This window comes from Monodon monoceros, unplaced genomic scaffold (genome assembly GCF_005190385.1).
Source record: "Monodon monoceros isolate NGI ecotype Baffin Bay Population unplaced genomic scaffold, NGI_Narwhal_1 Super_Scaffold_21, whole genome shotgun sequence".
NCBI lineage: Eukaryota > Metazoa > Chordata > Mammalia > Artiodactyla > Monodontidae > Monodon > Monodon monoceros.
The window spans coordinates 146,552,218-146,654,959 of NW_021703778.1; the positions used below are offsets into that span (position 1 = coordinate 146,552,218).

The 102,742-nt window shown below is 42.2% G+C and overlaps 2 protein-coding genes, 1 non-coding gene and 1 pseudogene across 10 annotated transcripts; 3 read left to right on the plus strand and 1 right to left on the minus strand.

Annotated features, from left to right (window-relative positions):
* Positions 1 to 24,364: 24,364 nt before the first annotated feature.
* AREL1 (apoptosis resistant E3 ubiquitin protein ligase 1) lies at positions 24,365 to 67,612 on the minus strand. 6 transcript variants are annotated; one of them, XM_029238257.1, is made up of 20 exons: positions 67,473 to 67,612; positions 49,389 to 49,704; positions 45,429 to 45,489; positions 44,353 to 44,579; positions 43,176 to 43,413; positions 39,566 to 39,735; positions 39,140 to 39,320; positions 38,693 to 38,940; positions 36,568 to 36,645; positions 35,655 to 35,796; positions 35,403 to 35,524; positions 34,032 to 34,107; positions 33,395 to 33,504; positions 31,685 to 31,864; positions 31,386 to 31,511; positions 29,550 to 29,679; positions 29,404 to 29,462; positions 27,422 to 27,511; positions 26,819 to 26,994; positions 24,365 to 26,709 (listed from the first exon to the last, which is right to left on the minus strand). In XM_029238257.1, the coding sequence occupies exons 3-20, from the start codon at positions 45,442 to 45,444 to the stop codon at positions 26,607 to 26,609; spliced, it is 2,472 nt and encodes an 823-aa protein (XP_029094090.1). In that variant the 5' UTR covers positions 45,445 to 45,489; positions 49,389 to 49,704; positions 67,473 to 67,612; the 3' UTR covers positions 24,365 to 26,606. The 6 variants fall into 6 exon arrangements, with proteins under 6 accessions (XP_029094090.1, XP_029094091.1, XP_029094088.1 ...); XM_029238258.1 differs by having other exon boundaries at positions 44,383 to 44,579; positions 49,389 to 49,709; XM_029238255.1 differs by having other exon boundaries at positions 49,389 to 49,709.
* Positions 67,613 to 67,681: 69 nt separating this feature from the next.
* On the plus strand, positions 67,682 to 86,202 carry FCF1 (FCF1 rRNA-processing protein). 3 transcript variants are annotated; one of them, XM_029239716.1, is made up of 8 exons: positions 67,682 to 67,735; positions 68,037 to 68,104; positions 69,303 to 69,374; positions 69,972 to 70,120; positions 81,507 to 81,579; positions 83,423 to 83,510; positions 84,734 to 84,828; positions 85,696 to 85,818. In XM_029239716.1, exons 1-8 carry the CDS (start codon positions 67,733 to 67,735, stop codon positions 85,742 to 85,744), a joined length of 597 nt encoding a protein of 198 aa, XP_029095549.1. In that variant the 5' UTR covers positions 67,682 to 67,732; the 3' UTR covers positions 85,745 to 85,818. The 3 variants fall into 3 exon arrangements, with proteins under 3 accessions (XP_029095549.1, XP_029095550.1, XP_029095548.1); XM_029239717.1 differs by having other exon boundaries at positions 67,712 to 67,735; positions 68,037 to 68,059; positions 85,696 to 86,202; XM_029239715.1 differs by lacking the exons at positions 67,682 to 67,735; positions 68,037 to 68,104 and adding an exon at positions 68,170 to 68,390 and having other exon boundaries at positions 85,696 to 86,202.
* Positions 77,845 to 77,917, plus strand: TRNAE-CUC. The gene has a single exon. It is a non-coding gene; the product is annotated as a tRNA-Glu (tRNA).
* Positions 86,203 to 94,123: 7,921 nt separating the features above from the next.
* On the plus strand, positions 94,124 to 95,274 carry LOC114905003 (annotated as a pseudogene).
* The last annotated feature ends 7,468 nt before the right edge of the window (positions 95,275 to 102,742 follow it).

Below are 102,742 nucleotides of genomic sequence, written 5' to 3' on the forward strand. Positions count from 1 at the left end.
GAACAAATAATTGTAACTCAATAATGAGCTACAATTGGAGTAGAGCTATGAAAAATATGTATGCAGCTAGGGGGCCTAACATAGCCTTGAGAGACGTTGGGGAAGGCATCCCCAAGGAAGTGACTTTTGAGTTGAGATCTGAAGGGTGCATAGGAAATAAGCAAAGAGGTCCAGACAAGACATATTACAAGAGAAATTCCAGAGGCAAGAAAGCCCTTGTATTGGAGGAAGCTGCAGATGGCTGTGGTGAAGCCAGGCAGGCAGGGTAGCTCGGATGAAGACAGAGGGATGCAGGGACCGGACCACAGGGCCTCATGGGCCGGCTCAAGGATGAAAATGAAACTGGGGAGCTGCTCTGGCTGAAAAGGGGCCCAGCCCTGCCTCCTCACCCCCCAACACACACTCATGCCCTTGACTTGTGGCCTCTGCGGGATCTCAGACGAACCACGCAGCTTATCAGAACATGGCTTGGAAACCACTAATCCAGCCCTACTCGCCATTTTCAGATGCTAAGAGTGAGACTTGGTGGTCATCCGCCCCCAGGGTCCTCTCTGTTAACTCTGTTAACTCCCTGGAGAGAAGACTGGCCGGGTGTGATCTAGGGACAGGCTCCAAGAACACTGCACATCTTAATGTTTCAAGAAGGAGCCTCAAGAGCCAGTCCAGTGTCTGGCATGGGGGATGGGCCCCAAGGATGGGATTTTGTCCCTTGCCTGCCCCTGGGGCTCTCAAACTATCCCCCCTGTGCTGCTGACCTGACCCTGACCCCCTGGGCCCTTCCCCATCACTCAACCCGAGGCAGGGAAAGGCCGCCTGCCAGGACAGCAGATCCCACTCAAGCTCCGGCCTCAACATTCCTCTCCACCCGGGGGTCAGGGTCAGATGTGGGGTATTTTCCCACTGCCTGGAGAGCAGAGGCGCCTCCTGACATGTACAGCTACTGCCCCGGCCTAGAAGGGCATCTACCGGGGAAGACAGGCTGGATAGGAGAGCATTCACCTGGCTCTTGCTGCAGAGCTGCACCAAGAGGGCTTCGGGGAGGAGAGGCCTGAAAGGAAGTAGAAGTAGAAGCTGGTGACGGGAAAAGGGGTGCATGGCAGGGATCTGAACTGAGGTGGGGATTTTCCTGCCCCAAGCCAGCCAGTTCTCATCTAATTAACCCCGGAGTCTGGCCTCTCTGGTGACCCTTGCTGGCCTCCGCAGCTCCTGGGGCAGAAGCCAAAGGCAGCCGCCAGTCTGGAGACGGCAGCTGGACCAAGAGCCCCCCCAGCAGGACCAGGCAGCACAAGCATGGCCGAGCCCTCTGCAGCCCTGCAAGGGCCCAAAGCCCAAGCAAGTCAGGGCTGTGAGAAGGCTGCGTAGATGGAGGAGGAGGCAGAAGCAGTCACACCCAGGCCAGACAAGGAGGCGCCGTAGGGCAAGAAGTCCCTTGGGGCCTGAAGGCGGTTACATCAGCCAAGGCTGGCCTGAGGCAGAGCTGTGCCACATCAGCCTCCTTCCTCCCACTTTTCCCTCCTGCTCTGTGAGCATCGGGCACCTGCCATCCTCCTCCAGAGGAAGGCAGGTACAGGGGAGCGAGGGTGCAGGGGTCAGAGGCCTGACTTCAAGCCCTAGCTGCTTCCCGTTTTAGTTGTGTGCTCTTCAGTGAAGATCACAACTTACTTCTCTGAGACTCCACTTCCTCTTCTGTAAAAATGGGATGAATACTTCATCCCACCCTACATGCTAATGGGACATCCAAGAGGTGGTGTCCAGTAGGCAGAGTTTAAAATAATAATAATAAGACCTACCTCGTAGAACAATAGAAAGGATTGAATGATGAAACGAAAGAACGATCTTAGTTAGCTATCATTTAGTTAGCCATGTTTTTGTGTGTGTGTGTGTGTGTGTGTGGTACGCGGGCCTCTCACTGTTGTGGCCTCTCCCGTTGCGGAGCACAGGCTCCGGACGCACAGGCTCAGCGGCCATGGCTCACGGGCCCAGCCGCTCCGCGGCATGTGAATCTTCCCGGACCGGGGCACGAACCCGTGTCCCCTGCATCGGCAGGCGGACTCTCAACCACTGCGCCACCAGGGAAGCCCCAGCCATGGTTTTAAACCCCATTTCCAAGCTAGAGGCTGGGCTGGCGAGTGGGTGGTGAGGGCCTGAGGTTAGGGAAAGTTATTCTCTTTTAAAAAGAAAACAGAAAGAGGGAAGTCAGACCTCACAACGCACCTCAGCCAAGAGCCCAGGCAGACAGCGTCTCCTCTGGAGGAAGGGCTGGTGCTCTACGCTCCATTGCCCTCTGGCAGGCACTCAGCTTCTGTTTTCCTCGTTAAGTATGGCTGTAACCTGGCTCCCTTTAACACTGCTGACACAAGGTCCAGAAACAATTCAGAGCCCTCAAATAGAGAGCATCACCTGCTTTCAACATCGTTTCCCAATTGGATCAACAAGGTGGGACTGAACTTAGGGCAGACAGCACCGACCCCTGGGAGTGGAAGCCGGGACTCAGGGACCTCGCTGTATGCCCAGCACTGCTCAGCATCACCACGCTGTAAAAGAGGAAAAGTGAATATTTTTGAGCACACTCTATTTGCCAGGCTCTAAGCACTTATGTGTATTATCTCATTTAATCCCCATAACAACCCTACGTAGTTGACATCATTATTATTCCTATTTTACAGATGGAGAAACTTAGGCACGGGGTAAGTAAGAATTTTAACCAAGGGGCTTATCATCTGTTGGGGAGGCAAGACTACAGGTTCATATCCCCATGAGAGAAGAGAACAGACTCTGAAATGTTCCCCACCATCCCAAGTAGCCCACTTCTTAGTTTCCCACCACCACCTGCCTCAGTTTCCACAGGTTTCCAGCTGCCACCATGGTGACCGCTCAAAGGGCAGCCCTCACGGTTCTAGGGGTAGACGTGTTCATTTTCCCAAAGGCCAGCCAAGGCATGGTCAGAATTTTTCAAAAGGAGCTTATCTAGAAAACTTAGAAGAAAACAGAACAAAATTAAAATATAAAAAGCCAAGAATCTGGGAAGAGAGGAGTTTATAAAGCAGTTTTCATGTTCTAAGATAAGGAAAGTAAGGATAGCTTTTGGTTATGCCAAGTATCAGACACTATACTCTTGATATATGGTATTTCGTTTTATCCTCAAGGGTAACCGATGAGACAAATATTATTAGCCTCATTTCACAAATAAGGAAACAGATGCTCAGAGAGGTTAAGCAACTTGTCCATGTCACACAGCTTATAAGCAGTGGAGCTGGGAGCCAAACTTGCCTTTTCTTTTAACCACCTAATCGTAGAGAATGTGCATGGTAAGCACAACTCTCCCAGCTGACGGGCCTCTGTCTTCCGGGCCTCATTTAGGTCTGATGGAGGGATTTGATGAAGCTACCCAGAATCTACACCGAAGGGTTTCAGGTTGGCCCCTCTGCACCATCTGATAGATTTGCAGCTCTTCCTCAGGAAAGAATCATAACACTTTTCCTCCTGGAGAAGGATGGAAAAACTTTGGCAAATCCGTACCTTTCAGTTCTCTGTTCCAACTTATGCTGACCAAAACAAAACAAAGCAGAACCAAAAACAAGCCAAAACATTAAAACCTTTGTATTTGCACTTGTCCTTTATTTCAAATTACCCTCATGACACGTTATGTTTTCCACAGGATTTCATTGGTTAATCATTGGACAAATGGTTCCTGAGGTTGGGAGATAATGTGAGTGAAGCTTTATTTTTATTTTTTTAATTAATTAATTAATTAATTAATTTATGGCCGTGTTGGGTCTTTGTTGCTGCACGCAGGCTTTCTCTAGTTGCAGGAGTGGGGCTACTCTTCATTGCGGTGCGCGGGCTTCTCATTGCGGTGGCTCCTCTTGTTGCAGAGCATGGGCTCTAGGCGTGCAGGCTTCAGTAGTTGTGGTATGTGGGCTCAGTAGTTGTGGCTTGTGGGCTCTACAGCGCAGGCTCAGTAGTTGTGGCGCACGGGCTTAGCTGTGCTGTGGCATGTGGGATCTTCCTGGACCAGGGCTCGAACCCGTGTCCCCTGCATTGGCAGGCGGATTCTTAACCACTGTGCCTCCAGGGAAGTCCAGTGATTATTATTATTAAGAGAACTCTTCTTGTGATCACATCACCAAGTTACCCCTGATTTCCTTGATACAAAACAATATAAAATTAGGTACTGATTGAATAGTTGATACCAATAGCTATTAACGAGTAATATTTACTGAGCAGTTACTGCATGCCAGGTTTTAGTCTGAGTAGCTTACATGCATTACCTCTTTTAATCTTCATAACAATTCGATGAGATAGGAATTGTTTTTGTTTCCCTTTTACAGATGACGACACCGAGGCCTGGAAATATTAAGTAACAAGGTCACACAACTCCCAAATGGCAGGGCTGAGGTCTGAACCCAGACAGCTCAATCCAGAACCTGCCCTAGAAAGCTCCACACGCTACACCTCTGATGATGCACCTGACAATACAGTCACGTTACAGCGGGTAGAAGGAAGGTGCTGTGTGCTGGGGTAGTCAAAAGAAGCTTTCTGGAGGCCGTGGGCCCTACAGGATCCTGAAGGAAGGACCAAATGGGTAAAGCCAAAGAGAGACATGTTTTAGAAAACAAACTTATGGTTACCAAAGGGGAAAGGGGTGGGGGATAAATTAGGAGTCTGGGATTAGCAGATACACACTACTACATATAAAATAGATAAATAACAGGTCCTACTGTAGAGCACAGGGAACTATATTCAATATCCTGTGATAAACTGTAATAGAAAATAATATGAAAAAGAATATATATATATATTATATATATAACTGAATCACTTTGCTGTACACCAGAAACTAACGCAACATTGTTAATTAACTATACTTCAATTTTAAAAAAAGAGAGAGATGTTTTAAGCTGGATGATGATCCCTGAAGTCTCACAGGACTCAAAAATGCAACCTCAGGAGGTCCCCCCGTCCTTAGAACACAAGGGATTGCTTCCCCTCTGATGTAGTGTCATTTGGCCAACTTGGCTGTCCAAGAAAGGATTCAGAGCATGAACCAGAACCTGTGAGGTCTGCTTAGAGAGTCCAGCATCAGAATGCAGAGAAATGATGGCAACAGATCCCTTGGGAGGCCCTGGCAGAGGGTTGGCCAGAGTCAGATTGACCAACCCCTGCTCCGTCATCTCCACACTGACCACTGGTTTGCTTTGAGGAAGCTCTTTTGTTTTGCTATAACTGTGGTAGGGTTGCCCCAGCAAGTATGAATGCAGAAGGACCTGTGCGTCTGCAAGTCTGTAGGAGTTCACAGAAATTTTAGGGAGAAGCTCGAACTTCACTTAAGCTATAAAAATGATGGGGCTGGGCCGGGGGTGGAGTTTAATCCAATGTGTCACACAGCACTTCCTTGCCTAGGGGCTGACCAGAGGGACAGCTCCTGGGAAAGGGACGCTGGTGCTGGCCAGCAGATGAACTGGGAACGTGTGTGCAACCGCAGGCCCAGGCCCGGCTCTCATGGCGTTGACGGAATTTCTGAGTGCGTCAGTAGCTCTGCACCTGTCCCTTCTCACTTAGCTCCAGCCCGGCCTGGCCCAGAAAGGCTGCAGCCAGAGGCAGCCTGGAAAGAAGTGGCCAATACTTCTGAGAAGCAGGCTGAGGCCAGAAGGAGCGAGTAGCCTGGAGGATCCTTCTCTGTGCAGGAACCCATGTGAGAAGCCTGTGGCTCTTGTCCCACGTGCCCTCCAGCCATCATCACACAGCGTACTCTCCAGCTTTCATCGTGGCCATGTGTGTGCACGTTTTGCTCTCCTATTATACTTCCAGTCATTGTCACTCAGAGTGTGGTCCATGGACCAGCGGCAACAGCATCACCTGAGAGCTCGTTAGAAACGTAGAATCTCATCACAGACACATCGGATCAGAATCTGTTTATTAACAAGATCCCCAGGGATTTGAATGCACACTGAAGTTTGAGAAACACTGCTACGTGGAAGCAGGAGTTGTCCCCCGCAGAGTTATCTTTGTACAAGTAAGCTTTTGTATCCCAGGTGCTTGGCAGTAAGTAGGTGCTTGATAAATATATGTTTTAACTTTTTACTTTGAAACGATTTTAGACTTAGAGAAAAGTTGCAAAAATAGTACCGTGTTCACACATACCCTCACCAGCTTCCCCTAATGGTCACAGTTTATGTAGCCACAGCACAACGACCAAATTAACATGGGTAAACTAACAGAGTTATGAGACTATTAACAGAACCACAGACCCTTTTCGAATTCATCTGTTTGTCCCCTAATGTCCTTCTTCTGTTCCAGAACCCTTTGTGGCATTTAGTTGTTGAGTCTCTTCAGTCTCCTCTAATCTGTGACGGTTTTTTAGTCTGTTCTTGTTTTTCATGAAATTAACTCTTTTATTTTATTTATTTAATTAATTTATTTTTGGCTGCATTGGGTCTTCGTTGCTGCACATGGGCTTTCTCTAGTTGCGGCGAGCGGGGGCCACTCTGTTGCAGTGTGCGGGCTTCTCATTGTGTTGGCTTCTCTTGTGGATCATGGGCTCTAGGCGCATGGGCTTTAGTAGTTGTGGCACGTGGGCTCAGTAGTTGTGGCTTGCGGGCTCTAGAGCGCAGGCTCAGTAGTTGTGACACACAGGCTCCTCTTGTTGCGGACCATGGGTTCTAGGTGTGTGCGCTTCAGTAGTTGTGGCACACAGGCTCAGTAGTTGTGGCGCATGGGCTTAGTTGCTCCGTGGTGTGTGGGATCTTCCCGGACCCGGGCTTGAACCCGTGTTCCCTGCATTGTCAGGTGGATTCTTAATCACTGTGCCACCAGGGAAGTCCCAACCTTAACTCTTCTAATGAGTGCTCCTCGGTTATTTTTTAAGTCTATCTCTCAGCTTGAGTATATCTGATGTTTTTTTGTGATTATACTGAGGTTATTCATTTTGGGTAAGAATACCACGGAAGTGATGCTGGACCCTCCTCATCAGGACATGAGGACATGTCTATTACTGACGATGTTAAACTTGATCACTTGGTTAAGCTTGTGTCTGCCGGGTTTCTCAACTGTTTCTCTACTGTAAAAATCACTACTCTCCTTCCCTTTGTAATTAGTAAGTATCTCGGTAGGGGGAGATTTTTTGAAACTATGCAAATATCCTGATTCTCCTCAAACATTTCCCCACTGATTTTAGCACCCATCACTGGTGAATCTTGCCTACGATTATTACTATTGTGTTTGCCTAATGGTGATTTTGTATTTCCCTCATTACTTCTATATTTATTAATTGGAATTCTTCTATAAAGAAGAGCTGTTCCTTCTGCCTCATTTTTTTTCAATATTTTTTTTGACTTCAGTAGGGATTCATGGCTATTTATTTTATTCTATGGGTTATAATCCAGTCTTACTATTATTTTATTGTGTTGTTCCGCCCACTGGAAACTCCCACAAGTTGGTTTCTTGTCCTTCTGCCATGCCCCATCCTTTTCCAAACACTTCCTTATTTTCTAGCACCACGAGATGTTCCAGTCTCATTTGATTCAGTAAATCTTTTTGAATGACTGAATGATAGAATGAAAAAGAAGGTGCATGTGTAGAAACTCAGCCCCTCTGTGATTGCCCAACTAGGAAGCTGTATCCAACTCAATTTTCAGCTGGGAGGAGGAACAGGTACTGTTCCCAAGTCCCACAGACTCACTCACTTCCACTGCCCTATGAGGGTCAAGGAAAGCTGAAGGAACTTTTAACCTGAAGAGAAAAGAAACAGTATCTGTAGAAATTATAGTCTGGGAAATTTGTCTGCCTTGAAAATCCAACTCGTGGACTTGCCGCATCTACTGAGCAGATGAGGTAGTGCTTACGAACACATGTGCTGGAACCATATGCCTGGGTCTGAAGTCTAGGTCTGCCACTTGCTGCATAACTTCCCTATGCCTCTATTTTCCCATCAGTAACATGCAGGTGAGAATAACAGTACTTGTCATGGAATTGTGTAATAGCTAAATAAGTTTAAATGTTTAAACTGCCTAGAACAGTCTATGGTACACTAAACATCGAATAATCACTAGCCAGGAGTCTGGTGTTTACAGCAATTAACTCAGCCTTGTGAATTCATTCAGCAGTTATTTATTGAGCATTGTAGCATGCACTGTTGGCGCTGGGTTTCCAACACTGAACAAAAGTGACAAAGTCTGTTCTTATGGAGCTTACCTTCTCCTGGAATAAAAATAATCCAACCCTACAAGAGATTGCAATACTTTTTTAAGATAGTAGTGAGGGGATGGGGACAATTGTGTTTCAAAACCATTCACACTTTTCTGGTGAAAGTAATTTCCCCCAAGGTATCATGGGATGGAGGTCTTAACCAATCAAAGCATTGTATTGTCTTAGCCACAGGGATTGGTTGAGGCAAGGACACACCCAGTCAGCACCAGAGAGACTTTTGCACTGGGGCTGCTAACGGTTAGAACCTGTGAGCAAAGAGCCGGCGGGCAGGGGACTTGGCCTGAGAATAAGCCACTGCTATAGGGTGGAGCCAAGAGTGGAGGGAAACCAAGTCCTGATGATGTCGAGAATGGGTTTGAAGTCTGTCCTAATCTGCACTTTTCAGGTACACAGCAAATACATTCTCTTTTTTTTTTTTTGCGGTACGCGGGCCTCTCACTGTTGGGGCCCCTCCCGTTGCGGAGCAACAGGCTCCGGACGCGCAGGCTCGGCGGCCATGGCTCACGGGCCCAGCCGCTCCGCGGCATGCGGGATCTTCCCGGACCGGGGCACGAACCCGCGTCCCCTGCATCGGCAGGCGGACTCTCAACCACTGCGCCACCAGGGAAGCCCAGTACATTCTCTTTTACTACTCATTACTGAGGAAGTCCTGAGCTTCAATGCCCGAGGAAGCTGATGCCTAAGCAGGAAGCTGGGCGCTGTTCTGAGCTCCTTCTCCCAATCCAAGCACTTCTTCATCTCCTGCCTTGTCCCCAAGTGTAAACCACCACCCCCTACCGCCCCCCCCCCCCACACATCTCCACTCCATCCCGCTTCCCACCCCTGGCCCACCCACCCCTGCTTCCTCCCCAGGAAAGCCCTGCCCCAGGACAGTAATCGGCCTCCCCTCCCCCATCCTCCAGAGCTGGAGTCTCTCCCGCTGCTCACCTAGACCCTCTCACCCCCCAAACTCTTCTGCCCAAGCCTCTCCTTGGAGGCAAGTCTGGCTGAATTCCCAGCCTTCAGTCTTGCCTCTTGTGGCCCTGCCCCGCCTCTCCGGCAGGACTGAGGGAGCCCTGCGCAGTCCCCGATGGTCAGCGGGAGAGTGCCGTGGGCAACCTCAGGGGTCACACTAAGACTCACACCTTAGGAGGCCCCCCTTCATCACCTAATCTGTCCCCGGGGTCTTCCTGTAACTCTAGGCCTGGGCAGCTTCAGGGCTGACTTGAGGATGTTGGAGCTCTCCCCCTCCATGTCCTGGTAGAAGCCATATCCTAAGGGAGACCAGGGGAATCCAAACTTCCACTTCCTTTCACAAAATTTTCATCTCCCTTCTCCAATGTTCTAGAGAACTTGCTGTCTAAACTACTTCATCATCATACCTTGACTTATGACATTTCTTGTGCTGTCCTCTAACCCCTCTCCTGTTAACTTTCACTCAGTATATGATTTGCCTCTTTGACTGACTGGTGTCTTGGTCAGCTCGGGCTGCCATAACAAGATACCACAGACTGGCTGGCTCAAACGATGGAAATTGATTTCTCACAGTCTGGAGGTTGGGAAGTCCAAGATCAAAGAGCCAGCAGGTTCAGGGTCTGGTGAGAGCCCTCTTCCTGGTTTGCAGATGGCCGTCTTCTTGCTGTGTCCTCACACGGCAGAGAGAGAGGGTGAGTGAGCTCTGGTCTCTTCTTCTTCTTATAAGGACACTAATTCCATCATGGGGCCTCTACTTTTGTGACCTTTTCTAAACCTAACTACCTCTCAAACCCACCTCCAAGTACCATCACACTGGGGATTAGGGCTCCAACATATGAATTCTTGAGGGACACAAACATTCAATCCACAGCAACGGGACTGTAAGCCTAGGGCAGTGCTCAGGGAACACTGAATGAAGAAATCAGTGGTTGAATATGTGAATTATTGAATGAATGGTTGACATGAGTGACCGAATGACTAAATGGATAGACTAATGAGCAGAGGCAGTAGTGGGACTGGAGTGACATGATAGAAGGATCAAAAAGCCCTAGAGGGGGTGGGCCCAGAGAAGGGAGGAGCAGAGAAAGGAGACAGGAGAGGATAGGTAGCTACCATGGCAGAATGACATGAAGGAGACAGATGCTGGGGCTTGGGCCCGGACTCCTTTACAGAGCCCATTTATTAGCTTTTAAAACTTTTTTTTTTTAACATAAGTGTCATTCATCAAGAACTTTGTGCATCTTGCTTTGACGTGGCCAGTCTTGATGGCTGAGGGCTCTGCTCTGGTGTATCTCTCCCCTAGATGTGGAAAGGACAGCTGGCCATGTCACCAGCACAGCAGGTACAGCCTCTGGGGAGGGGCCTGGGAGGTCTGGTGGTCTTGGGCGCCTCCCAAAAGCCTTTCAGCGTGGACTCCAAGTCCTCTCCAGGTCAGAGCCAGGGGGCCAGTATCTCTCTCTCTTCCACTCCTCCAGCCTCTCCTCCCCTTCCCTGGTTCTGCACTGGCACTGCCAGAGCCTGCGGGGCCCCCTACAACTCAAGAGAGCCACAGACTTCTGCATGGATTTGCAGCTACAAATGAAAAGCCGAGGTTTGTTTTGAATGGATTGTGGCTCTGGAGAAAAAGCCTGGGGATGCAAATCCACCATGAGTGGGATGCAGATGGGAAGCAGATGTGGGGATGTGCGAAGTCCCCGCTCCATCCACTAAGGCCCACCTTGGAGAACTCATTCCTGTCCCTGCGGAAGGCTGATGGGCAAGGCTGCGCTCAGATGTGGGAACCCCAGCTCAGGGCCCAGTTAGTCTGCTCAGCTGTTGCCCCCTCTTTTCTTCTTCATTTGCATTTCTCTTTCTCTGGCAGTCCTATGCGATATATCTATTTCCCCAGCTCTCCTCTGCCTCTCTCTGCTTCTGTCTCTCTTTCTGTCTTGCAGTCTCTCTCCGTTTCTCTCACTCCATCTCTTTGTCTTCATGTCACTGCCTGTCTTACCCTGTCTCTTGTCTCAGTCTCTGACCCCATGTCTGTGCTTGGTCTCTGGATCTCACTCCCTCACTCTTCCTGACTGCTTCCCAAGGGCAGTGCCCCTACCCTCCATGCTTGGATAAGTCTGCCAATCAGCTTGAGCCCGCAGAGTGAGGAATAGGAAGAACAGGCCAAGGGCAGACGGCAGCCCCTGTTCCATGAAGGAAAGCGATTTTAAGCCAGGGAGGCCCGGGCAGGCCGAGGCCAAGAATTTCTCACTTACCCGCAGGGCTGGATATTTAGTCTGAGCTGGGGAGGGCAGGTGGCAACCAGCCTGGAGCTCCCGAGCCTGCAAGAGCAGCTCGGCTGCAGCCCCTCCCCAGCTTGAGGTTCCCTTCAGTGTAACATTTCTCTCTCCCTCCTGGCCCAGACCCTACTCACTCCAGCAGCAGGGAGAGGCAGCACAGCCGGGCACCATGGTCACTGCAAGCAGGACGGAATGGGGTATTTTATATTCCTCACTGCTCTTCCCTTTCAACCCCTGCAGGGCCTCAGACAGCCTCCAAAGGCAAACGTGCTTTTTCGTTGGCTTGTGTACAGTCTAAATACTTTATCCAGTTGATATGTGCTCCACCTCCAGTTGCCTTATTTTCCCCTATGAGGCTGTCCACAGCCCTCTGAGCTCTCAGGCAGGACCTTGGGACCACTTGTGGCACGTTCCAGAGACCACTAATGGTCCCACACGTTAACGTTAAACTCATGTACAGGCTGAGAATGTGACACAACTTTTTGGGGAAACTCGAGGGACACACTGAAAACCATCCCCAAGTAGGCTGCTGCCGTTCCCAGGAGACGGGAATCGTTTAGAGGGTGATTTCACAAATGCTGCTGCCGAGGCGAAAGAGGGTGCTATCAGAATACAGCTGGGGCCCGTCAGCCTGGCACTCTCCAAGCCTGTGCTCAGGGCTGCCTTTGCCCTGAGGCATTTGCTCCAGGCCCCAGGGGCACCCTGTAGTCCCTGGCACAGGGCTGGCACCAAGGGGGCATCACCACAGTGCTGTATCATGAGACATGGTCCCCGGCTGAGCCCTTTGTTCTGGAATCCTTTATGCATTGAGCACGTATTTCGTGCCGATGCTACACTAGGCAGTGTGTAGGAGTGGTGCACAAACCAGACAGGGTGTCTTAGCTCCTGAAGGAAGCAAACGGGGTGGTAAGACCTGGGGTGGCAGCCAGGAAGGGCCTGGAGCAGGTCACAGCTGCTGTCTCTGACTTCAGTTGCTTCACCCGTGAAGTGGGGGCGATAATGGGGCTGTTTTGAGGAGTCACTGAGATCAATGCATGGTAACTGGTAGTGATAACAAAGCACAGATAAGGACCAGGCAGCTAAAGTGGCTAGTAGCAGCAGACAGGGCATGGGCATAGCATATGCTGTCGGTGCTCTGCCCACGGGTCCTCAGGTCCCCGTATCACTTCAGGACCCGCCCCACCCCCATCCCCCGCTGCCAGCACCTGTCCGCAGCTGCTGGAACCTGCTTTGGCTGCCTGCATGGAGGTCAGGGAAGCCTCCCTCGGGCCCCAGGCAGCCCTTAACCGACAACGGCTCTGAGTGAGGGGTATAAACACCTCCATCTCCCAAGCTCCCTGCACACTGAACCACTCCCCCCCCCCCCCCACCCCCCGTGACCTCTTGCTTGACATCACATCCTCGCTTGGCCTCTCTCTCTTCTCAGTCTCCCTCCCCCACTCCTGGGAAGACTCCTAAGAATTTCACTTTCACACAAATCCTTGTTGCAGGGTCTGCTTTTGAGGGACACGATTTAAGACACAGGGAAGTGCCAAGTAAACATTAGGAGTTGTCCGCTAAGCTGTGTGACCCAGTCTTCCTGCAGAGCCATCCTCTGGCCTAGGCAGGTCCTCCCAAGTTCCTAAGGAATCAGTCACTGTAGCCTTCTAACTCGGAGGAAATCTCTGCTCCCTGCATCTGAACATGGCAAAGGCCAGTGACGTGGGACGCTGGCCTGTAGCTCTCAGCCCTCAATTCGGGAAACTGTCTGAGCCACTGGCTTCAGGAGTGTTTGTGTCCTCCCTCCAGGGGCCTGCACAGGGTGCCAAAAGATGGCATAAAATTCATATTTAATTATTGCCACCTTTCTCCGTTCCTGGGAACCCTAAATGGGTAAGCTGAAGTTGTCTTTATTGTCCCTCTGCCCACATCCCATCAGAGGAGAAATGGCAGATCTACACACAGCACTGGCAGGGGCAGATCCAGACGCTGGTCTGGATTATTTTTCTGGACTTTGTGATGTTTGTGGTATTTACTAGCTTTTAAAAATTTTGTAATTTGTGATTCTTTTTCTTATTCTAAGTAAATATTCTCATTCACACCTAATTTTGTATTTTTTCTTAAAGCAGGCTCCCCAAATTTTATAAGCTTCAGGCAACAGAAAACCTCAATATGCTTTGACCATCTGAGGCGTGGAAGAATTTCTCACAGACTGGCTTCTGCTCCATCCATCTCAACCCTTGTTTCTCTTCCCTCGCCTGCAGACTTCTGGTGCCAGATGTGATAAGGCTCTGGCTCTGCACCTGTCACAGCATCAGGTAAGAATACCCCCAGAATGTGCGGTGGGAATATTCCAGAAAGCCATTTCTAACCAGGTTGGCTAGCAGTAAATATATTACAAGACATAAATGTATTACACATGACCCAAATGGATGTTCTCCCAAAATAACCAATGAATATATGACAGTAAACCCAACTGAATATATCGCCAACTCAAATTCCCTTAGTCACACTTCCAAATGCTACAGCCACCTCCCCTCACTGACACAAAGGGAGGCGTGACAGAGGAGAAACTGGGGTGCAGACAGTGTTCTAAACCTACTACAGTTAAAAAATCTTAACTTTAGCAAGTATTATAAAATCTATGACCTTGAAAAAATACATAAACTTGGAAAGGGCTTGTGTACCTCGTTAGCTTCTCAGGACATCTGCCTTTGGTGGCCAGACTCACTTGAGGCTCAGACACATAACATTGTAAAGTCTGTGTGTTTTATCCCCACCGTGTGTGTGTGTGTGTGTGTGTGTGTGTGTGTGTGTGTGTGTGTGTGTAGCGTGGTTCGCTGTTGTTCTGGGCTCTCTTTTCCTTTGGTGCTTTTCAACCCCAAATCCACCAGGCAAGGCTGAGGCCTGTGGTCAGGGCTCACAATGAATTTGGCCCCTGAGGTTGGACTTCATAGCAGGAGACATCAGTATTTGTAAGTCCACTTGCTCCTCTTCTTTTGCATTTTCTTGGTTTCATTTACCTTCTTAATTAAAACAAAAAAATTAATTAATTATTTATTTATTTTTGGTTGTGTTGGGTCTTCGTTGCTGCGTGCGGGCTTTCTCTAGTTGCGGCGAGCGGGGGCTACTCTTCATTGCGGTGCGCGGGCTTCTCATTGCAGTGGTTTCTCTTGTTGCGGAGCATGGGCTCTAGGCGCGTGGGCTCAGTAACTGTGGCTCATGGGCTCTAGAGCGCAGGCTCAGTAGTTGTGGCGCATGGGCTTAGTTGCTCCGCGGCATGTGGGATCTTCCCGGGCTAGGGCTCGAACCTGTGTCCCCTGCATTGGCAGGCGGATTCTTAACCACTGTACCACCAGGGAAGTCCCTACCTCCTTAATTTTGAAACCAAAGTTTCTTCTGAAAAAATTCCACTTTTGTTTTTGTTGGCTAGAAGGACAAATGGATTTAGCCACCCCCAGGCTAGGCCAGTAGCAGGGATGAGATCATCCCAAGGGACAGGCATGGTGCGGGCAGGAGGTTCACAAGCACCAGAGGTCCCTGTGAGCCAGTGGAGGTAAGAAAGGCAATGCCAGCATTTGCAGCAGGTTCTGTGATTTACAAAATATTGTTCACATCTTTTATCTTATCTGAGCTTCCTACTCCCTCGGTGGGGTACACTGTGTGGGTGTTAGAATCCATCTTTTCTAGTTAAGAGAGATTGAGCAATTTATCCAGAGTATTCAACCAAGAAGTGGCAAGGTCAGGATTTGAACCCAGATCTTCCAACTTCAAATCCACAATAAAGCCAAAGATAGCTATGGATATCGGTTTACCATTGTTAATGATGACGATGATACCTCTCTGTTTTTTTTTAAGGCTTGATATGTGTCAGGCTCTGCTAGCACTTTCACGCATTTTCATGAATCCTCACATTCTCTGACACGAGCTAGGTTTGAAGGACGGGGACACTGGATGGAATGAGAAGGGCAGCAGTCCTCATGGAGCCACAATATAAGCAAAGGCTGGAAGGCAGGATGAGCTGGGCCTGGTCAGACCATATTCACCATGACTGCAGAACCGCTGTCCTCGGGCCCCCGGCCAGTCAGGTGGGCCTCCTAGGACCAGCACACTCTTCCCTCTTGGTGGAAAGGGGCTGCAACCACATAAAGTGGAAAGTGGGCTCTGGCATAGTCCTGGCGGCAGCAGCTGGAAGAGGCCTGCAGCCTGTCACTATACAAGACAGAGGCCTGCCAGGGTGAGCTGGATGTCAGTGAGGCCAAATGATGGGCTTGGCTCCTACCCCACAGCTTTGAAGTTTAATGGGACTCCTGGTCTGCGGACCTTGGCCAGCTCCTGCACTTAGCTCCTCTTCCACTTCCCGCTAGGGGCCAGGAGCCCAGGCAACTTCCTGAGGAACCTCCTCCAGCTGATTTCGGTCTGGAGATGGAGGGGTGCCACTTGCCCTGCAGGCGGAGGTAGAAAGCAAAGGCTCCCAGGGCAGCAGAAGGCTGAGGAGGCACAGAGCAGTGGGACTGGATGGAGGAGTGCCTGCCAGACGGGATCCCTGTGGTCCCAGAAATCAGAGCCCACACAATCTGTCTCTGGTTTGGAGGATGACCAGAACACTCTGGATTTGACTGTCCTGCCCCCAAACTCCACTTCCTTTGACCTTGTGTGATACAAGGTGTTAGGGCCCGCTTGACACCTAGACACATCACTGGACATGTAACCTTGGCGAGCTGCTTCTCTGTGCCTCATTTTCCTCTTCTGTAAAATGGGAATAGTAATTGTCTTTACCTTGTAGACCAATGTGAAGATTAAATGAGTTCATATAGGTGGTGCTTAGAACAGGGCAAGGCACAGTGTTAGATGCTGGCTATTGTTATTTTGATTAATTTTTTTTTTTTTGCGGTTCGCAGGCCTCTCACTGTTGTGGCCTCTCCCGTTGCGGAGCACAGGCTCCGGACGCGCAGGCTCAGCGGCCATGGCTCACGGGCCCAGCCGCTCCGCGGCATGTGGGATCTTCCCGGACCGGGGCACGAACCCGTGTCCCCTGCGTCGGCAGGCGGACTCTCAACCACTGCGCCACCAGGGAAGCCCTGGCTATTGTTATTTTTACAAGAATTTTGAGATTACTCCCTTAGATGTCCCAGCGTTCTCTCTTGGGGTGTCCCTGTCACTTAAAATGGATTGGGATTTCAGGGCAAGTACCAGAGAAACTTAGATCCCTTCTAGTGAGACTTCTGAGGCTTCTGTGACTGACGGCTAGCACTGGCTTGTTTCTTCTCTCCTGCCGCCTCCAGTCCTAGGCTAGTTCTGCTGCTTTGGCTCACAGGCTGTCATCGCAGCTGCTCGCCAGAGAAGAGGTGTTTAATAGCTCGTTAGCACCTCCCCACCACCCCACTGCTCATCGTGGGAACTAATCTATTGCTCCCTCTGCAGTGACCCTGAGCTGCCTTGGAAAAGCAGGCCATGTGATGCCCGGAGATTTCCCCAGCTGGTCCCAATTCCCTCCCTTGGTTGCTCCCTCTGCCCCGAGAGGGAAACAACTTACTGGTAAGATTCTGGTGATATATAGGCACATTAAAACAAAAAAAGGTCAGACCCTTCTGCAGCACCTGAAACAGAACTTTTCTGTTTCAGAAGCTTTTCCCAGAGTTTTCCTCCTCTTCTTCCTTGTCCCGCACCTGCAGACCCCTCACCCTTGCCACCCGTGGTTTGGTACAGGAATCGGGGAGAAGGAAAGGGCCCAAATCTGAAGCAGATGTTTGGGATGAGGAGTGAGGCTGGGGTGGAGACAACAGGAAGGATGTGGACCCTACTAGAACTGCTTGTTGCCCTGACTTACTGCCAAGGCTGAGAAAAACAGAGCGACTGTTCCTGGTTAAATACCCAGCGTTTACTCGTGCCAGGCTTTCCTGGGCCTCAGTCCTGAGAGTCTCTGGCTCTGCTTCCGAAGTTCTCCATATCCTTGTGCCAACCACTGTCTTGGCCCCCTTTCCCCACCATGCCAAGCCCCTAAGCCCAGCCTGACCCCCAAAAGTCAGGACTGGAGTTTTGTTTTTTTTTTTCTTCATCCTCCCATAGTTAATCCCCAATGATATTTTTGGAGCCAAAACTCAAGATATGATCTGACAAAAGAGTTTCGTGCTGCTTCCGAGTATGAGAGGCTGTCTGGAATACACAGCTTGGATGCCAAAACAACAGAACTTTCAAGGTGTAGTGGGATCTCAGTCAGAATTGTTGAAACCAGACCCTTATGGAGCAGGCAGATGCATCGCTGTGGTACCCACACGCACCTCCAGACCTCTCCAGAGCGCCACACGTGCGCCTGCCAGGATCCGACAACACGTCTGTCTACCCCTACCGGGATAGCAAATGTCAGATTATAGGAGAACACCCAAGTGTAATTCCGCTGCTCTGACTTGTTGAGGAGATGCAGCCTGGCATGACCATGACAAGGTATCAGAGAAATCACTCTGGGAAAAGAAGCCTGAAAGTTATCCTCAAGGCAATGGCCCATCCAGCTGCGATCCAGCCCAGAAGCTAGGGGGATCACCTTTAAGATCTGCCCAAACCACAGAGGACTAAGCGTCAGCTGCAGCACACTACAAAGACATGACCAAGGACTCCAATTTCCCGGGTTTGAGAAACTTCAGGGGAAACTGGAGTGAAGCTGTGTTTCCACCTATAGTGGCCACAACCAACTGCATGGCTACTCATGAAATTGATTTGCCTCTTCATGCCTCTTGGTTCCTGGGAAATAACATTGTCTTTCCTCTGCCACCCCCTAGTTATTCTGACCATAGGAGGAACCCTCTGATTGCTGTTAGTGTTGGAGATACGTCCCTCTCCCCATTCACTCAAGATTTTACTTTCATTCACTGATCTGCAGGCTACTAGCCAGTCCCCTGCTGCCGAAGTCAACACCTCAGGTCTGCTTTGTCTGGGAGAGAAGGTTAAAGGGGGAGTGGGGTCCTAAGATGACCGACTTCCCTTTTCTGGGAACGGCTCAGGCGTGATGGCCTACTTATGGCACAGTTAGGGGCTTGCTGCTTGGGGTCTTGGTTTGGAATCCATCCTTGCAAGGGTTCTTGCTTCTCTGAAGATCAACAGGGAGACTAACTTCTCTCCCTTTGTATATGTGTAAGGAGCTCAACAAATTTCACTTGCAGCTGTTACTCTATCCTTTGGAAAATCTCTAAATGCATAAACACAAATGCCCCTCCCCCACCAGATTAAACAGGAATGAGAGAAACTATGGGGGTAGGTGGTGATGGCTTTGGGTGCTCAAGCCTTGGGGGAAGGAAACTCTAAGGAAAATGCATTGTTTATGTGTCTGTCTCCCCCCATGAGACTGTGAGCTGTTCAGAAGCAGGGATCACATTCTATCTTGTGTCCCCAGCTCCCTGCATAGTGCCTGATCCACAGATGTTTGCTGAAATGCAGAGATGCAAAGAACTAAAGGGAAAAGGGAGGCCATAAACCCAGTGATGGAACAGAAACATCAGATTCTTTTTTTGGTAGTGGGGGCAAGGGGTACACTTATAGGACATGAAATGACAACTTGAGAGTAGGATTAGACCCAGGATTTATGAGAACTAGCACAAAATGATGACACACACATAATCTTCCTCTTACATAGTAACACAACATTTTGTTTTCAACATAACATAAACACCATCAAAGGCTCTCCAGCTGGCTTGCAAATACTGATATCCCTGACTCTGCTAATGGGCAAACAGAAGACTGTCTTGGCAACTCCTTCGAGTGGGAGTTCTGCATAGAGAGGGAACACTGTTGGTCCATCAAAAGATGGGAAGATTCAGAAAGACTCCTCCGTGTGCAAATCCATAGAAACAGTGACCTCACCCTAGAGAGGCACAGGACCCCTCACCCTGCAGAAGATACTATGTTTATAGTTCCAATAGTCAGTCTTGTTTGAGGTGTGTGTCTCCCCTTAACTCTGGCATTCTTGAAAATGTTTACTTCCTCAGCAAGATAACCACCAGAGATTTGGCCTATGCCAAACGGTGCTGCGTTTCATGTCAGGAGAGTTTAGAGACAAAAGATTTATTTAAATGAGGCTTTTTCTGCAGACTTAGTTACCAGAGATAAACATCAGGGCATTGGGTAGCATGTCGGACCTCATTCTAGTATTTCATTTGCTTGCAACCTATGGATTTTCAACCAAAGTGGGGATATTAAAATTTCAGGATATTCTCCCTCAGTTATATCCTCAACGGTGTCTTGTACACTTTATGCAGGATTCATTTAAACTTGGAAGTCACTTCACTCAAGTCATTAGCTGGTTTTCTTTGGAACTTTCTACACAAAAAAATTTTAGAGCTACTGCCAATAGCTCTATGTCTTAGAAGCTCTCTATGCTGAATCAATAGGGTCCTCTCCTCATAAACCCCAAAGCCTGAAATGACTGACAGGTAAACAAAGGTAAAGTATTCATCTGTCACACAGTGTCACCAAGTGAATGTGAGACAGAGTCAGTGAACACAGGTGGCCCAGTGCCTGGGTTGTTTCTTAGTCTAAGCTAACCTGCTAGAGACAAACCAGCAATGTGGAAAGAGTTTGGGCTTTGACATAAAACAGACCCAAGTTCAAATACTGCTCTGCCACTTACTAGCTAAGGAACCTTGGCAGCTACTTATCCTTTCTGAGTCTCAACTGTGTCTCGTGTAGAATGGAGAAAACAAGACTTACCTTGCAGGGTCATTGTCAACATGAGACAATATATATTAAAGCTCCTAGCATAAGGGAAGAGCTCAAAAATCGGTAGCTATTATTATGATTCAGTAATCAGGTGAGTTAAGGCAAGTCAAGGGTATTAGGTTGCCTACCACATGACATGGCTTGAGATGCAGTCCCTTCAAATACTTCCTCTGGCCTTTGGAGGGTCACATGAAGAAGAGAGAGGTGGTCTCTTCTGACCTGGGCTCTTCTTCACAGGTGTTTGGACTAGGTGTCCTGAATACCCATTCTCTCTGGCCTGCCTGGACATGGCAAGGTGGAGCCAGAGCCCCACCGCATACCAGTCATCCACTCTAGCATCCCCTACTGCCCCCAGACCCATACAGTCTCCTGCTGCGGAAGTTACCAGGGCCCTAAGCCATAATCAATATGGTGTCACACATATTATATATAGGAAAACTTTTCCAAGGGCTCCAAGTTATTAGTCAATTTTCTTTAGTTAACAACATCATTTTGCAGGTCAGAAAACTAATACTAAAAGATTGTCTTGCCCAAGGTTGAACCGTGGGAGTTCATCAACTCATGGCTCTCTACCCTTTGAGGGTTCCATTCTGCACACTGGATGCAAAAGCATTCAGGGGCATCTTCTTTTAGAAAAGGCCAAATGACAGGAGATGACCGTCCCGCAGGGGAGGCTGGAGGCCCAGGGGCTCTGGAGTCAGAAACACAGGATACAGGTAGGTTCCTGTCATCAGGAGGAGCCACCTGGTCTAGGACACAATGAAGTTTGTAAAAGAAATTTATATCCTCACCTAGCTCGACTGACTTCTTCCTAGAGTCACCCCTAAGAGATGAAGTCCTAAGACCTTGCTCACTCGGAAAGTTGCCTGGCTGGCCGGCCAAGCATGGTTTAAGGCATTCATGGCCATCAAAGACTACAAAGGCCCTGCTGGCCTGCTAACTGGGGACTGCAAGGAAGTAGCAACCATATCCACAGGCTTCATCCTGGATAAATTATCCATCATCTCCCTGAAGAAAGACTACAAGGGGAGTCTCTTACTGTTCTTACAAGGTGACTAGATGCTCTGGTTCTGTGCTAGTGTGTTTGGTCCCTGCCCCTAGACGTATCAACATTATTTCCACCTTGTGTTTAAGAAGCTGTGGCTGCTGGCTGGTATTAACAAGCCAGGACCCTACTGACAACCTGGACAACTTTGCTAAAGCCACCTCTGATGCCATATCAAAAGAACTATAGCGGGCTTCCCTGGCGGCGCAGTGGTTGAGAGTCCGCCTGCCAATGCAGGGGACACGGGTTCGTGCCCCGGTCCGGGAAGTTCCCACATGCCGCGGAGCGGTTGGGCCCGTGAGCCATGGCCGCTGAGCCTGCGCGTCCGGAGCCTGTGCTCCGCAACGGGAGAGGCCACGACAGTGAGAGGCCCACGTACCAAAAAAAAAAAAAAGAACTATAGCTAACACTCCTCTAACTTCTCGAAAGAGGCTGTGTCCTCTACATCTCCTCACCAGGAATTCACTGAGCATCTTGTAGAGACCATACCTGAGTTCACCACAGCGAACCAGGTCCCTGCTGTGGCTACCACAAAGTATTCATATACAAGCAACATTAAAGTGAATTGATCTGGGAAGGAAGGTATTTGTAGCAAGGCATATCTCAACTAGCAGCACCCCTCTATCACATACAGACCAAGATCATCACCATAGCCTCTGCAGATTTCTAAATCCCCTCCCTTTGTACTCCAAGCAAAAGCCTAAGCTCTCCAAGAACTTTGGGATGGCTTTCTGTTAGAAGGTGCACAGATTCAGTACTCTGAATCAGAAATACTAGCCCATCCCACAGTTTGGGGGACAATTTAGTACCAAGTCATTTTCAATACTACTACACTCAAGAACCTGCTGCTGACCACCAAAGAGAATCATGATCACATTAGATCAATCCATAACACCTCTTCAGGGTATAAAAGCAAAGGAGTATCCAATTTAGGATATCTGGGGAAAAACCTCTGCAGAGAGACTTGGTGGTCTTTGAATATGATTCCTCAGATTCAGCATCAGGAACGGGAACTAGATTCTCACAGGCCAACAATGGTTTCAGAAGACTTTTAAAACTAATTGTGAGGTATAGGAATTACTATGGAGAAATTGACTTTGGTTAGCATCTTATCAAGAGATCACATGGGGGGACTTCCCTGGTGGTGCAGTGGATAAGAATCCGCCTGCCAGTGCAGGTGACACGGGTTCGAGCCCTGGTCCGGGAAGATCCCACATGCCGCAGAGCAACTAAGCCCGTGCGCCACAACTACTGAGCCTGCATACCACAACTACTGAAGCCCACACACCTAGAGCCTATGCTCCGCAACAAGAGAAGCCACTGCAATGAGAAGCCCCCACACTGCAACAGTAGCCCCTGCTCATCGCAACTAGAGAGAGCCTGTGCACAGCAACGAAGACCCAACACGGCCATAAATAAATAAATAAATAAATAAATAAATAAATAAATAAAAGATCACATGGGCTCTTTTTTCCCCCTCCCCACTGTGATTTTTTAGGGCATGCTGTTTGAGCAGGGAACTGGTAAAACAATTACTCTAAAAGTCAGGAAAAGTTACCTCTAGAAGGGTGGGAAGAGACTTGCTCTGCAGTGCTGTAATGTTTTCTTTCTTTCCTGGATAGTGGTTACATGTGCTCTTCCCTTATAATTATTTGTTAAAATGTACATGCTTGTATGCCTTTTTTTTTTTAAATATGTTCATCTCAAAATAAAAGAAAAAAGGAATTATTCATTTTTAAAAGAAAGAATAACAGGATACCTGGAGCACCTTAGGCCCCTGGAGGGCCTAAGCGAAGCCAAAGCAGAGGTAAGGAGCCCTCTGGTCAAGCCACCTGCTGGAGAACCTCTACTGTGTCCTAAGAGAAGTGTAGCTGGGCAGAGGTCTCAGAGCTTGAGCTGCAGTGGCTCAAAGGTAACAGTGCATGAGAAGCTGAAGGCAGTATTTTACTGTGCTAATTTAAGAACAATTCTACCAGCCTCTTGAGTCTTATGAATAATTGCATGATGGGATGAAATCACTCAGTGACAAATGTTCATAGTGACCCGTTCAAAGCCACAAGAGCAGCATGTGTAAATGATGTAGGACTGTTAAATAACCTATAAGTGTAAAGTTGGAGGGACAGAATTTTGTTTTGTGTGTTTAAGACATCTCATACCATTCAAGGGGGCTTGATGAGGTGGGAGTACCTTGAATGCACTCTAAAGGAGTAATTTTCAAGTTAAGATTCCAATCCACTGGGTCTGGGAGGTGGGGGTGGGGAGAAAAAATAATCTGTATTTTAAAAACTATTACAGAGAAATTCCCTGACGGTCCAGTGGTTAAGGCTCGGCGCTTTCACTGCCAGGCCAGGGTTCAATCCCTGCTCAGGGAACTAAGATCCCGCAAGGCATACACCATGGCCAAACAAAACAAAGAAAAACTAACAAAAAATGACAAAAAACAAAACAAAAAGAAAAACAATTATAAAGGGGATTTTGTTTTGATTTTCCAGAATGGGAGCCAATGCACAAAGACACCATGATTACTTCCCCAAGAAAGTCAGGGTCCCTAACACTTTTCCTACAAGGCTCAAATCAGAGGTCTGATCTTGTCTTTCTGCCAAGCTTATCTGTGGTTAGAAAAGAATTGGTCCCGCCTGCCACCCAAAAACTTTTGTGGAACAGGGTTTTTGTTTGCCATATGCAAACTTTTGTGGGAGGGTCAAGGGCACATTGAGAAATACATGTGTGATTATATGCAAATAAGAAGGCCATCCCCAAAGTGTTATTCCCTCTGGATGGCAAGTAACTTTTTTTCTTGTACTTTTTTTTAATTTCCAAGTTTTCTACACTGAGTTTCTTATGTTGTAAAACAACAACTAATTAATGTTTAAAAGACTGATGAGAACAGACATCCTCTACTTTTGCCAAACTGGTTTCTCCTTCTGGAGCTGAGCACAAGCACTTGCTTGTCCCAGCCATTGGCTCTCTGTGCAAGCAAGCACTGTGGCCCTGCCTGGCACCATGGACAGTAATCAGGGAAGGGTGAAAGGGCAAGAAAGTCTGGGCCAGGCCAGGGCTCCGGGAGTACATTCAACCCCAAGCTGACTGCTTCTGAGGCATTACTGGGGAAATGCAAAAACGTTTCTAATTTTCTGTTCCTTCCCCACCTCCAATTTAAGCCCTGAATCATCACGTAAAGCAGTCGCTTGCTCCTTAGTCCTTTCAAACATTCATTTATTTACTGTACAAAATATTTACACTATTGCTGCAACTGTCTGGCCCTTTTGTCTGGCCTGACAAATTTGCAGCAGCAGGGCTTGGTCTCTGCTGAAGTTCTAGAAACATGCCGACATCTTCCTTGGTGTTCACTTGGTGCCTGGTCTCCTTTGAAGAGACTAAAGGCCAGGAGGTTAGCTGGCTCCCCAAGCATCTGGGTCACAAGGGCATAAATAAAACAAGCTGGCCAAAATAAGAAACGTGAATAGAAAACTGCTCAAGAAGTAACAGACACTCTTCCTTCTCTCCGACATGGTGTACCTCTCCCCACACTGGCTAGTTCCAAAGCAGGATTAGAAAAAAAGGTCAAAGGAAAGGCCTAAAGAGCAAAGATACTTTTGAATAGTTAGGAGAGAGAGGGTAAACGGGAAGAACAGAAAACCACAACAGTACCAAAGGGTTTTGTTAAACAAAGACCTTGGGGCTAAGGACCACCGCAGGATGCAGCTGGGCTGCAATGGTACCCAGGATGCTCTGAAAAGTGCTATGACTAGAGCTTAAAAGGACAGATCTAACCAAGAAAATCGGCTTGAGCTCCAGCATGAGTCTCTGGAGAGGAGAATGCAGAATCCAGGAGAGAAACAACAGCCAAAGACAGCAGAACCAACCCACGTGCCCCCCAGCTGGAAACCCTCTCTGGGCCCGAGGGGCAGCATCAGGTTTCCCGGGGGATGATGAAACTTGCCTGTACATATCCCATAGGAAAACACCGGGGCAGGCAGCAGCACCTTGTCCTGGTCCCTGAGGACAGCAGTGACCGTGTGGCATGGAGGACCCTGGGGTACAGAGGCCCTGATGCTTGATCCTAGACCCCAAGGATGAGTGAGGTCAGCACCCATGCCAAGAAGGACAAATGACAACTGCGAAGGAGTGAGGTCAGGCAGGAATTGTAGCAGCTCAGGAAGGCTTGTTCCTCGTGATCTCTGGGAACAGGAGGACTCAGGCGTGCTTCCAGGAGGCCAAGGCACTGCTGCAAGTCCCGCCTCATCTCTGGACTCTTTGTACTTGCTGGTTTTGGCAATAAAGATGGCTTGTAAATATTTTCAGAGTCGAATGCCCCATTGGGAATGGTAGCTTGCAGCGAAGCCTTCTTAGAAACAGAAATTTGGGAATTCTATGAGATTTTGAGTCTTGAAAACGTCTTCATTCAAATCGTAATGAAAAAGGTGGTTGTCATCTTCCAAGAAACAGCTGCAGGTTCTCTTCAATCATCACATAACAGTGAACCTAATTTATCTTCCTCCCTCCTTACCTGCCCTTGTTGGTAACTGATGGAGTGACAGGAAGTAACTGGGACAGCTAGGTGTTTATTTATTATCTGATGTATCTCCTCTATGTGTGTTCCCTGTGTCCTGACCCTAAGGACCTGTGAGGAGCAATTAAATTACTGATTCCTTTTCCCTTGCCTTAGTGCTGCCAGGGAACACCAAGCAAAGAGAGAACCAGGGATCGGTGGCATGCTATCATACTGTCCCAATCTCTTGCTCCAAAAGTTTCTTCAATAGAAATCTAAAGAACCCCCAGCTCTTAGCAGACCGCACAAGCTGGAGGTGAGTGGCCGAGCCCAGCCACACCTCAGTGTAAAGAACAAACTCAGGGACAAGCATCAGTAGTCTTCAAGCCAGCCACGTGCCTAGACATGCCCCATACCCTAAAGGAGAGTCACATTCAGCACTGGGGGCAACAGCCCAGCTATCTTTCACATTCTTAGGTCTGTCTATCTCACAGGCTTATACTCAAGAAAAAGCTTATTAGGGAGTTCTTCTTTGTGGATTAATGATCATTTCCAGAAACGCTTGCAAGGAAAGCTCCTTTTCCAGTTCTGACACCAGAGACAAGATCCTTTTGTGCTATCAGTCACCATGAGAGGTAGTCCAGCGCCACTCCGGCTACTGAGAGCTTTCTAAGAACCAAGTGCAAGCATAGCAGCATGGCCCTCCTCGCGTGACTGAGTGAGTTGCTCAGATTATGTACCTGCCAAAGTGGCTTGGGGGGGGGGGGGGATGGGAAAGGAGGGGCGAGGGAAGGACAAGGCTTGCAGGTGACTGAATACTCCAGACACGGAGAGCACGCAGCAGCTTCTGGCTGATGGTTTTGTGCACGTTAGGGTCAGTGGTTGTGTCTGTTATGTGCACCCGGATGCTCCAGAAAGCACGGGAGCCAAGTGGATGCCAAGAGAGTGGTCAGAGCATGCCAAAGCCCTCGCAGCCCTCACTGATGGCCAGCTGCAGCATCCTGTGCACCTCTTCATACGAGTCATACGTAGGGAGGCACAGCTGGTTGAAACTGGAAGGCCAAGGGGAGAGAAGTGATTAACTCACACCACCAGAAACACTGGCAAGGGCTGGAAATATAATCCCCCGTGACAGCACGCACCAGGCAGTCAGATACCCACCACGTGTGTGCAGTTGGTAGCGTGCTATGGGTCGGAGTGGCAATAATCTGGAATGAGGGACAGAGGGCGGCAAAGCCTCCAGGTGGTAGCTGAGACGAGCCTGTTGTGAACTGAAGCAGCCGAGCCAACTCCTCCTGCGTCAAACTGGAAACCACAGTCCAAAACCACCTCATGACCTGGCAGGGAGAGCACAAGGCTGGGGTCACACCTATGTGCAGCTTAGGAGTTGACCCCTGGGGAAGGAACAGGATATCCTGAAGTGGGGGCGGGCCCCAGTTAACTGCATGCAGGTAGGAACGGCTAGAGTCGACAACCTCTTTAAAAGGAATTGATATTGTTACACGGTCAGGAGGGCAGTCGCTAATTACTTGGTTCTATTTCTCTGCCTTTCCAACGTACTGCCTCTGTGGCAGCAGCGTGACAGCCCTTAGGGACCAGGGTTCCCATCTGCCTGGATGACCACCTGCCTTTCCCACATATATCACTTTCCCACATATATCCCAGTTGATATGTCTGCTTCTCCGACTACTCGACTTTTTCCTTCTGAAACTTTTTCCTTACAAGACAGCACAAATTCGACCAGAAGAAATTTGGCCCACTTACCTTTTCTCTGAAATGCCATGAGCCACCAACGACCACCGCATGGGCTTTGAAGTCGGACACACTGATGTCCCCAGTCCCACACATCAGCAGCTGCAGAACAGTCAGGTGTCACGGGGCAGTCAGAGGGCAAAGCCCCACCGTAAGGGCCAAGTATGTTAACATGCAAAATGTGGCACACGGAAAACACCAAGAAGGAGACATGAGGTGAGGCCAGAACGCCAGAATGCTTCGGGAAATCCATTATAATAGGCCAATGGTTCCTAACCAGTGTGGTAAAAATCACACAGCTTAAAAAAAAAGAAAAAAAGATAGATAGACAGATGCCTATAGCCTTACCCCAGACCTACTGAATCAGAATCTCTGGGGACAGGTTACAAACTTGTGTATTTTGAAAAAGTTTCCCAAGGGCTTCTGATGCGCACCCTTAATTAAGAACTGCTGCTATATATTATTTTGAATTGAAACAGAGGACAGAAAGGGAACCAAGTATTTACTGACTGTCCGCTCTGCATGTGGCCTGGGAATACCAAGGGAAAAAGCAGGCCCTTCCCCTTTCATGAAGACCCCCCAGCCGCATTTATGATTCCTTTTTCCCAGGATCCATCCTTCTTTTCTGGATTGAACTTCTACTACCGTCCCTTCAGCCCTGCCTCTACTTGGTCAGATAAATGAAAAAGAATGCCAAAAAATGAGAACATTAATGACATCAGAACCCTAAACATCTTGTTGATGTTCTAATTTGGTTCAAGATCCAGCAAGTTACTTAGCAGACTCTAAGTATTCATCCAATAGCTATAAAGAATGAAACAACCTAATCAAAGAAAAGAAAAGCCCAAATTAAGCCTGAGAAGCTTGGCTCCTTCAAAAAGAACTTGCTAAACTAATGAGTAACTAAGAGCAGGATGGGGAACAACCGTTAAGAGACTGTGTCCTCCCTCCTATGCACTTCATGAATTGTTACAAATGCTTTGCTCCAGGATAAAACAAATTACACCAGAAGCTGTTCCTCAGCCCAGAAAATGACAGCAAGAGGTGACAGGTCTGTCAGAAACTTCAGGCTGAGAGATGGAGAGTTCATTATTCAGATTTCATATCTAAAGGTACAAAACATGTTGAAAATTGCATGAGACTTTGATTCTTGTTTCGAAGCCAATTCAATTAATAAGGATAAAAACTGTGCAAGACTACTTGAAACTACTTTTTGTTTCCCCATTTTTAAAGAAGAACTTCCTCCCTACAGGAAATAGTTTACAGAAACATGCCCCTCATAAAGGCTACGGGAAGTTAAAGCTAAAGCTAGTAACCTGCATTGTGTGTATCATCTGTGAGCAGCAGGTAAAAGCAAACTGGTTTTATTTCTTGTCTATACCTGAAGTTCATGGAACTTCAATTTTGCTAATTATAGCAAGGTATTTACCATCTTATAGCCACATTTTGGGTGTTACAGGATCTAAAATAAGAATATATTAACTATATAGTGTTGTAACACAAAGCTGTGAAATGCATCACATCTTTTGGTTTGTTTCCTTCACTAGAATGTAGCTCTATGAGGACAGGGACTTGGTCTTATTCATTCCTAGCTCCCCAGTTCTTCAAAAGCACATGGCATAGAGAAGACATTCAATAAACAGTCTGAACAAATAAATTCTATTGTTCCCTTAAATCAACTTTAAAGGTCACAGGATTTACAAAGACTGTACAGGATACCAACATTCTTTACTACTTGACCAGTATCAGTAATATTTGATGAATAAATATTAACTATTAATATTCATAATTAGTAATTTGCTGATTCCTAATTTTCACATTCAAATTTTTTAAAAGCTGGAGAAAGGGTCCACGCATGGAAGAGTGACAAAAGTAAAACCAACACTTAAAGGGCTTTCCTACTCCATCTCATAACAGAAGGTGCAGTAATCCAGTTCCTGTGGGCATAATAAAAAGCAAGCCAAGAATAGGGGGTGTCAATTGTAAGCACTTACCTCAAGCTCATTCTCATCAAAAATAGCCAAAAGGTTCTCAGGGACCAACTCATTCAGGCCTGAAACAAAGTAGCCAAGTTAAAGCCATATCCACACCATGGATACAAGTATTTTCACCTCAAAGCCAAGAGTAGACAGGATCCCACCTTTTAGGAAATGTTCCACTTCCTCTTTCACTTGACTGGCCAGCCGATACTGGGCCAGCAAATTTAAATAGAAGATTTTATTCGCGTTGGTGACTGGGGTTTGAGCTCCACCTGTCATAAGTTCTATGACCTGAAAGAAGAGGCAAAAGACAGGGAGAGGATGTGGATTGGAGTTTATAAGATGACATCTGCCCAGTATGTCCCACAAACAGCATTATTGAACTCCACCATGGTCACAAGTTCCTACTGTGCGTTCAGGTTTTCAACACACTTGGTTTTATTTAGTTACTAAGCTTAAGGTTTCCTACCGCTATTGCTATATATTCTCCTCGCTACTGTTTCTGAAGTGGGTCTCTCAGTAAGTCTCCTCTGACCTGGTCAAACAGTGGTGATGCAACAGGAAGATATTATGGTTCCTTGTTAGCAATATTTTAACATTTCTATGATCCAAAATTGAACCATTACTGACCTCTTCTCTTAAACCCCTGAGCCAATTGAGAATAAATAAAACCATATAAGTAGTGAAGAAGTCTTCTCAGGTCTCAAAAATTCTAAGATGGGCATAGATGTTCCCTACATTCTTCTATTTCCAACATGAGTCAATAGAAGAAGCCACGGCTTGATACTTGGAGACTAACTTGCTACAGGATTTCAGTCACTTAGATATTTGGGCTCCCGATTTTTCTATCTGCAAAGAAAAAGCTGAACTGCACGATTCTCAAACAGAATTGGCACACTCCTTCCAATAAATAACTCCTAAGGGAGCTTTGAGGAAGCCCTGAAGCACAGCTTAATGCCACAACCCCAGAAAAACCTGTGTACAGTGACCATGGTTGTCTTCATAGGTGAGTAGTGAGGGCCTCCATTTAGTTACAAGGTCAGATTTTAAGGTCCTGACAACAGCATGGTAGGGACGGAACTTTGCTCCAAAGCAGGGATTCTCAATGGATCTAAACGTGTAAGACTTTTTTCTGTTACTGTGCACAATTCTGGATATTTTTATTTTATGTGTGTAAGCATTTCTAACTAGTAGCCTAAGTAGTAAATTACTAAGATTTAGTATTCATATTAAATCCATTTAAAATCAGTACTCCCCTAGGCCTGTGGACCCTAATTCAGTACTCCACTGACTCTGGACACCTTGCAGTGCTGGGTCAGGAAGACAGGCTCCGCCCACACACGTGCAAAGGCCATCAGCCGGGATCCCCACAATGCTCCCAAAGGTATCTGATTATCAGTTCAGTGCTATCAGTGATCACAAGTTTTCAGTCATCGCTATTTTGCTTTCAATTATTTATAACTGCAACCTTAGCTTCATCGTTACCATTTGATATTATTTAACCCAAGGATGTAAACAAAACCACACTTGCATCAGAAATACTTTTGGCCATTAATTTTCTAGTAAAAAGTTTAAAAATATATACGCACAGTGTTAAAATAGGAGTCATCTACCTCCCTGCCCCTAATGTTAAGAAAGACACTGTCATCCCTTCCAAAGCTGCTTGTGCAGTGACATTTCACTATCACTTAGTTCTTTCTCTACTGGAAAGTAGGAATGGGTGGGATGGATGGGTATATGTGCCTTTGGCTCCACTTAAACAGGCCAAGACCATACAGTGTGGGATGCAGTGCCCCAAAGCTATGCTCTCCAATATGGTTGTCACTAGTCACATGTGGTTATTTAGAAATTCAGTTATTTGGTCACACCAGCCACATTCTGGGTGCTCAAAAGCACAAACAGAGAACACTTCCATCATTGCAGAAAGTTATACTAGAGAGCCCTGCTCTAGAGAAGGGTGGGAAATGGGACCCACAGGCTTCAGTTCTCTTTCTCACCTTATCCAATTGACCTGATTTGTTATATTTCTCTTCTGCAAAGACCAGCTCCATCTCACTCATGTCATTGTTGAGGATGAAACAAACTTTAGATTTGTAGAATTCTGGGTCATCTGTTTCAAAGTACTGAGGAGACAGAAAGACACAGAACAGAACATGACTACTCTTACCCAGAAACGAAATTTGTAACTGCTTGGAACCACTTACCCATTCAACCTTAAGAATAATAAGCTGAGGGTGGAGAGATTCCAGAGTTAATGGCCAGGGGCCTTAGTAGAAAATGCACACCTAAGAGTTACCTTGTAATGCATACGCAGTCCTATGATTTGGGCCAAGAAAGAACGGGTGAAGCGAGCTCGGACCAACTGCTTGTAGGCTCCTCCTAGAGAGGACTCATAGAGACACTTGCCCACCAGGCGCCCTGCAAACTCATACATCTTTAGGCGCAGATGAGCGGGGCGATTAGGGTTGGGATGCACCTGTCAAAGAGAAAGATTAAAAGGCCCTGGGCCATTTTTCTTCAAGCCTAGTTCTGTGAAGATCCTCCCTCCCCAACTCTATCCCAAAGGAGCAAAAATTTCAGTGTTAAGGTCAAAGAGCCCATCCAAATGGCATTAGTTGTTTGGTAGCCACCATTGAGTAATTCAAAGTGATTGGATGGGGCTTCCCTGGTGGCACAGCGGTTGGGAATCCGCCTGCCAATGCAGGGGACATGGGTTCGAGCCCTGGTCTGGGAAGATCCCACATGCCGCGGAGCACCTGAGCCCGTGCGTCACAACTACTGAGTCTGCACTCTAGAGCCTGCGAGCCACAACTACTGAGCATGTGTGCCACAACTACTGAAGCCCACATGCCTAGAGCCCATGCTCCACAACAAGAGAAGCCACTGCAATGAGAAGCTCGCGCACCGCAACAAAGAGTAGCCCCCACTCACCACAACTAGAGAAAGCCCGCATGCAGCAATGAAGACCCAGCACAGCCAAAAATAAATTAATTAATTAATTAATTTTTTTTAAAACAAGTGATTGGAGGATAAAGGGCAAAGATGGACTTACATTAAATTGAAGAATCTTATATTTATTTCATGGTCCCTGGCTGCAAACAGAAGTTAATCACTGGATGATATAATGCCTTTTCCCTAAACCAGAACTTCTTTCAGCCAAAGTCTACTTCTCTACTCCACCTAGTCAAAGATCTCGTACAGGGGCTTCCCTGGTGGCACAGTGGTTAAGAATCCACCTGCCAATGCAGGAGACATGACTCAAGACCTGGTCCAGGAAGATCCCACATGCTGTGAACCAACTAAGCCCATGCACCACAACGATTGTAGAGCCTGTGAGCCACAACTACTGAAGCCTGCGCTCCTAGAGCCCGTGCTCCGCAACAAGAGAAGCCACCGCAATGAGAAGCCCGTGCACCACAACGAAGAGTAGCCCCCGCTCTCCACAACTACAGAAAAGCCCGTGCACAGCAACGAAGACCCAACACAGCCAAAAATAAATAAATAAAATAAATAAATTTAAAAAAAAGAGAGAGATCTTGTACAGAGTTCAATTGCTTCAGGTATGTTTTTTTTTGTGGTACGTGGGCCTCCCACTGTTGTGGCCTCTCCCGTTGCAGAGCACAGGCTCCGGACGCGCAGGCTCAGCGGCCATGGCTCACGGGCCCAGCCACTCCACGGCATGTGGGATCTTCCCAGACCGGGGCACGAACCCGTGTCCCCTGCATCGGCAGGCAGACTCTCAACCACTGCGCCACCAGGGAAGACCTCAGGTATGTTTTGAGAAAAGTGGCTTAATTATTAAAACACTAAGGAGTAGAATAGCCACTGTATTATAATGCTTTTAAGTTAAATATTCATCTGTCTGCATTTTCTCTCATTTTTCAGATGAAATAATGAAGGCAAAGAGGAGGGAGGCAATCTGATTAGTTCAAACTCTTATTATTAGTCTCTTCATTATAACACAATCCACACTTTCCTCCCACCCACGCGGAAGTCACAGACTCACTAATGCTTGGTTGGTGTCACTGAATCGGGTGAAGAGCTGATTGGTGGTGTCAAATAGTGCTTTGCAGATTAGCTCAAACCATTCCCGGCGAGGCCCTCCCCAGTCCAGAGCTGAAAGTATAATAAAAATAAAAAGTGACTCTGGCCTACCACCTCTTATCACTTTTGTTCATTTATTCATCATTTTATACTCTCCGATCCTTACTTCCTGCATTCCACCACCCTGGTGTCCTCCATTCCATCCCACCTCAGCTATGGACTTTTATTGAAATCCCCTCTTTCTGTAGGATTAAAGGTATTCTGATCACTAAGCTAATGCCTCCTAGTGTGGGGATACAGATCAGAGAGCCTAGGAAACTGACATTTCTCTACAAAGGTTACTTTACCCTTCTGCTTCAAACTCTCCCTCCAAGTCCCTGTATGTATGTGCTTTACAAGGTCTACCACGCTATTAGCCATTAAACGCCACCCTTTTTGTCTTGACTCATGACTTCTTTTTCCCAGGGAAAAAGAAGCTGGGGCAGGGGTGGCGAGTATGTGTAGGGGGGTTGCTTTTGTTTTTGTGGATGCGGGGTAAGGAGACAAGGAGGAGTGGGAAGGAGAGTTTAAAAAGATGAGTATGAAATTTCAAAACTGACCTTCTTCGTCCTGAAAAACCACTTCAAAGTTCTTGCTCCAATCTGAGATGGAGAAATTCCGAGTGGCTTTCAGAGACTGAAAAGCAGTGAAAGAAAAAGAAAGGAAACTGTCAGAACACTGGCCAGTCTCTCTTGGGTGTTAAAGACAAAAACACAAGAACATTGCCATTGTCCATGTAATAACCACAAGTACCTGGAGGCAATATATTACTCATAAATAAGCTTTAATACTACCATCTTATATTTTTTTATTTTTTGCAGTACGTGGGCCTCTCACAGTTGTGGCCTCTCCCGTTGCGGAGCACAGGCTCCGGATGCGCAGGCTCAGCGGCCATGGCTCACGGGCCCAGCCGCTCCGCGGCATGTGGGATCTTCCCGGACCGGGGCACGAACCCATGTCCCCTGCATTGGCAGGCAGACTCTCAACCACTGCGCCACCAGGGAAGCCCACCACCTTATATTTAAAATGTAAATATCTCCAGAAGAAATCTAAAATTAAAAAAATAATCTAATTCATATTTATACCATTGCCTTACTGGAAAGTTGAAACTTCTTTTTTTTAATAATCCTCATTTTATTAATGAGAAAACTCTTAAATAAAGAAGTAACAATGGCTCAGATCAGTAAGCTGTCAGCAACAGAACCAAGGAGTCTTGGTTTTCAGTTAAGTACAGTCTATCCACTAGACATTTTTAGCCACAAGGCTAGGTTCAGAACAGGAAGCCATGCCACAAGGAGAATGTGGCTGAGAAAAGGGGTTCCCAGCAGCATCTACCAGAGCTAAATATCACAAACACTTTCTGGACAGGGACCAAGGCCTTCTCATTCTCAAGGAACGTAAGAACTATGCCAGTGTCTATGTAGTGGAGTCAGACACACATCAGGCGTTCCTTTCCCGTCAGGCCAGAGTGACAACAAAAATCATTTCCTTTAATCCCACAAGAGCTCTTCTATTCCTGGGATTCAATAACAGGAACGTTCTTCTATAACAACAACTTAACACCTGCCCTTAATGCTTTTAAGTTAAATAGTCATCTGTCTGCATCTTCTCTTATTTTACAGATGACATAATGAAGGCAAAGAGGAGGGAAGCAATCTGATTAGTTCAGACTAGTAAGAGTTCCATGAAATTGTTCAGGAGCTAGTTCAGTCTGGTTTTAAAGCCAGTGTGTCAACTAGTCTCTCCTTTCGATAACATACCTCCAACAAATCTGCCCCAAATGCAGTACAATCAAATGCATAGAACACCATCTTCAATACGTTTAAAGAAGAGAGAGATGTGGGTTTCATAAAAAAGATAACCTGCAGAATATAACCAAATATCAGAGGTTTCTAGTTGGAAACTTTTGACAGGGATGAAACTTTACGCACCGATTCCAACAAGGCATGTCTGCTGACCTTCAGGGTGACTTTGGAATGTGGTCTTTTCATATGTACCTGCCGAAGCTCTCTCTGGAAAAAGTTCACCTTGTCCTGAAAGGTCTCAGAGCCTCCTAAGGAGCAGCAAGATCCATCATGATTACAGCCTCATTATAAGACACCTGTGCAGCCACCCCTACACCCTGAGGCACCCAGATATCTGGGGTCAATGCCTACCCCATCAGAATCTCTGTCCAAACTCACCTAGGTTTTTATGGAGTGAGCGGATGAACGTGGCCGCTAGGATGTTCCTCTCCTTACAGCTGAGCTCCACAGGAGGCTGAATGCCATCATCCACCACCAGTGTGAGCAGCTTATGGACAGGGTCAGGGCCAAGGTATGAAAACTAACAAAAGGAAAACAAAAAAAAGAAAAGGAGTTAATCTATAAAGCCCTCAAATCCAGCAAAAAACCTTCACATCCCTACCCTTCTGACCAACAAACAAAAACAAGTTAAGCCTGTTTTCCCCAAGTAAGTACCTACCAGGAGTACATCTCCTTGTCTTTCACCTCAGTGCTCTATGATTCAGATTTTATTTTAAATTACTCGAGTCACAGAGACCACCTTTAGTAAGGATCACAGGCAACACTACAGACTTTCCAACATAAAATATAAGAAGGGTGAAAGCAGGAAGGATATGTAAAATAGCAAATGAGCACCTGAATAGGTTGGGCAAACTGGCTGGAGGAAAATGATTTGCCTTTAGATTCCAAAAGCTCAGAAGAGTTTAAAAAAAAAAAAACACTTTTTAAATTTTTAAAAAATTTTTTTAATAGATGAGACTACTGGTGCTAAAAGAGCTATCTTTGGCACGCTGGGAAGCCAAGCTCAGGTCAGAGTTACCAGCACCCTCTCCATTAACTTAGTCTTAGGGACAAAAAGATAACTGTTGAAGTATTCTGACTTGCTACCAATTGCTGTTTCTGTAGGCACGTGTCCTCCTAGAACTATATCCTTCACGAGGAGGTAACAACTCCTTCTTTATTTGGCAATAAATCCTGTGTGCACAATGAGAACTTCCAGAAACACCAAAAGTCCTTCAAGGAAAAAAGAAAAGGTTGAGATGTTGGAGGCTGAAGCCTGCTCTATGTGAACCGGATGTAAGGTTCAACTTACTTTTGTTCCTGGGCACACTCGGAAGGTATAAAGGCGCCAGGGAATGATTTTCAGGTAGAACTCCTTCACTGAGAATTGCTGGAGGACCAACATATAGAAAATGAAGTGAATGATAAATAAAGAGGTTCTATTTGAGTATAGTAATTCAAATATCAGTCCCCATCTACATTTCTCATGATAACCCTTTGCCTCTCTGAACAAAGAAGATAACTTAGGACTGAAATCAAATAGAAAACATCAACTCTATCTTAAAATAGGCAAATTTAAAGTATTACTCTCACCATGCAATTTCACACAGATATTTCATAATCTTAATACTCAAGTCTTACTACCATTTCCAAATATCTGAGATCAGGTTTTCACTTTATAAGTAGATAACATTTCACCTAGAAACAATCAAAATCTTCTGCTTAGCCAGATGCTGCTCAGAGAGACTTCTTCCAAGTCAGCGGACAGGGAACACCAGTGGCCCACACCCACTGCTTTATCTCTATTTGAATGGCACCAAGGATTTGCTGGGGAAGAGGGGGTTGGGGATGGGAGGAGTCTCACACAAAAAAGTTCATAAAAATCCTTTATGTCAGAATAAAAAGAGGTCTGTTGCCATTTACAATAAAAGAAAAGACAATGCAATAACTTTTTAATCTAAAAAAAACCCCTGGGCTTCCCTGGTGGCTCAGTGGTTGAGAGTCCGCCTGCCGATGCAGGGGACATGGGTTCGTGCCCCGGTCCAGGAGGATCCCACATGCCGCGGAGCGGAGCGGCTGGGCCCATGAGCCATGGCCGCGGGGCCTGCGCGTCCGGAGCCTGTGCTCCGCAGCGGGAGAGGCCACAACAGTGAGAGGCCCGTGTACCGCAAAAAAATAAAAAATAAACCCTGTGGGGCTTCCCTGGTGGGGCAGTGGTTAACAATCTGCCTGCCAACGCAGGGGACGCGGGTTCAAGCCCTGGTCCGGGAAGATCCCACATGCTGCGGAGCAACTAAGCCCGTGTGCCACAACTACTGAGCCTGTGCTATAGAGCCTGCAAGCCACAACTACTAAGCCCGCGTGCCACACTACTGAAGCCTGTACGCCTAGAGCCTGTGCTCCGCAACAAAGAGAGTAGCCCCCTCTCGCCACAACTAGAGAAAGCCCCTGTGCGGCAACGAGGACCCAAAACAGCCAAAAATAAATAAATAAAATAAATATTGAAAAATAAATAAATAAAAAATTTAAAACCCTGTTATCTGAACATGTAGTAGGTCAGATTCTTTTTCTTGATTTTTAAAGAACTCTTCATTAAAGAAAATTTCAAACACATACTAAAGAAGAGAAAACAGTACAATGAAGTCATCACCAGCTTCAACAATTATCAGGTCACAGCCAATCTTGTTTTATCTCTACCTGACCATTTCCCTCTTTGCCATTCCCCCAGGCCAAATTAAGGCTAGATTTTAAAATGATGAATAGTGCATAGCAAAGTGTTCTAAAGTAGAACAGAATTAGAACTCAGGTTTGGTTATGCAATTAAAGGAATGTAATGGGATGTTTCAAGAGTCTCATTTTTCTGAGGTCTGTATGAATAAGCAAAATACAAACACTAAAAAAGAAAACCCCTAAGACAAAGCTCCTCTTAGCTCAGGGGCCTTGGGAAGTTCACCTCCTTGTCTCTGCCAAAATTTCTCTATTCCAATCCTGTACATGGATCATGACATCTGTTGTGGTTTCACAAATCACTGAATGAAAGATCAAATTATTCTGAAATAGTACAAGGGTCCAACAGTAATTTTTACACTAGTGAGAAATTGTTAATGGTTAAAAGTAGCTTTCTTTAAAACTCTGAGAGCCATGCCTTGAAAAATCTTCCCAGAAGCAATCAAACAGCAGAACGCCACAGGTGTTCTAAAGTCCCAAGGCACAGACTCTCTAGACAGAGATGTAATCCAGCCAAACCAGACATGGGCAACAGAAGAGGAGGCACGGCCTTCTGCTCAACTTGAAGCAGCCTCCTCAGTATCCCTGAACCCCAACATGGCAATGATCTCGCTCTGATTCTCCGACGGTTGCTTTGTGGATTTTGTAACCAAATACCAATTACAAGCAGGCTCGGTTGGGGAGGGGAGGGCAAGAATGAGAGTTCCAACCTTTGGTGACACGTAGCAGTACACCTTCTTCGGTTTCTTCACCTTCTCAGGCGTGTGACACTCAGAGGGTGAGTCTTCGTCTTCCTCCTCCAGAGCCGTGGAGGGCCGGCGCTGGGCAGAGCTTGTGTGCATGGGCGGGAGGTGCCACGGCGTGCTGGTGCAGTTGGCAGCATTATACAGATAAGCTTCAAAGTAAATGCTCACTCCTGAGGTGGACACATTGCGTTCGACAATATTCCTCTCATTCTCTGAAGTATAACAAGGAATAAGGTTTAAAGTGCAAGACAGGGGAGAAAGTTACCTATCATTAGACCTTTAGTCCACAGAGCTCTAAACCAAGTTTGGCTCAAATACCTAATATTTGTGGGGTTGGTCAGAAGAATGCAGACGTGCAAAGAACAAGTGGCCTGAGAAGAGGACTAAATCACAGCTCTTCTCTCAACTCACCACTTAGGACAATAATGTCAAATTCGCCATTATTGATTGGCTGGTTTTGGTATGAAATGCAGGCATGGAAGCAGCCTCGAGAATGCAGGGTGAGCCGCAAGAACACCTGGCAGGTCTGCCGGTTGGATGTCACTGACTTCTCAAATGAGACACCAGTGCTCTCTTCTTCCGGAGGACCGAGCTACAGGAGGAAAACAAAGCAACATGAACCATACATAATTTTCCCTGTTTGCACAGTAATTTACTCCTACAAAGAATTTTCCTATGTACGAGCTGATCAAAGTCTCACAGTTACTAATGAGATAGGTATTGTCAGATGAAGGAAGGCAGGCACAACAGTCGGGGAGAAGGAGATGGATGGAAGTGAACTAGAGAGGGTGAGAGTGACAGGTGGGAGCACGCAGGGCAAGATGGGAGCCTGCTTACCTCATGAATGGACAGACTGTAATTGTGCTCATCTCTCAAGGACGTGGAATTGTTGGTAGGGTTGTCATACTCATCTCGGGGCACTATTTGAAGAGTGTGTGGCTGCCCACAGGTCAACACGAGAGTAGAAAAATGGCACACAATTTTGGTCTTGGAAGGAACCACCATTCCTGGAACAAAGACAATGGAACATAACGTCAGAGAGGTGATTTTTAGGGCACAAAGATCTACTCAGTCAGTGAGTCCTAGAAAGCTGGGTGCCAGCCCAGTTCCTAGGGATAAACAATACCATTATGAGGCAGAGAAAAAGAAAGAAAACAAAGAGATTAATTCAAATGAACTTCTGGGAACTCATTTTTACAAATTCCTAACCACTGCAAGCACTAAACAAAATGACAGAAAAACTTGGAGAAAACAGAACTGAGAGTTATAGATATAGTACCAAGAACCCCCCTGGGAACCTACAAGTGAAGCAGGCCTTAAAAATAAGTGAATAATTGCAAAATAAACAAACAAACTCGAAACATTTAGGTGCAAATCTAACAAAACACGTATAAGATTTGTATGTTGAAAACTACAAAACGCTGATTAAAGAAATAAATTCAGGACTTCCCTGGTGGCGCAGTGGTTAAGAACTCGCCTGCCAATGCAGGGAATATGGGTTCAAGCCCTGGTCTGGGAAGATTCCACATGCCGTGGAGCAACTAAGTCTGTTCGCCACAACTACTAAGCCCACGTGCCACAACTACTGAAGCTCGCATGCCTAGAGCCCGTGCTCCACAACAAGAGAAGCCACCTCACTGAGAAGCCCACGCACTGCAATGAAGAGTAGCCCTCGCTCGCCACAGCTTGAGAAAGCCCACACGCGGCAACGAAGACCCTATGCAGCCAAAAATAAATAAATAAAATTAATTAATTTAAAAAGAAAAAGAATTTCAGAGGCATACTATGTTTATGAATTCGAAGACTCAACATAGCAAAGATGTCAATCCTTCCCTAATGATATATAATTTTAACACAATTCTTATCAAAATCTCAGCAAGATTTTTTGGTAGATTTAGACAGTATTATTCTAAAATTTATATGGAAAGGCAAAGGATCTAGAATAGCTAAAACAATTATAAAAAAGAAGAGTAAAGTGGAAAAAGTCAGTTTATTCAATTTCAAGACTTATTACATAGCTGTGTAATTAAGATTCCGGTATTGGTGGAGGGACAGACACACAGATCAATGGTATAGAACAAAGAACCCAGAAGTAGATCCCCACAAATATGCCCAACTGATCCCTGACAAAGGTGCAGAAGCAATGTAATAGGGGAAAGCTAGCCTTTTCGACAAAAGATGCTGGAGCAACTGGACAAGAAAAAAAAATCTTGACCTAATATACAAAAGTTAACTAAAAATGGATCATGACCTTAAATATTAAATGTAAAACTAGGAAACTTTTAGGAAAAAAAACATAGGAGAATATCCTTGGAATCTAGGACTCGTCAAAGAGTTCTCAGATACCAAAAGCATGATCCATAAAAGGAAAACAATAAACTGACTTCAGCAAAATTAAAAAGTCTTGCTCTGTGAAAGACCCTGTTAAGGGGATGAAAAGGAAAGCTAAAGCTTGAGAGAAAATATTTGCAAACCACATTTCTAACAAAGGACTTAAAGAACTCTCAAAACTCAATAGTAAAAAACAAAAAATACATTTAGAAAATGGATGAAATACATGAAAAGACATTTCATCAAAAAAGGGCACACACAAGGCAAATAAGCATATAAAAAGATGTTCAACATTGTTAACCACTAGGGATATGCAAATTAAAACCACCATTTATAATGGCCCCAAACTGAAAACAACCCAGATGTTCTTCAACTGGTGAATGGTTAAACAAAGTATGGTATATTCACACCAAGCAATACTACCCAGCTATAAAAAGGAACCAACTACTGATATACTCAACCTGGATGAATCTCCAGAGAAATATGCTGAGTGCAAAAAAGGTACGTTAACCAAAAGGTTACATACTGTTATGATCCCATTTATATAATATTCTTGAAATGGCAAAATTACAGAAATGGAGAACAGATTAGTGGGCTGCCAGGAGTTAAAAAACAGGTGGGTGAGGGAGGGAAAATGGGTGTGGCTGTCAAAAGGCAACATGAAGGATCTCTGTGGTGATGGAAATGTTCTGTGTCTTGACTGTATCCATGTCAATAACCTGGCTGTGATACTGTACTTTTGTTCTGTAAGATGTCACCACTGGGAAAAGTGGGTCAAGGTACAGAGCATCTCTCTGTATTATCTCTTACAACTGTAGGAAAATCTAAAATCATGTCAAAATAAACAGTTCAGTTTTAGTTTAAAAAGAAAAGGGCTGGTACACATTATAAGGATATGAACTGTTCTCCACTGGTGGCAAGGAGGCAAGGTGAGGCAACTCCTTTTCGTGTGGAAAGGAGTCTGTGAGTGAGTCACTGAAGCAAAGGAGGAAATACCTGGAGAGAGAGAAGGCTTGGGAGCCACCTTGTCCAGAGGCTTCCTCTGTTATAAGAGAAAGAAAACTGAGGACCTTTCATGCAAACCTATGCAAATCTTCTCAAGACCCCTCTTGTTATGGTTTGACTCCCAAAGTGGACACCAACCTGGCTAGTATCTAATGACACCGTCAAAAGGAAGCCAAGGCAGGGCAAACAGGGCAGCCAGGGTCTCAGCACACTAAACGGTATGTTGCAGAACCAGGAGTCAGAGATTATACTTTTAGGCTTTAAAGCACATGAACATCTATTATCTGGCACAAAGGACACAAGGGGGTAAAAAAAGTTGAGATAGAGGCCTCAATTCTTAAGATGCTAGAAGCTTGGGCAGACACTCTTCAGTAAGAAGTAAAACACATACTGGCAGCAAGGGTAGGATTAGGGTGATTTTACTTGAAAAGGTTTCAAAAACCAGAAGACTTTGGTCTATTCTGGCACCCTCACCCCTTAAGAACTTACCCGGCTGATGACACAGCAATTCCACTCCTAGAGAAATGAAAAGATATGTGCACACAAAAACTGTACACAAATGTTCACATCAGCATTATTCATGGTAGTCAAAAGCGAAAACAACCCAAATGTCCATCAACTGATGAATGGATAAATAAAATGTGGTATATCCATATAACGTAATATTATTTAGCAATAAAAGAAATGAGGTACTGATTCATGCTATAGTGTGGACAAACCTCAAAAGCATTATGCTAAGTGCAACAAGCCAGTCACAAACGGCCACATATGTTATGATCACGCTTTTATGCAATGTAAATGGTAGAGTAGTACCCAGAGTATGAAAATCCACAGAGGCAGATCAGCGGTTACCTAGGGCTAAGGGATTTGGGGAAAATATGGAGTGACCTGGGTACAGGGTGACGGGGTGATGAAAATGCTCCAAAATTGACTGTGGTGATGGTTATACAAGTCTACAAAGTTTTAAAACCACTAAATTGTGTATTTTAAATGTATGAATTATATAGCGTGTGAATTAAATCTCAACAAAGGCACTGTTTAAGAAAAGAAGAAAGGAAAAGAAAAAGGAAGGAAGGAACGGAGGGAGAGAAAGAAAGAAAAAACAACCTACCAGGCTGAAAAATCTTGTAGTAGGGACTATAGGCCACGTTTAATCCACCAAGCTTCACTGAGATTTCGTACCGCCCAGCCCTGCGCACAGTGAAGGCCACCTTGACCACGTTGGAACTGGGCTCCTGGAGGACTTCCTGGGTCACTGGAATTTCCACTGCTAGCTCAACATGAGAGATGTGAACTCTTAGTCCTACAGGCCGATGTGCAGGAAAGGGCTGCCCGTTCTTATAGAATAACTGCGGTGGGGAGAAGAGGGACACCCATTATTGAGCAGGGGGAGAAAATCATTTCCTGTGTTACTTGAGAGAGTGTGGGGAGGGAGGAGGTGACTGGTAAATCTCTGTATCCACCCACTCCTACAGTCCTGCTCACACATGAGGGAACAAATTCTCTCAATGCTTCAAAGAAAACCATTAAGTCATGAACAAATTCTTAATGTATTCTGAGGAGAGGGGTAAAATACACCATTGAGTCCATTTCAACTTGACACTTCTGAACCACAGATGCTGCCTACCCTGTCTTACTTGCCCTTTTTTCTTATATTATCACTGCTAACCCAAACGTAAAGGTAAGTCAGTGGGTACCACTGGCACTGAGTGAACAAAAGCACTAGGCAGGGCTAGTGGGGTTCAGACTATGGAGCTAAGCACAAGGCTACAGTGGAGAAGTCATTGCAAGGGGCAGCAAACTTTCTGCAGAGGGCCAGAGAGTAAAGCTGTTGGTTTGCGGGTCATACACAGTTAGTTACTCAACTGTGGTTAACTCCTCAAACGTGAAAGCATACATAGGCAGTACAGGAAGATGAATGGGTGTGGCTGTGTTCCAGTAAGTCTGTATTTATAGAAGCAGGAAGTGGGCCTGATTTGGCCCTTGGGCCATGGTTTGCCAACCCCTAATCTGTAGCACCTATTCTTTTCAGTAATATTTTTCTCACTTTGAAAACGTAACATTAAGCTTTACACTTCTTCCAAGCTAAGCACCTATTAAACCAAAATGATAGAGAAATGTATGACTCTTCAGATGTCAACAATTCCCAAGTTCCTGGGGGGTGGGGGTGGGGAGGTGTTGGAGAACATGAACGTTTCAGGCCAGCACCACCAACAGACTGAACTGGATTCTGGAAGGCAACTGACTCAGAAACCCCAGTGGGTACGGAGACAGAAACATTCCCTTACATGCACTCGGAAGGCCATGCTGTGGCCCACCTCATAGGGGTCCTTCCAATCCCAGGAGACTTTGCATGACCGGGGATCCAGGTAATTTCCCCGCACGTAGTCATATATAGTCCGGTCCCCTCGGCGTTCTCGGTCCTCATTCTGGAGGAAGCTGACTATACGTGCGGCAAGCTCGAAGAGGAACTTAATTGTGAAGAAGAATGCAACCACAGACACTGTGATGCCACCTATGTAAAAGAGAGAACACACACACCACCCGCCAGTTACACATTACAGCTTCTCACTGTGGAACAGGCCAGTCATCTGTCCAGCAAGAATTCCAAAGACACCCTCTCCTGGGTCACTACCTCTGTGCGTGAAGAGAGGAACTTCCATACCAGGGTCCTCGGACCAAATCCCACCCATTGCCTGTTTTTGTAAATAAAATTCTACTGAAACACAGCCCCACCCACTTATTTACTGTTGTCTAGGGCTGCCTTTGCCCTAAAGCCGCAGAGTTCAGTAGTTGTGACAGAGACTGTATGGCCTGGGAAGCTGAAAATATTTACTCTTTGGCCCTTTACAGAAAAAGATTACCAACCCTTGTTCTACACCATGGTCCACATACGATGCCTACCCCCAACCTCCCGTCATGTACTGGGTCCTAACATAGTAAAAAGAATGTGCACTCTACTCTCTCCATTTGGAAGCCTTCCCCTTCCTTGGCCACTTGGCAAAAGCCCTCCCCAATCCCTGCCACAGTTAGGGGTTCCTTCTTCTGGGCTCCCTCAAACTCCCGTGCATGCATTCATCTATTATAACTTTTCTCCCCCTTCATGTTATGAACTCCAGGGAGGCAGATTTTTGCCTTATTCGACTTTGACTCAACAGGAAACAGCATCTGGCACTGGTCATAATTACTCAATAAATATTTCCCAAATGAATGAATAACACTGCCAACTCTGTGAAGGTACATTCTGGCATGCCTGGAAATATTTCTAAGTCTATTTTCAAGGAGAAAGGGGGAGGTAAGGAGGCAAAAAATGATATAAGCAACCCTAACAAAGAAATAATAGAGAGCTCTTTCTATAACGTACCAATGACGTAAAACATCAGGTCCCTTCAATGCCAACAGACAGCCGAGGATCACAGCTGCAGCTGCAAAAGAAAACTTGTTTAGTTTTTCCTCTAACTCTTCCTTACAGCTGTCTCAGAGAGAGACAAAGCAGAGCATGTGGCTTGAGCCTACCATCTCCAGCCTTACTATCCCTGCTCTCTCTCTAGCTTGACAGGTGCCCTACAACATTTCAGAGAAAGAGAGACCATCATTCCCCCTCCTAAAGACTTCCAATCTACCGACCACCCTAGGAATACCACAAACAGTCACTTCTAATCACAAAATGTAATAGCATGGCTTTCATCTTCTTGGATCCAGGGCCCCAAGACAGTTTACCTCCCCCATGCGAAGTGGTACTAATTAACACAGGCAAGGAAGATAATGGAGTCACTCTCCCCTTATGTTTGCCTTCTGGAAGTAATTCATCTAAGTAGAAATAGTTATATAAAATGTTTAAAAGGATTATTATCATCATGTTGGCATTATGTAATTAAAATGAACTCTGGGTCATCCCAATAATAAGCAATGGGCATGTAAGAGAAACCATTTTCTTTTGCTGTTACCAATCAGACAAACTAACAGGCCCTGTGGAAGATGAGCTCAGCAGAGAGGCCAAGGAGAGGAAGGAAGCAAAGGAGGAGGCTGTACTTCTCATCCTAAGTGATGCCTGCCAAAGTCAGAACAATTCAAATAGGGGCCAGAGTCTGAGGGGAAACTTACACTGTTATTAGACTTATCTCCAGAATAAGACTTCAATCTTATTACTCATTTGAACCACCCACGGTACTGCCAAGGAAAAATGCAATGCACACTGACATTCCTATCTTATCACTGAGTTTTGACCTTAGCATAGACTGTACATGCTCTCCAAGCCACAATGCACTAAATTCATTCTTTCTTTTCAAGTCCATATATATTAAGGTTATCAATGTTATCTCAACCCAGCACCTTTTATCAGCACTAATATATAACTTAGAGACAAGACAGCTGAAAATTTCTATGCTCAGATTTCGGAGGGACCAAAACAACTTTTTTTTTTTTTTTTTCCCAACCAAGTGTGCTTTTATGTCTGATTATGCTGGGAAAATTTAAGAGAAAGAGTGACCAAAAATGGCCATTAGATCCTTTGATAACAATATATCCAATGGAATCCATAGGGAGTAGGTAATTTGAGGAATGACCATGTCAAGTTTCATAGAAATCCCTATTTAGACTGGTGTCCAAAGTCCTACCAGAAAAGAAATCCACACAGGGAACATTAACACTGTCAATACACATGAATTAAGTTGCTCTCCAGAGGACAATATACTAACTCAATATTTGAGATCACAACTAGTGAGCCTCCTTCCCAAACAAGAATCTCATCTCCTGGGACCTTATGCTGAAAAGCTGCTATCATCTCTCAAAAAGCAACTCTCTGTGCCTTATAGGATATACTAGGTGACTTGGTGGAACCGAAACCAGCAGTTTAATTGTCTTAAATACTCCCTCAGTTGGACGTCATTCAATCTGATCCTGGACGTGAACATTTAGCCCTCAGTAAAGTTACAGCACTCAGTAGAAAATGAAGTATATGTAGGTGATGTTACAGACTTGTGGTCTTAAGTCTCTTACTCCTTAGAGGAATAGAGCAATGCTAAATTTATGGCACACATCATGAGGGCTGGGAAAATTCCTATGTACTGTCTCTGACAACCACAACAACCTTTTCTGTGAGAGGCAGCTGACAAGCAGTAAGTCAGAACCTGGAGACCAGTTCCAGGGCTGCAACTGTGTGACCTGTCTAAGCTTCAGAATTCTCATTGCCGTAAAAAGAGATGAAGTTTAATAATTTCTATGACACCATCTCCTTTAGTGTGACAGGACTTCAATATAACTCTCCATAGCCATCAAGACTCTCAAATCAAACAGCAGAGCAAAGAGAATAATATAGAGGATGAGGGCATGACTAGACTAGAGCTAGACTACCTGGGTTCAAATCCGTTCTCTGCCACTCACAGGGTAACCACGGACAACTTATTTAATCTCTCTATAATCTGCCAGTTTCCCTATCCATCAAATGGGGCTAATATCTGTGTGTACCTCACTGGGGTGTTGTGAGGATGAAAAGAGTTAACACATGTAAACAGCCTAGAATGGTGCCTGGCACACAGTGAGTTCTCAGTTTTAATTATTATTATAATTATTATCAATAGTAGTAGCAGCATCACTACTCTTTCGTTTCAGAGCCAGTAAGAAACTGAGGGAACCTCTCTATTGGTCCACACTTCATTCAATGAGAAATGCATCAGAACTACAAAAGGCAAGGCTTCTCTTACCATACTTAAAATCTCTGCCTATGTGGGAGTTCTTTAAACTTTTCTAATTTTATGTCTGAAAATTTTTATAATGAAGATTTAAAAAATTAATACTAAAATAACTCATCCAACAAATACTGAGTACCTACTTAATATGTCAGATACTGGGGGAACGGTGTGGAACAGCCATAGTCTTTCTTGGTCCTCGTGGCTGGTAATAATGAACTTGACCTTGTTAAGTCCTTGTCCATTTTTTCCCCATTCACTTGTCACTCAACCAAATCATCACCACTGATCTAGATCACCTAGACCTTTTCCAAAAGGTCAATTCTACATTTCTACTCCAATTCCCTTTATTATTTAAAACTCAGCATACCAATTACTACTTTTTTCCAAACTCTCCTCTCTTCTCTGTGAAGCCTCCTTGTGATCAGGGAGTTAGCTCTGTCAATTCATCACTCATTGATGTGATCTTTATAAACTGTCCCACTTCTCTACAATACCTCTCAAAAAAACTCCCCAACAATACTTACCCATCTCTCAATTTTACCCATGGTCACATTCTAAACTTGCCTTCCTTCTGCATTTTCCTCCTTTCTGGATGCTATCACAAAGCTTCCATGCCTTTGTCTTTGAGTACAGGGTTTCCTTTTAGGGTGACCCCTCAAATCACTTTTATTCCAGATTCACCTCTTCTGTAGGCATTTTCTGTCCTCTTACTGTACCTGTCGTGCCCTCTCTGCCCTGTCTCTGCTCCCACCCCACCATAACTTACAACCCCCTTATTGAGCCACTTACCACAGGCCAAACAATGTACTAGGTATTTTACATGTTAGCCCAAGTAATTGTCACCAATACAACTTGGTAAATAAACATTATTATTCTTATTTTAGAGACTTGAAAAAAAAACAAACCCTAGGCTTAGAAAAGTTGACTTGCTGAACATCTTCCAGCAGGTTAAGTGACTCAAGCCTGTCTAACTCTGAAGCCCAGTGTTCTTAACCTCATATAACAGTGAATCATGAAAAAGAGTGGAGTCATAGGGATAGTGAAGTATTTGGGAAGAGAAAAGATTTAAGAAACCAGTAAAAGAAAGTGTGAAAAGCATTACCCAATCTTACCGAGGATAAAATTAGAAAGACAAATGCTTACGGCCCCTTTTTAAATCTTTTGAAATAAAAATAAAACGTTACAAAGGAAAATGGAATGCAGTACCAATTATCTAATGCAAAAATATCACTTGCTTACTAAAAGATCCTGGGCAAGTCGCTCAATACTACAGACCTTTGGCTCACACTACCTACAGAAAAGGGCAAGGGGAAATGTCTCAAGGGAATGTTAGAAAGTTGATTGACATACATATTCTAAAACTCTCTGCGTTTTTTTTTTAGTAAAAGATTTATAATTACAATATCAAATAAATTTTAGCCCTAACATTGAAGACTGGTTGTGAAAAAGTCTATTCCCAGAAATGGAGAATTGATTTCTTCATACTCAAATTTGCTCTGCTGGGAGCAAAGTCAAATCCAACTGCAGCTGTGCACGTCAATGCTATCCCCTGCTGAGAGGGCTTAGAAACTGGTCACTGAGTCCATGTTCTACATCCCAATAATAAGTAAATCTTAACTAGTCTGTCACCTTACCTTTAAACGAGGGCCCATGTTCTGAGAACCAAGGGGAGCACACCTATCCACCAAAGCAGGTAACTTTTGGCCACTTTCACCTTGTCTTCCAACTTCCACATGAAAGAAAACAGCTGCAAGGTCAAGAGAAAGTGTCTGTCCATCAGACCTTCAGCGAGGGTGTGTCACAGAAGCAGAGGGTCAATGTTTCTGGAATGAACTGCATGAATTCCACGGTGGAGAAATATAATCCCAAAATATAACATCCCTGGACTTCTCTCTAGTGCAGGGTGCAATTGGCTGCCAAAGGGTGCATCTGTTCTGCTGTCTCGGGATCCTATGCTACAAAGAAAAAAAGAGTCAGTGGAATAGATTTTTATCTCTCAAAGAGAACCCCCAGAAAATAACAAAGAGGAGGTATAGAATAGACAATGGAAACCCTGTGGCACTAAAAATAACCAAGGGCAGGTAATCTCTGACCAAGTTTTCCCAATTAAAAGTCCGCAAGAAAAGCCAAGTGGCGATCTCACGGGCTTAGCTGTGTCACTCCCCAGAAGAGAGCTCCAGCACTTCAGTGGATTCCAACCCTTCAGTAGATGCAGAGTAGAGCACAGATTTAGAGTGAGCCTCGTCACAACCACACACCCAGTTTCACTTTAATGGGGCTGGGAACAAGGTGAAGAGAAATGAAAGGAGAGCACAGGCAGGGCTTGGCTGCAGAGGGCCTTGTATGCCCTGATAAGGAATCAAGGTAATACTCAGCTGGAAAGAGGAAACCACCAAGAGCTTTAAAACCCAATCCATCAGCCTATGCAGTCTGCTTCCTTTGTGCCCATGTATGCATTTCCAAGACACGGTTAAACAATACTGACTTTATCTTTAAAACAGTAAAATTTGCTACTGTAAGGGGAAAATTTTTGTGAACATTCAAGATAAAGTCACTGAGTAACAAAGTTCAGTAAAGTCAGTCTGTAACTCAAAGATATTCATCAACTAAATGTAGCAGAAAGGGGTTTCTGGCAAGAACAGCCACCAGAGAACACATGAGAAGAAACTACTGATCATTAAATGAAAAGAGACAGTCCCTTTCCACATGGCAGGAACTGTTCTCAGTGCTTCATGTGTATTAACTCACAACCCTAAGACACAGATACAATTATCCCTATTCTACAGATGAGGAAACTGAGGCATTTTCTCAAGGTACTTTCTCAAGATTACACACAGTACATAGTAGAGTCAAACCCAGACAACCTGGACTCAGACTCCATGCTTCTGATGACCACTCTACTGCTTCTCTATCATGGGAGACCAAAAAAGAAAACACAAAATGCTAACCAGACCAGAAGAACAGAATGGGTGAAAGCCACCAGATCCAACAAGTTGTCAAACTTTTATAATTAAAAATAAATAAGTATGTGTAATTATTTTAAAATATGGTCATAGACTCGCCAAGTACATCAGCCAAAACCTGGGTCAACTAGCAATCGGAACCAGTTTAAAGGAGCCACAAAGAAGAGAAGAACTGCATAAACTATAAGAGATCCATTAGAATGCTATATAAGCATTAAAAAAATTACACTTTAAAGGAATATCACAGTGAATCACTCACAAATAAAATGTTAAATGAAAAAGCAAGCACAAACTTATTTACATATCATGAGCCCAATTTTTAAAATATTATATTACATACAGAAGACTAGAAGGAGCAACATAAAAATGTGGTCATCTCTAGGTGTTTTGAATTATAGACGTTTTTATTTTCTACCTGTACCTTTTAGTATTTTCCAAATTCTTTTTTCTGGCTGTGCCACACGGCATACAGGATGGATCAAACCTGTGCCCCCTGCAGTGGAAGCACAGCGTCTTTTTTTTTTTTTAATTAATCAATTTATTTATTTATTTTTGGCTGTGTTGGGTCTTTGTTGCTGTGCACATGGGCTTTCTCTAGTTGCAGAGAGCGGGGGCTACTCTTCGTTGTGATGCACAGGCTTCTCATTGCGGTGGCTTCGCGGAGCACGAGCTCTAGGCGCGCAGGCTCAGTAGCTGTGGCGCATGGGTTTAGTTGCTCCACAGCACATGGGATCTTCCTGGACCAGGGCTCGAACCTGTGTCTCCTGCATTGGCAGGCGGATTCTTAACCACTGTGCCACCAGGGAAGCCCAAAGCACAGAGTCTTAACCACTGGACGGCCAGGGAAGTCCCCCAAATTCTTAATGATGCGGGAACACATAAAAAGTTTCTAAATACTCTTTTTTTTTCTCCCTAAAAAGGCAAGTTACCCTTTTTTTCAAATAAGGAAACAATATTTTTGTTTGTTTGTTTATTTATTTACTTAGGCTCCGCTGGGTCTTCACTGCTGCGCGCGGGCTTTCTCTAGTTGAGGCGAGCGGGGGCTACTCTTCGTTGCGGTGCACAGGCTTCTCATTGCGGTGGCTTCTCTTGCTGCGGAGCACAGGCCCAGGCGCGAGGGCTTCAGTAGTTGTGTCACATGGGCTCAGTAGTTGTGGCTCTCGGCTCCAGAGTGCAGGCTCAGTAGTTGTGGCGCACGAGCTTAGTTGCTCTGTGGCATGTGGGATCTCCCAGACCAGGGATTGAACCCGTGTCCCTGCATTGGCAGGCGGATTCTTAACCACTGCGCCACCAGGGAAGTCCTCAGAGTCCATACTTTTACAAGCTACCCAGGTGATTCCTATGCATGTTAAAGTTCAGGAAACATGGTCTAGACTCTAGAGCAGTCAGCTGAGAAGGGACCCAATATTCTGCATCTCTAACAGGTTCATAGGTAATGTTGATGCTGCTGGTCTGCAGACCATGCTTTCAGGAGCAAGGGTCTATTGCAGGAGGAGTTGGCAAACTACAGCCTGCAGGCCAAATCCAGACAGCTACTGGTTTTTGTTTAAAAAAAAAAAAAAGTTTTGTAAAAGAAGAATAAACACAGCCAAGTTTATTCGTTTACATTTTGCCTTTGACTGCCTTTGAACTACAACACAGAGTTGAGTAGTTGCAGCAGAGATGTATGGCCTACAAAGCTTTCCTATCTGACCGTCTACAAAAAAACGTTTACCAATCTCTGGTATAGATGACTTAGTCTTAAAAGTACATAAATGTGTTGTATAAATGAACTCATTTTTATATATCAAAAAAGCATAACAATCACTTTCTTCCAGTTCTACTACCCCTTCTTAGGAAAAGGGCTATAAAACTGGCAACATTATGCAAATGTTTCTCCTGGCTAATTTCAACTGTTATTTAAAAGTTTTATGCCTTCCATGCTCCAAATAGGAATTTCATACAATCATTTCCCAAGTACGTGTTTCATATAATCATGCCTGGATTTCATCAAGGCTATAATTTCCTGAAACCAACCAGTACTGCAGGGACCAAATACTGTATCTGGGTTTCTAAAATTACTACAATACATACTGAGTTTCTACTTTTACAGTGCTATTCTAAAAAGCTGTGACCGACTGTATAGCACAGGGAACTCTACTCAGTACTCTGTAATGACCTATATGGGAAAAGAATCTAAAAAAGAGTGGATATATGTATATGTATAACTGATTCACTTTGCTGTACAGTAGAAACTAACACAACATTGTAAATCAACTATACTCCAATAAAAAATTAATTAAAAAAAGAAAACTATGTGAAAGTCCACTTCAGAATTCTGGTGCATAAAGAGATAGTGGCAGCACATAGGAGTTCCAAATATCAACCACTGAGTCCCACAAAACAAGACAGGACAAAAGAAAGACATTCGCTTTGTTAAGAAGTAGTCTCCAGCGTTCTCTACACAGAGAAGCAGCAGCCGCAAGTCCACGGAAGTCAAACTAAAAAAAACAAATCATTCAATTAGCAAAAGGCCCACAAGGTAGAGTGGTCCAACTAAGGAGGTTCCAAGAAACAAAGTGTACCAACAGACACTTTAGATTATTAGTTTACATTTTCCTTTGCTTAATTTCACCCTTGGTTTATTCTCCCCACCCCGAAATCCCACCATAAAAGATTGCCTTCCCCCATCAAGTTAATACTCTTGAGATATTTATACAGTTGTGTATTCCTGCTACCTTGGTTCAGCCAAGTTATGCAATTTTCATTTCTATCCGTTCCTCATCCGTCAGCCCCTCCAGTCTCTTAATCATTCCTGTGGGTCTTCTGTGAACTCTCTCCAGCTGGTCCCCAGCGATCTGGTAATGAGGTGCCTCCAACGGACTGCAGCCTTCCAGGAACAGCCTCGTTAGTCAGAAAAAGATGAGCTCACCCTCCTCGGTTCCGTGACATAATACTCCTGACTAGACTATCCCCCAAAACAGAAAGCTAGAATGCTGCTGTATTAGACTATAACCCCATTCCATGCTCCCCAGATGTGGGCATTGGGGCATGCCAGAATGTGCTAGAATACAGAGGATAAATAGACACATTCCCACTGCATCTAGTTATTAGAGGATGAGGTAGTGGGGAGAAAAAATATTCTCATGTTAAAACAAACTCATAGATAATAAAATAGAATGCAAAATATGCAAGAATTCCTAAAGATAAAACATGGGTAGGTTCAAAACGTTCATATATATTTTGTAGTTGAGGCAGAAAGGCTCCTTGGGGCTCTGTTCCCAGCCCCCAAAGGGTGACATGCCCCCTATCCTCTACCATTAGAGGTACCTGAGCCGAAAATTTGGAAAAGCACTGCAGCCTCCCCTCAACTGCTGATATACTACCCCGTTACCACCCATTTCATATACTCACATTTTATTTTTTCTGCTATGTTCCTCCATCCCTAGATATCTGTATTTTCTCTTAGCTTAAAATTATTTGCTGGGCTTCCCTGGTGGCGCAGTGGTTGAGAGTCTGCCTGCCGGTGCAGGGGGCACGGGTTCGAGCCCTGGTCTGGGAAGATCCCACATGCCGTGGAGCAACCAGGCCCGTGAGCCACAACTACTGAGCCTGCGCGTCTGGAGCCTGCGCTCCGCAACAAGAGAGGCCGCGACAGTGAGAGGCCGGCGCACCGCGATGAAGAGTGGCCCCCACTTGCCGCAACTGGAGAAAGCCCTCGCACAGAAACGAAGACCCAACACAGCCAATCAATCAGTCAATAGAAATGCTGTAGAATTATAAAAAAAAAAACCCTCGGGGGTTAGTTCTGTGAAACACTGCATACAATTATAAAAGAAAATTATTTGCTAAAACTTTGTAAGTAAAAGTACTGAGTCGAGAGAGAGTGATAAAATGTTAAGCATTACAAAAGCAAAGTGTTTAGAAAACCACCTGGGCCATACAGGGTGACTGATTCTAAGTACAGTACAGTGCAGTGGTCAAGAGCATGAATCTCACAACGAAGCAATCCTGGACAAGCTAATTAGCTTATCTTCAGCTGCCTCAGATATAAAATGGAGATGCACTGAGAAAAGAAAGGAATTCAGCTGCGCTTGGGAAGCAAGACTTGGAATATAAGGGAAGGGAGGACTAGCTGAGACTGGCAACTAGACCCAGGTGACTTGGGACCACACGAGAGCCCTGGGGGATACGGCTTTATGTGCAAACCAAGCTGTGGGGTTGCCAGGTTATGATGGTGATTTATGCCCAAGCAGCCCAACCCAAATAAATGAGGAAGATGGCACAGAGTGTACCTGAGGGAACTTGGTTCAGCCAAGTTATACAGTTTTCATTTATATTCATTCCTCATCAGGAAAGATGAGAGATCCAGAGAAATCTCATTTGGAAACAACCACAGCAACAATCCAAAATAATAAGCTTTCTGGATTTCTTTAAGTATAATGATAAAAAGAAGAATCCACCTGCATTGAGAACTTACTATATATGCCAGCACTGTTTGAAGTGTTTCATATATTATCTCATTTAACTCTCACAGCAACCATATAAGGTAACCATATTATTATGCATATTTCAGAGATTAGGAAACAGAGGTACAGAGAGCTCAAATAACTTGTCTGTAGTCACTAAGCTGACAACTGAAGGAACCAGGCAGTGTGATTCCAGAGCCTACCCTCTTACCCAGGAATACTGATGCATCAAGAAGAACCTCCAAAAAGGGGACGGGAGGGAAAGACATTCTTGGGATAGGAAGAATGAGAGCTCAGAAATATTTAATTTGTAATTTTAAAGGAATATGACTTCATTTTATTAGACTCTAAGCAACAATGACAACAAAACCACAAGAGATTTTTTTTTGTTTTTTTTGTTTTTGCGGTACGCGGGCCTCTCACTGTTGTGGCCTCTCCCCTTGCGGGGCACAGGCTCTGGACGCGCAGGCTCAGCGGCCATGGCTCACGGGCCCAGCCTCTCCACGGCATGTGGGATCTTCCCGGACCAGGGCACGAACCCGTGTCCCCTGCATCGGCAGGCAGACTCTCAACCACTGCGGCACCAGGGAAGCCCCAAGAGATGTTTTTTAACTAAGGGAGTAAGGGGATCACACATTAAAAAAGAAGTAACTCTGGGGGCAATGTGAAAGAGACTCTGAAGAGAAAGACAGATCAATGGCTGAGAGACAAGAGGATACTGGTCCAAGGGAGCTACTAGGCACTGGCTGTGATGTAGAGAGGGAGAGACTAACATATGCTTTATTTCTGTTAGAAGCAACAGATTGGTGATCTGCAAGGCTGAAAAGATCAAGGAGAGCAAGAAGCCAAGGACAAATCAGGATTTTCTATGCTTGGGAGCCTGGGTGAATAATGGTAGAGAATTAAGGAGGCAGAGCAAATATGTAAGGAAAGTAATGAGTGCAGAACTGAACATGTTAAGTTTAAAGTGTCTATAGGATATCCAGTCGAGTATATCCACAAGATGAGTGGAAATCAGCATCTGAAGCTATAGATACCAGGATCCTGAGGGCAGTTAAAAGACATGGAGAATGGGAAAAGACTGCCAGAGAAAGCAGGCAGACCAAGAAAAAGACTAATCATAGAAGCCTGAGGGGATCAACTTTAAATATACCCTGCCCTTGCCCCACAAAAAGAGCTAGCAAATCAAAATGAGAAGAAACTCAGAGGAGAAAAATTGTATTGGGTTGTCCAAAAGGTTCATTTTGTTTTTTCCGTAAGATGGCTCTAGTAGCACTTAGCTGTCTTTAACTTCATTTGAAACAATTTTGTTAGATTGTATGTGACAGCTGTCATATCAGTGTGCATTTAAAAAAAGACTTATCAAAATTGGTGATTTTTTGTGTAGCCATTTTAACATTGAAGACAGAAGAAAAAAAGCAACATTTTCGGCATATTACGCTTTATTATTTCAAGAAAGATAAAAATGCAACTGAAATGCACAAAAAGATTTGTGCAGTGTATGGAGAAGGTGCTGTGACTAATCAAATGTGTCAAAAGTAGTTTGCAAAGTTTCGTGCTGGAGATTTATTGCTGGACAATGCTGCACTGTTGGGTAGACCAATTGAAGTTGATAGCAATCAAATTGAAACAATAATTGAGAACAATCAACGTTATATCACGTGGGAGATAACCGACATACTCAAAATATCCAAATCAAGAACTGAAAATCATTTGCACCAGTTTGGTTATGTGAATCACTTTGATGTTTGGGTTCCATGTAAGTTAAGAGAAAAAAAGCTTCTTGATCATATTTCTGCATGCAATTCTCTACTGAAACGTAATGAAAACGTTCCATTTTTAAAACAAATTGTGATAGGTGATGAAAAGTGGATACTGTACAACAAAGTGGAATGGAAGAGATGGTGGGGCAAGCGAAATGAACCACCACCAACCATACAAAAGGCCAGTTCATCCAAAGAAAGTGATGTTGTGTACATGGTGGAACTAGAAGGGAGTCCTCTATTATAAGCTCCTTCTGGAAAACCAAATGATTAATTCCAACAAGTACTGCTCACAACTAGACCAACTGAAAGTAGCACTCGACAAAAAGCATACAGAATTAGTCAACAGAAAATACATAATCTTCCATCAGGATAACGCAAGACCGCATGTCTCTGATGACCAGGCAAAAACTGTTAGAGCTTGGCTGGGAAGTTCTGATTCATCCGCTGTATTCACCAGACATTGCACCTTCCGATTTCCATTTATTTCGGTCTTTACAAAATTCTCTTAATGGAAAAAATTTCAATTCCCTGAAAGACTGTAAAAGGCACCTGGAACAGTTCTTTGCTCAAAAAAGATAAAAAGTTTTGGGAAGATGGAATTATGAAATGGCCTGAAAAATGGCAGAAGGTAGTGGAACAAAAGGGTGAAAATGTTGTTCAGTAAAGTTCGTGGTGAAAATGAAAACTGTGTCTTTTATTTTTACTTAAAAAACTGAAGGTACTTTTTGGTCCACCCAATAAAAGTAATTTATTGGAGGCAAAAGGAAGTGACTATTTCTAGAAATTGATGGTCAGCCGTATTAGACCGAGTAAAGATTTAGGCCAGAGGGGGAATTCAAAATCAGCCCTCAAGTTTTTTTTCCTTAGTTATTTAGAACTCTCATTCTCTGATCTAGCAACTTCTTCAAATAAAATTTGTATTTATTTCCATCTATTTTCATTAATAATATTAACCTCAACTTGACCCAACACTGATAACTAGTAAGCTCTTTGCAACTCAGTTCAGTGATATTATTATTTCAAAATTATTTTAATGCCTAAAACAAATTCAGATCCAAATTAATTTAAATCCATTCTCTAATCCTATATAAATCACTGGTTAAAAAAAATCTCTTGTCAAATCTCCTGTCAAAATCAGTTTCACTGAAGTATAATTTATATCTAGTAAGTCACCAATTTAGAGCATACAATTAAGAGTTTTGACAACTGTATAAGGTTATGATATAAAATACAATCATGATACAGAACATTTCATCATCCCCAAAAGTTCCCTCATGATCCTTTGCAGTCAGCCCCCTCCTCCACCCTCCTGCACAACCACTGATGTACTTTCTTTTGCTATAATTTTGCCTTTTACAGAATGCCATAGAAATGACATCACATAGAAAATGTAGTCTTTTGTGTGTGACATAACACTTTTGAGCTCCATACATGCCATTACTTGTATCAGTTGTTCATTCCCCTTTACCGCTGGTAGTAGTCGTCCATTATGTGGACGTACAACAATTTGTTTATCCACTCACCAGTACAGGACATTCTATCCAGGCTGGGGCTATTATGGGTATACATTCAAGTACAAGTGTAATGTGGACGCACGTTTTCATTTCTCTTGGGTAAACAGCTAAGAGTGGGATTGCCAGGTCGTGTGGTTGGTATATATTTAATCTACAAGAAACTGCCAAACTGTTTTCCAAAGCGGCTGTACCACCTTGCAATTCCACCAGCAATGCATGGGAGGTCCCGTTACTATACCCACTTATGCTTGGTATTATCAATCTTTTAAATTTTACCCATTCTAACAGGTGTGAAGTGGTATCTCACTGTGGTTTTAATTTTCCTAAGGACTAACAATATTGAATATCTTTTCATGGGCCTGTTGGCTATTTATAAAGCTTCTTTGGTATCCAAATCTTCTGCCATTTTAAAAAACTGAGCTGTCTTCTTACTACTGAGTTGTAAGAGTTCTTTATAAATTCTGAATACAAGTCCTTTATTAGATATACATTCGGCAAATATTTTCTTGGCTTGCTTTTTCATTTTCTTAACAGTGTTGTTTAAAGAGTAAAAGTTTCTAATTTTCCTAACTTGATGAAATCCAACTTATTAATCTTTTTCTTCCTTTTATAGTTTGTGCTTTTTCGTGTCTTATTTCTTTAAAAAAATCTTTGCCTAACTCAACGTCACAAAGATTTTCTTCTGTAAGTTTTACCTAAAAGTTTTGCATAAGAAAATCTCTTGTCAAAGTTTTCTTTAAAATTTTCTTTCTTTCTTTATTTATTTGTTTGTTTATTTATGGCTGCATTGGGTCTTTGTTGCTGCACACAGGTTTTCTCTAGCTGGGGCAAGCGGGGGCTACTCTTTGTTGCGGAGCACAGGCTCTAGGCGCGCGGGCTTCAGTAGTTGTGGCACGCGGGCTCTAGAGCACAGGCTCAGTAGTTGTGGCACACGGGCTTAGCTGCTCCGCGACATGTGGGATCTTCCCGGACCAGGGCTCGAGCCCGTGTCCCCTGGATTGGCAGGCGGATTCTTAACCACTGTGCCACCAGGGAAATCCACTGTCAAAGTTTTTAGCAAGACTTTTTAAGAAACACCTGCATTCCACTTATCTCATAATTAGTCACACAGTTTTATTATCCCTTTGTTTCTTTCAAAATCAGCTTCCCACATTAAGAACCACTATTTAAGTTATAGTCTATTTCAGAATTGGAAAGATTTTTATCTTTTAACAGATGTTCCACTTCTTCAATCTAATAAACGGCATTTCTAAATGTAGGCAAGATCTTAGTCCCTCAGTTTTCCTCAAATGACATAAAATTTCTGGACCCCTGATGCTTGTTTTTAAAAGTAATTCTACATTTCTTAATTCAATGTGGATTCCATTACATCAGTCTCTTTCAAATAATCCAGAGTTCTTCAGACTCAAAATTAAATGAATAGTATATATAAAACTATTCTATGCCCCCTGGAATAGAGAATAGTTCAAAGCAAGTAGGAGAAAGGTATATAAAGCTAATGTTAGTAAAACAGGGAGAAATGAAACAAGAAATTATCATTGCTCATTTTGTAACTTCATGGGATGTCTGGAGAAAAACAAAATAGAAGACTGGCTCATCTCTGTCCCTGTCACAGTCTTTACTCTAAATCAAGAAAAAAGCAGCTTTATTTACAACTCCCTCCTACCCTGATGTTTTTTCTATTTACCAAACTGACTCTACTGTGCCCAATCCACAGATTTAGAACAGGCCCCTGTGTTCCCATACCATGGCAGCTTTTATGCTTAGGTGACCCTGGGCCACCGAATCTTGGCTGTAACGGGAAAAATTTTAAACTAATTCTCTGAATCTGACAAGCCGTCTCCCTCAATAAGTCTAGGAAGTTTTTATTTCATTAACTGTGCATGAAGTGGCAGGCAAACAGCCAGATGTACAGCCCAGTGGGGTGAAACTGGAATTGTCACACATATACTCAAAAGCTAACACAATTTCTAACTCTACTACCATCTATTACTTTCAGTTCTACTCTTATTTTTTAAGGAAAATAAATTATTTATATAATCAGAAGAAAGAGGAACCTTAAATGAATACTTCATAGTTCCTTGTTTAAGATTCTGGGAAGAAAAACTCAACTAGCCACTTAAGATGGCTCAAATTGAAGGAGAAACTCAACACTTATGGTATTCAAAACAAAACTTCTGTTGACCTAATAATCAATGCTACCAAACAAGGGTTTATTAATTTCTTCAAATGTGTATTAAGAACCTATTACATGGGGCCTCCCTGGTGGCACAGTGGTTAAGAATCCCCCTGCCAATGCAGGGGATACGGGTTCGAGCCCTGGTGCGGGAAGATCCCACATGCCACGGAGCAACTAAGCCCATGCGCTACAACTACTGACTGAGCCTGCACTCTAGAGCCCGTGAGCCACAACCACTGAAGCCCATGAACCTAGAGCCCATGCTCTGCAACAAGAGAAACCACAGCAATGAGAAGCCCATGCACCGCAACGAAGAGGAGCCCCTGCTCACCGCGACTAGAGAAAGCCCGCACACAGCAACGAAGACCCAACACAGCCAAAAATAAATAAATTTTAAAAAAAGAACCTATTACATGCCAAGCAATATGTTGGATGCTTAGGATTCCAAAATAAGATAGTCCCTGACCCCTTAGAAACCAACTAGTAAAGAAGACAGACAAGTAAATAATTGGTGATAGTTCCACATAGTAAAATCTATGAGGTGGGGCTTCCCTGGTGGCGCAGTGGTTGAGAGTCTGCCTGCCAATGCAAGGGACACGGGTTCGAGCCCTGGTCTGGGAGGATCCCACATGCCGCGGAGCAACTGGGCCCGTGAGCCACAATTACTGAGCCTGTGCGTCTGGAGCCTGTGCTCCGCAACAAGAGAGGCCGCGATAGTGAGAGGCCCGCGCACCGCGATGAAGAGTGGCCCCCTCTTGCCACACTAGAGAAAGCCCTTGCACAGAAACGAAGACCCAACACAGCCATAAATAAATAAATAAATCAAACTGTCAACAAGTAAAAATAAATAAACACTATTAAAAAAAAATCTATGAGGTGAACACACAGTGTTAGTGGAGGCTGGGAAGGGACCCTCAATCAGGATCAGCTCTTAAGCTTCTCAGGAAACTTCACACCACTCTCCTGGGAGCAAAGCCAACTCTCCCACTGAATTAACAGTGCTCTGGGAATCAAAGGCTACAAAACACTACCTATGTGGTATTGTTTATTCTCATGGTCAATGACTTTCTCTCCTCAGCACTGGTCAGAGGGGATTATTGGACCACATACATGGCACAGAAAAAGCTCACTGGAAACCCTAATTTATCAAAATTACACATGATCTAAAAGCAGTGTGGTATCCTAGAACAGAAAAAGGATATTAGTGGAAAATTTTATGAAATCTAAATAAAGTCTGTAGTCCAATGTCATACCAATGTTAATTTCTTAGATGTGACAAAATGTACCGCGATTATGTAAGACGTTAACATCAGGGAGAGATCTGAGTGAAAGGTATACAGGAACTTGCTGTACTATTTTGCATCTTTTCTATGAACTTAAATTTTTTCCAACGTAAAATCTGGTTTTAAAAAAAGTACATATGGTTCCCCACTTTACATTCTCACTCCCCCTTAGGATTCTGATCATGCCTCCCAAGTCACTGCCCCAGTTTAGGTAATGCTTGGTTAAAACGTTTTTTCAAAACCTTTCCAATCCTTTTCTATGGATATAAACCATTTATGCAGCCCAGTTGGGTTTCCGTCTTCACCAAGATATGAAAAACTAGATCACACTTGGGAGGTTTTAACTGTTTTCCTAATAGTTTCACCACATACACCAAGGGGTATCCTTGGAGTTAAACTTCCCTAAGTGGACAAGACAGGGGTTTAAAATAACCTGGGCTGGATCTATGGATAAAAACAAAGGGACACAACAGAAAATGTATTTTGTATATTCTTAGAATATCTTTACCTGATCTCTGATCAAAAAGAATAATGAATAGAAAATACAATGAAAGCACAGGAAGGACTTTTCCAGAAGCCTACAGCAACTTAATCTCTCACGTCATTGACCAAGATTGAATTACATTTTCTTTCCTAAATTAGAGACTGGTAAAGACAGATAGAATTATTCTTAGCCAACCAGCCCCATCCTTTGGCGTGAAGAGGTGGCTGGCTTTCCCTGAAGCACGTGGCTGCAAGGGAGGAAAGCGAATACATGGAAAAAAGTCTGTTAGGAGGAAGGAGGAAATGGATGCTAGGGGTAGGGAGGTGGGGAGATCAACCAAAAGAATCCTCTGCACTTTTATATCCACAGTATGCCAGCATTTAAGGAACTTTAAAATGTAAAAGCAACTTTTACTATGTAATTACTTTTACTAGCACTTGGGTTTTCTCTTGCTTTGTCAAAGTTCTTGGGGTGGACATGGGAGCTTATACAAGTGCCAAAAAAAGACAGAGAATTAAGTATGGCTAGTAGGTTTCTAGGAGTAGTGGGCTTAGTGTCTGTTGGGTGGGTTATGTGGGGTACCAAATTCATGTTCCTTGTATGGTTCTAGTGGAATCAGATGGCCCTGCAGACATACAGAAGCATAAAGACAGGTCATCTACTTAAGCCAATCCCAATTTTTCAAAACAGAAATGTATTTTAAATGCTTTTTAAAGTGTTTTATTTCACTTTGTCTTTAAGGCTAGTCCAAAAGGAACTAGCATTTGTTAAAGGATAAAAATAGATTGATATGGGCTTCCCTGGTGGTGCAGTGGTTGAGAGTCTGCCTGCCAATGCAGGGGACACGGGTTCGTGCCCCGGTCCGGGAAGATCCCACATGCCGTGGAGCAGCTGGGCCCGTGAGCCATGGCCGCTGAGCCTGCGTGTCTGGAGCCTGTGCTCCGCAACAGGAGAGGCCACAACACTGAGAAGCCCGCGTACCGCAAAAAAAAAAAAAAAAAAAAAAGATGGATATGCCTTGGGAAGAGAAAGTAGAAACTACACAGGGATATTGTATAAGATCTTAGAGTGCCTAAGCAGGAAGGGATCTCAAAATCATTACTAAACCATTCAATCTTTTAATAAAATTTATTGTGGGACTTCCCTGGTGGTCCAGTGGCTAAGACTCCATGCTCCCAATGTGGGGACCCAGGTTAGATCCCTGGTCAGGGAACTAGATCTCACATGCCACAATTGAGTTCGCATTACACAATCAAAAGATCCTGTGTGCCGCAACTAAAGACCCAGCAAGCCAAATAAATAAATAAATAAACAAACAAATAAATAATTTTAAAAGATTTATTGTGTTAGTATTTTTAAAAATACAATGAACAGGACTTCCCTCGTGGCACAGTGGTTAAGAATTCGCCTGCCAATGCAGAGGACACAGGTTCAAGCCCTGGTGCGGGAAGATCCCACATGCCGCGGAGCAACTAAGCCCATGTGCCACAACTACTGAGCCTGTGCTTTAGAGCCTGTGAGCCACAACTACTGAGTCCACGTGCCACAACTACTGAAGCCCGCGTGCCTACAGCCCGTGCTCCGCAACAAGAGAAGCCACCGCAATGAGAAGCCCGCGCACTGCAACGAAGAGTAGCCCCTGCTTGACAAACTAGAGAAAAGCTCACGCGCAGCAACGAAGACCCAACGCTGCCAAAAATAAATAAATTAATTAATTAATTTTAAAAAATACAATGAACAGATGTTGATAATTAGCATCTCAACACCAACAGGCAAACTGCACTGAAATGAATGCTTCAGGTAAAAGCTCTGAGAAACATGATAACCAATTCCTCAACTATTCAAGGTAACAAAAATTCATATTAAAATCATATGGTGCTGTTTCCAATTCAGGCTAAATGACAAGACATATAGCTACCATAACTGTTTGGTTTCTAATATCTAAACGATATCACCTCTTTCTATTAAACCATAATTTGTAGTACAGGCTTCAAGAGTCCCTTCAGGAAAATGTCATGGTGACATAACACCATATCAAGTCTCAGGCATGCTCACACATACCCACACACTGTAATAAGGTTAAACAACCTCAAAACTTTGGAAACTGCTATACAAAAGAATATTAGTGAAGGCTAACTATTCATAAGCCGTTCAAAAGGCAAAGAAACCAAAGAAAGATAACTAAAATCTACACTTAAGCTATTTAATGACTAAAGTCATTTAAAGGTAAACTGATTTAAAAGGTAAACTGATCCATTAAGGTCATAAAATTTGATCTGTTATATGGTATGTTACAGTGTTAAATAAATATTACACAACACTACTCTGACCTGAACCACTACTAGAAAGATGAACAAGTAGAATAATTCCTCTAAAATATTTCAATTTGCATATCTGTTCAACCACCTACCATAATTTATCTGTACACAAGTCTTTCTCCAATACAGGCCTGAACTTTTTAAGAGTAACCAGCACATTGCCTGGAGCAGAATGGGCCCCCAATAAATGCCTTCTGAATGAATGAACATGCAGCGGTAATGTGCTTCTGAGGTATCCTTACGAACCAATTCAATATCGATACCTTAGGAGTAGGGAATGCTATACACATATGCTACCATATTTAGAGGCAGTCAAGCTAACTGAAAAATAACTAACAGCAACTAACGTTTGTTGGGAGAAAAACTCGTATCACATGAGACATAAAAATAAGTGTAAAAACTGTAACTTGAAAAGGAAGAAAATATCTGTGAATTTTTTTTTCTCTTAATGGCCACAAAAGTGAAACTCCCTCTAACTTTCTAACATTGAAATACAAGATGTTGGAATCTTTCATCATCCAAAATTTTATATAGAAATTTGTTAACAACTTAACATTAGTAAATTAGACCAATTAGTGAATGGAATGAAGTCCAAGCCCATTTATGTGTTCAAACTGTGGGTCGACTGCCTTGAACAATTCTTTCTCTTCAAGACTGCAGAAAAGTACAAAACAACCTCTTGACTGCTGAGAAGGACTAAAATTATTTCTTTTTCTCACAAGTATGTAATCAAAAGCAATTACTTTCTGCCCCCACCCAACACAAAACACCATCTCCCCCTCCCATCACCATCAAAATATGCTATAGAATATCCGAGTACTTTAATCTTATACCATAAGAATCTCAGATTACAACAAAATTACAATGCAACAAAACATATTTTTCTAAGTATGGTCTCATCCCCCATGGTGTTCCTACATTAATTTAGCTCCCTATCAAGTTTTAACAATCAAGGAAATCAGAAAAGTCTCAGAATAGATATTACAAACTACTTTTTTTTTTAATGTATTATTGTTCGTGGATTCCAAAATTCAGGGTACACATTACCAAGAGAGTGTTTTTCTGTCAATGCCTGAATTTAAATGCAAATGACTATTTAATTATATGCAATTTTCCCTCTGAACCTATATATATAACACTAATTAGTCTCCAAATGTTTAAAATAAACACACCAATCATGTTTACTTAAGAAGCTAATTGCCTAATCACCAAGAGGTTCTAATGCATCGAAAAAGTGGTGGCTATCATATCACCATGACAGCTTGGCAGAAAGGCTGTTCCCGAAAGATTAGGAACTTCTAGTAACCACAAATGGGGTAAAGCAAGAGGTACATACAGTATCTGTAGATGCTCCCATAATAAAATTATTTCCATATCAAAAATTCAGAGCCTACAAAGTCAGATATGTGCCCTACAAAGTTATCTAAATGCATGTGTGCCTAAAAGGGGAAGCAGAAGTAGGAAGAAAACTGTCTACTCAAATCAACACAAGAAATCACCCTGCAATTGAGCTTTTCAAGAACTGAAAACGTAATAAAGTTTTTGAGGTTATCAACACATTCAAGTTCCAAATTGAGCAACTATATTAAAATACACAATTGGCATACCCTGACAGAAGACACACAACAATAACAGAAAACACTTTAATAGGGTTTAGTCGTGCTAGGAACTTCATACTTCAACTAATTTAGTCTTGATTACATCCCTGTAAGACAGATACTACTCATTTTACAGGTAAAGAATCTGAAGCACAGATAAAATCACCCAATTACAAACAACTAGTAAGAGGCAGAACGGGATTTTTAGTTCCATCAGTTAGGCTCCAAATTTCATGTTAATATACTATATTTCATAGTAAGGCTTATGCTGCAATGGTCAGCTTTTTTTTTTTTTTTAACCTCATAACCTTTTTGGATTTCAAACACTAGGACAGCTTTGTGCAATAAGTTAAGTACAGACTTTGGAATCAAACAGACCCAAACAAACCCCTGAACAAAGTCTGAGCCTCAGCTTCCCCATATGTAAAAAGAGGGTAGTGAAGTTATTGTGAAGGTCAAAGAAGGTAATATAATTAAAGTGCCAAATACAGTATGTAAGATCGGGGTTCTTAACTTAAAGCGCAGACACCTAGAGGGTTCACGGATGGGCTTCAGAGTCCAAGAGTCTCATAATTGTATGACAAATGTTGTATGTGTACCCATTTGTTAAAGAATAGTCCGTGGATCTCCGAAAGGTTAAGAACAACCAGAGTACCTAGGAGGTACTCAAAAAATGGAAGCTATCTTTCCCTTTTTGTTCTCAAAAACTCTACCTTTTCCATTAGAGATGACACACCAAGCCTTCACAATACATGTTAATTATTTCCCAACATTTTCCTGGCTTGGTAACTAATAACATATGCAAGCTTATGCCTCAATTTTCTAGAGACAATCTAAAGAAGGCCCTCAAACGCTGCTCCATCCCTCGCTTCACCGAGATGAATACACGGTAATCACTCGGGGGAGAATCATGAGGATCGTCCACCTGGCTACACCAGGCACAATGCCGGCTGGGAGAACCAAGTAGGAACCAGAGCCTCCGCGTAGCACGATAAAGACCTGATGCCCCAGCGCTGAAGGATGAGGAGAATGTGTTTCCCCAAGCTACTGGGCAACCCAGAATTTCGTCCCCCCTACCCTTGTGCTACCTCTCTCTGGAACTCTAGTGCAGGCAGGTCCTCTGGGCTCTGCCCCGTGCTGGAGAGATGCAATAGAGAAACATTACCCGAGCAGGGGATGCAGCACGGCGAAGTCCCAGCTCTGCTACCCTGGGAGGCGGCTGCAGCACCAGCAGAAAACTGTCCCTCGACCCTCCCCAAGAAAACCCAGTACAGAACACTGCCAGGGTCGGGAACCGGCTTGAGCTTTTCCGTTGCCCAAAACGGCTTCCGCTTCCGGGCTAGCCTTTGCCGGAAGCGCTATACGGCTGACGCAAAAGTGTCGCGCTGCTGGTGATTCCGGAAGAAACGACAGTGCGGCGTGAACATGGTGAGGGCCGAGGGTTCGAAAAGGGGCATTGTCAGACCACGTTTGGGACAGAGATTGAGGGAGTAGCCATTGGCCAAATTTCCACAATATTCCCCTTGCTTATTTTCATTCTGATCTTAGCTTTTAAGCTGCTTGGAGTGGTGCCTGTTATGCTCTAGCGAGTGGGGAGAGCGCTGGGTTGAGGCAGCTAGAATAAGAAGAGTTGGGTATTTGAGGGAAGAGGGGTGTGGACAAAAGAAAAGGAACTCAAGAAGATGCAATGTACTTCCAACTCTTTTAACTCTAAAATTTTTGTTTTAAGGGGAAACAAAAGAAAACACGGAAGTATGCGACCATGAAGCGAATGCTTAGTCTCAGAGATCAGAGGCTGTGAGTCTCTGCAATCAACTGGGTTCATAGACTGCCCGGAGATATAGAAGTCACGAGGGGATGAGTAGTAAAAGTTTTTGTTGTTGTTTTGTGTTTAGTTTTGATATTATTGTGTCTTGGATTTATATAGCACAGGGTAATAAAGTATAACAGTCACTTATCTGATGAGCAAGTACACTGGTGAATGGGATGGGAATTCATCATCGCTTAAGTGTTCAGTTTGTGCCACCGTTCTTATATACTGTATCTGCCGTATCACATTTAAGCCTCCTAACAGTTCTGTGAGGTAGGTAGGATTATCTCTATGTTCTTGCCATTACACTGCACATTCCCCGGGAAAAAAAGGTTTGTTATAATTTTTGAAAGGCAGTGAGGTCAGAGACTATGGCTGTACCAGCACCTGACAACTCAAGTATTTTTGAAAGAAAAAATGGGAAAATACATAGATGTCTCCACTTTATAAATCTTATAAGAAGATTTATGACTGTGGAAGAAGAGAGTAGAATGATATTCCCTATTATAAGGAAGAACTAAACAGCTTGCCTGCTTCAGTGAACAATGGACTGAGTTATTAAATAAGGACTAGACTTCACTGTTTCTGAGCCTTAGAACAAAGGAGTGAGTGGTTGTTAGAGCCTTCATTTGTTATTAAATTGTATTCTTAGCCTTTAGTATGTATTTATTATGTAATTTTAAGGAAATTTGCCCCACTAATAATACTCTGTTTCTAGTTAAAGTTAAATTTTGTATATATATTGTCACATTTTAGCGCTTTTTAAGAGACATGTAGGGGAACCCTTTTCCTCCTGCTGTTGAAGCATCTCAGTCTTTAGAAGATAAATGTCAGCCTATTTACCCACTGCTTGGAAGTGGATTTTGATCCTTGATATGAGAGCTTCTGACTAAGAACGAAATAATAATCTAACCAACATTTATTTATCCATTAACAATTTTTATGGATTATTAGCTAATGGTTTTAAAATTTAATTATGTTTTACTGATTAATTGTGTTAATTCCAGACTATTTCCCACATAGTTATTCGTGCTCAAAAAGTGTATGCTGATATTAATATAATGAAGTCACAAAGTAGAATTTCCTTTGTAGACAAAACAAAAGAAACTTTTAATTTTCATAAGGTTATAACTGCTATGGTTTTTTATTCTCCCCTACATTGAATTTACTTGTTTTTTTTCCTAGTAAAGAAAAGGATAGATTAAAACCGAAAAAGAAAGAAAAGAAAGATCCCAGTGCACTCAAGGAAAGAGAAGTGTGAGTAATCAAGAATTTCAAGTTTTCCTTTAAAACTAGAAGAAAGATTCTAAAACTGTAGACCTCACAGAAATTCAGGCTTTCCCTGAACTGATTTGCTCAGTCATTTTTCTGTCTGGCACAACTATACAAATGAAGCTATGCAAATGAAAGTGTTATTGATGAGTATATACCAATTCTAATGGTTTGAAGGTTTCTGGACTTCACAGAGCAGTAAAATTTTCCGTAAAATCCTGGGGATTAAATCTAGGATCATTTGTTTTTCTTTGCCAAGAATCTTTCAAAAGAAATAATCGCCATTGTTTTAACATACCAGCATTTCATAAAAGAGAGAATGTGTCACCAAAAAGTAGTAACGGCATATTTTCAGGATAAAGGTCATTCCTTTTAAATAAATACACTTAACTTTATGAAACCTCATCACATTTTTCTTATTTGCTCTAGATTGGTGATGGATATATCATCACAGGATTTATTAGGATTTATTTCCAAAGAAAGGAAAAAGGAACAAACTGTTCCAAGCAGAGACTTCTTTTTTTTGTTTTTACCAAATATCAGTGTAGACATTACTTTGTGTTTTGTTTCTTTTTCCTTCAGCCCCCAACACCCTTCCTGCTTATTCTTCCAATATAACACACAGCTGGGCCCACCTTACCACATCCTGGTCGATACCAACTTTATCAACTTTTCCATTAAAGCCAAACTGGACTTAGTGCAGTCAATGATGGACTGTCTGTATGCCAAGTGTGAGTATCAGACCTTTCCATTTCTGTGACATTTGTACAGAATAATCATACTTATCCAGATACATGAAAAGAGGGGAATGGGGTTCTAGTTTAACTGAATTGCTGGCTATTTAATTTGCTCACCATAGCAATGACCATTTTCAGTGAATTGAAATATAATGCAGGGACTTCCCTGGTGGTCCAGTGGTTAAGACTCTGCGCCCTCCCAATGCAGGGGGCCTAGGTTCGATCCCTGGTCAGGAAACTAGTTCTCGCACGCAGCAACTAAGAGCCTGTGTGCTGCAACTAAAGAGTCCACATGCCGCAACTAAAAGATACCACATGCCTCAACTAAAGATCCCACAGGCCACAACGAAGACCCCACGTGCTGTAACTAAGACCCAACGCAGCCAAATAAATAAATTTTAAGAAAAAAAGGACTGAAAAGAAATATGCCAAAAAATGTTAAAAAAAAAAAAAAAGACATTTATGAAAAAACAGAAATATACGGGCTTCCCTAGTGGCACAGTGGTTGAGCGTCTGCCTGCTGATGCAGGGGACACGGGTTCGTGCCCCAGTCTGGGAAGATCCCACGTGCCGCGGCTGGGCCCATGAGCCATGGCCGCTGAGCCTGCACGGCCACAGCAGTGAGAGGCCTGCGTACCGCAAAAACAAACAAAAAAAACCACAGAAATATGATGCAAACTTGACTGGGAATAATTAAACTTTCACAATTCATAAAACACTTAGCATGCTTTGACCATCATTATAGACATCAATTTAGAAAAAAAATAGGTGGGGAATTTTCTGTTTTAGGATTTTAAAACAGATTTTAAAATTCTGGATAAATGAAAATTTATTTCACTTCTCACTATTTATTTATTTATTTACATTAAGTAGGAAACATCCTCCATTCCACTCCAATGTGGAAAAGCTAAATAAGACATTTTGCCATTTACAATCAGAGAACCAGAAATGATGATGGTCAGCTATTCTTAAGTTTATTCAGTGTGATGTTTATTTGTACCACAAAGGATCTAAGGTAGTTTATTTACACGTAGGTATGCAATTTACCATTAATAGATTTCCCTTGTGTGTTTGGGTATCTCCTCCTTCAAATGATCTTCTCTTCCTACCATGAGAAGGAAAAAAAAATTTAGGCCAAGTACAAGGGAATAACTTCCTAATAGATCTGTTGCGTATTGTGGTGGCTTTATATTCATATATTTTCCAGTCATCTAGTTGAAGGTACAAATGAAAATTAGACTTTAACTTGGCTGTAAAGAATAAATTATTGGAATCAAAGGAAAAAATGCGCACCTCCGTCTTTAATATTTAAAAGATACTATATAATGAACATTTACAGAATGAAAGTAATGTGAATGTTGTTTATTGATTTATTAAAATTAGCAAGATGAGGGGGCCTTCCTTGGTGGTGCAGTGGCTGAGAATCCACCTGCCAATGCAGGGGACATGGGTTTGAGCCCTGGTCCGGAAGGATCCCACATGCCACAGAGCAACTAAGCCCGTGTGCCACAACTACTGAACCTGCACTCTAGAGCTCGCGAGCCACAACTACTGAGCCTGAGTGCCACAGATACTGAAGCCTATGCGCCTAGAGCCAGCGCTCCACAGCAAGAGAAGCCACCACAATGAGAAACCTGTGCACTGCAACGGAGAGTAGCCCCCGCTCGCCACAACTAGAGAAAGCCCGGGTGCAGCAACAAAGACCCAATGCAACCATAAATAAATAAATATTTAAAAAATTTTTAAAAATTAAATTGGGAAGATGGGATAAGGCATGTATGATGAGTAAGAGAGGTAAATAATTTAAATGCCTAAAATTAATAAATATAAAAAGTAACTGCACACTATAAAACTCTTAGAGGAAAACATAGGCAGAACACACTACGACATAAATCACAGCAAGATCCTTCCTTTTTGACCCACCTCCTAGAGAAATGGAAATAAAAATAAACAAATGGGACCTAATGAAACTTCAAAGCTTTTGCACAGCAAAGGAAAACATAAACAAGACGAAAAGACAGCCCTCAGAATGGGAGAAAATATTTGCAAATGAAGCAACTGACAAAAGATTAATCTCCAAAATATACAAGCAGCTCATGCAGCTCAATATCAAAAAAAACAAACAACCCAATCCAAAAATGGGCAGAAGACCTAAATAGACATTTCTCCAAAGAAGATATACAGATTGCCAACAAACACATGAAAGGATGCTCAACATCACTAATCACTAGAGAAACGCAAATCAAAACTACAATGAGGTATCACCTCACACCAGTCAGAATGGCCATCATCAAAAAATCTAGAAACAATAAACGCTGGAGAGGGTGTGGAGAAAAGGGAACCCTCTTGCACTGTTGGTGGGAATGTAAATTGATACAGCCACTATGGAGAACAGTATGGAGGTTCCTTATAAAACTAAAAATAGAACTACCATATGACCCAGCAATCCCACTACTGGGCATATACCCTGAGGAAACCATAGTTCAAAAAGAGTCATGTACCACAGTGTTCATTGCAGCACTATTTACAATAGCCAGGTCATGGAAGTAACATAAGTGTCCATCAACAGATGAATGGATAAAGAAGATGTGGCACATATATACAATGGAATATTACTCAGCCGTAAAAAGAAATGAAATTGAGTTATTCGTAGTGAGGTGGATGGACCTAGAGTCTGTCATACAGAGTGAAGTAAGTCAGAAAGAGAAAAACAAATACCATATGCTAACACATATATATGGAATCTAAAAAAAATTAAATGGTTCTGAAGAACCTAGGGGCAGGACAGGAATAAAGATGCAGATGTAGAGAATGGACTTGAGGACACGGGGAGGGGGAAGGGTAAACTGGGATTAAGTGAGAGAGTGGCTTGGACATATGTACACTGCCAAATGTAAAATAGATAGCTAGTGGGAAGCAGCCACATAGCACAGGGAGATCAGCTCGGTGCTCTGTGTCCACCTAGAGGGGTGGGATAGGGAGGGTGGGAGGGAGACGCAAGAGGGAGGAGATATGGGGATATGTGTATATGTATAGCTGATTCACTTTGTTATAAAGCAGAAACTAGCACACCATTGTAGAGCAATTATACTCCAATAAAGATGTTAAAAAAAAAATGCTAGTTACACGTATAAGTTTTAAGGTTTTTTTAGAATTTTTGTTGGGGTGTTGTTGGTTTATAGTGTTGTGTTGGTTTCAGGTGTACAGCAGAGTGAATCAGTTATACATGTACATATATCCACTCTTACTTAGATTCTTTTCCCATATAGGCCATTATGGAGTATTGAGTTCCCTGTGCTACACGGTAGGTCCTTATTATCTATTTTATATACAGTAGAGTGTATATGTCAATCCCAATCTCCCAATTTATCCCTCCCCCCCCAAGTTTTAAGTTCAAATAAAATATTTAAGGGACTTCCCTGGTGGCGCAGTGGTTAAGAATCTGCATGCCAATGCAGGGACACAGGTTTGAGCCCTGGTCCGGGAAGATCCCACATGCTGCGGAGCAGCTAAGCCCATGCGCCACAACTACTGAGCCTGCGCTCTAGAGCCCGCGAGCTACAACTACTGAAGCCTGCGCTCCTAGAGCCCATGCTCCACAGCAAGAGAAGCCGTAATAAGAGAAGCCACTGCACTGAGAAGCCCGTGCACCAAAATGAATAGTAGCCCCTGCTCACCGCAATTAGAGAAAGTCCATGCACAGCAACGAAGACCCAACGCAGCCAAAAATAAATAAATAAGTAAATAATGCTAAAACAAAACAAACAAAAACAAAACAAAAAAATAAGGCATCTATGTATCTTATTTAAATGATTCACACTTTGACTTCTTGAAATACTGGACACAGAGTTACACACTGATGAGGGACAAAGTTGGTTTAACTATAAAGTACTGAGCAGACACACAAACCAAACAAGAAGCCATGCTCAGAAAAATAATTTTTAGGCCTCCAAAGATAAAATAACAATCTGACTTTATTGTTCTAGGGTAATGTACTGTATCAGGGACTCCAGTTGTTTCAGTGGCACTGTGCCGTGCCACCCAGACCATATCTGTCAGGTGGGATTAAGTGGGAACAGAAGCTGATCCAATCAAGCTGCCAGTAAATTGACTGAAATTTGAAGGCTGTAATGTAGCAGTGATTTTGGACGGGAACGTGAGGAACTAAACATAACAAGACTTGGTCACTCCTGCTATGTCTTTGCAGTAGAGCATTCTATTTTTATGACAGTATGTAAAATCCTATTACATCAAAATTCTAGAACACATGGAGCTTCTATAGAAGCATGATGTGTTATCTGCCAACAAGATATTAAACCAAATTCGTCTGGTGTTTTCCGTAAATAATTCCCTACTATTGTCTGGCATCTAGTAAGTATTGACTACGTTTGTGAAAATAGAATTCTAGGAATGACCTATCCTATTTTCTGTGATTTCACTGAAGAAAGAACATATTGTTTTATTTGTATATTTCATCTCAGTAATGTTTTACTATTATAATTCCATGTTAATATGTTATTCTTGGTACCATGAAGTCATAGTATTTTCCAAACTAAGTGATTTGTTATTTCTTTGAAAGTTAGTGGTATATTTCTTTCATAATCTTCATTGTCACCATTAACAATAAATATGAAGTGGCTCTACTACACAGAGTTTAAAGAAGGGTGCTAGAATATATGGCGTGCTGTTTCTGTCATCCAGGATTTGACCATCTAGATGGAGAGAGGAGATGTCAATGGATGAAAAAAAGATAATCATAATGCCAGCTGCTTTGAACTATGAATTACTATGTTCTGGTGTTGTGTTAAGTGCTTTTCATAATTATCATAATCCTCACAGTAACCTAATATGATGAGTAGTATGTCCCCATTTTACAAATGAGAAAACTAAACAGAAACTTGAAGATTCATTCCTTCATTCGATAGTGATCACTTCTTGAGTATCAGATATTATATAATATAGGAATTCAAGAGAGGGTGAGTGCTACTTGATCTGAGCTTCATAGCTTGGTTGGATTTTAGTGAATAGAGAGAGAGAGAGAGCATTCCAGGCAAAGGAAAGGACACTCCCAAAGGTTGAAAACATGAGAGCAAATTTGGTGAGAATAGTTGGGCTCAAGTGAGTATAGGTGGGAGAGTGAAGGTGAAACTCAATTCTATCCACAAACATTTCTTAAAGATTGGCAGAAATGGTTTGGAGACAAATTGTTGAGTGCTTTAAGTAAAAAGCTAAGGAGCTTAGACTTTGTTTTACAGGAAGTGGTGAGTCAAAAATCATTTAACATGTGTTTAAATTATGTAAATTATAATAGTAACATGTACATTAAAACTAAACAATACAGGGACTTCCCTGGTGGCACAGTGGTTAAGACCCCGTGCTCACAATGCAGGAGCCCTGGGGTTTGATCCCTGGTCAGGGAACTAGATCCCACACGCATGCCACAACTAAGAGTTTGCATGTTCAACTAAGGATCCCATGTGCCGCAACTAAGGAGCCTGCCTGCAGCAACTAAGAAGCCCACGTGACACAATTAAGGAGCCAGTGAGCTGCAACTAAGGAGCCCGCCTGTTGCAACTAAGACAGTGCAACTAGATAAATAAATAAATACATATTTAAAAAACAAAAAAACGAAAAACTAAGCAATACAGAACATAAAAAGAATAGGCAAAAGTTCTCCCCCGCATCAGGCCGTAATTTTACTTCCCAGAAATAATCACTGTTAATAGTTTGGGTATTACCTTCCAACCTTTTACAATTAATAAAAATATAGATTTAAACATAATTGGAATTATACTATGCATGCTTTTTGGCCACCTGTTTTTTTTTCCACTGAGTAATGTATCATGAACACCTTTCCATGTTAATACATGCTATGAAGACCTTTGTACAGCTTCAAGCATTTCAAAACTTGGATGCACTAAGATGAAAAAAATCTAGAAAATATACATTAACATAACCAATGTTGCAATAAATATCTTTGATTATCTTCCTAAAAAAAAAGTAACTGCATAAGTTTATTATTAACCAAGTTATAAAGGTAACCACCAAGTGAGAAAAACAGCCAATGAATTAAGATAGTCATCTCTATGGATCAGAATTGGTGGGGTGGGAAAAGATCAGGGGATGGTTACTTTTTCATATAGTCCTTTTCGTATTTTTTTTAAGCTATGTACATCTAATACTTTATTTTATTTTATTTTATTTATTTATTTTTTTAACCGTACGCGGGCCTCTCACTGTTGTGGCCTCTCCCATTGTGGAGCACAGGCTCCGGATGCACAGGCTCAGCGGCCATGGCTCACGGGCGCAGCCACTCAGCGGCATGTGGGACCCTCCCGGACCGGGGCACGAACCCGTGTCCCCTGCATCGGCAGGCGGACTCTCAACCACTGCGCCACCAGGGAAGCCCACATCTAATACTTTAATTTTTTAAAAAGCCTCTTAGAAATCATAAAGAGTAGTCTGAAGTTGACACACTACCATGCCTGTAAAAGTGTACTAGGGTGGCCTGTATGAGGGAAGACACTAATCTTGGTAGACTTCTTGTATTCCTATGGCGTTCCTGCTTCTCCAGGAATGCTGTGACCTATATATAAATGAAATAGATGGAGGATTCAAGCATGGCCCCTTGGAGGTGAATTGCTTCCCTGACTGTATAGCTCTGCCACTATTATCTAAATGGTTATTGTTTAGGGGAATTCCCTGGCTGTCCAATGGTTAGGACTCGGCACTTTCACTCTACTGCTGAGGGCGCAGGTTCAGTCCTTGGTCAGGGAACCAAGATCCCACAAGCGCGTAGTGTGGCCAAAAAAAAAAAAAAAGAAAAAAAGATGATTGTTTAGGATAGCTTTAGTCCTATGGTTAGGTTTTTCTGCAGATATGGATACCATAGAGTATAGCTATAATGCATACAGCTAAATGTTCTCATGGTGCCTTTTCCAAAAACAAGCTTATTAAGGAAAATACCACTTTCTGTGTAACGTAATACCTCAAAGTAAAGTCTGAAGAAACATTCTACTACAGTACAAATTCAGTTACCTAGGAGATTCCTTAACTGTTTTAAGCTCTGCTTATTTAATTTTTCTTCACTTGCCTTTATTTTTAAAAGAATGCCTTTATCTTCCTCTTGCCTTGGAGAGGCCCCTTTGACCTTTTCATAGCTCCTGGTCCCTTGCATTTGATATTCTAACAAAGGAGCATGGTTAGCTACCCATGAGCTTTCTTTTCTGCCCATGAGTCCTCTTTGTAGTGATCATCCTGAGCCTGCTTCCCTGCTCCCGATGCAAGCCCTTGCTTCAGTGCTACATGGCTCTGAAACTGATCCTTTTAAGGCGTGTATTGCCCTCTGATTCCATGACTGTCTGCTTTTCCTGACTTCTTCTTTCCTCCATTTTACAACTGCTTTTTCTTCTGGGCATTGTATTTTAGTTTAAGATTTTTTAACTTTGTTTGCTTTCAAGAGTGTTAATGTATTTGTAAAAAGAAAATCTAGCATAAAGAAAATGCAAGTTCCCTATAAAGCTTTTCCTCAGAAAGGGGCAGCTTTTAAAAATTCATATACAATTTCCGTGGGGTAGAGGTTACTTTTGTTTATTAATGAGAATGGATCATGCATTACTTACTTTTTTATCTTCATGCTTTTTTAAAAAAAAAACAGCTTTAAGATCTAGTTCACATACCATATAAGTCACTCATTTAAGATATATGAGTCAGGGAATTCCCTGGTGGTCCAGTGGTTAGGGCTCTGCACTCTCACTGCCGAGGGCCCAGGTTCAATCCCTGGTCGGGGAACTAAAATCCCACAAAAAAATAAATAAATAAAATATATGATTCAGTGGCTTTTAGTGTATTCATAGTCAATTTTAGAACATTTTCATTATGTGAAAAGAAACTGAGCTCCTTAGCCATCACCCCCAACCCTTCCTATTCCCCCCAACCCCCCGCCCCACCCTGCCGCACATAGGCAACCATTAATTTGCTTTCTCTATATATAGATTTGCCTATTTTGGACATTTCGTTAAAATGGGGTCACATATTTTAGTGTAATGTTCTCAAGGGTCATTCATGTTAAAGCATGTATCAGTATATCGTTTCTTTTTGCTACCAGATAATATTCCATTGTATGGCATTGTATGGATAGATCACGTCTTAGTTATCTATTTCTCCTTGCTTTTTACATTGAACAAATACATCTTGAACATTTTTCTGTGCCAATATATATAGATGGGCCTTATTCTTTTTTTCACTTATAGTATTCTTTATTTTTTGTTGTTGAAGTATAGTTGATTTACAACGTTGTGTTGATTTCTGCTGTACAGCAGAGTGACTCAGTTGTACACATATATACATTCTTTTTTATATTCTTTTCCATTATGGTTTATCCCAGGATATTGAATATAGTTCCCTGCGCTATACAGGGAAGGACCTTGTTGTTTATCCATTCTCTATGTAATAGTTTGCATCTACTAACCCCAAACTCCCAGTCCATTCCTCCCCCACCCCACTACAAGTATTCTATTGTTTAAATATGTCGTTTTTAAAGACTAGACATTTGGATTATTTCTAGTTTTTACCCTATTATAAACAAAGCTGTAGTGAATATCTTTGTGAATGTGTCTCTGTATTAGGGTGGGTCCTCTTTGAATACATTTTCTAGAAGCCATATTGCAACATCAAGGGAGTATATATTTTTTAATTTTAATAGGTATTGCAAAATTGCCCTCAAATAATTATACAAATTTATACACCTACTTACAATGTGAGGATACCTATTTCTTCAAATATTGGGTGTTTTCATCTGTTTAATTTTTGCCATCCTAATAGGTAGAAAGTATAATCTTGTCTCAATTTATATCTCTTTAACTGGGAGTGAAATTGAGCATTTTTCTGTTGATTGACCATTTGTATGTCTTCTGCTATGAACTGAAATGTAGCCTGGTGGTTAAGAACCCACTCTGAAGCCTGACAGTTCAAACCTTGGCGTCACCTTTTGCTGTCTAGTTACTTCATTGTACTTCAGATTCCTCATCTATAAAATGGGAATAATAATAACAATGCTACCTGATAGGAATTGTTCTTAAGATTAAATGAGATAATCCTTGTGCTTAGCACAGTGTCTGGCAAATAACACATAATTCCAAGCTATTATTTTTTTTAACATCTTTATTGGAATGTAATCGCGTCAAAATGTTGTGATAGTTTCTGCTGTATAACAAGGTGAATCAGCTATACATATACATACATCCCCATATCTCCTCCCTCTTACATCTACCTCCCACCCTCCTTTTTTTTTTTTAACATCTTTATTGGAGTATAATTGCTTTACAATGGTGTGTTAGTTTCTGCTTTATAACAAAGTGAATCAGTTATACATATGTTCCCAACTCTCTTCCCTCTTGCGTCTCCCTCCCTCCCACCCTCCCTATCCCACCCCTCTGAAGTCAGGGAGCCTGATTCCTCCAGCTCCATTTTTCGTTCTCAAGATTGCTTTGGCTATTCGGAGTCTTTTGTGTTTCCATACAAATTGTGAAAGTTTTTGTTCTAGTTCTGTGAAAAATGCCAGTGGTAGTTTGATAGGGATTGCGTTGAATCTGTAGATTGCTTTGGGTAGTAGAGTCATTTTCACAATGTTGATTCTTCCAATCCAAGAACATGGTATATCTCTCCATCTATTTGTATCATCTTTAATTTCTTTCATCAGTGTCTTATAATTTTCTGCATACAGGTCTTTTGTCTTCTTAGGTAGGTTTATTCCTAGATATTTTATTATTTTTGTTGCAATGGTAAATGGGAGTGTTTTCTTAATTTCACTTTCAGATTTTTCATCATTAGTGTATAAGAATGCCAGAGATTTCTATGCATTAATTTTGTATCCTGCTACTTTACCAAATTCATTGATTAGCTCTAGTAGTTTTCTGGTAGCATCTTTAGGATGCTCTATGTATAGTATCATGTCATCTGCAAACAATGACAGTTTTACTTCTTCTTTTCCAATTTGGATTCCTTTTATTTCTTTTTCTTCTCCGATTGCTGTGGCTAAAACTTCCAAAACTATGTTGAATAATAGTGGTGAGAGTGGGCAACCTTGTCTTGTTCCTGATCTTAGAGGAAATGGTTTCAGTTTTTCAGCATTGAGAACGATGTTGGCTGTGGGTTTGTCATAATATGGCCTTAATTATGTTGAGGAAGGTTTCCTCTATACCTACTTTCTGGAGAGTTTTTATCATAAATGGGTGTTGAATTTTGTTGAAAGCCTTTTCTACATCTAATGAGCTTATCATATGGTTTTTATTCTTCACTTTGTTAATATGGTTTATCACATTGATTGATTTACATATATTGAAGAGTCCTTGCATTCCTGGGATAAACCCCACTTGATCACGATGTATGATCCTTTTAATGTGCTGTTGGATTCTGTTTGCTAGTATTTTGTTGAGGATTTTTGCATCTATGTTCATCAGTGATATTGGCCTGTAGCTTTCTTTCTTTGTGACATCTTTGTCTGGTTTTGGTGTCAGGGTGATGGTGGCCTCGTAGAATGAGTTTGGGAGTGTTCCTACCTCTTCTATATTTTGGAAGAGTTTGAGAAGGATAAGTGTTAGCTCTTTTCTAAATGTTTGATAGAATTCGACTGTGAAGCCATCTGGTCCTGGGCTTTTATTTGTTGGAAGATTTTTTAATCACAGCTTCAATTTCAGTGCGTCCAAGCTATTATTATAAAGCTCTTTGTATATTAAGAAAATTTACCCTTTGACAAATGTGTAGAAATGTTTTTCCCAGTTTATTTTTATTTTACTTTAGTATGACTTTTCGTTTGATAGTTGTCAAACAGAAGTTTTATATTTTTATGTGATCAAATTTATATTCTCTGGTTAATTTCATGGTTTCTTTTGGTTCACATTTAAGTATTTTGATTCACATTTAAATTTTTTTCCATCTAGAATTTATTTTAATATATAAACAATGACAGGGATCCAGCTCAGTTTTTTTCCCCAGTTATGTTTATGACAGATACTTTATGGAATGTGATGTGGGGTTGGAACAGTTCCCTAGTTTCTTTATAGATAGGGATTTTATTCTTCTCTAGTTCTTATTGTTCACTGTACAGTGCTTATTTTGCTGTCATTTCAAAGATTCTTAACAGGGGAATTCCCTGGTGGTCCAATGGTTAGGACTCTGCGCTTCCACTGTTGGGGGCCTTGGTTTGATCCCTGGTCAGGGAACTAAGATCCCTCAAACCGTGTGGCACGGCAAACAGTAAATATGTATACATACAAACATACATACATACATACATACATACTCTCAACAGGATATAATTCAGAGAGAGTTAAATCAGTTCCTTTACAAGTTCTGTTACTAATTTTTTTTTTCCTAACAGGTATCCCTTGTATAACTGACTGCGTAATGGCTGAAATTGAGAAATTGGGGCAGAAGTATCGAGTGGCTCTAAGGTAGGAAGGACCTGGTCCAGATTTGTTCTAGATTGGTGTAATGAAGATTGTTTTGACCCTCCTTCAACTGTTTGCTATCCGAAAATTTCTTGTCTGGTTAGTTTAAATAAAAATCATACAAAATTAGTTAACTATTTATAATTAAGAAAGCAAACATTGGAAGGTTAGAGGTTTTCAAGCTGAAGCTTTTTGAACTAAGTTAATTAGTCATATTGGTCTCATGGGCCTCCATTTAAGTTCCTCTAGATTTTCAATTAGAAAGTGTTTTTCTGTTAGTTTGTTATCTGGTTATCTTCTTCAGAATTTCACACGTAAAGCATTTTGAGTTTACCTAAAGAAGTTTTGAGTTTATTCTGGAAAGCGCCCTTGAGTTTACAGCAGTGGTTCCCAAAGTGTGGCTCATGGAACCCTCCCCCACCCCAGGAGTCCTAGAGACCGTTGCAGGGAGTTTGCAAAACTGTTTTCATAATAATTCCAAGATGTTGCCTTTTTCACTGTGCTGACATTTGCGCTGAATGCAAAAAATGCCAGTGCCTTAGTACAAATCAAGGCAGTGGGCCCAAATAATGCTAGTAGTTTTTGTATTCTTCACTACCACCCACTGGCAGTTGAAAAAAAATGCCAGTCACTTAAGAATATGCTTAACAGAGCAGTAAAATTCCTTAACTTTGTTAAATCTCAACCCTGCTGTACACATCAGTACTCTGTGTGGTGAAATGTGAAGTACACATAAAGCATTTCTCCTGATGGATGCTCAGTAACCTTTCTGTGGTAATCATTTCATGATGTACGTAAGTTAAATCATAATGCTGTATACCTTTAAACTTACACAATGCTGTATGTCAATTATATCTCAATAAAACTGGAAGACGAAAAACATACCAAAGGATGAACGTTGTCTCTATGAAAAGCATTTTTGTGCTTGAGTTGTGAGCTGAACCAGCTTCTTTTTCATGAAATATCATTTTTATGTGAAGAACAACTGGCAAACACTGATTTTTCAGACTTTGGTATTTAGCAGGTATTTTCTCAAAAATTAATGAAATGAACCTGTCACTTCAAGGAAACCAACTTACTCTGTTAGTTACCAATGATAAAAATTGAGCTTTCAAGTGAAAAACTAGAGTTTTGGAAAATCATAAGCTTATCACATTCCCAATACTAAAGACCTTTCTGTTGAGACCGGTGAAGACATTAATGAATATGATTTTTTTTATGTTACATATGTGTGTGTGTGTGTGTGTGTATACACACACACACATATATATATGGTCAGCTTTGTTTATTTAACAATTTATTATATGTCCTTCCACATTGGTATATACAACTCTACCTCATTTTTTAAAATAGAATAGGGGTACCAAAATGTATTTAACTTTTACCTTGCTGGTGGATAATCAGATTATCTCCAGTTTTCCACTCTTCTAAACTGTGTAGTAGTGACATCCTTGTGCCTGTATTCTTGTACATGTGTGTAAGACAACTTTCTAAAACTAAAATGGTTAGGTTAAAATTGATTTGGTTTTGAATCCTGGCTTTTCCCAGCTGTGTAGCTTTGAACAAATTAATCAATCTCTCTGAATCTGCTTCTTTATCTGTAAAATGGAAATATAATAATTCAGTTTTGTGACAAGTACATGATGTAAGGCACAGCAGCTGTCAGTCAGTAAGCTTTAATTCCCTTCTCTCTAAATTGTCTTTCAATTAGAAGATAAGCTTCAGGAGGAGAGGGGTGTCTTAAAATCTCCAGATAGATCACATTACTCTTATTTCACTGATTGAGAGTCATAAAGTTATTCAATTGCTTGAATGTTTTCATTAATCCACTTTTATAACCATATAGGATTGCCAAGGATCCAAGATTTGAGCGATTACCATGCACACACAAAGGAACCTATGCAGATGACTGCTTAGTACAAAGAGTAACTCAGGTATCATCATTTTTTAATATGTACTTTGTGCTATTAAAAAAAAAAGATAAACTTATTTCCTGAGTGTTCATGTAAAGTATCTAGGAATATAAATGATAAAAAAAATTATATAGAATCCCTTCATGGGAAGTGTAGGTGTCCTCATTTACTTGAGAAAATGGATTGGAAGTGTATACTATAACCATAATGGAAAGATCACTGGCTTAGGGAGGATTTCAAATCTTAGCACTTGCATTTATTGGGTGTGTAATTTGGAGCATTTACTGATTCTTTATTCCACAAATCTTCTCTGTAAGATGGTTTAAGTGAGTGAGTATAGACATAATAATATATCAGATTCCACCTCCCTGTGAATCTAAAGTGAGGTTCCATTTACTCCCTGTGTAGGAATTTTGTTACGTCTAAGTCTCCCAGGATGCTGTTTCACACATACCCTAGAATAAGTAGGTTTTTGATTCTTGTGTTCTGGCTTCCTTGTCAAATACTACAAGAACTTTTGCTGCTGATTGCCCTTAAAGAGCCTCTCTGCTGAGGATAATCCTCTTCATCTGTTGACCACACTGCCGTCCTTTTAGCCACTTCATCCCATGGGTGGGGCCAGCATTTCCTTTAATTTCCCACAGCATGGCTGACACCAATCTGCAACTCTTTAGAACTCAGTGAGAGATTTGGGTAGGATGGAAGCAAAGTACAATACAAATTAGTTCCAAACTGGTAGCTAAATGTTAGTGCTTTCAGAGCTGTTTGACTCAGGCTTGTCCTGGAGATCCTCCTATTCTGGCTTTAGGGCCAAGGAGGCAGCCTACCCCCACTGCTAGGAGGCCTCAGAGTAGGTCAGCCCTGGAGATGCCACAGACTGCAAAAGTTGTGCCCTTGGATCTGAGGCACTTACTCTACCTTTGTGTAGAGTCTCTAAGGGCTTTTTCCAAAAACCAAGGAATTGTCTGTCCCAGATACGAAAATCCTCTCCACTTACAAGACAAAAACCAATTTGCAGCTTTTAAATAGTTTTTCTATCTTCTCCCCCTCAAGATTCTTAGAACTACATTCAGCTCAGGCAGCTTACAAATTTGAGCTCCTAGAACATAGTAGCTACTCAACAAATTGGTTTAGCCTTTCCATTCCTATTTACTGTGAAAATGAATAGTTCTTCAGACTAGCCAGTGGTTGTATCCAGTATCACTGAATGAGCTCTATGTGAACACCCAATGGGTCTCTTCCAGCACAAGTGTTACATTGTGGCCACAGTTGACCGGGACCTTAAACGAAGAATCCGGAAGATCCCTGGAGTTCCCATCATGTACATTTCTAACCATAGGTGAGAACTTTCTCTTAGGGAAGTGATTAAAAGTATATAATCGATATCAATTAAAAATGAGGTCAAGTTATAGAAGGATTTGAAAGAGATTGATGTATCAAATGTTTACATAGTTCTGTTTGAAGAAATGAGGCAAAGTAACAAGAGCAAAGGCAGAAGATAGAGCTAGGATTTAGGAATGAGGCAGACATTCACATTGTTACAATAAGATCACTAGAAGAAATAGGGAGATGTGTGGCCTTAAATACAAAGCAGTAATTAAAATCAAGCTAATCTTTTTGGCTAGAAATATTTTTTTGAAACCTAGTGCATGTGATCAGCACCTCATCTGGGAAACTAAAAGTTTATTAAAAAAACAAAAGCTGTGGACACCCAGTGCCAGCTGGGCCCCCAGCTGTTGGCAGGTCTGTGAGTCCAGGGAGGCCAGCAACAAAACCACCTAATCAGCCCTCACAATTGTACTAAATAATAAATAAATGACCACTATTTTAAGCCAAAACAAACAAACAAACAAAAGCTGCTTTTTATCCTTCTTGGATATTCCTATGTCAGTCCTCAGATATTATTGGCCAGCTTTTATCCTGGGACAAATACAACAGAATGGGAAGAATATGGGTGAGGGCCTTGGACTTACCTGGACTTAGAGCCTGGCTCCCCAACTTAACTTTCTCACTTTGAAGAATAAAGATAATATAGTCAGCATTTTGCTGTAAATCATTCATTATGATAGGCCTTTAAAATTTAGTTCCCACTGACAAAAAGGATTCACAACAGGAGGTGAGAGTGATGTAATCAGTAAAGGATGGGTTTTTAAGGTTGGTTCTGGACCCACATTTCTTACCAGTGTTAATTTTTTGTTCTGACCAGGTACAACATTGAGCGGATGCCAGATGATTATGGAGCCCCTCGGTTCTAATTCTTAAAAGACAAATTTCCTCTGCCTTCCTTCGACCAACTTTCTCTTTTGCCAGTTCATTAAACATGCTATAGCATGAATTATTATTCCACTCACCCATTTGCTCTGTAATGAGCTGAATATGGTTAAATACACTCACTTTTTAATGTTTTTTTTGTTGTTGGTTTTTTTTTGTTTTGTTTTGTTTTGTTTCTGCGGTACGCGGACCTCTCACTGTTGTGGCCTCTCCCGTTGCAGAGCACAGGCTCCGGACGCGCAGGCTCAGCAGCCATGGCTCACGGGCCCAGCCGTTCCGCAGCATGTGGGATCTTCCCGGAGTGGGGCAGGAACCCGTGTCCCCTGCGTCAGCAGGCGGACTCTCAACCACTGCGCCACCAGGGAAGCCCCTTTAATGTTGTTTTGAAAATTGTATTTTGTGTCATTTTAAAATTTGTTGCATCTTTTTATAAATCAGATAATTGCTCACATAATTTGATGGTCATTTTATATTGATTTACTCAACAAATATTTATTAAGGTGATACTAGGTATTTAATAAGATATGGTCTTATCCTCAAGATACTCATTTATGGTGGAAAAGAGAAACGTGTAGATGAATAAATACGGTAAAATAATGATGCTAAGATAAAAGTATGAGGGAGTAGACATACAGGTGGAAAGAATGATTTCTTTCTACTTGGTTGGGATGGGGAGGGGAGAAAGACCAGAAGCAGTTATGTTTGAGTTAATCTTTAAAAAGAATTAGAGGGCTTCCCTGGTGGCGCAGTGGTTGAGAGTCCGCCTGCCGATGCAGGGGACACGGGTTCTTGCCCCGGTCTGGGAAGATCCCACGTGCCGCAGAGTGGCTGGGCCCGTGAGCCATGGCCGCTGAGCCTGCGCGTCATGAGCCTGTGCTCCGCAACGGGAGAGGCCGCGGCAGTGAGAGGCCCGCGTACCGCAAAAAAAAAAAAAAAAAAAAGAATTAGAAAGGGAAGGTGTCTGTACCCACATCTGAGACTCCAGAGGTAGGAGGTGGGAGGGAGGGGCTTTATATGACATGCTAAAGGGTTTGGACTTAATCCTAAAGTCAGTGAGGAGTTATTAAAACTTTAATTAGGGTGGATAACATAATCAGATTAGATGTTTTTCATGATCACAACATAGCTAAGAATGGACATATAGATCATTGAAACAGACTAGAAAGTCCATAAATAGACCTATATATTTATGGCAATTTGGTATGTTATAAAGCTGGTATTTCAAATCTATATGAAAAGGAAATTACATTAAAAGCCAAATATTGTGGAGTCATTTCATTAGGGTTAGAATCCTGATTTCACCAGTTAATATCTGTATGAATTGGGCAAACCACATAGCCATTTGATGCCTTCTTTGCTTCCCTTTTAAAATGTTTTGTTTAATCCTCAACACAACCCCAATAAGATGGGGTTGAATTGAACAGTACCTGTTACAGGTAAGTGTTGTTCAATAAATGTTAGTGATTATTGTATTATAATGACAAGTTGGCTATCCATTTGGAAAAAAACATTAGATTTCTACCTCATATCCTTCACGAGAAAATGTTTCAGCTGGATCAAAGTCTATTTTTTAAGCTATGAAAGTATTAGGAAAAATACAAGAAAAATGTGTATAGGCTCTGAGTAGAATTCTTAAAAGAAGATGAAGAACGTAAAAGCCATAAAAGAAAAGATTGCTAAGTGTGGATACATTAAAATTAGATTTCTCTGCAAAACAGCTTCCCCCAAAATTAAGACAAATGACTGACCAGAAGATTTTCCAATATATATAACAAGGGTATGAGGAAATGGATAGTCATGTAGTGCTGACAAGAATGCAGATAAGTATAACGATTTCAGACATCAGTTGGGCAGGATCCACTAAAATAAAAATTGCAGATATCGTGTGAGCCCAATTCTATATTTTGGTTATTTACAGGTATCATATAGGTGATTTCCTTTAAAATGATCAGTGCATTTGCATCACATGATCAGTGTGATGTAAATGCATGATAAATGTGTAAAAAATATTCACACATGTGTACAAGGAAGTGTATGTAGAAGGATGTTTACTGCACCACTATTTATGATAAAGAAAAATTGAAAAGAATGTAAATATCCATCAAAGTTTTAACTATGTTATGTCTATACTATGGAATGTCATGAGCATTTAAAAACAATGAGGTAGACTTAAAAATAGGCAAAGGACTTGAACAAACAGTTCTCTGAAGAAGACATTTAGATGGCCAAAAAGCCCATGAAAAGATGTTCAACATCACTAATCATTAGGGAAATTGAATCATTGTGCAAATTGAAATCACAATGAGATACCACCTTATATCTATTAGGATGGCTGCTGTTAAGGATAAATAAACAAGTGTTGATGAGGATGTGGAGAAGTTGGGACTGCTGTGTACTGCTGGTGGAAATGTAAAATAGTACAGCTGCTATGGAAAATAGTATGACGGTTCCTCAAAATTTTTTAAATAAACTACTATATGATCCAGCAATTCCACTTCTGGGAATATATACAAAAGAATTGAAAGCAGGATCTTGAAGAGATATTTGTACACCCATGTTCATTAGCATCACTATTCACAATAGCCAAGAGGTGGAAGCAACACAAGTGTCCAAACAGATGAATGAATAACCAAAATGTGGTATATACATGCAGTGGAATAGTATGCGTTTATACTATTCTGACACATACTACAATATGGATGAACCTTGACGTCATTATGCTAAGTGAAATAAGCCAGTCACGAGAAGACAAATACTGTAATTCCACTTATATGAGGTACCTAGAGTCAAACTGGACTAATTAGAACCTCCTTATTCCCTTTGCCATTGTGATTATTTCAAACATGGGTGATCAGGGTCAAGCCAAATAGTCTTAATCAGAGCTCTTACTGGAGAGTTGTTCTTCTTCTGCGGGAGAACTGTTAGATAATGTTGGCTTTGGAATTGAGTGACCAGTTGTGCCAATACATTAGAAAAGGCTACCTGGGTTTTACTTTAATTGTATAGCCAAACCTAATCCTAACTAATGTAAGATGTGCGTCTCCTAAACCAACAGAAATAAAGTGGAAAAGGGAAGCTCAGTTAACAAAAAAGTTAAAACTAAAAAAGCAGAACACACCACTGGGCATCTGTATACTTCACCATATGTAAATTCCAAAAGAGAGAGGAAAAAGGAATGCGGAAGCGGGGAGGGAAGAAGAAATAATGGAAAATAGAAAACTAAGTTGGGTAGGGAAGAGTCCAAACACAGTAGTCATGATGAATGAATGTGACTAGGTTAAGTTCCCTTATTAAAAGACAAATGCTCAGACTGGCTCTTTTTTAAATCTTGTGGCTATATGGTATTTACAAGATGTGCCTAAACCAAGATGACACAAAACTGTTGGAAATAATGGGAAAATACACTTTCCACACAACCCAGTAACTCCACTCCTAGGAAATCTAACCAAGAGAAATGAAAACTTGTATCTACACAGAGACTTGTACACCAATGTTCATATTATCTTGATTCATAATAGATAGGAACTGGAAACAACCAAAGTATCCATCAACAAGTAAATGGATAAACAGACTGTGCATTCATACAATGGAATACTATTTGGCAATAAAAAGAATGAACTACTGATACAATAACATAGATGAATCTTAAAACTGTTAAGCTGAGCAAAAGAAGCCAGACACAAAAGAATGTATACTGTATGATTCCGTACATATGAAACTCTAGGAAGCACAAACCCAATCTATAGTGATGGAAAGTAAATTGATTGCGTGATGTGGAGAGAGAAGATTGGCTCTTGTAGAGGTACAAGGGAGTTTGGGGGGATGATGGAAATTTTCTGTATTTTGATTGCCGTAATGGCTACTTGGATATATTGATTTGTCAAAAAGCATTGAAATGTGCACAAGATGGGTACATTTTATTATTTGTAAATTACACCTCAGTGAATTAAAAGATGGGAAAAGGCATGCAAAAATAATATGCTGTTTGAATATGCAATATGGAAAATATTGAGGTTTTCTTTGTAGCCTAACATGGTCAGTTTCATGAAAGTTCCATGTACACCTGAAAAGGAGGTACATTCTGTATTATCTGGTATTATCAGGGTAAAAGGTTTGATATTTATGCATAAGATCTACCTGATTGTTTAGGTCTTCTGTATCCTTACATTTATTTTTGATCAGTCTCACACTGAGAGAAATAGAGTTTTCTAATCTTAGTATACTTTGTCTATTTCTCCTTGCATTTCTTAGAGTTTCCACTTGACGAAAGTTGCTACTGTGTTGTTTTGTGTATGGATACTCATAACTGATGGGTTTTTTTTGGTGAACTGTAGCCTTTAGCATTAGAGTGTATTCTTTTTGTCTCATTTAATGCTCTTTAGCCTGAATTCTACTTTTTCTTATATTAAGAACAGGATCTTTGCTTTCTTTTTCTTTTTCTTTTCTGTAATGCATTTGCCTTATCTACTTTTGCCTGTCCTTTTATTTTTAGCTTTTCTGAATTCCTTACCCCCAAAGTAAGGTGCCCTTGCACAGTTCATCTTGTAGACAAAATTGCTAGAGACTAGTCACTTCTATGTGTTTGTTTTGTTTCCTTTTCTGAATAGGAGTGTTCACTGTAGTTGTCCTGTTCCTATACTACCAATTGTATATTTGGTGTTATAAGGGCAGATAATTTGCCCTCTTGGTGCATAGGTCTCTAGATCAAAAAAAGCCACACCTCCTGATATTGATACTACTACATATACCCCTTGCTGTAGAGACAGCTGTGCTCCACCTAGATCTCTTGGACTTTGAGCATGATGTCATGATTGGACAGGACTTGGAGAATGTCTGTGTGGAGGAGGGGGTTGTGTAGTGTATACGTGGCCTGTGGTAGAGAAAGTGAAATCAACATTTGGTAACTAGAAGGGTAGAGTGTAGCAGTTGTTGGTGCTGTTTACCAAATATTTCTGGCTCTCTTGTTTATGGACCCAGGGTAGGATGGCTCTTCACCACCTTTGAAGTGAGGTGTGGCAATGTGAGTGAAGATGACATATATCATTTCTAGGCAGAAGTTTTAAAAGTCATTATGTGATGAACTATGCTCCCTTTGGCCTGCCTTTCAAATCATGAAAACATAGAGATGGAACCTTGCTTTGCCTGGATCCCACAGAACATCCCAACACTAGGGTAAATGAAAAATAGGCATTTGTTGTTTTAGCCACTGAGATTTGGGTTGGTTTTTTTGTTTGTTTGCTTTTTACAAGAGCATAACTTAGCCTATACCGACTGATAAAGCACATGTTGAAAAGTCTGGGTTAGAGCAGTTGGGCAAGAAAAAGAAAAGGTATCCAAATTGGAAAAGAAGAAGTAAAATTATCTCTGTTCACACATGACATGATCTTATGTAGAAAATGCTAAAGAATCCATTTGTAAAATCTGTTACAACTAATTAATGATTTCAACAAAGTTTCAGGATACAAAATCAACATGGAAAAATCAGTTGCATTTCAGTACGCTAACAGTGACCAATCAAAAAAGAAACTAAGGAAACAATCCAATTTGCTATAGCATCAAAAAGAATAAAATACCTAGGAGTAAACCTAACTAAGGAGGTGAAAGACTTGTACACTAAATTACAAAATGTTGCTAAAAGTAATCAGAGAAGATACAAGAGAATGGGAAGACATTCTGTGCTCATGGATTGGAACACTCAATAGCAATAAAATGTCCATACTACCCAAAGTGACCTATGGATTCAATGCAATGTCTTATCAAAATACCAATAACGTTTGTAGAAATGGAAAGGAAAAAAAGCCAATACTGGTATGGAATCTCAAGGGATCCCGAATAGCCAAAACAATCTTGGAAAGGAAGAACAAAGTTGGAGGCCTCATGCTTCCTGATTTCAAAACATACTACAAAGCAAAGTAGTAATCACAGTGTTGTACTGACATAAAGACAGATATATAGACCAAATGCAACGATAGAGAGCCCAGAAATAAACCCATACACGTACAGCCATTCCTTTATATTAGGAGGGGATTGGTTCCAGGACCCTCACAGATGCCAAAATCTGTGGATGCTCAAGTCCCTTATATAAAATGGTGAAGTATTTGCGTATAACCTATGCACATCCTCCCATATACTTTAAACCATCTCTAGATTACTTGTAATACCTAATGCAATGTAAATAGTTACCAGTGCACAGCAAATTCAAATTTTGCTTTTTGGAATTTTCTGGAACTTTTTCTCCCAAATATTTTCTATCCCCAGCTGCTTGAATCCACCGGTGCAATACCTTCGGACATGTTGGGCTGACCGTATTGCCAAATGATTCTCTACAAGGGTACAAGACCACACATGGGAAAAGGACAGTCTCTTCAACAAATGGTTCTCAGAAAACTGGATATCCACATGCAAAAGAATGAAGTTAGACTCTTACACCATATACAAAAGTTAACTCAAGGTGGATTAAAGACCTACACACATGACCTAAACTATAAAACTAGGAGAAAACTTTAGGACTTTGGATTTCACAATGATTTATTGGGTGTGACACCAAAAGCATTGACAGCAAAAGCAAAACTAGACAAATGGAACTACATCAAACTTAAAACCTTTTGTGTATCAAAAGAAACAATCAAGAGAGTGGAAGGCAATCTATGGAATTGGAGAAAATATTTGGAAATCATATATCTGATTAGGGATTAATATCCAGAATTTATAAGGAACTTCAACTCAACAACAAAAATGTCTGATTTTAAAAACGGGCAAAAGAACAGACAGTTCTCTGAAGAAGATATACAAATAGCCAACAAGCACATGAAAAAGCTCGACATCACTAATCATGAGAAAGGCAAATCAAAACCACAATGAGGTATTACATCTCTCCCGTTAGGGTAGCCACTATCAAAAGAACAGAAAATGAACAAGGGTTGGTGAGGTTGTGACCAACATCCTATTAATTGGAACACTTGTGCACTATAGGTAGGAATGTAAAATGGTACAGCTGATATGGAAAATAGTAGTTTTTGAGGTGGTTCCTCAAAAAAATTATAGAATTACCATATGATCTGGCAATCTTACTTCTGGTTATATATACAATAGAATTCAAAGCAGAGTCTGAAAGAGATATGTGCACACCCATGTTCATTGCAGCGTTATTCACAATAACCAAGAGGTGGAAGAAACCCAAATATCCACTTAAAAATGATAAAGATGGCAAGTGTAATGTGACGTGTGTTTTACTACAATTAAAAAAACGTATTACAAGATCCAAGTGATGGCACAGTGAGAAATGAAAGTTTAATGATCAAAGGAAGTCACAGACCCATTAAGAATTGCTCCTCTGTTTGCTGTAGTCCTGTGGGACTCATAGACACAAGCCCTGTTGGCTTTCAGAGCTAGGTGTTTTAGGGACCCATCCCTGATGTGAGACCGTTAAAAGTTGGCGCACAAGATGTGGGTCCAAACCTTTCACTCCTCAGGGAGAAGGTGGGAATTGGGAGTTCCCCACCCAATTGTACGGCCCTGTACTGAGGATGAGGTTCATGGTGAGAGTGTGTCTCAGCCTTTCCTACCCATTTTGAGGTGAGTATTTTCTCATCTACTTGATGTGTAGAAGTCGCTAAGCTAGTTTCTGGATTTCTCCCAGAGGAATTGCTCTGTACGTGGCTGTACATTCTGTGTGTCCATGGGAGGAAGGAAGTTCATGAGCCTTCTATGTCACCATCTTGGTCCCTCTTCATAATAAGGAAATTTTTTACTTATAGAAAAATGCAAGGAAGTGCTCAAAAATTGATGGGGACTTGCCAAAAGAAACAGGAACCAGCTTGAAAAGTCTCATGTTGGTCAAATTTGAGACAATTTAAGGATCAAAATTAGTAATGACAGTAGTGGATTATCACATGATTATTTTTAATTTTTATTGATATATATTTGATGTATAACATTGTATAAATGTAAGGTGTACAACATGTTCATTTTTAATAAAGAATCCATGTGTCCATAAGATATTAAGGGTAAACAAAGAAAATGGGAGAGATGGGGGAGCTTTTTTGTATAGGAATATTACAACTAATGTAGAAGGAAGGATAGAAATATAAAATCATTTACAATCACCATTGTAATAACTGATTTGGGCAAGAATCATCAGTGGATGTCAGAACCATTGGTAAAAAGCTGTAGGGAACAAGATACTTTCAGAACCTCAAAGTATTATCCCATAGATTACTATACATACCTTTACAATAGAGAAATTTGGCAAACACTTCCTTACCCAAGTGATCAAACTTGATGTCACTACTGATGGGACAAACTGACATAATGTACATCATGGTGTGGGGTATATAAGGATACATTAATCATGTAGTATTTTTGTCCCCCCAAATTAAAAAAAAAACTAAATCTAATTATGAGGAAACTGAAATCCAAAGATTAGGGACATTCTGCAAAACAGTCGGTTTGGAGTCTTAAAAAATGTCAATGTCATGAAAGAAAAAAAAAGGCTACAGAACTGTTTTTATATTAAAGGAGACTAGGCATGAAAACTAAATGCAATGTGTGATCCTTGATTGTACCCTGAATTAAAAAAATAGGAAACTGTAGAGTTCTCAGAGCTCCTGGTACGATCGTCTTCCCTTGGGTGGATTCTTGGCTTTTCTCCCAGCATGGCCCCCAAACACCAGTCTTCACTTCCACCCCAAGCAAAGAGACCAAAGAAACCGAGACTGACTCCTGCCTCCAGGCCAGAGGAAACGTCTGCTTCTCCGAACTTGACCAACGAAGAAAAAGAACAGCAAGAAGCAATTGAACATATTGATGAAGTACAAAATGAAACAGACAGACTTAACGAACAAGCCAGTGAGGAGATTTTGAAAGTAGAACAGAAATATAACAAACTCCGCCAACCATTTTTTCAGAAGAGGTCGGAATTGATGGCCAAAATCCCAAATTTTGGGGTAACATTTGTTAACCATCCACAAGTGTCTGCACTGCTTGGGGAGGAGGATGAAGAGGCGCTGCATTATTTGACAAGAGTGAAGTGACAGAATTTGAAGATACTAACTCAGGTTACAGAATAGATTTTTATTTTGATGAAAACCCTGACTTCGAAAATAAAGTTCTCTCCAAAGAACTTCATCTGAATGAGAGTGGTGATCCATCTTCAAAGTCCACTCAAATGGAAATCCAGAAAGGATTTGACAAAATGTTCAAATCAAACGCAGAATAAAGCCAGCAGGAAGAGACAGCATGAGGAACCAGAAAGCTGCTTCACCTGGTTTACTGATCATTCTGATGCAGGTGCAGATGAGTTAGGAGAGGTCATCAAAGATGATATTTGGCCAAATCCATTACAGTGCTACTTGGTTCTGGACGTGGATGATGAGGAAGGGGAAGGAGAAGAAGGTGACGATGAAGAGGGAGAAGGATTGGAAGATACTGATGAAGAAGGGGGTGCGGATGAAGGTGAAGAAGATGAAGATATGATGAGGGGGAGGGAGGAGAGAAAGGTGGAGAAGATGACTAATGGAACACTGATGGATTCCAACCTTCCTTTTTTAATTTTCTGCAGTCTCTGGGAGCAAGTTGCAGTCTTTTTCTTTTCTCCTCCTCTTGTGTTCAGGCACCCTGTTTTTGAGGTCTCTTTTCTCCTTTATACCATGGCTCACAACTTATTTTGGGGGAAAATACCTTGAGCAGAATTCAGTGGGAAAAGAATCTCTACCCCTTTCTGTTCCAAATTCATTTTTATCCTTTCCTGTCTCAACAAAAACTTTATGGAATCAGCACCACCATTCTCTGTGGGAAAAAAGAAGAACCTTCTGCTCCCTTAGCTCTGCTGGAAGCTGGAGGGTGCTAGGCCCCTGTGTAGTAATACATAGAATTCTAGCTTTTTTCCTCCTTTCTCTGTATATTGGGCTCAGAGATTACACTGTGTCTCTATGTGAGTATGGACAGTTAGCGTTTACCAACATGTATCTGTCTACTTTCTCTTGTTTAAAAAAAGAAAAAAAACCTTTAAAAAATGGGGTTATAGAAGGTCAGCAAAGGGTGGGTTTGAGATGTTTGGGTGGGTTAAGTGGGCATTTTGACAACATGGCTTCTCCTTTGGCATGTTTAATTGCGATGTTTAACGGACATCCTTGCAATTTAAGATGACACTTTTAAAATAAAATTATCTCCTAATGATGACTTGAGCCCTACCACTCGATGGGAGAATCAGCAGAACCTGTAGGATCTTATTTGCAATTGACATTCTCTATTGTAATTTTGTTCCTGTTTATTTTTAAATTTTTCTTTTTGTTTCACTGGAAAGGAAAGATGATGTTCAGTTTCAAACGTTAAAAGTGTACAAGTTACTTTGTTACAATAAAACTAAATGTGTACACACACACCAAAAAAAAGAAACTGTAAAGGATATTATTGGGACAATTGAGGAAATTTAAATAATGGGCCGATTGTAATTGTATTTATGTTAAGTTTCCTTAGAGTGAATAGTATATAGTAGTTGCATGTAAGGATAGCTTTGTTCCTAGGAAATACCCGCTGAATGTTTAGGTGTGAAGGGTCACAATAGCTTCAAGTAACTGTTTAATGGATTGGGGAAAAACAGATAGATAGATAGATAGATAGATAGATAGATAGATAGATAGAAGAGGGAGGGAGAGAGAGAATGTAGCAAAACATCAACAAATGATATGCCTAAATGAAGTGTATAGGGTGTTTATTTACTTATTTTTTTTTTTGACTGCATCCTGCAACTTGCAGTTTCCCTGACCAGGGATTGAACCTGTGCACTCTGCATTGGCAGGCGGATTCTTTTTTTTTTTTTTTCGATATCAATGACTAAACTTTAATGAAATAACATTTACGCTTCACCAGCATTATTTCTAGGTCAATTCAGTGGTGATTCAACAAAATGAACAGCTCATTTAAAAGGATGCATAGTATTACTATAGAGGAAAGAAGTACGTAATATTGAAGAACATTCACTTTTTAATCACATGAATACAAACCTTACCACGTGTGAGTTTGGTAATGTCCACTATGTCCCTACTCTCTCTGATAGAAATCTCTCAAATATAAAATGTGAAGAGTCCCTACTTCCCTGTGTCATTATAAAGACAAAATAAGATCACATCTGCAAAGCCCTTGACAAAATTGGACATGTTATGAAAACTCAATAAATGGAAACTCTTAATTATTGTAGACTCTTCTATTTCTTCTATTGTTAGATTTTAGATTATTTCCTATTTTTTCTAGAAATAACGGTGAACTATACATCTATTTTCATAAGTGTTTGTTTATATTTTACAGTATATTTACAGGCTCAAGTTCCTGAAGTCACAATACATATTTTTAAAACTCAGACACAGTGTTATGTGTTAGTGTTAGTGTATGGGTTAGGGTTAGGGTACGGGTTAGGGTTAGGGAACGGGTACGATTTAGGGTACAGGTTAGGTTACGACAACGGGTTAGGGTTAGGGTACGTGTTAGGGTACGGGTTAGTGTTAGTGTACGGGTTAGAGAGAAATAGGGTCTCTTCCCCAAACCATGTAATAAAAATCCTGCTCGTCAGCATGATTGTGCCAACTTTGGACAGATGCCAATCTTTGAATGGCCTAAGAAATGCCACATTCAAGGAATTCCCTGGCGGTCCAGTGGTTAGGACTCTGCACTCTCATAGCTGAGGGCCCAGGGTTCAATCCCTGGTCGGGGAACTAAAATCCCACAAGCTGCGCAGCAGGGCCAAAAAACCAAGCCAAAACAAAACAAAATAAAAAAGAAATGCCACAGGCTGATTAGGTTAAGCCAGAATCTCTGAACCAATAAAAGGCAAGGGGATGATATGGGCATGACTGACTTTAACTGCAGCGACCTACTCTTGGAGCTGAAGATAGTCATCTTTTTCTCAGTGACATGGGATATGTAAGGGGAGATGTGGACTCCTGAACAAAACTAGGATTTTATCAAGAAGGAAGAAAGAAGGAAATGGATGTCCTGAAGGCAGACAATAGTATTCACTACACCTCATTCTCAAACAAACCTGTTGTTTGAGGTGGAACTATACAAGTTGGAACTGTTTCAGCCTAGAGAGAGTTTCTGAACATTAGTTTTTCAAAGTTTTCCTCAAGTAACCCACTTTAATGTTTCTTAATTCTCCTTTAATTTTCCCACGTAAAAATATGTAATACTTCATGCATTCAAAAGCATACATTTATATTAAGTATATATGATATGTGTATTTAAATGTATACCTTTGTATGAAATACTGTATAACATATACAGATACTATAAAATATTACATACATAAAGTATATTTAAGGGATAAAGAATATTACTAAAATGAACACCCTTGTACATATAACCTAATTTAAGAAAAAGAGTATTACCCATAACTTTGACACTTTCTATATAATCCTCTCTGATTACGTTCCCTCCTTCTCTCACCTCCACCCCACCTCTTAGGTAACCACTCTCCTGGATTTTGTAATTGTCATCCTTTTGGTTTACTTTATAGTTTTACCCATTATTTGTATACCTTAACAATATGTTTGTAATGTGTATGCTTTTGAATTGCCTATAAATGAAAACATGTTGTATATAGTAATTTTTGTGGTAGAATATACATAACATAAAGTTCACCATGCTAACCATTTTCAAGTGTACAGTTCAGTGGCATTAAGTACATTCACACTGTTGTACAACCATCACCACCGTCCAACTCCAAATTTTTTTGTTTTCTAAAACTGAAACTGTACCCATTAAACAAAAACTTCCAATTCTTCCCTTCCCCCAACCCCTATCAATCCTGATTCTATTTTTTGTCTTCATGAATTCGACTACTCTAGTTACCTCATATAAGTGGAATCATATAGTATTTGTCCTTTTGTGACTGGCTTATTTCACTTAGCATAATGTTCAAGATTAATTCATGTTGTAACATGTATCAGAATTTCCTTCCTTTTAAGGTTGAATAATATTCCATTGTATGTATAAGCCACATTTTGTTTATCCATTCATCTGTGGATGGGGCACTTGGGATGCTTCCACCTTTTGGCCATTGTGAATAATACTGCTATGAATATGGGTGTACGAATACCTGTTCACGTTTCTGCTTTCAATTCTTTGGACTATATATCCAGTATATAGTTTTTTGCAACTTTCTCTTTTTTTCTGAGTTATGTTTGTGAGATTCATCCATGTTAGTTTTAGCTTTAGTTCACTCACCTTAATTGCCGTATGATATTTCACTGTGTGAATATTAAACAATTTGCTTATTCATGCTCGTGTAGATGATCATTTAAGTTTTTGCAGTTTTTAATATTAGAAACCGAGCTTTATTCTTTTACATGCCTCCTTGTACATATGTAAAAAAGTATTTGTAATCCAAGATAATATACTTAGAAGTGAAATTGTGTCATAAGGCATTGTATGTCTTCAAATTATTGACGATAATATATTCTCAAATTATTCTTTAAGTACTGTACGCATTCGTACTCCCATAAACAGTATGGGAGTTTCTGTTGCTCCACAGCCATATTAGAACTTGTCATTGTCAGTGTAACAGATATTGCCAGTTGTCCCAGCATTCACTCTTCCCTTCTTCCTTTAATAATAGGTCTTATGAGTTTTATTTGGGTTGCCCAAGTAGAAATTTTATTTCCCAGCCTTCCTTGCAGTTAGGCATGGCCTACCATTTAAGTTGTAGACAACAGGGTGTAACTGAAAATGATAAGTATCTCTTCTGGGTTATGACCTTAAAAGGCATGCTCCTTGGGACTTCCCTGGCTGTCCAGTGGTTAAGACTCCGTGCTTGCACTGCAGGGGGCCTTCGACCCCTGGACAGGGAACTAAGATCACACATGCTGGGGGGCAACTAAGTCCGCATGCCGCAACTGCTGAGCACGCACACCACAACTACAGAGACTGTGCACCATAACGAAGATCCTGTGCGTCGCAGCTAAGACCTGACATGGCCAAAAATAAATAAATTAATTAATTTAAAAAAATAGTTTTAAAAGGTATGCTCCCCTAACCCCTTCTACCTCCCTACTGACTAGATGCAGATTTGATGGCAGGAGCCAGAGCAGCCACCTTGAACCCAGAGATGGAAGCTTTGGGTTGAAGATGACGACTTTGGACTGCTTACCTCTGAATTGTTCTATGAGTGAAAATGAACTTTTGTTTTGCTTAATCCACTGTACTTCAGTGTCTCATTGCTGTAGCAGCTTGGACTACTTCCTAATTAATACATTTATTCTTTGATTTTAAAATCATTCCCAATTTTTCCTTGCTCAGAAAGCTTCTGTTTATTCTCTCTCAAAATCTTTGTGGTGGTATTCTTTTTGCATTTGATTGATAATGCTAATCTCCTTTTTATGCCCAGGTCTTTGAATACATTTGCCTGAAAATGGAGGCCCTTCCCCCAGGGGAGTGGGTATTTGTTGCTTTTGTTTGCTCACATCCACTCCTCCTTTCTAGCCGTACCGACTTTTTTCTTGGCATGTTACACTCAAATCATATGCAGTTGTATTAGGATTTAGATCAAAGTGCCCAGCCTTATCACTATAGATGTTGAAGGGGAGAACTGGAGAATCCTTCCTCTTGTTAGGGAAACACTGACTGAAACCGCCAGCCCTGGCCAGGCAACGTAGTAACCACTTGCATGAGTTATCTTAAACAGGAGGTCCTGGTAAGCAACCACCAACCGGAAGAATTCGGGAAAGGTCAAAAGGAGAGAGGAGATGCCAATCCATATGTCCTTCCAACCTCCCAGAATCCTTGCTGGAACCCATTTTGGCCTGGCACTGCGCGAGCCACCAGGAGGGAGCCTGAGTCAGAATGATTGGCCAGAGACAACCCAAAAACTAACCCCATTCCCATAAAACCCAAGACTGCAAGCCATGTGGCAGAGAGTCCTCCCAGGTTCCCTTACCCTCCTGCTCTCCACCTGAGTGCCCCTTCCCAATAAAGTCTTGTTTTGTCAGCACGTGTGTCTCCTCAGACAATTCATTTCCGAGTGTTAGACAAGAGCCCACTCTTAGCCCTGGAACAGGTTCCCCTTCCTGCAGCACTCTCACCACCCCCTATATCTGAGAAGGCATTGAGTGGCTAAAGGAAAAAAACAAAAAAGAGTTTAACTTTGTTTCATACAGCATCCAGAGCTTTGATACTAGAATAGCTCCTGGATTGGCTTTTTCCTGCTCCTAGACCTAGTTATATGGCCTTCTTGTCTGTTTTGTGACTTCCATAATATCTTTCCAAGTATATTTCTTTTAAAGTTTTAGCTGCTGCTATGGATACCATCCAAAGAACTGTAAGCGATCAACTACTCTCAAGGTACAGGCTCTCCTAAACTGTGCAGATCCACTGGGAATGAAGGACTGACCACATGCAATTGAGATTACTTATTAACACCTATGGAGTTTATTTTTAGGATAAAATGAAAGCGTGACTCCATGGTGATAAGAAGGGAAGGAAGTACTCACACTGCCCAGGTTATATATGACCAGGTTACCCTGAGCCTAGACACTATCCATCCCAAATCTTAAGAGGTCCAATGGCAGATAATCTGCCTCTAGATCCTGTTGTTTAGAATGGTACAAACTGCAAGAGGTAGCAGGGATTTTATTCCACAAAATAATACGCAAGCCACCAGCCAATCAGAATATGGCTTCAAACCACTAACCAATCAAATGTCACCCCCTTGTCCTCGCCCTCACCCAAGTCTCCCTAGTAACAGCAAGAATGAAACATAAGGAAAGAAGGACAGCTGGATTTTTAAAAAAACTATTTATATATTTATTTGGCTGCACCGGGTCTTAGTTGCAGTATGCGAACCCTTTAAGTTGTGGCATGTGGAATCTAGTTCCCTGACCATGGGTCGAACCCTGGCCCCCCCTGCATTGGGAGCACAGAGTCTTAGCCACTGGACCACCAGGAAAGTCCCGGGCAGCTGGATTATAAACCTAACCCAGAGAAGGCTCATGCTGAGTTGATTTTGACAGGATTGACAATTAACACCTGACCCCACCCCCCAGAGTTTCCCACACAAAACCTTCTGTGTGATTTGTGCTTTAATTCATCCCTTATTTCATTTTGAATAAGAGCACTTTACGTTTTCATTGTAACTTTACTTTCTACATTCTAGATTAGTAAAATTAGTCTCTAAAAAATGGGCTTGGGGTTGATCATATAACGTGAAATTAATGTTACTAAAATGTCATGAGGAGAGTATTACACAAACAATGAGTCTTCTTTTAAATAATTTTCTGGAGACGGGTTCTGTATAACGAAGATGGCTGTGACTTTTGAAAATTAATTGTGCAGGCTACAAAATTTGAATGGCCAACTATATGTTAGTTCCTTAAGTGTAAGAATGTAGCAGATAGAGGCTTCCCTGGTGATGCAGTGGTTAAGAATCCGCCTGCCAATGCAGGGGACACGGGTTCGAGCCCTGGTCTGGGAAGATCCCACATACTGCGGAGCAACTAAGCCCGTGTGCCACAACTACTGAGCCTGTGCTCTAGAGATCGCGAGCCACAGCTACTGAGCCCACATGCCACAACTACTGAAGCCCGTGCCTAGAGCCGGTGCTCCACAACAAGAGAAGCCACTGCAATGAGAAGGCCCTGCTTGCCACAACTAAAGAAAGCCCGTGCAGCAACAAAGACCCAACGCAACCAAAAATAAAATAAATAAATTTATATATATAAAAAAAAGAATGTAGCAGATAGGATTTCCTATAGGATCTAGAACAATGCTGAAATCTATCTTGAAACAATGAGGGGAACGTGCAAGGGCCTGTTTTAAACAGCATTGCTGTTTCCCTATTAGGTGCCTTGCTGAGGGAGGGTTTCTGGATACAGGGCCTGGGGCCTGACAGCTAGAACTTACCATGCCAGGTAGGAAAGGAAAAGGCAAAGAGAGAGCTTCCTGCCTTCCTCAACCTAATCTCATCTTTCTTTGTCTTCCACTACCATCACTTTTCT

Coding starts and splice junctions, on each gene's coding strand:
- AREL1 (XM_029238257.1), bottom strand. Junction 35,797..36,567: donor GAGTGTGCCCAGGAACAAAA/GTAAGTTGAACC, acceptor TCCTTTTGTTAG/TTTTCATACCTTGGCCCTGA. Junction 31,865..33,394: donor GTGACACCAACCAAGCATTA/GTGAGTCTGTGA, acceptor TCTCTTTGACAG/GTGCATCCCAACCCTAATCG.
- FCF1 (XM_029239715.1), top strand. CDS start 68,269: ATGAGCAAGTACACTGGTGAATGGGATGGGAATTCATCATCGCTTAAG. Junction 68,391..69,302: donor CCTCCTAACAGTTCTGTGAG/GTAGGTAGGATT, acceptor TTTTTTTCCTAG/TAAAGAAAAGGATAGATTAA. Junction 83,511..84,733: donor TAGTACAAAGAGTAACTCAG/GTATCATCATTT, acceptor GGTCTCTTCCAG/CACAAGTGTTACATTGTGGC.